The sequence below is a fragment of the Oncorhynchus kisutch genome, linkage group LG20 (genome assembly GCF_002021735.2).
Source record: "Oncorhynchus kisutch isolate 150728-3 linkage group LG20, Okis_V2, whole genome shotgun sequence".
In the NCBI taxonomy this organism is placed as follows: Eukaryota; Metazoa; Chordata; class Actinopteri; order Salmoniformes; family Salmonidae; genus Oncorhynchus; species Oncorhynchus kisutch.
Window position 1 is genome coordinate 11977196 of NC_034193.2, and position 144179 is coordinate 12121374.

Here is a 144179-nt window from a genome sequence, read left to right on the forward strand (position 1 = left end):
AGGTAACGCGTCAATACAGGATTAAGATTGAATCCTACTACATTGGCTCTGACGCAAGTCGGATGTGACAAGACTTGCAAACTATCACAGATAACAAAGGGAAACACAGCCAGGAGCTTCCCAGTGATGCAAGCCTAACAGATGAGCTAAATGCCTTCTATGCTCGCTTCGTGGCAAGCAATACCAAACCATGCATTGGAGCACCAGCTGGAAATCAGATCAAAGTATGAAAATTGACTGTTGCTTCTACATTGATAAAGTTTGATCATAAAGTTACTGGTCCCCTCCACCATGTCAAACACTTGGATTAATTAATTAGGGGACAAGGTGACATCACCTTAACTCACCAATCGGCTAGATTATATGTTATTACCTCATTTAAAAAAGTACTTCCTTGTAACAAACATTGGAGAAGATGTTTGCAGAAGGGCGTGGTTTATATAGCTAGATAGCTACTCTACTGTTGGCAGAATGTGACTGTTGTGTGTCAGCAAATATAATTAAAAGTTTACCTATGACAAATATACTTATATGTTTCCCCTTTCATATGTGTCTGGTGTTAGCTAGTTACTGTCTAGCTAGGTCTTCATCTGTGTCTGGTGTTAGCTAGTTAATGTCTAGCTAGGTCTTCATCTGTGTCTGGTGTTAGCTAGTTACTGTCTAGCTAGGTCTTCATATGTGTCTGGTGTTAGCTAGTTACTGTCTAGCTAGGTCTTCATCTGTGTCTGGTGTTAGCTAGTTACTGTCTAGCTAGGTCTTCATCTGTGTCTGATGTTAGCTAGTTACTGGCTGGCTAGGCCTTCATCTGTGTCTGGTGTTAGCTAGTTACTGTCTAGCTGGATCTTCATCTGTGTCTGGTGTTAGCTAGATACAGTCTAGCTAGGTCTTCATCTGTGTCTGGTGTTAGCTAGTTACTGGCTAGCTAGGTCTTCAGCCAGTATGGAACAAAAGGGGGGAAGGGTTGTTCAAAACTCTGACTCAGATGTCAAGTCAACACATCCGTCAGTGCATATGTAAATCCAAATGGGATATGCATGAATAAAAAGTTATTAATTGGTGCAATTTTGATGTTGTTTGAGTTTCTTTATGTATCAACAAATTAGCTTGAGATGATTTTACTGCAACCCTGCTCACTGCATCCAAGTTGCTTGACAGAGGTGTTTCAAAGTGATGTCAGTCAAGGTGAGCTCATGAAAATAAGCACTCCACCGACTCAGCCTGTCTTTTCAAACTTCCTCATGAGAGAGAAAGTACCTTTCAGAATGACTGTTCAGGACCTTTAACATTCACAAGGCTGCGGGGTCAGACAAATTATCAAGGCGCGTGCTGAGTGCATGCGCTGTCCAGCTGGTGTCTTCACTGACATTTTCAACCTCTCCCTGCCCCAGTCTACAATACCTACTTGTTTCAAGCAGATCACCATAGTCGCTGTGTCCAAGAACACCAAGGTAACCCGTCTAAATTACTATCGCCCCATAGCACTCACAGATGTAGTCATGAAGTGCTTTCAAAGGCTAGTCATGGCTCACATCAACAGCATCATCTCAGACATCCTGGACCTACTCCGATCCGCATTCCGCCCCAACAGATCCACAGATGATGCTACCTCTTTTGCACTCAACACTGCCCTCTCCCACCTGGATAAAAGGAACACCTATGTGAAAATGCTGTTGACTACAGCTCAACTTTCAACACCATAATGCCCTTCAAGCTAAGCTCAGGACCCTGGCATTGTACATGGGGTACAGGAGAGGACTAAGCACGCACCCCTGACAGGCCGCTGTGTTGAGGGTCAGTGTGGAGGATGTGTGTTTCCTAACCTAAACCCACACATCCTCCACACTGACCCTCAACACAGCGGCCTCTCAGGGGTGCGTGCTTAGTCCCCTCCTGTACCCCCTGTTCACCCACGACTGAGTGGCCGCGCACAATTCAAACACCATCATTTATGTTTGCTGATGATATGACCGTGATAGACCTGATCACTGACAACGATGAGACAGCATGTAGGGAGCGGGTAAGTGACCTGGCAGTGTGGTGCCAGGACAACAACCTCAATGTCAGCAAGATCATGGACTATAGGAAACGGGGTGCTGAGCACACCAACTTCCACATTGTCGGGGTTGTAGTGGAGCGGGTCGAGATCTTCATGTTCCTCAGTGTCCACGTCACTAAGGACCTATCATGGTCCGAACACACCAAGACAGTCTTGAAGAAGGCCAAGATTGGGCATGGCCTTCAGGTCCTCAAAAAAGTTACACAGCTGCACCACTAAGAGCATCTTGACTGGATGCATTACTGCTTGGCATGGCAACTGCTTGACCTACAACCGCAAGGCGCTGCAGAGGGTGGTGCGGAAGGCCCAATACATCACTGGGTCCAAGCTCCCTGCAGTGTAGGAGCTCTGTAACAGGAGGTGTCAGAGGAAGGCCCAGAGAATTGTCAAAAACTCCAGCCACCCAAGCCATTGACTGTTTACTCTGCTACTGCACGGCAAGTGTTACTGGAGTGCCAAGTCTGGGACCAAATTGCTCCTGAACAGCTTCTACCCCCAAGCCATTAGACTGCTGAGCATTTAATCACATGGCTAAATGGCTGTATCACAACCGGCCATAATTGGGAGGCCCATAGGGCAGCGCACAATTGGCCCAGCGTCGTCTGGGTTTGGCCGGGGTAGGCCGTCATTGTAAATAAGATTTTGTTCTGGCTTGCCTAGTTAAATAATGATTCCATTGTTTTGCACTGGCTCTATGCACACTCACATGTACTTACACTGACACTCCAACACAAGCACACTCGCATTGACACTACACACACACTACCACGGCTCAGGTTAAGACCCAGATGCAGACACAGGAGGTGGACGAGTCTCAGAGTTTATTACAGTACAAGGGGCAGGCAAAAGGTAAGTCAAGACAGGCAAAGAGTCATAATCCAAATCAGAGTCAGGCAGGAACAGGACAGCAGGCAGGATCAGGAGAGGCAGAACGTTCAGAACTGGGAAGACTAGGTGACACTAGCGCACAGGGACCACACTGGTAAGACCTGACAGGGCAAGACAAACGTAACAGACAAACAGAAAACATAGGTATAAATACACAGGGGATTAACGGGGACAAATGAGAGACACCTGGTGGGGGGCGGAGAAAAGCACAAGACAGGTGAAACAAATCAGGACACACACACACACACACACACACACACAAATATCACAAGATATCATGAAGATCAATTTATTAAAATAAATTACAAAATGCTCATATGTTGTAATGAATTTATTAAAATACTCAGCATGCTATGCAATTGTTCGTTTTTACATTTACAGTTTAAGTTGGAAGTTTACATACACCTTAGCCAAATACATTTAAACTCAGTGTTTCACAATTCCTGACATTTAATCCAAGTAAAAATTCCATGTCTTAGGTCAGTTAGGATCACCACTTTATTTTAAGAATGTGAAATGTCAAAATAATAGTAGAAAGAATGATTCATTTCAGCTTTTATTTCTTTCATCACATTCCCAGTGGGTGTCGGGTAGCCTTACACAAGCTTCCACATTAAGTTGGGTGAATTTTGGCCCATTCCTCCTGACAGAGCTGTTGTAACTGAGTCAGGTTTGTAGGCCTCCTTGCTCGCTTTTTCATTTTTGCCCAAAACATTTCTATAGGATTGAGGTCAGGGCTTTGTGATGGCCCCTCCAGTATCTTGACTTTGTTGTCCTTAAGCTATTTTTCAACAACTTTAGAAGTACGCTTGAGCTCATTGTCCATTTGGAAGACCAAACTTTAATAACCTCCTGACTGATGTCTTGAGATGTTACTTCAAGATATCCACATCATTTTCTACCTCATGATGCCATCTATTTTTTGAAGTGCACCAGTCCCTCCTGCAGCAAAGTACCCCCACAAAATGATACTGCCACCCCCATGCTTCACGGTTGGGATGGTGTTCTTCAGCTTGCAAGCCTCCCCCTTTTTCCTCCAAACATAACGATGATCATTATGACCAAACAGTTCTATTTTTGTTTCATCAGACCAGAGGACATTTCTCCAAAAAGTACAATCTTTGTCCCCATGTGCAGTTGCAAACCGTAGTCTGGCTTTTTTTATGGCGGTTTTGGAGCAGTGGCTTCTTCCTTTCTGAGCAGCCTTTCAGGTTATGTCAATATAGGACTCGTTTTACAGTGGATATTTTCCCGACTTCCGCCAAAGTCGGCTCCTCTTCTTGTTCGGGCGGCGTTCGGCGTTCAACGTCACTGGCTTTCTAGCCATCGCCGCTCCATTTTTCATGTATCCATTTGTTTCTTCTTGTTCTCTGCACCCTCAGGAAGGGAGAGCGTATCCGCCCTCGTCTCATTACTCTAGGGGAGAGCTCTGGAGTGGGCAAACGCCGTGTGGGGAGAGGAAGACACATTGGACCACTTCGAGGAGTTTACCCGCCGTTTCCGGGCCGTCTTTGACCATCCGCCCGAAGGTAGAGCGGTGGGTGAACGACTCTTCCATTTGAGGCACGGGACGAGGAGCGCACAGGATTTCGCACTGGAGTTCTGGACCTGGATGGAACGACAGGGCCCTCATCGATCACTATCGATACAGCTCACGTGAGGACGTCCAACAGGAGTTGGCCTGCAGGGATGCCACCACCACCTTTGACCAACTGGTGGATAATATGTACAGCCGGTTGGATAACGTGCTGGTCATCCATGGACGTCCTGAGGGGGCTCTGTCGGTTCCATCTCCCAGAACTCCCGCGCCCATGGAGTTGGGAGGGGCTGCGTGTAGGGAGGCTAGAGGAGGGGCCTTCACGTGCACCATCTGTGGCCGCAGAGGGCACACTGCCGGTCGGTGCCGGGTTGGTCCCTCTGGGAGTCGAGGCAGCAGGCAGGGCACTCTGACCTTTGAGCAAAGAGAAATGACAGTCCATCATTACTTTAAGACATGAAGGTCAGTCAATCCAGAAAAAGTCAAGATCTTTGAACGTTTCTTCAAGTGCAGTTGCAGAAACCATCAAGCGCTATGACGAAACTGGCTCTCATGAGGACGGACACAGGAAAGGACGACCCAGAGTGACCTCTGCTGTAGAGGATAAGTTCATTAGAGGTAACTGCACCTCAGATTTCAGCCCAAATAAATGCTTCAGAGTTCAAGTAACAGACACATCACAACATCAACTCTTCAGAGGAGAGGCCTCATGTTCGAATTGCTGCAAAGAAACCACTACTAAAGGACACCAATAAGGCGAAGAAACACAAGAAATGGACATTAGACCGGTGGAAAGCTGTCCAAATGTGAGATTCTTGGTCCCAACCGCCGTGTCTTTGTGAGACGCAGAGTAGGTGAACGGATTATCTCCGCATGTCTGATTCCCACCATGAAACATGGAGGAGGTGGTGTGAGGGTGCTTTGCTGGTGGCACTGTCGGTGATTTATTTAGAATTCAAGGCACACTTAACCAGCATGGCTACCACAGCTTTCTGCAGCGAAACACCAACCATCTGGTTTGCTCTTAGTGGGACTATCATTTGTTTTTCAACAGGACAATGACCGAACACAGCTCCAGGCTGTGTATCAGATGGCCTGGCCTCCACAATCACACGATCTCAACCCAATTGAGTTGGTTTGGGATGAGTTGGACTGCAGAGTGAAGGAAAAGCATCCAACAAGTGCTCAGCATATGTGGGAACTCCTTCAAGCCCGTTGGAAAAGCATTCCAGGTGAAGCTGGTTGAGATACTGTCATTTATTGTCTTACTATTTTCTATTTTTATTTGCACATTTTCTTACTTTTTAATTCTGCAATGTTGGGAAAGGTCTCATAAGTAAGCGTTTTACCGTAAAGTCCACACCTGTTGTATTCAGAGCATCTGACAAATACAGTTTGATTTGATTTACCCCGATGTGGTTGCCCCATCGGGGACTGGTGGGGTGAATAGGTCAATCCCTCTCTCTGACTCTTCTTTTTTTTCTCTCTCTGTTTCTTCTTGTCTATTCTTATCTGTCTTTCTCTCTCTCTTTTCCTCTCTCTCTGACTCTTCTTATCTCTCTCTGTCTCTTCCTCTTGCTCTCTCTTCTTGTCTCTCCCTCCCTCTCTCTCTTCTTATCTCTCTCCCTCTCTCTTTTTTCTTATCTCTGTCTCTTCCTCTGTCTCTTCTTGTCTCTCCCTTTCTCTCTTCTTATTTCTCTCTCTCTCTGTCTCTTCTTGTCTATTCTTATCTGTCTTTCTCTCTCTCTCTTCTGGTCTCTTCTAATCTCTCTTTCTTCTTGTCTCTCTCTCCCTTGTCTATTCCTCTCTCTCTCTCTCTCTCTCTCTCTCTCTCTCTCTTCTTGTCACTTCTTCTCTTTCTCTCTCCTTGTTTCTCCCTCTCTCTCTCATCTTGTCTCTTCCTCTCTCTCTCTCGCTCTCGTCTTGTCTCTTGCTCTCTCTTCCTCTCTCTCTCTCTCTCTCCTCTTGTCTCTCTCTCTCTTCTTGTCTCTCCATCTCTCTTCTTGTCTCTCCGTCTCTCTCTCTCTTCTTATCTCTCCGTCTCTCTCCCTCTCTCTTTTTATATCTCTGTCTCTCTCTCTTTTTATCCCTCTGTCTCTTTCCCTCTCTCTCTCTCCTTGCCTCTCCATCTCTCTCTCTTCTTGTCTCTCTCTCTTCATCTCTCCGTCTCTCTTCTTGTCTCTCCGTCTCTCTCTCTTTTCTTGTCTTTCCGTCCCTCTCTCTCTTCTTATCTCTCCGTCTCTCTCCCTCTCTCTTCTTATCTCTCCGTCTCTCTCCCTCTGTTCTTATCTCTTCATCTCTCTCACTCACTCACTCACTCACTCACTCACTCACTCACTCACTCACTCACTCACTCACTCACTCACTCACTCACTCACTCACTCACTCACTCACTGTCTCTCTCTCTCTCCCCTCACCTCTCTCTCTAAGAAACACACACACCTCAGTGTATAAACCTCACACTAGAATGGAATGCTAGCACTTCGTGGTGATGGATCCTGTACCGTTAACATGACGAGCAGCTGAGTTAAACTATGACCCCATGTCAGCTCTCATCTCAAAAAGCTGCTGTTAATGTGTTACACGGTGTGTCTGCTGACATATGACACTAAAGATAGAAAACAATCGATGAGAAAAGAAAATGGACTGGATAGAAAACGTATTAGGACATGTCCAACCCTTTGCCCATTGATTTTGGTGTCTTCTCTTCTCTCCATCCAAGCGTGTAACAACTTGTGGTGTTGTATTGACACTCATGGTCCAAGTCAAGTGTCCATAAAAAATATTTTGAAACAGTTTTTTTATGTATCCATTTATCTTGACATTGTAAAAGCCACAAACAAACTGGAAGTTAGAAAGAAGAGAAGGAAGAACACAACGAGGGAAGAAGAGGGGAGGATTAAGATAGGAATAGATGCTGTGGGAGGAGGTAGGTGTTTCTCTGCATTCTGCATTGGATCGGAGAGATGGTTCTGTGTTTGTAGATTTAATTCCTCCTCTAGATGAGTTCTTGAATGTAGTGTTTTGTAAACAGTCTGGTTGACCTTACCTTTTCATGCAAGTGATTTAGACGGTGTGTGTGTGTGTGCCTGTGTATGTATGCGTGCATACATGCTTGCGTGTATACAGACATTGGATCTTAATTTGATCACGATTTTGTTGCGGGAATTTTCATGCACATCTGGAAATGCAAACGTGTAGTGTATTCAAGGTTTTAAAAGGTTTCTAAAGTTTGTAATGTCCTCTTTAAAATGTCAGACTTGATTCACCCTTATCAAAAATGTATCAACCCCTACAAAACATATCCATGAATTATAATCCACATAATAATTCACACTTCCTGTTGCTGCAGGATTATTTTCCTGCTGTAGCAAACTGGCTCAATTTAACATCCTACATATGAATGTGTACATGCCTTGGTTTGTGTTGTGGTTGTATATCTCTAGTGCCCATTCTTGTCTGTTTCTCTCTCTCATCTGGAGTGGACACACATAACTTCACCACAGACCGTGCCACTTTGCCACATCCCACCCACAGTTTACACTAAAGGTTAATGAGCCATCCCATTGATCTACATCAGAAGGTTAGAGTGGAGCCCTGCCATAATGGAGCCAGAACGGAGCCAGAACAGGTCTATAACCTTGGCAGCATGATCCATGTTCTCCTCTGATTCCCGAATTTCACAGTTCACATGTTTCCTGCAGCAGCACTAATGTACGAATCCTGTTTTCCCCGAGCAAGTATTCCATGCCTGAACATGTGTCGGCTGCCAAATGGACATGGGCCAGTAAATTAAACATGGATCCCATTTACCGCCCATCCATGGAATGGAGGTTGTTGGTTGTCTGGGGTTAGCTGAATGAACTGGCAGATATGGCCAAGTGTGAGAGAATCCATATAATAAACTGGGTCGTTCGAGCCCTGAATGCTGATTAGCTGACAGCCGTGGTATATCAGACCATATGCCACAGGTACGACAAAACATTTATTTTAATGCTGTAATTATGTTGGTAACCAGTTTATAATAGCAATAAGGCACCTCAGAGTTTGTGGTATTTTGTCAACATACAACTGCTAAGGACTGTATCCAGGCACTCCACGTTGGGTCTTGCATAAGAACAGCCTTTAGCCGTGGTATATTGGCCATATACCACACCCTCTCGGGTCTTATTGCTTAAATTAATGTGGGGCACACAATGCCAACTTCAAAGGATGTATGGAGTGTGAAAGATGTTTAGGAACAGTTTAGGAGATGAAGGAGGAGAAAGGTGAGTAAGGGAAAACAACTGAAGGAATTAAAAGAAAATGTGTGTGTATATGTGTGTGTATATAGTGTTTGTCTTGTGTGTGTTTTTTTGTTTGCATTGTTCAAAGCCTGAGGTTACCGTCTGTAGCAATACCTGGACTAGACAAGCCTTGCCATTGTCAGTAATTACATGAAAACAAACCAGCTTATCTATTAGACTCCTGGGGCTCTATGTTGGGCTGGTGTTAAGCCAGCACAATTGTCAAATGCACGCTAATTGGCAATTTTGACTTGTGAAAGCAGGCGCGGGCTATTTTCCAACCCTTGCGCCAGGATTGGTAATTTACCTGTCTTATATGAGCTTGCTTGCGCTCATGTGTCCTTAAAAACGTCTGCCAAAGTGACAATTTCAGGCAGTGCAGGTGGGGATTTTAAGATCAATAAAAAAGTGGTCTAAGCGGTAAGATAGTTGGTTATGGATTTTGCCAGCGGAGGTGCACAGTAGCCTAACTGATTAGCCTATCACCATTGTTATATTACAATATAACTTTTAGGACCAGGAAAACGGTCAACACCCTTTCTCATTATGTTGGATATTTTTTATGTCCAGCTCCTGTTTGAAAAGTTGTGTGTGATGCTTATTGTCAGTAGCCTATTCAGGAAGCCTAGTGGATGAAAGATGTCCATAGCCTATTCAGGAAGCCTAGTGGATGAAAGATGCCAGTAGCCTATTCAGGAAGCCTAGTGGATAAAAGATGCCAGTAGCCTATTCAGGAAGCCTAGTGGATAAAAGATGCCAGTAGCCTATTCAGGAAGTCTATTTAGAAACATTGCTGTTAAAATGTCTGCATATTGTTTATCATTCTGTTTCAAAACAAAACAAAAAGCTTTGGAGCATGTTCTCATTGGCCAGTGAGGGGTCAAGCCCTCGTCAATCCTACAACTTATTTATTTATAGAAAACCTGCCTCTTTACAAGTGTTGCGCCCATAATTCCCACTGTCAAAATTGTATGCTGACACCTGCTCATCGAATATCTCATTCCAAAATCATGTGCATGAATGTGAACTTGGTCCCCCCTTTGCTGCTATAACAGCCTCCACTCTTCTGGGAAGGCCTTCCACTAGATGTTGGAACAATGCTGAGGGGACTTGCTTCCATTCAGTCACAAGAGAATTTGTGAGGTCGGGCCCGAATGTTGGGCGATTAGACCTGGCTCGCAGTCTTCGTTTCAATTCATCCCAAAGGTGTTCGATCGGGTTGAGGTCAGGGCTCTGTGCAGGTCAGTCAAGTTCTTCCACACCGATCTCGACAAACCATTTCTGCATATACCTCGCTTTGTGCAAGGGGGCATTGATGGAGAACCTTTCTCAATATGAAAGGTTCTTTGTAGATCCTTTTAAAGAACCATACAGCGTTTATTAATATCAGCAGCCAAATTATATTGTTAAAATCTTTATTGTGTTATTTAACTAATTGAATGACATTAGCAACATCTAGTGATGTAACGTTTGATACCAAAGCTCTGAGGCATGCGTCAAAATGGCTAAGCTGTTTATTTTCAAAGCAGTGTGCCAATGCATGTATCACTTTATCAGAAGCACGTGATCAATGACGTCCGAAGCTTTGTTTCGTCAAACAACCAGCTGATTAGATTGGTAGAAGACAAAAAGGCTACCAAGCGCACACACTACGGGGTATGGGACATCTATAATGCTTTGGCTGCTCTAAATTATTTTGACCAGCAGGTTGTGTTGACCAAACCCTTGAGTAATAAATCTACTGTATTTAATACATAATTGCCTGGAAAGCCTCAATGCTTCATGAAGATTTGTTTCCCCATCACTAGCTACCTCTGGAACAGCTGGAGGTCCCTGGCGAAAGAATTCAGAACAACTTGACACAAGGCCAACCATGATTCTTTCACATGACACTGTCACTGGCCAAAGTCTTACATGACATTCAATAGCATGAGACAACACGTCAGATAAACTGTAATGACACTCTCATTCATGCATGTGCTGTTGTCTGTGCCCAACAATGTTTGTACCATGTTTTGTGCTGCTACCATGTTGTGTTGTTGTCATGTTGTTTTTATGTTGTGTTGCTACTATGCTGTGTGGTCATCTGTTGCTGCCTTGCTATGTTGTTGTCTTTAGGTCTCTCTTTATGTAGTGTTGTTGTGTCTCTCTTGTCGTGATGTGTGTTTTGTACTATATTTTTTATTTTTTTATCCCCTGTCCTCGCAGGGGGCCTTATGCCTTCTGGTAGGCCGTCATTGTACATAAGAATTTGCCTAGTTAAATAAAGGTACAAAATATTTTGTTTTACATAGAACCATCATTCTTCCCAAAGAACCCCTGAGGACCCCTCATTATTTGGTGTATAGCAGGAAGATGATCATGTTGTCAATTTGATGAGGTTTGTCTGTGTGCAGCAGAATATAGGCCAGGAATCTCCAACTCCATCTCCAATCTCCCTTTATTTTTTATTTTTTTACTTTAACCTCTCCAACCCTGTCCCCAGAGAGCTACCGTCACGTAGGTTTCAGTTCCAAACCTAGTCTAGCACACCTGAATCTAATAATTAGCTGGTTGATAAGCTGAATCAGGTCAGATGAAACTGGGGTTGGAGAGCCCTGATCTAGCCCAACTGCTGATCGCCAGCCTCGCTCTCTCTCTCTCCAATTCAGAACAACTTTATTGGCATGGTAAACACATTTTACATTGTCAAAGCAAGTGAAATAAACAATAAACAAAAGTAAGTGGAAACAAAAACACCATCAACAAAAACTATTAGTAAACATTGCACTCACAAAGATTTCAAAAATATATTTCAAATGTTAAATTATCAGCTATCTACTGTGTTTTTGCAATGTGCAAATAGTTGTCGTATGAATAGTAGGGGCAGATAGATCTAGGTTGTATTTACAATGTTGTTTGTGCTCCTCTGGTTGCCCTTTTCTCATGGCCTACGGGCCACAAATCTTGCTGCAGTGATTGCACATTGTGGTATTTTGCCTACTAGATATGGGAGTTTGTCAATGTTTGAAGTGTTTTCAAATTCTTTGTGGGTCTGTGTGATCTGTGGGAAACATATGTCTCTAATCTGGTCATACATTTGGCCAGAGGTAAGGAAGTGCAGTTCAGTTTCCTCCTCATTTTGTGGGAAGTGGCCACATATCCTGTCTTCTCTCAAAAGCTACAGTAGGTCTGCCTATGGGGGCCTCTCTCAATAGCAAGGCTATGCTCACTGAGTCTGTAAATAGTCAAGGATTTTCTAAATTTTGGGTCAGTCACAGTGGTCAGGTATTCTGCCACTGTGTACTTTGTTTAGGGACAGATAGTATTCCAATTTGATCATTTTGTTGGTTGACTCTTTCCAGTGGGTCAAAAAATTATATATTTTTTGCCTTCTCATAATTCGGCTGGGTCTAATTGTGTTGCTGTTATCTCTTTCTCTCTCTCACTCTTTCTCTCCTCTCTCTCTCTCGCTCCCTCCCACTTTGCTGCTCTTGCTTTCTTACTCTCTACCCTCGCTCTTTCCGCTCACTCTCCCTCCCCTTGCTCTCTCTCACATTCTCAATGCCCTTGCTCCCTTCATCACTCTTCCTCTCCCTCTATCTCTGGGTCTCAGGATGATGTAGTCGCCTGCAGTACAGTTTGGTCTACCGTTATCACAGTGACAGCCTGAACCACCTGACAAGAGAAAACTAATTCCACGGCAGCAACCGGATATTAATGGAGTGGGCTTTTGTTCTGGCTGTCCCACACACACACACACACACACACACACACACACAGAGCTTTCAGACTACTTCGTCCTGCTGTCCGTCCTGAATTCATAAACATTGTGGTAGCAACAGCTGAGCTCAGCTCCCTTCCCTGTGTTTTCATGTTTTCATTGATGGAGCTGTGAACATAGTAATGGAATAGGGAGGAGATATTGCTGTTGTGCCTGGCATGTCCTGTACTGTAGCTGGGAGGTAATCACAGCCCTCATAGCGGTGCATATGAAAGGATCATATTGTTTATTAATGAGAGAGTATCAGAGGGCTGAAGAAGCCACTTCCAGACTACTGATGAAGCTTTAATCTACAGAACATAAGGATTGTGTATATACATGTGTGTGTGTATCGACTGTGTGTATGTGTGTCAAATCAAATCAAAGTGTATTTGTCATGTGCACCAAATACAGCAGGTATTTCACCTTACAGTGAAATGCTTACTTACAGGCTCTAACAAACAGTGCAAAACAGGTATTAGGTGAACAAAAGGTAAGTAAAGAAATAATAACAGCAGTGAAAAGACAGTGAAAAATAACAATAGCGAGGCCACATACAGGCACCGGTTAGTTGGGCTGATTGTAGTAGTATGAACATGTAGATATGGTTAGAGTGACTATGCATATACGATGAACAGAGAGTAGCAGTAGCGTAAAGAGGGGTTGGCGGGTGGAGTGTGGCGGGACACAATGCAGATAGCCCGGTTAGCCAATGTGTGGGAGCACTGGGTGTTCGGTCCAATTGAGGTAGTATGTACATGACTGTATAGTTAAAGTGACTATGCATATATGATAAACAGAGAGTAGCAGCAGCGTAAAAAGAGGGTGGGGGGGGGAACACATTACAAATAGTCCGGGTAGCCATTTGATTACCTGTTCAGGAGTCTTATGGCTTGGGGGTAAATACTGTTGAGAAGCCTTTTTGTCCTAGACTTGGCACTCCGGTACCGCTTGCCATGTGGTAGTAGAGAGAACAGTCTATGACTGGGGTGGCTGGGGTCGTTGACAATTTTTAGGGCCTTCCTCTGACACCGCCTGGCTCGCAGGCAGCTTAGCCCCAGTGAAGTACTAGGCCATACACACTAACCTCTGTAGTGCCTTGCGGTCGGAGGCCGAGCAATTGCCGTACCAGTCAGGATGCTCTCGATGTTGCAACTGTAGAACCTTTTGAGGATCTGAGGACACATGCCAAATCTTTTTAGTTTCCCGAGAGGGAATAGGCTTTGTCGTGCCCTCTTCACGACTGCCTTGGTGTGTTTGGACCATTCTAGTTTGTTGGTGATGTGGACACCAAGGAACTTGAAGCTCTCAACCTGCTCCACTACAGCCGATGAGAATGGGGGAGTGCTCGGTCCTCCTTTTCCTGTAGTCCACAATCATCTCCTTAATCTTGGTTACGTTGAGGGATAGGTTGTTATTCTGGCACCACCCGGCCAGGTCTCTGACCTCCTCCTTATAGGCTGTCTCGTTGTTGTCGGTGATCAGGCCTACCACTGTTGTGTCGTCTGCAAACTTAATGATGGTGTTGGTGTTGGAGGCGTGCCTGCATGTCTGTGTGCGTGCCTGTGTGTGTATGTGAGCATGTGTGTGTTTGTACATGTGTGTATGTTTATGTGTGTGTGTGTATCGACAGTGTGCATGTGTGTATGTACGTGTATGTGTGTGCGCTTGTGTGCATGTTTATGTGTATGTATGTATGTATGTATGTGTGTGTGTGTGTGTGTGTGTTTGTGTATGCATGTGCGTGTGTATGTATGTGTGCCATGATCCCAATCAACACTCTGTTGATTCCCAATGCGATTCCTCCTCTGTAGTCTCCAGAAGTACAATCTCTGAATGACTCTCAGAGGGGAAGGAAGAAGATAAGATTTTATTTACAAAGAGAGGGAGGGAAAGAGGGAGAATGAGTTAGGGAGAGAGAGAGAGAGAGAGAGAGATTGCATGCATAATTCTGCAAAAACAACCTCCATGCACAATGCAAAACACCAAATAATGCATGCAGAGATGAATTAGGAGGATACCTGCTAATTATTAAAATAAATTCCACAACCACCTAAAATGAAGTGATTCCCAAACCATCCATAACAAAGCCATCACCTACAGAGAGATGAACCTGGAGAAGAGTCCCCTAAGCAAGCTGATCCTGGGGCTCTGTTCACAAACACAAATAGACCCCACAGAGCCCCAGGACAGCAACACAATTAGACCCAACCAAGTTATAAGATAAGAACAAGATAATTACTTGACACATTGGAAAGAATTAACAAAACAACTGAGTGAACTAGAATGCTATTTGGCCCAAAGCAGTGAATACCTGACCACTGTGACTGACCCAAACTTAAGGAAAGCTTTGACTATGTACAGACTCAGTGAGCATAGCCTTGCTATTGAGAAAGGCTGCCGTAGGCAGACCTGGCTCTCAAGAGAAGACAGGCTATGGGCACACTGCCCACAAAATGAGGTGGAAACAGAGCTGCACTTCCTAACCTCCTGCCAAATGTATGACCATATTAGAGACACAGATTCACAAAACATTAGAAAACAAATCACATTTTGATAAACTTCCATATCTAGTAGGTGAAACACAACAGCGTGCCATCACAGCAGCAATATGTGTGACCTGTTGTCATGTTTATTTATTTATTTATATATTTATGTTTATTTATTTTCCATTTTGTACTTGAACTATTTGCACATTGTTAGGACACTGTGCATAGCCATAATATGACATTTGAAATGTCTCTTCCTTTGAATTTTTTGTCAGTGTAATGTTTACTGTTGATTTTGTTCATGTTATTAAATAAAGAACATTCAATTGAATTGAGAGAGAGGGAGGGATGGGAGGAAAGGAGGGAGTGAGAATGAGGGATGGAAGTAGCGATGAAGAGAGATGAAGGGAAGGAGGGGTGGGGAAGAAGAGAAGAAGGGGGTGGGAAAAGTGAAGAATATCTTAGTCCAGCTAATCAATATAGGCTATGCAATCCATTCTACCGAGTAGCTTCTCAAGGTTTACAGTATGTACACAGAGAGCTGCTTTGAGTAACGATGGGATCCGTAGATGCTGTAACCTAATTGAGAAGATGGAGCTAGCTTCACTAAAGTACCTCTCACACTTTAATTGGTCTAATTTGTTTATTCACACTATAATTCTACAAGCAAACAGCTCCAGAGGGGTGGAATAATGTATGTATGTAGAGTACAATGAAGAGATGGAATGGCTTGCTGTGCTGTATGATTAAAGGGGAATGGAAACAATAGGATTTAGAACGGCAGCTAAATGGAACTGTAAATCGCCATCTTGGCATTGTTGCATCACTGGCAGGAGAGTACATTTTGAACTCCTTAAAATGACTGAATTTACCAAGTAGCTCCGAGTCTGAGAATTAGTTTATTACGGATAATAAAATAATGTTAGTTAGGGAGCCAATAAAGCTACTGAATCCGTTCCTGTTTGAGCCGAGTGTTGCCCCAGATCAAAGAGTTTGTTCTCATAGCAGTAACACAGATTTGCCTTCTGAAACACCTCAGCTAGAGGGTCTACGTAGCCAAACACAACATGGTGTGAGTGGGGATGCTGCCAGGTAATGGCTAGAGTAGGACTGTGTGTGTTGTAGAGATGGTGAGGATACAGCACAAAAGTCCAGCGGATGGTGATGTAATATCCAGTCAGAGGTTCCTGTCAGCCTGTCTGGATGGCGACATATCGGACATGTCTCTAATCCTAATGAATGACTTCCTGGCCAGTCAGCAGCCGGTATGCCAGTTAAATAATTGGCGAAACTTTGCTTGATTATAAATTGTTGAAAGCTAACATCAGTGGTGGGTAGGTGTTCAATATATATAATAAGTCACATAGAACAATGTTAATCACAAGCATTGTTTGGCGCAATGGTAACGCAATGGTAACGCATTGGTAACGCATTGACCTTAAGATAAGACAACCAGAGTTCCAATCACATGATTTATGAAATCTCATTCTAACCAATCATAATTACATGTTTTAATTTAACCTTTATTTAACTACGCAAGTCAGTTAATTAAGAACAAATTCTTATTTCCAATTGATGGCCTAGAATAATGGGGCATGCTCATTATAAATACACTGTGTTTTAGTTTCGGTATCAGAGAAAATGTTCTTATGATTTTTGTACAGCGTGTCATCTCTTCCACAAGGCAGCATAACCAGAAGCAAACATAAGGTCTGAATAAAACCACTTCATTTAGTAAATCTAGCCTGCTGTTATTTCTTTCAAGACATGGGCCTAATGCCTGCTCCTTATGTAAATAGTATCAGTTAGCTTGTCCACGATAACAACAGGTTCAAGCGTAACCAGATAAACTTGCTTTGAAGATGAAACTACTTTCAACGCGCACTAACACTGTGTCCCTGTCGCTAGAGTAGTGACTTCAACTAGCTTTGCCCACCATCTATTGGAAAGGAATGGTAACTACACTGGGCAGCTAGTTGGCAGTCAAAGGAGACTTTAATAATATATGCATTTAGCAGACGCCTTTATCCAAACAACAGTAGCATTAAAAGGGCAATCAGCAGTTTCTACATCCATTTTTCACTTATAAATTAATGATATGTAACCATTGATTCTTGAAGAATCTAACATATAAATGCCTCATGAGTTTAGTTCAACTGTCGTACCCCATCAGAACCCCAAATATAAGCTTATTTTACTCAAAAGTTTGTAAACAAAGAAAATATAAACAAACACAATACCCATATCATGGGTGGTCAATCCTTGCTTCAATAGCTCTATGAATTTGAGAGTGGTTGCATTTCTCCAGCCGCATCCCTCAGCTTTTTACCAAAAGAGGAGCAGGGAGGACACTTTGCTATTGTTTCTACTTTAAGAAGTTAACCACATGTGGACCCAGCACACGGAGGCTATTCTGGCCACAATTGGTGGAGACTCACGGTGTAATTCGCCAGGCCATTGTGCCTCCTTTGGCTCTTACACCATCCTGGACTCTGCTTCCCACCTGATCCTCGCCCAGGAGACATGTGACCGAGGTGAAGACCAGCTATTGGTTGGAGAGGGAGGGATTAGAGAGATGCCTGTAACACATTGAGGTAAGCTATAGCCTAACCTATATTTTGTAGCTAGCCTAAGGGTTGTAACTGTGTGTTTGGTGGATGAATGAAGAGGACCTATGTACCTTTAGGATAATCATAAAGCCATTATTACTAACAGGCCCATGGATGTAGTATTGAAACCTTGGCCACTGACAGGCATCCAAGTGTGAGGGTGCACTTGAGGGACTCACATGCTGATATCTGGCATGAGTATGACCTGTGACACATTGTCAAAGGTGTGAGGAAATAGCTGGTGTCCATCGGGAAGCCAGAGGTACTGTCATATATTCTGTAGTAAAATCCGAACTATGATTTGTGGAACTTATTTCTGGGTCTAGGACCATCCCAGAGGACTCTCCTGAGTGCCCAAAGAGTGAGAGTAGTAAATGGAGAAGGAGCAGGCCATTCAGCACTGAATTCAAAGATACACACAACCATAAAGGGAATCGGAGAGGAATTGTTTTTTTTACCCATTTCAACGGACGTGCAAACCCTGTCCCAGACCTGCTGTTTCGTCTCTCTCTCTCCCTCTCTCCGGGACCTGCTGCCTCGACCTATGAATGCTCAGGTATGAAAAGCCAACTGAAGTTTTCTCCTGAGGTGTTGAGCTGTTGCACCCATTATAACCACTGTCGTTATTATTGTGATGTAAAAAGGCTCTGTAAAACACATTTGATTATATTGATTGCTTGCTGTGCTGCATGTTGTACATTCACTAACTGTCTGGGTGATCTGACATTTTTATAGTATCTGTTACATACTTTGGTGTGTATTTAATCTGCAACTTAACCTCTGGCACAATGTAGATGCGCTGTTGGTTTGAGAACTGTCACAGCGACATGAACACCAGGCTGAGGAGGTGACATGTTTCCACAAATATGGGAGCTGCCATTAGGGAGGACTGCTGATGGCACCAACAGATTCCCTGCAAACAACTTTCCCACTCTGGTCTGGGACAACCACTGCCTCCTGTGGCCCACAACACACTGTCTCCATGGTGATAGGAAAACCATTTATTTTCAGGGATGAACTGATCACACATGCTCGACATCCTGGCTCATGGCAGACATTTAACAACTCCTTCAGCTTGCTATCAATGACTATGTATTTGGGATCTTGCACACACTCTTTGATACTATATATTCGATACTATATCTTCAATACTATATCTTCAATACTATATCTTCAATACTATATATTCGATACTATATCTTTGATACTATATATTCGATACTATATCTTTGATACTATATATTCGATACTATATCTTTGATACTATATATTCGATACTATATATTCGATACTATATATTCGATACTATATCTTTGATACTATATATTCGATACTATATCTTTGATACTATATCTTTGATACTCTATATTTGATACTATATCTTTGATACTTTATATTCGATACTATATATTCGATACTATATCTTCGATACAATAGCTTCAATACTATATCTTCGATACTATATCTCCGATACTATAGCTGGCACTGTGATGATTGTGTTTCTGAACTCTCAGGTTCATACAGTGAGGTCTGGTCTTCATTGTTCTCACTCTCTGTCAGCTCCATCTGTGGCGTATAGGGGCAGGACTCGGTTGTATACTGATGGTTGTGAGCGCAATCTAGCTGAGCTCCGAGCTCTTTAGTGATGGTCCCTGTGGACCTCTGATCCACTGCAGCACAGGAACACTCAGGCACCCAGGGGTCAGTCTGGCATGCTGTACTAACCGTTCTTTCCTGTTGGTAGAAAACAATTAAGGCATCTATTAGGCTATAGTTATATTCAAGAATCACTGTATATACTGTATATTGTCCATTTTATATCCAAAATTTGCCCTGGGACGGTAGATTGTGCCTTGAAATAAACAATAGCCTTAGAAATAACATGGATTTGCATGTACCTCCTGTGTCTCCTCCTGCACAGTCTCCTCCAGGATGAAAACCTTTTCAGGCATGAAGATGTCATTCTGAAAACAAATAAACGTTTTGTTAAGGCAACTGAACACAAATATATCAGTTGGCGATAACAAGCTACCTGTCTGTTATGCTATGTCAACTCACACACAGACAAACACACAGCAAATACAGGGACTTTTATTTTTCAGCAAACATTAGCCATCAACTTCAGTCTGGCTAAATAAGGTGGAGCTAACAAAACATTAGCCATCAACTTCAGTCTGTCTAAATAAGGTGGAGCTAACAAAACATTAGCCATCAACTTCAGTCTGGCTAAATAAGGTGGAGCTAACAAAACATTAGCCATCAACTTCAGTCTGGCTAAATAAGGTGGAGCTAACAAAACATTAGCCATCAACTTCAGTCTGGCTAAATAAGGTGGAGCTAACAAAACATTAGCCATCAACTTCGGTCTGGCTAAATAAGGTGGAGCTAACAAAACATTAGCCATCAACTTCAGTCTGGCTAAATAAGGTGGAGCTAACAAAACATTAGCCATCAACTTCAGTCTTGCTAAATAAGGTGGAGCTAACAAAACATTAGCCATCAACTTCAGTCTGGCTAAATAAGGTGGAGCTAACAAAACATTAGCCATCAACTTCAGTCTGTCTAAATAAGGTGGAGCTAACAAAACATTAGCCATCAACTTCAGTCTGGCTAAATAAGGTGGAGCTAACAAAACATTAGCCATCAACTTCAGTCTGGCTAAATAAGGTGGAGCTAACAAAACATTAGCCATCAACTTCAGTCTGTCTAAATAAGGTGGAGCTAACAAAACATTAGCCATCAACTTCAGTCTGTCTAAATAAGGTGGAGCTAACAAAACATTAGCCATCAACTTCAGTCTGGCTAAATAAGGTGGAGCTAACAAAACATTAGCCATCAACTTCAGTCTGTCTAAATAAGGTGGAGCTAACAAAACATTAGCCATCAACTTCAGTCTGTCTAAATAAGGTGGAGCTAACAAAACATTAGCCATCAACTTCAGTCTGTCTAAATAAGGTGGAGCTAACAAAACATTAGCCATCAACTTCAGTCTGGCTAAATAAGGTGGAGCTAACAAAACATTAGCCATCAACTTCAGTCTTGCTAAATAAGGTGGAGCTAACAAAACATTAGCCATCAACTTCAGTCTGGCTAAATAAGGTGGAGCTAACAAAACATTAGCCATCAACTTCAGTCTGGCTAAATAAGGTGGAGCTAACAAAACATTAGCCATCAACTTCAGTCTGGCTAAATAAGGTGGAGCTAACAAAACATTAGCCATCAACTTCAGTCTGGCTAAATAAGGTGGAGCTAACAAAACATTAGCCATCAACTTCAGTCTGGCTAAATAAGGTGGAGCTAACAAAACATTAGCCATCAACTTCAGTCTGGCTAAATAAGGTGGAGCTAACAAAACATTAGCCATCAACTTCAGTCTGGCTAAATAAGGTGGAGCTAACAAAACATTAGCCATCAACTTCAGTCTTGCTAGATGAGGTGGAGCTAACAAAACATTACAAAAACAAATCTGTCAACAACATGTATTACTGTACTATCTGAGGTGTAAGCTAGCTACAGTAACTACCTAATAACAGGGCTACACGGAGAAACTGTGTTGCAATTTTAGTTGCAGTTGAGTTTCTTGTTAACGGCAGTTGCTGGGGGGTGTTACACAAAACACTTCAGACCTAATTAGCTAGTTACCTTAATCTAGAGTTGCACCAAAGTTGGCCAGTGTCTACGCTAGCCTAGTCCAACAACAATCATGACTCATGACCGGTTAACAGTACCTCAGTTTCTCCATTGACTCGAGTCGCCTCCTCCGTTCAGTCCGGCTTTTGCTAGACTCCGAAGTCTGCGATGTTGATGATGGTCGGTCGGTAACCCCTACCCCATAACCCTTGAAAATGGAGGTGCAAGCAGAGCGTTTCAAAGTAGTCCTATGACCCCTTTCCATTCGAAAACTCCCAGTTGCCGCATCGAAAGTACCCTTCATCTCAAAGTCTTCCTCCTCAAAGTGCTGGCAGCAGATCCTGCAAGTTCGAGTTGGCACGTCCTTCCTCTTCAGAACATGGAGCCACTTCTTCAAAAGTTGGGGTTCAGTAACGTACTGAGGGATTGTTTTTGGAGCCGATTCCTACAGGCTGGCGCTATACAGTTCATGGTTGAATTACTACTTGCTGGTGCCATCTTCATTGTCTGCCCCTAACCTCACTCTCTTCCATTCACTCTCCACTTGCAAACTCAATACCACAGACAATTTGCTGATTACTGCCTGTGAAACACTGGCATCAGTCGTTACTATGGCAATTTGAAATGGCGCTGACCATAGCTAAAATAAACTTTGTCGACGACCGAAATACTAAATATTGCACATATGCACATATGTAGTATAAGTATGCACATATGTAGTATAAGTGTGCACATATGTAGTATAAGTGGATTGACTTCATCTATTTCCTAAGATGTACTTCCTAAAGTTTTTCCATTCCCCTTTAAGACACTTTATGCCGTGGCATTATTGAATACTCGTTTCTGATTGGCTTGAAGGGCATTCTACAGTGTGCATTATTTCCCTATAACAGCAAGCTAGGACTGGTGGTTTGGTAAGCTAAAATAGTAAGTTTGTTTGGTTACCACAGCAACTACTGTCGCTATCTAGTAAACTTGCTAGCTACTTCAGTGGATGTTGAAGACTTTTCTACCTGCAAAAGAAACACTTTTCTAGCAGCGAAAGTGTTAAATTATTGCCATGGTATAAAAGGGATAATCAACTCGGGACTCTATGCATTCTCTGGAAAACAATACAACTCAGTAGAAGGTTAGTTCCACATCGTTCATAATCTTCCATAGGATGCATAGCCCCTCGTTGATTATCCCTTATGCAACGACCTTGTGTAACTGACTGACTAAATTAGGATCTAAAGCAGCGTGCGTATGGAGGCTAACAATGCTATCCTTTACATGCTATACCTTTACCAACTGTAATGTTATTTTCTAGGAAATACAGCTCTTTCTAGGAATTCTTCTGAAAGTACTGTATGTTGTTGGCATGCTGTATTCTAGAGAACACATGATCAAAACAATAGAGAAGGAATCTCCAGTGTGGAATCTGTGCTCCCAAAGAGAGAGAGATTATAATCTTTTCATAACCTATATTTTGACAGTGAAGACAAGAATCTCATTTTTTTAGCTAAGCAAGTCTGTTAAGAAGAAATTGTTATTTTCAATGATGGCATTGGAACAGTGGTTAACTGCCTTGTTCATGGACAGAATGAGTTTTTACCTTGTCAGCACAGGGATTTGATCTTGCAACCTTTCGGTTACTAGTCCAATGCTCAAACCACTAGGCTAGCTGCCGCTCGGTTGAGGATTTGATCAGTCATTGCCTCAGCGCCGCTTTGAAGTGTTTCTTCAGCATCCAAGTACCCAAATTATTGGGGTGGATCCCATCCTCCTTATAGAGCATCATCTGTTTCCAAAAGGTGTCAAAGTTGTCTACATAAGTTACACCCAAGGAGCTGCAGTAGTCACGCAGCCAGTTGTGAAGTGTTAGTAGCCTGTTGACAACGTTCACTACCTCTACCCAGCAAGGGCACAGGGGCAGATATTATAGGACGTTTTTGGTATCCAGCAGAGAACCAATCAATTTTTCAAAATCCCATTTCAGCCGTTCTGAGCTATCATTTCTAATACCATTAAACTGGGTTTTTACTCTGGAAACCGAGACGTTTCTTACCATACACCTGCCTAAGACAACCGCCGGCGAGATGGAAGAGGAAATTCGCCCACGAGCAGCGTGAACGAGCATGTGGAGTGAGAGAGAGTGATGGGGAGAGAGGGAGAGAGAGAGATCCCACTGCCATAATACCAGGCCAGGCCTCTGTCATAACAGCAGGCCACTTTAATAACACCAGGCCATGCCACTGTCATAACATAAGGCCACTTTCATAACACCAGTAATACCAAAACACATGGAGAAGAGTTCAGCAGTGCATCAGCAGATTTAGGTACGTGACAGCGTGGGGACCGATTTAATAGCACTCTACAGATGCACAACAACAGATGCCATTAATGGCCTGAACACAGGAATCCTCTCCTCTAGCTGTGTGCAAGACTCGGTGGTGCCGAACCGTTCATTTAAGAAATGTTATGTGCTTGTAGCGGCACGGCGCGTGGTGTGGAGCCCGAACGGGGATGTCTCTAGCCTCCTAGCTCGCAGCTTGGCTCGCTGTATGGGTAATATTCATCTTTGAGTGCTCATCTGAGAGCTCATCTGGCTAAACAACAGAAGCAGGAGGAATATTCTCAGGGCCAGGTAGGAGAGGATACACAGCTGTGCTCTTACCATTACAACACATTCCAGTACTCTGAAACTGTATGTATAGAGCGGCAGATTTCGCAGTGGTTTTTAATAATTTATCTCATGGATATCAGACAGCTATAACAAGAGGACAGGTATATAAAGTACCCACACATGTATTAACTATGACATAAAGCTGGTATAATGTCCTGCAGGTAGAGTTGCATGTGGACTGTGTTGTTATTCAGGCTTTTCACTCTGCTACCATCCGGCAAACGATACCAGAGCATCGGCTCTCAGCTCGGAGACAGCTTCTACCCCCAAGTCATAAAACTGCTAAATAGCCATAGGATTGCTTAATAGTTCATTAATGGTTACTTGGACTATCTGCATTGACCCTATCTTGCACTGATTATATGCACTCACAAGATTATATATAAAGTATACATTACATACACACTACACACACACTCACAAGATTATATATACAGTATACATTACATACACACTACACACACACTCACAGATTATATATACAGTATACATTACACACACACTCACACAAAACCCACACACATCATATACACTACATACACATACCAACACAACACACATTAACACACACACACACACACACACACACACACACACACACACACACACACACACACACACACACATGCACACGTTTACACTCATCACATGCTGCTGCTACTCCGTTCTTTATTCTTACTCTCATTATAATCTATCCTGATGCCTAATCACTTTACCCTGCCTTCATAGACATATCTACCTCAAATACCTTGTACCTCTGCACTTTGATCTGGTACTGGTACTTCCTGTATATACCATCACATTGATCTGGTACTGGTAATCCCTGTATATAACTCCACATTGATCTGATACTCCCTGTATATAGCTCCACATTGATCTGGTACTGGTACTCCCTGTATATAGCTCCACATTGATCTGGTACTGGTTCTCCCTGTAAATAGCTCCACATTGATCTGGTACTGGTTCTCCCTGTAAATAGCTCCACATTGATCTGGTACTGGTACTTCCTGTAAAAACTCCACATTGATCTGGTACTGATACTCCCTGTATATAGCTCCACATTGATCTGGTACTGATACTCCCTGTATATAGCTCCACATTGATCTGGTACTGGTTCTCACTGTAAATAGCTCCACATTGATCTGGTACTGGTTCTCCCTGTAAATAGCTCCACATTGATCTGGTACTGGTTCTCCCTGTAAATAGCTCCACATTGATCTGGTACTGGTACTTCCTGTAAAAACTCCACATTGATCTGGTACTGGTTCTCCCTGTAAATAGCTCCACATTGATCTGGTACTGGTACTTCCTGTAAAAACTCCACATTGATCTGGTACTGATACTCCCTGTATATAGCTCCACATTGATCTGGTACTGGTTCTCCCTGTAAATAGCTCCACATTGATCTGGTACTGGTTCTCCCTGTAAATAGCTCCACATTGATCTGGTACTGGTTCTCCCTGTAAATAGCTCCACATTGATCTGGTACTGGTACTACCTGTAAAAACTCCACATTGATCTGGTACTGGTTCTCCCTGTAAATAGCTCCACATTGATCTGGTACTGGTACTTCCTGTAAAAACTCCACATTGATCTGGTACTGATACTCCCTGTATATAGCTCCACATTGATCTGGTACTGATACTCCCTGTATATAGCTCCACATTGATCTGGTACTGGTTCTCCCTGTAAATAGCTCCACATTGATCTGGTACTGGTTCTCCCTGTAAATAGCTCCACATTGATCTGGTACTGGTTCTCCCTGTAAATAGCTCCACATTGATCTGGTACTGGTACTTCCTGTAAAAACTCCACATTGATCTGGTACTGGTTCTCCCTGTAAATAGCTCCACATTGATCTGGTACTGGTACTTCCTGTAAAAACTCCACATTGATCTGGTACTGATACTCCCTGTATATAGCTCCACATTGATCTGGTACTGGTTCTCCCTGTAAATAGCTCCACATTGATCTGGTACTGATACTCCCTGTAAATAGCTCCACATTGATCTGGTACTGATACTCCCTGTATATAACTTCATTATTGTGTATTTTATTCCTCTTGTGTTACTATTTTAAAGTCCACACCCATTGTATTCAGAGCATGTGACAAATAAAATTAAATGCCTAAAGCCTGTTAGCATGGAAACAATAAAGTAGCAACACATTAACTTTCCACGCCAGTTTTTTATGGTGGGCTGTGGACTATGGTCTTAAGGCTGTGAAATGTCAAAGTCCCGGTTAGCTGCTTTGAACATAGAGCAACCTTTAAATCCTCCTCCTCTTTTACGAGAGGGAGGCTGTGGAAGCTCTAACAAGCTGATTATGGGTGTCATTTGTAATTATGTCCCTGTCAACCCCCCCCCCCGCCCCCTTTTATTATTATAATTGTATTTCTCTCCCTCCACGCGAGGCTGATATGGTCCTATAAAAGATTAAGGTGAAAATTATTCTCTGGTCTACTGACTGTGCAAATTGGTTGTGTCAGTTGTGTTCTGGGACTGCAGACTCAGTATGGAGAGAGAGAGGGGTTGTGGCACGGCAATCCAGCCAGGCCAATTATGAACTGATGTTGCCCTTTGCCTAGCCCCAAATCACACAAAAGGTTGTGTTGGACTAATTTAAACACACGTTACATTGGCTCAGGTGACTCCAGGTATTTGGCAGATTAAAGGCCCAGTGGAGTCAAAATTCAATTTTACCAGTGTTTTGTATCAAATTGTACAACAGAAGATGAAACTAACACTGTAAAAGTTTGAATAAATGTGATCAATGTTATTTCCTGATAATTGCTGGTTAAAAATAGAATCCAAGCAGGACCTTCTAATCAGCAGGCTTGCATGCGTGGGAGTTTTAGGTTTCCATGGTGAAATCACCATACAGTAAATTGGTTAATAGACCAATGACCACCGATAGTGTTGTCATAACTTGTGTTACATAGCAATTGTGCCTACGATCTAGCAGCTCACAGATACAGTTTGGGTCAGCTAGTGTACATAAGATTATTATGGATAATAGGGAGAATATTTAGATACGGTGTTGTCCTGACTTATTATCCCACTGTTGTGATTCATCATCCAGCTGTCGTGACTTATTATCCTGCTGTTGTGATGTATCATCCAGCTGTCGTGATTTATTATCCAGCTGTCGTGATTTATTATCCTGCTGTCGTGATTTATCATCCTGCTGTCGTGATTTATTATCCAGCTGTCGTGATTTATTATCCTGCTGTCGTGATTTATCATCCTGCTGTCGTGATTCATTATCCAGCTGTCGTGATTTATCATCCTGCTGTCGTGATTTATTATCCAGCTGTCATGATTTATTATCCAGCTGTCGTGATTTATTATCCTGCTGTCGTGATTTATCATCCTGCTGTCGTGATTTATTATCCAGCTGTCGTGATTTATCATCCTGCTGTCGTGAGTTATTATCCAGCTGTCCTGATTTATCATCCAGCTGTCGTGATTTATCATCCTGCTGTCGTGATTTATCATCCTGCTGTCGTGATTTATTATCCTGCTGTCGTGATTTATCATCCTGCTGTCGTGATTTATTATCCAGCTGTCGTGATTTATCATCCTGCTGTCGTGATTTATTATCCAGCTGTCGTGATTTATTATCCTGCTGTCGTGATTTATCATCCTGCTGTCGTGATTCATTATCCAGCTGTCATGATTTATTATCCTGCTGTTGTGATTTATCATCCAGCTGTCCTGATTTATTATCCAGCTGTCCTGATTTATCATCCTGCTGTCGTGATTTATTATCCAGCTGTCCTGATTTATCATCCAGCTGTCGTGATTTATCATCCTGCTGTCGTGATTTATCATCCTGCTGTCGTGATTTATCATCCTGCTGTCGTGATCTGTGCTTGTACAGAGTCAATGTGCAGGGGCACCGCTTAGTTGAGGTAGTATGTACATGTAGGTAGAGTTAATTAAAGTTACTATGCATAGATGACAACAGAGAGTGGCAGTGGTTTGGAGAGGGGGTGGGGGGGCAATGCAAATTGTCTGGGTAGCCATTTCACGACATGTTCAGGAGTCTTATGGCTTGGGGATAGAAGCCACTTAGTGATGTACTTCATTGTTACCCAGAAATGATTTGATAACGAGATAAGAACGGCTGCATTGGGCCTTTAAGTAAAAAGTATGACTCCTGAAGAAAGCAGTTTTTCCCTGAGCTTTCATTGTATAAAGCTCTCTATTTATATTTTACAGTGTTTAATATGATGTTGTCAGGTTTTGTGAGTGAGTAGGGAAATGATGGTAGAGGAAGGCCGTGAGCGGCTGGCTCAGTGGCATATTTGGCTGTCACCTATGAAAAGAGCTCACAGGAAGTACTTTGAAATCCCTTGGCATTCCTTCTAATGCCGTCTGTGACATCTGAACTGTACAGGTCGACATCTGCACTGTAGTTATAGCCAATGAAATGTTACAGTGCCTTCAGAAAGTATTCACACGTATTCACCCTTTATATATTCCACATTTTGTTGTATTCCAGCCTTAAATTAAAATGGATTCAATTGAGATTTTGTGTAACTGGCCTACACACAATGCTCCTTAATTCTCAAAGTGGATTTATGTTTTTATACTTTTTTTTTTACAAATGAATTAAAAATGAAAAACTTAAATTTCTTGAGTCAATAAGTATTCAACCTCTTTGTTATGGCCAAGTAAAACATTTGCTTAACAGTGTTTAACATTATTTTTGTTATGACTATTTCATCTCTGTACCCCACAAGTATGCGGACACCTGCTCGTCGAACATCTCATTATAAAGTCATGGGCATTAATAAGGAGCTGGTCCCCCCTTTGCAGCTATAACAGCCTCCACTCTTCTGGGAAGGCTTTCCACTGTATTTTGGAACATTGCTGCAGGGAATTGCTTCCATTCATCCACAAGAGCATTAGTGAGGTCAGGCACTGATGTTGGGTGATTAGGCCTGGCTCGCAGTAGGTGTTCCAATTCATCCCAAAGGTGTTCGATGGGGTTGAGGTCAAGGCTCTGTGCAGGCCAGTCCAGTTCTTCCACACTGATCTCGACAAACCATTTCTGTATGGACCTGTATGCACGGGGGCATTGTCATGCTGAAACAAGAAATGGCCTTCCCCAAACATTTAATATAAAACCGGCATGAAACAAACAAGGACAGCGTGGAAGGACTGTGTGGAAGGACAGCGTTGAAGGACAGAGTGGAAGGACAGCGTGGAAGCCCACGAGCCGGCTGAGGCATGGGAGCCCGACGAACCTGCTGAGACAAGGAAACCTCTCGAGCCAGCTAAGGCGTGGAAGCCCGACGAGCCAACTGAGCTGATGAGCTGAAGAGCAAACAATGGTGACAGGTGTGCGTAATGAGGGTCCACCATCATTACGATGGGGATGGGGAGCAGGAGCAGGCTTGACAGGAAGCACAGAATTGACTAGAATGTAATTGCATGCTGTACTGTTAAGATTTCCCTACTTTGGAACTAAGGGGCCTAGCCCAAACATTGAAAAACAGCCCCAGACCATTATTCCTCATCCACCAAGCTTTACAGTTGGCACTATGCATTGGGGCAGGTAGAATTCTCCTGGCATCCGCCAAACCAAGATTCGTCTGTCGGGCTGCCAGATGGTGACAAGTGATTCATCACTCCGGTTAATGTGTTTCCACTGCTCCAGAGTCCAATGGCGGCGAGCTATACACCACTCCAGCCGATGCATGGCATTGTGCATGGTGATCTTAGGCTTGTGTGCGGCTGCTCGGCCATGGAAACCCCTTTCATGACGCTCCTGATGAACAGTTCTTGTGCGACATTTCTTCCAGAGGAAGTTTGGAACTCGGTAGTGAGTTAATGCACTTCTGCACTTGGCGGTCCCATTCTGTGAGGTTGTGTGGCCTACCACTTCACGGCTGAGCCATTGTTTCTCCTAGACGTTTCCACTTCACAATAACAGCACTTACAGTTGACCGGGGAAGCTCTAGCAGTGCAGAATTTGTATGAACTGACATGTTGGAAAGGTGGCATCCTATGATGGCGCCACATTGAAAGTCACTGAGCTCTTCTGTAATGCAATTGTTTGTTTATGGAGATTGCATGTCTGTGTGCTTGATTTTATACACCTGTCAGAAATGGGTATGGCTGAAATATCCAAATCCACTAATTTGAAGGGGTGTCCACATACTTTCGTATATAAATTGTTTACAATTATCTGTAAGATCCCTTATTCGAGAAGTGCATTTCAAACACTGATTCAACCACAAAGACCAGGAAAATTTTACAATGCCTCGCAAAGAAGGGCTCATATTGGGAGATGGGTGAAAAGCATACAATGAATATCCATTTGAGCATGGTGAAGTTATTATTTACACTTTAGATGATATATCAACGCACCCAGTCACTACAAAAATACAGTCTTCCTTCCTAACCTAGTTGCTGGAGAAGAAGGAAACAGCTCAGGGATTTCAACATGCAGCCCATTGGTGACTTTAAAACAGTTACAGAGTTAAATAGCTGTGATAGGTGAAAACTGAGGATGAATCAACAACATTGTAGTTACTCGACAATACTCACACGTGAAAAGAAGGAAACCTGCACAGAATACAAATATTCCTAAGCATGCACACTGTTTACAATAAAGCACTAAAGTAAAACTGCAAAAAAAAATTGGCTAAGAAATTACCTTTATATCCTGAATACAAACCGTTTGGGGTTTGGATATGTTGGATATTCCCAACACATCACTGAGTACCACTTCATATTTTCAAGCATGATGGTGGCTGTGTCATGTTACGGGTATGGTTGTCATTGGCAAGGACTCAGGAGTTATTTAGGATAAAAACAAACGGAATAGAGCCAAGTACAGGCAAAATCCTAAAGGAAAATGTCACGTCCTGACCATAGAGAGTGCTTATTTTCTATGGTAGTGTAGGTCAGGGTGTGACTGGGGGGTTAGTCTAGTTTATTATTTCTATGTGGGTGTTCTAGTTTTCATGTTTCTATGTTGGTGATTTGTATGATTCCCAATTAGAGGCAGCTGGTAATCGTTGTCTCTAATTGGGGATCATATTTAAGTAGTGTTTGTTCCCACCTGTGTTTGTGGGATTTTGTACTTTGAATAAGTGTATGTAGCACCTCTGTAGTCACGGTTCGTTTGTTGTTTATTGTTTTTGTTAAGTTTCACTGTTAATAAATGATTTATAACTCAACATTCGCTGCGCCTTGGTCCGTTTCTACAAACGATCGTGACAGAAAACCATGTTCAGTCTGCTTTCCAACAGACACTGCGAGACACATTCCCCTTTCAGCAGGACAATAACCTAAAACACAAATACAAATATACACTAAAGTTTCTTACCAAGAATAAGCTTAAACATCTATGGCAAGACTTGAAAATAGCTGTCTAGCAATGATCAACAACCAACTTGACAGAGATAGAATAATTTCTTCAATAATAATGTGAAAAATATTGTATAATCCAAGTGTGCAAATATTGTACAATCCAGGTGAGGCAAAGCTCTTAGAGACTTACCCAGTAAGACTCACAGCTATAATCATTGCCAAACCTGCAAAAGGTGATTCTAACATGTATTTGCTCAGAGATATTTCTGTATTTCATTTTCAATACATTTGCAAAAATTAAGAGTATGTGTAGATGGGTGAAAAAATGCATCCTATTGGCAAAATGCTATGCCTGTAACGATCGTCTGTGGTGGAAGAAGGTGAGGACCGTGGTAAGTGTTCATGTTATTTAATAAAGTAATGAACACTGAACAAAACAATAAACGTGAAGTAATCAAACCGAAACAGTCCCGTGCGACACAGACACTAACACGGAACATAAACACCCACAACTCAAAAGTGAAACCAGGCTACCTAAGTATGATTCTCAATCAGGGACAACGATTGACAACTGCCTCTGATTGAATACCATACCAGGCCGAACATAGAAAATCCCAAATTATAGAAAAAAGAACATAGACAACCCACCCAACTCACGCCCTGACCATACTAAAACAAAGACATAACAAGGGAACTACGGTCAGAAGGTGACAATGCCACACTGCATTTCTGTAGGGAAAATAAATCGGATGGAGAGAATCAATAGATATTCAAAACCATGTACATGTATAGGGGAAATGTTATATAGACATACCTGTTACAAAATATTATATTTTGTGCAGTATTGCAGAGCCAGAAAATATGATTTCATCACCTAGCTATCAAACCAAAACGAAAGGAGCGCTGCCACTACGTTTCTTTCCACCCAAGGCCCCCCCAAAACTCCTGAAGAATGCCAAATTCCAAAACGTGTTTGTTCGATTGTTGGTTTTAGATTTTTTTTAAAATTGATTTCCATACACCTCCAGGAGTTTCTGAATTTCCTCTCTAAGTCATCTATAGTAGCTATCAAGACAGACAAAGTTTGGACCGTAGAGATGTAGGCAGCATGCTGTGTGTGTGGGAGTCTTTCTGTTCATAACCCTTTCTTTCATTACGACACAGTAAATGGATAGAACACCAGATTGCTTTCTCTGCTACCACCTGCAGTAGAAAGAATGATAAGAGAAGTGTATAATTTACTGAAGTGTATTTGGCCAAACATTATTTTAGCTAGGCCTTTACCCCATCTTACAGAGGAGCTCTCTGGCTCATCTCTCTCTGGTGAAACGACTGCTTAGGGCAGGCAATAGATGTGGGTATGACGCTTCTACTTCAGATCAAAAGAGAAGCAAAACAACTTCTGAACAGTTTTGCGATGAAAGGGAGAGAGCGAGAGAGAAAGAGAGAAAGAGAATGAAAAATTGCCTGTGTGAGAGAGATGGCTCTGTTTTTCAAATAAAACCTAGAGGTTGTAGTAGTAAAACAGCCTTTGTGGATCTATCAGCATGTATTTGTCTACATTTTCATACAAAAAATATCATCACAATCCTGATCAATAACATCGGCCTCTACAGCCTCTTTCTACCCTACTTAATCGCCTCCTCTCCCCCTCGTCTCCCCTTCACGCCCACTCCTCTCCCCCTCGTCTCCCCCTCATCTCCCCCTCGTCTCCCCCTCGTCTCCCCTCCTCTCCCACTCCTCTCCCCCTCCTCTCCCCCTCCTCTCCCCTTCGCGCCCACTCCTCTCCCCCTCGTCTCCCCCTCCTCTCCCCCTCCTCTCCCCCTCGTCTCCCCTTCACGCCCACTCCTCTCCCCCTCGTCTCCCCCTCGTCTCCCCTCCTCTCCCACTCCTCTCCCCCTCCTCTCCCCCTCGTCTCCCCTTCACGCCCACTCCTCTCCCCCTTGTCTCCCCCTCGTCTCCCCCTCGTCTCCCCCTCGTCTCCCCCTCGTCTCCCCTTCTCTCCCCCTCGTCTCCCCTTCGCGCCCACTCCTCTCCCCCTCCTCTCCCCCTCCTCTCCCCCTCCTGTCTCCCCTTCATGCCCCCTCCTCTCCCCCTCGTCTACCCTTCGCGCACACTCCTCTCCCCCTCGTCTCCCCTTCACGCCCACTCCTCTCCCCCTCATCTCCCCCTCGTCTCCCCCTCCTCTCCCTCTCCTCTCCCCCTCCTCTCCCCGTCGTCTCACCCTCCTCTCCCCGTCGTCTCCCCTTCACGCCCACTCCAATAGTTGCAGATCCCCATAAACAGCTTTGACTGCATCCAAAGCCGTTTATACAATCCTCAATTTTCCGTTGATGTTGCTACATGCTTCACCAAACTCCAGTGACTACAAAATTGGACCGTGAAGTGTAAAATGGCTTTAGGTACGAAGCAAAGATGGGAGAAAATATGGAACAGTGTTTGTGTGTGGTCCAATATGTATTATTCAACCATGTGGCTGTGTGCTGGTTGTTTACAAGTCTTTGTCAATTTGTTCAACTTGATGGCAGCATGTCAGCATGTTTTTTTGCCTTACTGGATGCACAACAAGTTAGGGGCTGTGGCTTTGACGGGAATTTGAAGTGATTTGTGAAAGAAAATGCCACCCAGTAAAATAAGATGCATAAATCTTATATATATTTGGCAGTATTGAGATTATCAATTTTGTTCTATTTAGTTTTATGTTCATTGTCATTTGCTATAGTATAAGGTTTCATTTTTGGATTAGTTATGTCAGTACAGGGAAAACCAACGATTTAAGAACACATTTAGAAAGTGATTGTCAAATGTTCCCTATAGGAATAACACACTGTAAGACTTTGGGAAATATGATAATTATAGGTGTGGTTTTGGTTCAAAGTGATGTGTATGAGTTTCAGGCCCATGTATTAGGGTACAACTAGACCCTCAAAATAAGGCCTTATGAAAGACATATGGCATTGTGTTAAATATATTTAATAAAATCATGTTAACCTATTTGGTTAGGCTCTCACTTGGTGAAAACCATAGGACCCATAATTGATGAATGCAACAACCATGTCTCTGTCACTAAATACAGTCATGGGTGATAACACTACAATTTACTCCGAAAAGGCAAGGCACTCTGGGAAATATTTGAATAAGGCTTTACACTAAGCTGTGTATTATTAATTTAACACTGTTCTGACGTCTATAAGGGTCCAAAGACTCAACACTCTCAGTGTTAGTTTCTCTTGTTTAACACTGGGTCATTTGCTGTGTATGCTGTGTACATATGCTGTTGTATTATACCTGGAAGAGGAATAATATGAATGAATGCCTTCTATCCACCACGGGGGTGTCTTTATGCACTACCCTAGAACAGTGTATCACTAACTAAGTAACTAAGTATCAAGGAAGTCACGGACCAGACCTGAGGATATATCACTGTAATAGCAGGACCCTGCATGGTTTTGATTTAAAACCCAAATTATGCTTTCTGCATTCTTTCCACAAATAGGAATAAATCAGGATGAGGTGGGGGAAATGGATTGAGCTTTACAACTCTTTATTCATTTACTTATTCATGGAATTTAAAATGAGGCAGTAACAAAAAAAATGTGATTAATCACACTAATGAGAATGTTGAATCCTGTTTAGTAATCAATAGCACATATTTCTGTCAGGGAAGGACTGTAGGGACCAAATAGCTCTCTAGGCACCTCTCTCATTCCCTCTCTCTCCAGCCCTGTGTTTATAACTCCAGTCCTCTAGTACCCCCAACAGTGTTATAACTCTAGTCCTCTAGTACCCCCAACAGTGTTTATAACTCCAGTCCTCTTGTACCCCAACAGTGTGTATAACTCCAGTCCTCCAGTACCCCCAACAGTGTTATAACTCCAGTCCTCTAGTACACACAACAGTGTTTATAACTCCAGTCCTCTAGTACCCCAACAGTGTTTATAACTCCAGTCCTCCAGTACCCCCAACAGTGTTATAACTCCAGTCCTCTAGTACCCCCACAGTGTTTATAACTCCAGTCCTCTAGTACCCCCAACAGTGTTTATAACTCCAGCCCTCTAGTACCCCCAACAGTGTTTATATTTCCAGTCCCCCAGTACCCCCAACAGTGTTTATAACTCCAGTCCTCTAGTACCCCCAACAGTGTTATAACTCCAGTCCTCTAGTACCCCCAACAGTGTTATAACTCTAGTCCTCTAGTACCCCCAACAGTGTTTATAACTCCAGTCCTCTTGTACCCCAACAGTGTTATAACTCCAGTCCTCCAGTACCCCCAACAGTGTTTATAACTCCAGTCCTCTAGTACCCCCAACAGTGTTATAACTCTAGTCCTCTAGTACCCCCAACAGTGTTTATAACTCCAGTCCTCTTGTACCCCAACAGTGTGTATAACTCCAGTCCTCCAGTACCCCCAACAGTGTTATAACTCCAGTCCTCTAGTACACACAACAGTGTTTATAACTCCAGTCCTCTAGTACCCCAACAGTGTTTATAACTCCAGTCCTCCAGTACCCCCAACAGTGTTATAACTCCAGTCCTCTAGTACCCCCACAGTGTTTATAACTCCAGTCCTCTAGTACCCCCAACAGTGTTTATAACTCCAGCCCTCTAGTACCCCCAACAGTGTTTATATTTCCAGTCCCCCAGTACCCCCAACAGTGTTTATAACTCCAGTCCTCTAGTACCCCCAACAGTGTTATAACTCCAGTCCTCTAGTACCCCCAACAGTGTTTATAACTCCAGTCCTCCAGTACCCCCAACAGAACAAATTTGTGTTGTAGCCCTGGACAAACATACCTGATTCAACTCATTGAGGGCTTCATGATTAGCTGACACGTTGAATCAGGTGCGCTTGATTTTCGGGGTACTCAAGGACTGGATTTGGGAAACACTGCTCTAGTGTATAGCAGGGTTTCTCAAACTCGGTCCTGGGCCACCCATACAACCCCCACACGTTTAGTTTTTTACTCTAGCACTACACAGCGGATTCATATCAAATCAAAGCTTGATGATGGTTATTTGAAGTGCTAGGGCAAAAAAAACTTACACCAGAGGGAATCCCTGGCCTATAGGACTGCAATCACACAGAGGAAATAGTTAGAAGGAGGAAAGAGAGAGAGGGTTGCCGCCTCTCCAATGGGTTGCCGCCTCTCCAATGGGTTGCCGCCTCACCAATGGGTTGCCGCCTACAGTTACAGTTTCTCCAATGGATACAGCCTCTCCAATGGTTACAGCCTCTCCAATGGTTACAGTTTCTCCAATGCTTACAGTTTCTCCAATGCTTACAGCCTCTCCAATGGTTACAGTTTCTCCAATGGTTACAGTTTCTCCAATGGTTACAGTTTCTCCAATGCTTACAGCCTCTCCAATGGTTACAGTTTCTCCAATGGATACAGCCTCTCCAATGGTTACAGTTTCTCCAATGGTTACAGTTTCTCCAATGGTTACAGTTTATCCAATGGTTACAGTTTCTCCAATGATTACAGTTTCTCCAATGGTTACTGTTTCTCCAATGGTTACAGTTTCTCCAATGGTTACAGTTTCTCCAATGGTTACAGCCTCTCCAATGGTTGCAGTTTCTCCAATGGTTACAGTTTCTCCAATGGATACAGCCTATCCAATGGTTACAGCCTCTCCAATGGTTACAGTTTCTCCAATGGATACAGTTTCGCCAATGGTTACAGTTTCTCCAATGGTTAAAGTTTCTCAAATGGTTACATTATCTCCAATGGTTACAGCCTCTCCAATGGTTACAGCCTATCCAATGGTTACAGTTTCTCCAATGGTTATAATTTCTCCAATGGTTACAGTTTCTCCAATGGTTACAGCCTCTCCAATGGTTACAGCCTCTCCAATGGTTGCAGTTTCTCCAATGGTTACAGTTTCTCCAATGGATACAGCCTATCCAATGGTTACAGCCTCTCCAATGGTTACAGTTTCTCCAATGGATACAGTTTCGCCAATGGTTACAGTTTCTCCAATGGTTAAAGTTTCTCAAATGGTTACATTATCTCCAATGGTTACAGCCTCTCCAATGGTTACAGCCTATCCAATGGTTACAGTTTCTCCAATGGTTATAATTTCTCCAATGGTTACAGTTTCTCCAATGGTTACAGCCTCTCCAATGGTTACAGCCTCTCCAATGGTTACACTTTCTCCAATGGTTACAGCCTCTCCAATGGTTACAGTTTCTCCAATGGTTACAGTTTCTCCAATGTTTACAGTTTCTCCAATGGTTACAGCCTCTCCAATGGTTACAGTTTCTCCAATGGTTACAGTTTCTCCAATGGTTACAGTTTCTCCAATGGTTACAGTTTCTCCAATGGTTACAGTTTCTCCAATTGTTACAGTTTCTCTAATGGTTACAGTTTCTCCAATGGTTACAGTTTCTCCAATGGTTACAGTTTCTCCAATGGTTACAGCCTCTCCAATGGATACATCCTCTCCAATGGATACAGTTTCTCCAATGGATACAGTTTCTCCAATGGTTAAAGTTCCCCCTCTCCATTGGTGCATGTGTGCGTGCATGTTGTATGGTTGAACGCAGACTTTTCCTCAATATTCTCTGTCTCCATGGCACCCAGCAACTTCATGCGATGCGTGGTCTGAGCTATCTGGCGAAATGTGCTTTTAATTTAATCCGGACATTATTGAATTACCAAGTGCATGAATATTCTGTTATGGACACCTGTTTTGCCCCTTGGCTAAGATAAAATATCCTTTGTATATTGAGATCCCTGAGAATGTACCATTGCTACTGTTGATGGAAAATCAAGATAGAATGCCCTTTGGCAGAGAGAGGCTGATGAAGACATCAAATGGAGAATAGAGATATGGAGTGCCTGCCCACTGGACACAGAGGTCACCATGTTATTGGATTTAGGTATTGACAACAAAAAAACAATGAAATTCACTTAAGTTGATGACCTTTTGCAAATCCAATCAGTTTTCCACATTGATTGAACATCGTCATATTGCATTTCTTTGTTGAATTGATGTGGAAACATCATTGATTCAACCAGCTTTCTGTCCAGTGGGTCCAGTGGGTTTTTGTCCTTTTTGGCTAATGCAGAGGTACCAGGAAACCTGCGGGGACCAACTGTTATGCTCTATGCTGTTCCATAATCTGAAGGGCCCTCCTGTAGTTTCTTTCAGAAAATCACTAAAGTAATTCATTCAAATCAATCCAAATGCTGCTGAGAAGCACGTGAAACCACAGTCTTATCCACTTAAAATAGTAGGCATCACATAGGAATTTCATGGTCAAATACCAGTCCAACATCAAACCTAGCTATCCTCACCCCTATCCCTATCCATTGACCTTAGATAGGTTTCACCTAGGTTGCGCAATACAGGTGTTTAGGTTCAGCTAGAGCTAATGGCTTACATCCATCTTATCATCTCAGCTCCACCAGAAGTGAGAAAAGGAACGAGTGATGTTTTTGTTGAGTTGATATCCAACTTGGCAACAGGGAGAGCTGAACCAGGTGTGACACAGTGGGTGTCCATCCATCCCTCCAGACTAAAGGACTAGAACAGGACTGTAAGGATCGACATTGGTAGAGGCGAGAAGCAGGTACAGGGAATGAACATTTAATTATCAACGGACATGGAACGGAACAGGACAGCGTCTGGACATGAACACATAGCAACATTAAATGCAGACACAGAGAGCAAATGGGGGAGCAGACAGTTATAGACGGGGCAATCAACAAAGGGAAGGAATCCAGGTGAGTCCAATGAGCACTGCTGCGCGTAATGATGGTGACAGGTGTGCGTAATGAAGGGCAGCCCGGTGCCCTCGAGCACTAGAGAGGGAGAACGGGAGCAGGCGTGACAAGGACAGAGCCAAAGGGTTAATGTCACGTTCGTTGAATGGAGGAGACCAAGACCCAGCGTGATGTGAATACATTCTTCTTTTTAATGAAACGAAGAACACTAAACAAACTTTACAAAACAACAAAACCAACGTGAAGCTATATATAAAGTGCAGACACAGGCAACTAACCATAGACAAGAACCCACGAAATACCCAAGGAATATGGCTGCCTAAATATTGTTCCTAATCAGAGACAACGATAAACAGCTGCTTCTAATTGAGAACCAATCTAGGCAACCATAGACATACATAACACCTAGACTAGTAAACAACCATAGACATACAAAACCCCTAGACAGGTTCAAAAACACATACGTCACCCATGTCACACCCTGACCTAACAAAAATAATAAAGAAAACAAAGAATACTAAGGTCAGGGCGTGACAGTTACACTTACACGTGTCTCTGTTTCTGGCAGACAGCTAGCTCCTCCTCTCCTAAACTAAGCCACTGCTTTAAACCAGAAGAGATCAGGCAGTTTACATTTTCCTCTGGCAGCATTGTGAGATGTCTCACTAACTGGGCCACTTTGTTTCCTTGTCCACTGCAGGTTTACAGGATAAATTGAGGTGTTAGGTCTACAGTAGTGCACTGAATGGTGTATTTTGAGAGTCAGAGTGTACTGTTTGGGAAGTTAACAGGACTCTAGTACCCTGTATTCTTTATTCAATAGAAACCTTGTCAACATTCAAAAGGGGCTTTGCTGATGAATACGTTGCCTTCTTTCACTATACAAACTCGCTACAAAGGTGCTTGGCAGTTGTCGGAACACCACAAGCTTGTCCAACAGGAGTCTAATCTACATCACCTATCTGGTGGTCCATGCCCTGTTCTGTAAGGCAAATATCTTATCCTTCAACTTCTAAGCTCCATGTTCACACGCACAAATAGTGGGTGCTTATATTTGTACAGTTTCACTGCATGTACAAGTGGGTGTGAAGTGGAAATGTATGTTTTGCATATCCCAACGCCCCCTGAAACATCCTCAGAGAGTGGGTATATGACCAGGGATCAGCCATTTTTGACAGTGACCATGACGTGTTTAGTGTTAAGTGCCTTGCTCAAGGCAGAATCACATATATTTTTTACCTTGACGGCTCGTGGATTCAAACTAGCAACCTTTCAGTTACTGGCCCAACTCTGTAGTCGCTAGGCTACCTGCCACCCACATACACTCACACTGCGCACTTACACACACACACACACAGGCTTTTTCATTAGTTATAGAGAAGGGAGACCTGTCTGAGAACATAACAGTCGGGCGTTGATTTGTCATCCCGTCTCAATGTGTATTGATCGGAAGTGAGGGTGGTTCTACACCATACAAATAGAAAGGTAGAGATTGAATTTGTGCCTTGGGACTGACAGAGCTGCTTTACATTATAGACAGTAGAGGAGAGGAGAGGAGATGAGGGGAGGAGAGAGGAGGAGAGAAGAGGATAGGAAGAGAGGAGTGGAAAGGGAAGGAATGGAAAGGAGGGAAGTGAAGAGAGGAGAGATGAGAAGGAGAGGAGAGGAGGGAAAAGTAGAGGAAAGAAATGGAGAGGGAAGGAGAGGAGAGGAGGCGAGAGGAGGAGAAGAGGAGAGAGGAGAGAGGAGAGAGGAGGGGAGAGGAGAGAGGAGAGAGGAGGAGAGAGGAGGGGAGAGGAGGAGAGAAGAGGAGAAGAGGAGAGAGGAGGAGAGAGGAGAGAGGAGGGGAGAAGAGGAGAGAAGAGGAGAGAGGAGAGAGGAGGCGAGAGGAGGAGAAGAGGAGAGAGGAGAGAGGAGGAGAGAGGAGGAGGAGAAGGGGAGAGGAGGAGGAGAATAGGGGAGGGGAAGAGGAGAGAAGGAGAGAGGAAAAACAGGAGAGGAGAGGAGTAGAGAAGGGGAGAATGGTTGACTGGAAACCTAATAGGAAGAAGGAGATGAAATCTGAAATATTCAATATGAAAGTAAAGAGGATTCAGATAAAGATAAATACCAGTGTAGAGTTTAACCTTGGCATTCCGCTAATTAAAAAGTTGGGGCTCTTCTTGACTTCTGGTACCAGATAGATTGTACATCATCTCAGATGTTTCCTTGTATGGAAGATGATTTGGACTTGTGATTTTACTTAATTCTCTGGCCAATGACTACAACGGCGATTCTGATCCAACCGTAAATTCATACATTGTGGCCCTGGCCTGAGAGGATGGAAGTTAAACATGTAGATGTTGTAGGCTAATGTTAACAGGCTGGCATGGCGTATCGTTGCACATGAAAGGGAGTTAGGCTAGCAAGCAATTATTTTCACCAGGTGGCCTAGGACAACCAAAACTAAAAGCAGCCATAGACCGTTTAGGCAATATGAAAGAGGAGGATGGCATTACTCTACAAGGGTCAACATGTTTTTTTCTACTTACACACACACACACACACACACACACACACACACACACACACACACACACACACACACACACACACACACACACACACACACACACACACACACACACACACACACACACACACACACACACGGACAGCCACATCATATTTAGCTTATGTTGATTGAACTAAATTGTTTTGGGAATCGTTTAGTAATCACTGTATTCGACAAAGCAGAGGTGATTAGATGATGTTGAAATGGTGCTGGATTAGTGGAGGCAGCTCCAGTTTTCTTCATGACTTGCAGTAACTCTCCGTGGTCCTAAACCAATAGTTGTTTAGAAGTCAGACATTTGTGAGAAACATTCCATTGCTTGACCATTCTGTAGGTCATGTACTGTAACTGTTTGTTACATAAAATATGTTTTGTGGACCTCACCGGACAGATGTTGCTCTCCGGTTTTGTAATGAACCAAATGTGTGGTGGGATTTGTTATTCTTATTGTCTTGGCCTTAGGCCTATATATCGCTGTGTCAAGGCATACAGTGCATTCGGATAGTTTTCAGACCACAAGCCATCTAAAATGGATTAAGTCATTTTTTCCCCTCCTCAATCTACACACAATAACTCACGATGAAAAAGAAAGAACAGGGGCCTCCCGAGTGGCACAGTGGTCTAAGGCACTGCATCACAGTGCTAGCTGTGCCACTAGAGATTCTAGGTTTGATTCCAGACTCTGTCGCAGCCGGCCGTGACCGGGAGACCCATGGGGTCAACAGTTGTCCGGCAGGCAGGAATATACTTGTCTCATCGCGCACTAGAGACTCCTGTGGCAGGCCGGGTGCAATACACGGTCGCCAGGTGTACGGTGTTTCCTCCGACACATTGGTGCGGCTATCTTCTGGGTTGGATAGGCTTTGCGTCAAGAAGCAGTGTGGCTTAGTTGGGTTGTGCTCTTGACCTATGCCTCTCCCGAGTCCGTACAGGAGTTGCAGCGATGAGACAAGACTGTAACTACTACCAATTGTGGTACAAAAGGGATGAAAATACAAAAAAAAAGTTAAACAGGTTATTAGAAATGTATAAAAACGGAAATAATTGATTTGCATAAATATTCAGACCCTACTTGTTGAAGAAAGTACTGAGCTTGTTTACAGCCTCGACCCTTCTTGGGTACGACGCTACAAGCTTGGCACACCTGTATTGTGGAGTTTCTCCCATTCTTCTCTGCAGATCCTCTCAAGCCCTGTCAGGTTGGATGGGGAGCTTTGCTGCACAGCTATTTTCAGGTCTCTCAAGAGATGTTCAATCGGGATCAAGTCCAGGCTCTGGCTGGGCCTCTCAAGGACATGTAGAGACTTATCCCAAAACCACTCCTTCGTTGTCTTAGCTGTGTGCTTAGCGTTGTTGTCCTGTTGGAAGGTAAACCTTCGCACCAGTCTGAGGTCCTGAGCACTCTGGAGCAGGTTGTCATAAAGGATCTCGCTGTACTTTGCTCCGTTCATCTTTCCCTCAATCCTGACTAGTCTCCCAGTCCCTGCCAAGACAACCACCCTCACAGCATGATGCTGCCACCACCATGCTTCCCCATAGGGATGGTGCCGGCTTTCCTCCAGACGTGATGCTTGGCATTCAGGTCAAAGTGTTCAATCTTGGTTCCATCGGACAAGATAATCTTGTTTTTCATGGTCTGCGAGTCTTTAGGTGCCTTTTGGCAAACTCCAAGTGGGCTGTCATGTGGCTGTTACTAAAGAGTGGCTTCTGTCTGGCCACTCTACCATAAAGGCCTGATTGGTGGAGCGCTGCAGAGATGGTTGTCCTTCTAGAAGTTTCCCCTATCTCGGAGCTCTACGGACAATTCCTTCGACTTCATGGTTGGGGATTGCTCTGACATGCACTGTCCACTGGGGATCCTTATATAGGCAGGTGTGTGCCTTTCCAAATCATGTCCAATTAATTGAAGTTATCACAGGTGGACTCTAATCAAGTCGTAGAAACATGTCAAGGATGATCAATGGAAACAGGATGCACCTGAGCTCAATTCTGAGTCTCATAGCAAAGGGTCTGATTACATGCAAATAAGGTGTTTTTGCTTTGTCCTTATGGGGTGTGTAGATTGATGAAGATTATTCATTTTATTTAATCCATTTTATAATAAGGCTGTAACGTAACAAAATGTGGAAAAAGTCAAGGCGTCTGAATACTTTCCGAAGGCATTGTATAAACTAATTATAGAGAAAACAACGCAATTATTACAACACATAGGTTGTAATATGACATTTTTGTCTGGATTGGCTTCCCCAGTGATTTTACTCACACATGGCTACTGGTCAGCCTCTGACAGTACTCATCCGTGAATTGCATCATTAGTCTTTGAATCAACAGGGTTTGATTAGACAATCATTAGTTATTGATTAAGTTTGGTGTCTGATTCAACCCTCCCGGCACCACAATGAGTGTGGAAGGAGGCGATTGTATTCTTCATTGATTTAAAACCGTAAATAACTGTCTTAGATAGAGTCTGCTGAGAGTTCAATTGTTTTGTGCTCCCTGATGTGTTGTGCACATCTATATGTCAATATATATTCTCATGTCATTTCCCTTCTCTATTCACTACAGAATGAAAGATCCTGATCAATCCTTTGAAATCCTCCCTGTATCACTCTTTTCAGACAGTCTTGGAGACAAAAGATTGGGCCATGATTGTGTCGTTGAAAAGAGACGACCATTGACTACTTTCAGAGATACTATTACATAATCGTAACCTGAAATTGTTTCTTACTTAAACTTTTATTGTAATGAAGAAATCTCTGTCTCTTTGTTTCCCCCTCCATCTCTCTGTCTCTCTCTCACTCTCTACTTGATTGAGAAAAAAAAACACACGAAAGAATCAACTTGACAGCAGTCAAACTGCTTATAGAGTTGTCCATCATGGGAGAACACAAATGTGTTTGACATTTTGTCAGCTGCAGATTTCAGAAGCTAAATGGGCAGGAGGGAGAGAGGTGAGAGGTCCATGGTGGTACTATGTGGGAGTGAAAGGTGAGAGCCTCCTCCACTGAGGAGACAGAAGGCATGACACCACAGAATGTAATGGTGTTACAACTAGCGTGTCACAGAGAGGTGAGGAAAGAGATGGAACGCAGCAAGGGAGTTGGTGAAACAGAGGAAAATGGAGAAAGGATCTTTGCTTTCCTGTGCAGGTGTCATCCAGCATGCACCAATCAATATACACCTAGGAGAGGGCTCTCAACCTGCTGCCAGATTCTGATACATTCACAGCTGCTATCACACAGTCAGGGAACCTGACCAAGAACACAGACACAAATTGTCACTAACTTTATGAATATTTCATGGAGAAAAGTTATCAGAGTGTTTCGCTTGAGGGGAAAGAGAAAAAACGTTTTTCGAGACAATTGAAGCTCAGTTTGGGTTCAAACAATTACTCCGTTGTGGCGGTTCTGAACCCCTTTAAGCCAGATGCACCCTGACTTGCTCAGTCTTATCGGCGAGAGCAGTTGCCAGTTTTCCCTCATTGTATCTGAGCCGCTATTTGTTTTTCTTATCTTGGCTCCATTTGTAGGGCCATTTTTCTTGGGGTGGTTACCAGACTAATTGAGTCATGGAGAGGTATTTATAGTCGTTATCTGCTCTGCTTGACAACCGATGCAGAAGCTGCCCTGCTGTTTCGTGTATTATACTCCATCCTATTCACCTTTCCTTCTTTTTATATCCCTCCATCTTACCGACCGTAATAGGGAATTGTACTTCAGACGATGTACTGTAGGGATAATGTTTAGAATGCACAGTACTAAATCAGCTTTCCCAAATATTTTACCAATAATCAAATAAAAATGATAAAATAATTAATCTTTCGTCTCTCTCTCTCTGATTTCAGAATTTTCTGTCACTTCGCAAGTGGCTGAGTATTACCAGGGAAATCATCGGAGCGTGGTAAACAGCGTCACTGTGTAGCCCATGTATCTGATGCTGTCTGGACCAAAAGGGTATTACATGCTGCCGCCAAAGCATTTGTTTGATTGATGCCAGCAATGGCCTCCCTTGATAAAAAAATTATAATATAATTAGCCGATCAGCATTGAGCTAAGCTCAACTGTGGGATGTCCCGGTGCAGCAAAATGCCCACCAAAGGAGGCCAGTTTAAATTTGGCTACAGACCAATCAAATCACATCTTTTGCAAAATGTAATTTTCAGAAAAACAAGCATTTCGGTATACTAGCATTAACATCTGCTAACCATGTGTATGTGACAAATTTGATTTGATTTTAGCTAGCTTGCTAAAACAGCCTTTTCCTAAGCCCGGGATGGAGATGGGGATTTGGACTTGTGGTTTTGACTTAATTCTCTGTACATGCCAATGAGTATGATGGTGATTCTGATCTAACCATAAATCAATATGTTGTGCCACTAGCCTGAGACGATTGAAGTTCAATACGTAGCGTAGATGTAGCCTAGCAGCCTCATATTAGCTAGCTAGCTAACTTAGCTGGTTCATTGTTGCCCATGCGAGGAAGTCAGGATAGTAAGCATTTTAGCTAGGTACGCTATGACAAAAACTAAAAGCGTACTGTATGACAAAGCCATAGACCATTTTGCCAACAGAGAGGATGGTCAGTAAAAAATATATATGTTTTGTGCACGTATGTACACACCCACACACACACAGAAATCAGTACCATAGACCAGAGGTGTGGACTCGAGTCACATGACTTGGACTCGAGTCAGAATCGAGTCACAAATATGATGACTTGCAACTCGACTTTGACTTTAGCACCAATGACTCGTGACTTGACTTGGACTTGAGCCTTTTGACTCGACCTGACTTGATACCCCCCCACAAGCCCAAATATAAAAAATGATGCTATTAAAAAAAGTGTGCAGCACATAAACCCTTCATTTAATGGATTACAGTTTGAATCGGACAGCAGCCAATCAAATTGTGCCAGCAGAGAAAAAGTTGGCAGTGCAGAAGAAGGTCGGCGAGTGAATTCAGCAAGTGAATCCCTTGGAAAGATGATACTCCAAATTATTATTTTCGGATATACAAATAACGGATTGCAACTTGCAAAACATGCGGCAAGAAAATGGTAACTTCAGTAGTGTAACCTAGCATGTAGGCTAACGTAACGTTACATCAATGAGCCTCCACACAGTCAGTCAGTGTGGGAACGTGATCATTGCACCCAAGATTGAGCTACAACTGTTGGTAGCCTAAGACAGTTGGTAGCCTAAGTCCTGCCTGATGTTACTGCTGTTCCTAAAACCATTGACATACGCTAGCCTACTGTAACCACAGAGACAGAGACAGAGAGACAGAGAGAGAGAGAGAGAGAGAGAGAGAGAGAGAGAGAGAGAGAGAGAGAGAGAGAGAATCAAATCAAATTTTACTTGTCACATACACTTGGTTAGCAGATGTTAATGCTTGTGCTTCTGTGTAGCGAAATGCTTGTGCTTCTAGTACCGACAATGCAGCAATAAGCAACGAGTAATCTAACCTAACAATTCCACAACTACTACCTTATACACACAAGTGTAAAGGGATAAAGAATATGTACATAAAGATATATGAATGAGTGATGGTACAGAACGGCATAGGCAAGATGCAGTAGATGGTATCGAGTACAGTATATACACATGAGATGAGTAATGTAGGGTATGTAAACATAAAAAATGCATAGTTTAAAGTGGCTAGTGATACTGTAAATGTATTACATAAAGATGGCAAGATGCAGTAGATGATAGAGGACAGTATATACATATACATATGAGATGGGTAATGTAGGGTATGTAAACATTATATTAAGTGGCATTGTTTAAAGTGGCTAGTGATACATTTTTTACAGCAATTTCCATCAATTTCCATTATTAAAGTGAGCTGGAGTTTAGTCAGTATGTTGGCAGCAGCCACTCCATGTTAGTGGTGGCTGTTTAACAGTCTGATGGCCTTGAGATAGAAGCCGTTTTTCAGTCTCTCTGTCCCTGCTTTGATGCCCCTGCACTGACCTCGCTTTCTGGATGATAGCGGGGTGAACAGGCAGTGGCTGGGGGGGTTGTTGTCCTTGATGATCTTTATGGCCTTCCTGTGACATCGGGTGGTGTAGTTGTCCTGGAGGGCAGGTAGTTTGCCCCCAGTGATGAGAGAGAGAGGGAGAGAGAGAGAGTGTGTGTGTTAAGGTTGGGCGATTGTGTACAAGCCTACATCGCCCGATTGCACCCCATATCGACCCTCGATAGTCGATCACTATTGGGGGGGGGGGGGGGGTCTTTCTCATGGCTACCCATGCATTTCCATGGAAATATAACTAGATATAAGTTATATATAAGCAATAAATATATAGATATTTTTAAAAGCATTCATGATTTGCGTAAAAGTAATATACTAACTATTACTCTTGTTAAAAGTATGAAATGGTATTACATTTGGTGAAGAGCACTTGACTTGTTTAGGACTTGAAACTCAAAGTTTTGGACTTGAGACTTGACTTGATACTTCACAGACTTGACTTGGGACTTGACTCGGACTTGCTTGTCTTGACTTGGGACTTGACTTGTTACTCGAGTGCTAAGACTTGAGACTTACTTGTGACTTGTAAAACAATGATTGGTCCCACATGATAATTAGCTACATTGATTGGAAAACATTGTTTTTGGTATCTGTAAGTTTGTTTTCAGTGTACTAAACTAAGTATATATAGGTTTGTTGACTTGATGTTTAAACGTCTAAGTGTAAATGGTGCTGGAATAGTGTAGGCAGTGCTCCTGTTCTCTATGTGCTGACCTGCGGTAATTCCCAGTTCTAAATCAGTAGTTGTTTAGTAAACTGTGGAAAACATTCAAATGCTTGACCATGCTGCAGGCATGGTCTGCAGGCTGTTTGTATGCAATATTTGCTTTGTGGATTTACCTGGATAGATGTGGCTCTCTGGTTTTGTGATTTAATTTATTCCGCCACAGTGTGACTGTTGTCTTTTTGTTGTCCTGGCCTTATTGTATACCATTGTGCCGTATGAATAAATGCGATACAGCACAATTATCACAACATAAATTATAATATGTATTTTTTACTGGCTTGGCTTGGCTTCCTCAGTGATTTTAACCACGCACTGCTACTGCTAATAGGCATAGCTTTATGGCAGTTTATATATTACGCAAGGAGGATGTTGACGCCAAAGGTGCATCATTTGAAGTTAAGTGGCACAGTATTATATTGTTACAGTATGCACAGTATTATATTGTTACAGTAGGCACAGTATTATATTGTTACAGTAGGCACAGTATTATATTGTTACAGTAGGCACAGTATTATATTGTTACAGTATGCACAGTATTATATTGTTACAGTATGCACAGTATTATATTGTTACAGTATGCACATCACTTGATAACAGCCGTTGTTTATGCAGTAATGTTCACTTACAGTTGAAGTCGGAAGTATACATACACTTAGGTTGGAGTCATTAATACTAGTATACATACACTTAGGTTGGAGTCACTAAAACTTGTTTTTCACCAATCCACAAATTTCTTGTTAAGAAACTATAGTTTTGGCATGTCGGCTTGGGCATCTACTTGTGTATGACAAAAAGTAATTTTTCCAACAATTGCTTACAGTGTAACGGGTGTCGTCGTCTGAAGAGGAAGAATCGGACCAAAGCGCAGCATGGTAAGTGTTCATGACTTTTCTTGAAATGAACACTGGAACAAAATAACAAAAGAGAATAAACGAAACCGAAACAGTCCTGTCAGGTGCAGAAAACACAAATCACACCCTGACCAAACCAAAATATAGACATAAAAAAGTTCTCTAAGGTCAGCGTGTGAAATACAGACAGATGATTTCACATATGATTCACTGTATCACAATTCCAGTGGGTCAGAAGTTTACATTCAGTAAGTTGACTGTGCCTTTAAACAGCTTGGAAAATTCCATAAAATGATATCATGGCTTTAGAAGCGTCTGATAGGCTAAATTACATCATTTGAGTCAATTGGAGGTGTACCTGTGGACGTATTTCAATGTCTACCTACAAACTCAGTGCCTCTTTGCTTGACATCATGGGAAAATCAAAAGAAATCAGCCAAGACCTCAGAAAATAAACGGTAGACCTCCACAGGTCTGGTTCATCCTTGGGAGCAATTTCCAAATGCCTAAAGGTACCACGTGCATCTGTACAAACAATAGTATGCAGGTATAAACACCATGGGAACAACACAGCCGTCATACCACTCAGGAAGGAGACACGTTCTGTCTCCTGGAGTCCTATATCGACATAACCTGAAAGCAAGGAAGAAGCCACTGCTCAAAAACCGCCATAAAAAATACAGACTATGGTTTGCAACTACACATGGGGACAAAGATCGTACTTTTTGGAGAAATGTCCTCTGGTCTGATGAAACAAAAATAGAACTGTTTAGCCATAATGTTTGGAGGAAAAAGGGGAAGCTTGCAAGCCGAAGAACACCATCCCAACCGTGAAGCGTGGGGGTGGCAGCATCATGTTGTGGGGGTGCTTTGTTGCAGGAGGGTCTGGTGCACTTCACAAAATAGATGGCATCACGAGGCAGAAAAATTATGTAGACATCTCAAGACATCAGTCAGGAAGTTAAAGCTTGGTCGCAAATGGGTCTTCCAAATGGACAATGACCCCAAGCATTTTTCCAAAGTTGTGTCAAAATGGCTTAAGGACAACAAAGTCAAGGTATTGGAGTGGCCATCACAAAGCCCTGACCTCAATCCATTTGTGGACAGAACTGAAAAAGCGTGTGCGAGCAAGGAGGTTTACAAACCTGACTCAGTTACACCAGCTCTGTCAGGAGGAATGGGCCAAAATTCACCAAACGTATTGTTATTGTGGGAAGCTTGTGGAAGGCTACCCGAAACGTTTGACCCAGGTTAAACAATTTAAAGGCAATGCTACCAAATACTAATTGAGTGTATGTGAACTTATGACCCACTGGGAATGTGACGAAAGAAATAAAAGCTGAAATAAATAAATAATTATCTCAACTACTATTCTGACATTTCACATTCTTAAAATAAAGTGGTGATCCTAACTAACCTAAAACAGGGAATCTTTTACTAGGATTAAATGTCAGGAATTGTGAAAAACTGAGTTTAAATGTTTTTGACTAAGGTGTATGTAAACTTCTGACTTCAACTGTACATAAAAACACTTGTTGGAAAAATAGGAAAAGACCGGAAAAACTATTGTCAAAAACCTCTGATTGTTTGTTTGGCTCTTCCTCTCCCTCAAAGACGTCAACTCCACCCTCCCACCCTACTGCCATCCTACTGCCACTACCACAGTGAGATAGTAAAGGACTGTCTCCTAACACAGCGTCATATTGATATCACATGCTCATTTATAATTAAAACTAGCCACCCAGTGATGCAGAAAGTCCATTTGTTTTATCACAATGGTTTCATGAATTAAACAGGCATACATAGTGAACACACTGTACAGGCCCAGTGCAGAGACACTAATGCCAACGTAGGTAATTTATTCATTAAAGGGGTGCTGGACTTCCTGATTTAGACTCTGTTTCAATTCTCCTCATTAGGAATGACATTTGGGTATTGGAGTTCTGCTTTAATGCGGTTGTCTCTTGTGTGTGTGTTCGAACGTGGGAAGCGCTTGTACATTCACTCTGTTAAAACAGTACAGAGTTATGGTCACTCAACCTGATAACTGTCAGTTTCCTAGTGCTGTACGATCAGGGATTTTTGAGGACGGTTCAGTTTCGGTTCGATTATTAAAAATAATTATAGTTTTCGATTTTGATTTCTTGTTTTTGTTTTTTGGTACATCATATCAAATCAAATTGTATTTGTCACATGTGCCGAATACAACAGGTGTAGACCTTACAGTGAAATGCCTCCCTACAAGCTCTTAAACAACAATGCAGTTTAAGAAAAATACCTAAAAAAAAGAAGAAATAATAGTAACAAATAATGATATTAAATTGAGGTTGTTGTCCTTGCACCACATGGTCAGGTCTCTTACCTCCTCCCTATAGGCTGTCTCGTCGTTGTCGATGATCAAGCCTACCACTGTTGTGTCATCAGAAAACGTAATGATGGTATTGGATGTGTCTGGCCGTGCAGTCATGAGTGAACAGGGAGTACAGGAGTGGACTGAGCACGCAGCCCTGAGGGGTCCCCGTGTTGAGGATCAGCGTGGCGGATGTGTTGTTACCTACCCTTACCACCTGGGGGTCGGCCCGTCAGGAAGTCAAGGATCCAGTTGTAGGAGGTGTTTAGTCGCAGGGTCCTTAGCTTAGTGATGAGCTTAGTGATGAGCACTATGCATTATGTGGTTTGAATGCTGTAACAACACAGAATAAAACAATGAATTAAAGTCCCATGATGGAAGTGACTGCCCATTGCTGCTTATCACTTATTCACTGTATTTTATTCACATTACTTAACTTTTGAAAAATACTTCAGTTTTTACATTTGTTTATTTGATTGATATTTTATTTTTCAATCCAAGACATCTCTATAGAGCTGCTGGCTATACTTTCTGAGAAAAAAAAACACTATTTTAGTAGTTCTTCCAATTATATAAAGCAGACTTTTATGATTGCTGAATACCAACTATCTATCAATTAGATTATGTATTTTCTGGTAGAAATATCTTGTGAAGCAACTGCTCTCTATCCCTCTCAATCACACATTCTTCCATCTCTTCTCTCTAGCTGGTACAAAAGAAACACACAGATCGGACAAGTAGGCTCACAATTGATTATGGTCATTGTGGTTAATTACCATATTCCCTGCGCTAAACTATGTAGAATATTGGCCTATTGGAAACTAAAACATCACACAGTTTGGGCTTTATCTGATTCATTTCTAGAGAAACTGTGCAAGAAACCAAAAAAAAGCAAAAAAAATGTAATGGAATTAAAAGAATTATTTGTCTGTGAATTGTTCCCAAAAAATTATTTGGGTTAATTGCTCAGCACTAGTGTTCCCATATATCTATCTCTAGGGGTCTCTAGTTAGAGACCATCAATAAATTACACTATGTCAATGCGATAATATTTTAATGTTGCACATCTTCTAGCTGTCTCATTAAATGCTTTCAATATTTGTATTTGAGTTTCTACAGTTTATAGTTTGTTAGTTAACCACAAGCAAACCTCCCCGAGCATGTATGGAGCGACAACAAGAAAAGAATGTGTATGCAGAAATAGAATCCCAAACTCTAGGCTAATACTAGTTACCATCAAGTAGGCTCTCGACTAGTACCCTCTATTCTTTACACTACGGATGTTGGGGATCAGATGGATGAACTTGATCATCCTCAAGGGGACAACTGAGGCTACAATCACAAGCTACCATACGGCTCCTAGCATCACAGGTTCAACCCCAATGTTAGGCACTCGATTTGTCATTTTCGTTTAGGTGTTTTAACCCTAACCGTATTTAATCACTCAGAATGAATGCCTAAACTTAAATTTAGCCCTATCCCGAACCTTAACCCTTACTTTAACAACTCAGAGTTAATTCCTAAACTTGTGTTTCAATTTCACTTGTGTGCAGTTTGACTGACAGCTAACATATGGTACCACACTACATAATCTACATATGGCAACACATGCCATAATCTACAGATGCTACCACACTCCATAATCTACAGATGCTACCACACTCCATAATCTACATAATCCACACTCCATAATCTACAGATGCTACCACACTCCATAATCTACAGATGGTACCGAACTCCATAATCTACAGATGCTACCACACTCCATAATCTACATATAGCAACACACTCCATAATCTACAGATGGTACCGAACTCCATAATCTACAGATGCTACCACACTCCATAATCTACATATAGCAACACACTCCATAATCTACAGATGGTACCGAACTCCATAATCTACAGATGCTACCACACTCCATAATCTACATGTAGCAACATATGTCATAATCTACAGATGGTACCGAACTCCATAATCTACATATAGCAACACACTCCATAATCTACAGATGGTACCGAACTCCATAATCTACAGATGGTACCGAACTCCATAATCTACAGATGGTACCGAACTCCATAATCTACATATAGCAACACACTCCATAATCTACAGATGGTACCGAACTCCATAATCTACAGATGCTACCACACTCCATAATCTACATGTAGCAACATATGTCATAATCTACAGATGGTACCGAACTCCATAATCTACATGTAGCAACATATGTCATAATCTACAGATGGTACCACACTCCATAATCTATAGATGGTACCACACTCCATAATCTACATATGGTCCAACACTCCATAATCTACAGATGGTACCACACTCCATAATCTACTGATGGTACCACATTCCATAATCTACAAATGGTCCAACACTCCATAATCTACATATGGTCCAACACTCCATAATCTACATATGGTTCAACACTCCATAATCTACATATGTTTGAACACTCCATAATCAACAGATGGTACCACACTCCATAATCTACAGATGGTACCACACTCCATAATCTACAGATGGTACCACACTCCATAATTTAAAGGGCAACACACTGTAATCTCTGTTGCCTGCAGTCATGGTAAATGTCTCCATCTGCCTGGATGTAGTGCTTGAGCATAGTTCTAACAGGGTTGCAAATTATTATCAACATTAAAAAGACAAATGTTGAAGTAGGAAGGAGAAATCTCACAAACACTAAACATCACCAGGGAATGTATGAATCATCTCTGATAGACTACTTGCTGCTCTATTCAAGGGACAGGTTTGTGTGTTTTAAATGAATTAACCCTGTCTGTGTACACATAACACAGATTCCCCAACCAGCGTCGGAGATCTTGTCCCACGAGACCAGAGTAAAAAAAGAAACACTGCTCTTCAGGACTGTCTGTTTGTCAACTCATAAACTACGACTTCCCACTCTGTAAGAAAAATGACTTTAATTTCTCTCTCGGAGAGATAACTGAGGAAATACTGGTATCATTTCACCTGGAATCCTCCTCCGTCTATCCTTGAGTGGCTTGGGTCAGGAAACGAGGAAGAAGCCTTCCATCAGCACGCACTGTTGTTATTTTTCTATTTTTCTTCCTTTGGTTTCTATCATTTGCTAGTATTGCTGTCGTTAGTTTATATACTGTGGACCCCTGGCCGGGCTGGATGTGATATTTCAGAAAATGCTCCTTGCTGACAACATGATGGCGGTATTGATCACAGTTAGCGGGCTGTAACATGCAAAGGCAATTACAGAGTCAAACAATTTCATTTGAAAAAGAAAATGTCAACCTGATAACTGGGGTGCTTTGTGGATTTGCTGACCATGCAAAGCGCTGGCTTGCAGTATGAAGACAATCTAAGTGGTTTCTATTTTGAAAGAGCATTTCCTCAATGTAATTTAAAGGTAGCTGTGAAAGGCTCCACAGGGAACTATTGAATGCATCAAACATATAGTAAGGTAATGGAGAAATAAAAGTGTCATTTCCGATTAGTTTCACTTCCGATTTCATAAAGGGATACAGGCCCGCTTTCACAGTATTGGTGGCCTCAGATATTACTGGTAAACTCATTTGATTTCATTCAATCACATTTGATTAGAATTGTTGCTTTTGTTTGCAGAATTTCTTGTCATATCTATTACTGTAACGAATTAAGAAGTCTAAATGAACTTGGTTGTTCCGTGTGTGGTAGCGGACTTGCATAAACTACACAAGGGAGACCTGTTAATGGGTGTTACCTTGAGCCTACTGGGTCCTGTAGGGCTCAGAAAGCCAGTTGTGTAATAAGAGAATGCGGAGGGCTCAGACTTTGCTTGTGGGGATCGGCTTGACAAATATCACACCTTAGTGTCGTGTTTAATCTGAGATTTACCTCTGATTAAACCCCATAAACCCCAAATGCCTTTCCGGTCTCTCCTTAATATGAAAGACGATCAATAATGTCTGAGCTGTTGTCAAAGAAAAGCACTGGCACAGTCACTACAGTACCGAGCAAATGGATGAAACGACTGGGGAAGACATATGCAAGACGTATCAGAAGTTCTGTAAAAGCCTAGAACCCGTTTTTAAATCTCCTCTGACAAGGAAGAAGGCCATGCAGCCGAAACCCGTCAGAGTTTTGAAATCTTTGTTTCATTGAACGTGTCACACAAATAAAAGATGACCAATTGACCCCTTTTCCCAAAGAGCACCAATCTACAAAGACTTACTAATGAACCCAGCAGCGCTTCCCTTCCTCCTTTTTATCCACCCCTCTGACAATCGACAGATAAAAGTATAGTGTATGCACAAGACAGGCAATTGCAAGTGTCGAGGAGACCAGAGTTGATTTATATCAGCATTATCGCTGTGGGAGTGAGAGTAATCCTGCAGATGCTGTCGGAGATGTTTACCTGTTTTGGAGAAGAGAAAACAGAGGCAGGTGAGAGAGAACACAGCTCCTATGTTCTTCCCTAAAGACTCAGCTTGGAGAAGTGCTGGGTAATAGCTTATTTGTGTCATCTAGTGTCACACAAGCAACAATTTAGTCCCCTTTGTCGCTTTGGACAACGTCGGGAAGCTCTGTAATATTTTGAAACACGTTGGTGTATCTTGTTTTTCAAAGTGTCTCCCTGTTAGATCTGATTTTGTGTTCCAGCTTTCACAGTACTACTCCATGGATCTTCTGCCGAGCGGCATGAACAAACGCAGGTGGCATGTAAATTGGACATCTCTGCGTCCCACATTTGAACCATCTTACAAGATAATAAAGGATGTATTTGTACCTCTGTGCTCGCCCTTGCCGTTCCAAAAGAAGGCTCTTAGAAAATAAGTGTAGGCGAGGCATGCCTTGGGTTGAACATGAATGTCCAGTAAGTGCCACGTATACTGCAGTCTGTTAATAAAACTGCAAACATCCCTGTATATTTGAGACCACGTAGGTTTAATACACTTTACAGTGAGTATAGAAGACATATCTCTCCATTGAAACTCCAAGGCCTATCCTTTTTCCCCACTGTCCCTGATACTGTACCTAGGAAGGGGGCCTATTATAATGCCTTTATGCGTCAGTCTGCTAACACAGCAGCCAACCCTGAGAGGGTGAGGTCAATGGAAGTCACTTCCCCATACACCTCCTGTTGATGCTGGATCAGTCAGAGAGGTCAGAGTTCAGACACTAGTGGAGGTCCTTCCTGTGTGCAGATGGGATCGGGGTTACCATGGAAACAGCTGTAAGAAGCAGGACTACTATTGATGAGACTGAGAAGCAGGAGAGGTCAGGATGTTGTTATGGAATGGGATGGTATAGCAGTGTTATTCAATGTGAGTTGTTATTTAAAAACAATCATTGAGAGGTTCTTTGTATGTTTTCTACGTATTTTCTACATTTGAAGACCGCACCAGCTGTTCCAGGTGTCTGATCACGCTCTCCGTAGCTGATCTGAGTAAGATCTTGAAACAGGTTAACATTCACAAGGCCGCAGGGCCAGACAGATTACCAGGACATGTACACGGAGCATGCGCTGACCAGCTAGCAAGTGTCTTCGGTGACATTTTCAACCTCTCCCTGACCCAGTCTGTAATACCTACATGTTTCAACCAGACCACCCTAGTCCCTGTGCCCAACAGTGACAAGATAACCTTCCTAAATGACTATCGCCCCGTAGCACTCACATCTGTAGCCATGAAAGACTGGTCATGGCTAACATCAACACCATCATCCCAGACACCCTGGACCCACTCCAAGGCACATACCGCCCCTACAGATCCGCAGATGACGCAAGCTCTATAGCACACCACACTGCCCTTTCCCACCTGGACGAAAGGAACACCTACGTGAGAATGCTATTCATTGACTACAGCTCAGCATTCTACACCATAGTGCCCTCCAAGCTCATCTCTAAGCCAAGGACTCTGGGATAAAACACCTCTGTATGCAATTGGATACTGGACTTTCTGACGGGCCACCCACAGGTGGTGAGGGTGGGCAAAAATCCATCTGCCACGCTGACCCTCAACACTGGGGGTGTGCTTAGCCCAATTAAATTTGCTGACGACAGGACGGTGGTCGACCTGTTCATCATGACGATGAGACAGCCTACAGCGAGGAGGTCAGGGACCTGGCAGTGTGGTACCAGGACAACAACCTCTCCCTCAACATCAGCAAGACAAAGGAGCTGATTGCGGACTACAGATAACGGAGGGCCTAGCACGCCCCCATGCACATCGACATGGCTGTAGTGGAAAGGATTGAGAGCTTCAAGTTCCTCTGTGTCCACATCACTAATGACCTATCATGGTCCAAACACACCAACACAGTCGTGAACATGGCATGACAACGCCTCTTCCCCCTCAGGAGGCTAAAAGGATTTGGCATGGACCCTCAGATCCTCAAAAAGCTCTACAGCTGCACCATTGAGAGCATCTTGACTGGCTGCATCAGCGCTTGGTAATACAACTGCTCAGCATCCGACCACAACGCGCTATAGAGGTTAATGCATCCAGCCTAGTACCTCACTGGGCCCGAGCTCCCTGCCATCCAGGACCTCAATACCAAGTGGTGTGAGATGAAGGCCTTAAAATTGTCTAAGACTCCAGCCACCCAAGTCAGAGTCTACTCTCTCTGCTACCGCACTGCAACTGGTACCGGAGCACCAAGTCTGGGACCAAAAGGCTCCTGAACAGCTTCTACGGCAGTAAGACCGCTGAACAGTTATTAATACGGCTACCCAGACGTTCTACTTTTCACCCTCTACCTACATGTACATAGTACTTCAATCAATCACCTAACCAAACCTACATGTACATATTACTTCAATCAATCACCTAACCAAACCTACATGTACATAGTACTTCAATCAATCACCTAACCAAACCTACATGTACATAGTACTTCAATCAATCACCTAACCAAACCTACATGTACATAGTACCTCAATCAATCACCTAACCAAACCTACATGTACATATTACCTCAATCAATCACCTAACCAAACCTACATGTACATATTACCTCAATCAATCAATCACCTAACCAAACCTACATGTACATATTACCTCAATCAATTAATCACCTAACCAAACCTACATGTACATATTACCTCAATCAATTAATCACCTAACCAAACCTACATGTACATATTACCTCAATCAATTAATCACCTAACCTAACCAAACCTACATGTACATATTACCTCAATCAATTAATCACCTAACCAAACCTACATGTACATATTACCTCAATCAATTAATCACCTAACCAAACCTACATGTACATATTACCTCAATCAATTAATCACCTAACCTAACCAAACCTACATGTACATATTACCTCAATCAATCGCCGCAATTACCTGGTACTCCAGTACAACGTTGCCTTATATAGCCTCGTTGTTGTTATTTAATTGTGTTACTTTACTGTGTTACTATGTTCATTTCTTACTTTTTAACTGCTTTGTTGGGAAAGGGCGTTTCATGGTCAAGTCAACACTTGTTGTATTCGGCACGTGAATAACAACATTTGATTTGATTTGAATAAAGTTTGATTTGAAGATCTAAAGAGATGTAGGAAAGTCTATGTTTAATGATAAGGGACATCATTATTGTGAATTAACAACTCGTGGAGCAAGGTAACCTGTCGTCCACGTGGTTTTATCTGCAGTACGCCACCTTGAACCATGAAGGGGAATCTCTATAGGCAGTGAACTGGAGGGATTGATGTAGGGAGGAAAGGAGGGGGGGGGTGGGTGGAGGGGGAAGGGATGGAGGGAGGGACGGAAAGGAGGTGGGGAGGGAAAACGTAGTGATTAAAACAGGAGGCCTCTCCAGGGAGAAACACTCACTGCAACAGTGCCAAAATCCTACAGAGACATACACACACACACACACTTGCACCAGCTGACAGCTGAAACAAACCCTAATTGGCCATTTCAAAAAAACATATTAAACATAGTTTCCACCCCAAAAGAAGAGATAATATGAAGCAGATCTTTTTAAAAACGGAAGTGAAAACCCATTTTCCTGTTTGTCTATAGGGAGCAGAGAGGAGGGGATAAGAGAAAGTCTCCGTCATCGTTGTTATTCAGACGAGGCTGAACCATTGGACGAGAGGGAGAGCGACGATTATGGGTTGTTGCCATACATCAACAGCCCTATGCATCTCTGGGTGGAAATTAGGGTGAGAAGGTCTATGCTACACTGTCATAACAACGTCAACATAACAACGTCATAACAACATCTATGTATGACAACATCTATGTATGACATGCTACACTGTCATAACAACATCTATGTAAGCGTTGCTAGGGGAGTTGTTGATGTCGTTGTGACATCATGGCATTTCCTTATCGGAATAGGACTACACCAATGACTACTCCTATTGAAAACTATGTTGCTTGTTTTGATGCAGGGACTTCATAAAGTCAGAAAAAAGCATTTTTTTTTTTAATCTTAAAATGACCAAACAGATTAGTCGCATTAGGCCAAAAATGACACACCTCATCTACAGGTCCTACTAACTTTTAATGACAGTTGACAGCATACTGTAGCTAGTTGTTAGTACATAAAAAACTAATGTATCCCTTGGTTGTTTGGCTCAGAGATGATGAGAGGGTAGGTACAAAGGCTGGCTAACTCACTGACCAATGCCAAACCAAATTCACAACGTCGAGGCGAGGTCATTGATCCTTGTCCATTGAATTATTGAATAAACATGATGAGCAAAGAACTGCAGCGCTGTCGGTTGCCATAGTAACTGGCTAAATGTGCGTTTGACTGAGGTCTTTTGGGTATGAACTCTCCCGGATCACAAGCAAGTCAAAGTAGCATACCATATGGTAAACACTGTAACATTTCAAACAATGTCATGGTTCATGTTTGATTAATTCATCAATGCTTCAGTCAGTCACGATTATCTGCCTTGCAATCTGATTTTATATTTATTTTTTCTATTGAATTTGTGCTTCAGGACCAGTAATGCAAAAGCATCTATACATGTGATGTATCGATCAATATGATGCCTGTTTGATTTTATTATATAACTCTTAGATACAGACAGAATTCGACCCAACTGGTAACTACCTGGTGCCAAACGTCAGTGCAGTGCTACGTCAGTACACAGTGATTTCTCAATTCATCCAGGCCAGTCAGTCAAGGTTCAAAGGGAATGGATGATCACCCCCAGCAGGCCTGGATGATCGCCCCCAGCAGGCCTGGATGATCAGAATGGATGATCACACCCATCAGGCCTGGATGATCACCCCCAACAGGCCTGGATGATCGGAATGGATGATACCCAGCAGGCCTGGACGATCACCCCCAGCAGGTCTGGATGATCAGAATGGATGATCACACCCAGCAGGCCTGGATGATCACACCCAGCAGGCCTGGATGATCAGAATGGATGATCACACCCAGCAGGAATGGACGATCGCACCCAGCAGGCCTGGATGATCAGAATGGATGATCTACCCCAGCAGGAATGGATAATCACCCCCAGCAGGAATGGATGATCACTCCCAGCAGGCCTGGATGATCACTCCCAGCAGGCCTGGATGATCAGAATGGATGATCACCCCCAGCAGGAATGGATGATCACCCCCAGCAGGAATGGATGATCACCCCCAGGAGGAATGGATAATCACCCCCAGCAGGAATGGATGATCACCCCCAGCAGGAATGGATAATTACCCCCAGCAGGAAAGGATAATGAACCCCAGCAGGAATGGATGATCACCCCCAGCAGGAATGGATGATCAACCCCAGCAGGAATGGATGATCTACCGGCACTCAGCTAAAGAGAATAGTCTATTGATTTGGATTAGTTTTTTTCTTGTCTCAACGAAAATGTGATTGGCAGCATGTTGATGGACATCTTGAGGACATGATGAGCAGCACATTGCCGAACATCTTGAGAAGGTGATAAGAAGCATATTGACGAACATCTTGAGAAGGTGATAAGAAGCACATTGACGAACATCTTGAGAAGGTGATAAGAAGCACATTGACGAACATCTTGAGAAGGTGATAAGAAGCACATTGACGAACATCTTGAGAAGGTGATAAGAAGCACATTGACGAACATCTTGAGAAGGTGATAAGAACATTGACGAACATCTTGAGGATGTAATGAGCAGCATGTTGATGGACATCTTGAGGACATGATGAGCAGCACGTTGATGGACACCTTGAGGATGTGATGAGCAGCACATTGATGGACACCTTGAGGACATGATGAGCAGCACGTTGATGGACACCTTGAGGATGTGATGAGCAGCACGTTGATGGACACCTTGAGGATGTGACGAGCAGCACATTGATGGACACCTTGAGGACATGATGAGCAGCACGTTGATGGACACCTTGAGGATGTGATGAGCAGCACGTTGATGGACACCTTGAGGATGTGATGAGCAGCACGTTGATGGACACCTTGAGGACATGATGAGCATCACGTTGATGGACACCTTGAGGATGTGATGAGCAGCACGTTGATGGACATCTTGAGGACATGAGGAGGTGTGTGTGTATTTTCTCTTCTTCTTTCCAAGGGAAGGGAGTGAATGAATTGTGATATTTATCCATAGATTTCTTGCGTAACACAGAAGGCTTCCCGACCTCTGTTGACAAGCCACCCAACACCCAATACACAGCTCTGCTTCATACTGTACAACAGACAACCTGCAAGGAAGTAGGGAAACCAATTATTAAAATTTCTTTATATAATACCCAAAGACCAGTGCAGCCTCAGTAAAGGTGTCAGTCATATACCCATCAACTTTTCAGAATGACAAGCATATGTCTAGTTGACGTGTAGTTGTCATATGTATGTGAGATTGCTTCACAACTGATTGTGTAGCTCCACTTCATTTGTAGTAGGTGTCAAACCTTTTGTTGTAGGCTTCATCTACTTGGGGCAGGCATGTTGTTCTTAGTGGCAGCATCACCCTCTTATCCATAACCAATCACTGTTGGACATGTATTAGATGAGATGTGTTTGCTTCCGGACAAGCTAAACACCTTCTTCGCCCGCTTTGAGGATAACACAGTGCCACCGACACAGCCCGCTACCTAGGACCTAGGGCTCTACTTCTCCATGGCCGATGTGAGTAAGACGTTTAAGTGTGTTAGCCCTCGAATGGCTGCCGGCCCAGACGACATCCTTAGCCGCGTCCTCAGAGCATACGCAGACCAGCTGGCCGGAGTGTTTACGGACATATTCAATCTCTCCCTATCCCAGTCTGCTGTCCCCACTTGCTTCAAGATGTCCACCATTGTTCCTTTACCCAAGTAAGCAAAGGTAACTGAACTAAATGACTATCACCCCATAGCACTCACTTCTGTCATTGCACTGCATACTGCCCTATACCATCTCAATAAGAAAAATACCTATTTAACAATGCTGTTCATTGACTACAGCTCAGCATTCAACACCATAGTACCCTCCAAGCTCATCATTAACCTTGGGGCCCTGGGCCTGAACCCCGCCCTGTGCAACTGGATTCTGGACTTCCTGACGGGCTGCCCCCAGGTGGTGAAGGTAGGAAACAACACCTCCACTTCGATGATCCTCAACATAGGGGCCCCACAAGGGTATGTGCTCAGCCCCCTCCTGTACTGCCTGTTCACCCATGACTGCGTGGCAACGCATGCCTCAAACTCAATCATCAAGTTTACAGGCTACACAACAGTAGTAGGCCTGATTACCAACAATGACTAGACACCCTACAGAAAGGAGGTGAGGGCCCTGGGAGAGTGGTGCCAGGAAAATAACCTCTCACTCAAGATCAACAAAACAAAGGATCTGATCGTGGACTTCAGGAAAGAGCAGAGGGAGCACGCCCCTATCCACATCGACGGGATCGCAGTGGAGAAGGTGGAAATGCCACCCGATGTCACAGAAAGGCCAAAAAGTACATCAAGGACATGAACCACCAGATCCACTGCCTGTTCACCCCGCTATCATCCAGAAGGCTTGGTCAGTACAGGTGCGTCAAAGCTGGAACCGAGAGACTGAAAAACAGCTTCTAACAGGCCATAAGACTGTTAAATATCTGGCCTCCACCTGGTTACGCAACCCTGCACCTTAGAGGCTGCCCTATGTACATAGACTTGGAATCACTGGCCACTTTAATAATGTTTACATACTGATTTACTCATCTCATATGTATATACTGTATTCTATTCTACTATATTTTAGCCAATGCCACTCCGACATTGCTGAAACTAATATTTATGTATTCCATTATTTTACTTTTAGATTTGTGTGTATTGTTGTGAATCGGAACTAGAAACACAAGCATTTTGCTACACCCGCATTAACATCTGCTAAATATGTGTATGTGACCAATAACATCTGATAAATATGTGTATGTGACCATTAACATCTGATAAATATGTGTATGTGACCCATAACATCTGCTAAATACGTGTATGTGACCCATAACATCTGATAAATATGTGTATGTGACCCATAACATCTGATAAATATGTGTATGTGACCATTAACATCTGATAAATATGTGTATGTGACCCATAACATCTGATAAATATGTGTATGTGACCATTAACATCTGATAAATATGTGTATGTGACCCATAACATCTGATAAATATGTGTATGTGACCCATAACATCTGATAAATATGTGTATGTGACCATTAACATCTGATAAATATGTGTATGTGACCATTAACATCTGATAAATATGTGTATGTGACCCATAACATCTGATAAATATGTGTATGTGACCATTAACATCTGATAAATATGTGTATGTGACCCATACAATTTGATTTGATAATGAAGTGTAATAGTGACATGAACCATGGAGGAGAGCCAGGCAAACGCCATTTGTTTTGAAGGTCCACTTCTCCATCTCTCTCTCTCTCTCTCTCTCTCTGTTTGTCTCCCATACCCTATCACTTTCCAACTTTCACCAGCTCACTTGCTCCCTCCCTCTCCTCTCTCCTCGCCCCTCGTTTTTGTTTCTCATCCTTCTGCCATGAAGAGATTAATATCCAAGGCTACAGTGTGCCCCAATTGGGAGATTATTATGCAAAACAATCTCTCAACTGCTGATCTGGCAGTTGGATGTGATTGGATATTCATGTATAAACATGGGCATATGCTTACCTTTATTGGCTTCACTTCTGCAATTACTCTTGTCCAATAGATTTTAATCTGCCTTAGAAAATGACATGGTAGTGCTTGTAACCTGAAGTATCACTAATGCTGAAGACCCTCAATGGGGATCTAGCTAATCAATATGACTAGGACAGTTTGATAGCTACATCTTGACTCACCGCTGGCGCCTAAAACAACTCAAATGCACACACACACACACACACACACACACACACACACAAACAAACACACACACACTCTCTGAATTGCCCAAGTACTATACCGGTCTTCGGAAGACCATACTGAGGCTGCAGTTCGAGTTCCTCAGGTAGAAAAATAAACCTTACTTTAGCGTGTTGCCTGTCATTGCGTCACTGTTGCTTTTCGGTGCCCAGTCTCATCACACTTTAATCCATAGATCAATAGGATCTGATGTGCCAGGTAATTAGCTCAGTCAGACATTAGAAACAGAAGAAGCTAAAGATAACGCATTGGGAAAATACAGGGCACGCATGTTGAAGTAAATTGAGCATTACACCACTGTGTTCATCGATGTGGTGAAGCACATGTTGTTAGTGCCCCGTTAGGTAAACATGCTATGACCGATGTTAAGATGACCTAGTGCACATGCTCAGTAACCATGATGATGTTGACCCTGATAAGCCACTCCCCCTTTCTCCTCCTCAGAGTAAGTATGCAAAGGATTTGCATCTGCTGCAGCCCATCCATAACTGTCCCACAAGGACAAATAAAGTTGCTTTTTATTCAGTATTCATGCAAAGTGTGTCGCTCGGTAGTGAAACACTCTGTATTCCAGTCGTAGCCTGAATTACGTGCGTGCTGTGTAGTGCGCTGTGCCCCCGAGCAGCCATACTCTATTGATAAGATTACTCATCATCTTTGGACGGCTTTTGTATTTGAAATGCCAGCGGTGATCCTAGTGTTGAGCAATGGTGACGATGCAGTAAGTCATAAACTTGAGAGTCCTTAATCCTACCTGCCAGTTTATCTGAGAGAGAAGCCAGCAGCACCTAGGCTCTGGCAGATCGGGACACTTTCCATTTTCTCTGCATAACTCCCTGTGATCCTCTTGTCCTGCTGCTCAATTGCCTTATTGGAAATTGTCCTCTGACATTATTATACATCAGAGGCGACAGTACTTTTACTGACATTAGCCCGTGTCTTTAAGCATTGAAAAAACAAGGCAACACTTATGCAGGGACACATTAGTTTAATAACCTTTTATTGCAGTGGGCTAAATCAGGGTCACACAGAGTGATTATTGGTTTTCCTAAACAAATTTTCTTTCAAACAAAAGTATACACATCAAACACATGGTTATGGACTTAAAAAAAACACACCAGTACCATGTCAGATACAGAGTTGAAATGTATTACATTTTGAGTTTGCATCCCAATATTACACTTGATATACATCACAGATCACTGAAATGTAAAAATACTGTTTGACATAGAAACACCGGATTTTCTTACATAAAAAAAACAACAACATCTTTATTAATGATTAAGTTTAGAAAACTATTAATAACATTCCACCCATGAGGCCAAAGAGGGTGCTTTTTGTCATTGACAGCGGGAAATGGCTACGTATTTACAGGAAACACGCTCAGTTTAGATAATAGATACAAAATAATGAGGGAGGTCTTGACTGGGGAGCTTCAGACGGACTGTTTCTATGCTTGTGTGCTTTCGTATCATTGTGCATTCACATCCGTCACCGCGTCTGAATCCCAAACAGATTGTTCACATCAGTCACCACGTCTGAATCCCAAACAGATTGTTCACATTAGTCAGCGTGTCTGAATCCCAAACAGATTGTTCACATCAGTCAGCTTGTCTGAATCCCAAACAGATTGTTCACATCAGTCAGCATGTCTGAATCACAACACAGATCATTCACATCAGCCACCGTGTCTGAATCACAACACAGATCATTCACATCAGCCACCCCGTCTGAATCACAACACAGATCATTCACATCAGTCACCACTTCTGAATCCCAAACAGATTGTTCACATTAGTCAGCGTTTCTGAATCCCAAACAGATTGTTCACATCAGTCAGCATGTCTGAATCACAACACAGATCATTCACATTAGTCAGCATGTCTGAATCACAACACAGATCATTCACATCAGCCACCCCGTCTGAATCACAACGCAGATCATTCACATCAGCCACCCCGTCTGAATCACAACACAGATCATTCACATCAGCCACCCTGTCTGAATCACAACACAGATCATTCACATCAGCCACCCCGTCTGAATCACAACACAGATCATTCACATCAGCCACCCCGTCTGAATCACAACACAGATCGTCCTTTCACATTACAGGGAAACACTTAGAGGCACCACTATTATGTACTGGGGAATGAAGGATGGAAAGCTGTGTGTGTGTGTGTGTGTGTGTGTGTGTGTGTGTGTGTGTGTGTGTGTGTGTGTGTGTGTGTGTGTGTGTGTGTGTGTGTGTGTGTGTGTGTGTGTGTGTGTGTGTTGAACACTGCATCTGCTCTCTGCTGGTCTCTGGGTCTTCAGCTTCAAAAGGAGAAGATAACAAAAACCTGAAAGATCAACATACACCCACATCGTCCGTCCGTGAAGAGCACTTATCCTTCATTAGAATCAGAAACACAGCTGTCATCCAAACTGAGTCTAATCCGGCCAAAGAGCCAGCGAGGAGCCCACGGCAACGGCGGAATGCCTCGTCACCGTGGAAACCGATGCCAGATGTTCCAGGAGAGTTCAGAGGAGGGGAGCCATTTAACTGAGAGTCTTTGATGGTCTCGCCCATAGAATTAGGAATTAGAATACAGATTAATTAAATTAATAAGAACTAATTAAATGTAATACTAAGTAATTGAATAGGATGTCTGTGTTCTCGTCCCTCTTCTTTTCCTGTCTGGCAGACAGGAGGCCATCCTCTTCCTGATTGGATCGCCGGTGTCCTGCTAAGTAATTACCTCTCCAATCACAGCCGGAGATCAGACAGCCTGATAGAGTTTATAATCAGATCTGGTAGATTGTTGAAGTACTCAAGTCAAGGGCTCTCCAGGAACAGTCATTGAACTATTTAGATTTTATAGGCAAACACACCCATCCTCTTGGTGCACTTGCAGCTGTCAGAAGAAAGTTATTCAAAACACTTCAAAACACTTTCTGAAACAGCAAAAGTGCAGCAAGACTGGTAACTAGTTTATAGGTAGAGGTGGTACAACTGTTTTTGACCAATTATGATGTGTCATTGTTGACTCTATCACTAACTCTCAAGTCATTCCTCTGTATGCATTTAAAGAGGTCTGAATTCTTATTCTGGTCATCCACACAGCTTTCATTTACAATTGCTGTCCCTGCTAATGGCTTTTTGACGGGTTTCCATGGGAATGGCCCTGATTGCATAATTCCTGATTAGCTCACGCTGTCGCCTTCTCCACTCTAACTAGTCCAGGTTGAAAATTACAGGAAGCACAGCGTGTCACTGAGAGATCAAAACAACACGACCTTCTGACAAAGTGACTCTGATGAGCCTCTGTGTGCATACATCAGATAGATAGAAATCTGTTTTATAGTGCTGCTATAACTATAGTGATACCATCTCTGTGTTCTGAGTTTTCCCTGGGGGAAAAAAGTAGACTTTTCCTTAAAGGTAAACTAAAATTGCAATGATTGTTCTCACCTGGAATAGCAGCAAGCTGAATGGTTGCGATCAGATAGGTCAGAAATGTTCCTTCCTGTCAATGAATTAGCTATCATTTTACTTGTTGACAGACTTGAAGCTTCAGTTTGCAGCATTTTGGGAAATAATCTATACAACACCTGAATACTCAGAACAACGGGGTAGATGTTATGCCAAGAAATAACTAGACACCAATACAAAACCTGAAGATACACAGTCAACAAGGTAAGTTTGGTGCCAACTGTCTGTTCCAAGTTTTATGTTGTGTCTACTCTCTGACTGGCCTAGTTGGCAATACTTGTCTGACAGAAACAGAGTATTTGTCAGGTGAGAGTGTGCAGAGGTGAGGACGGAGTCAGGGGCAGGACACAGAAATGAGTAAAATAATGTACTTTACTCGAAAAATAAACAACCATAAATTCCACACAGGGAAAACACACCATAACACAGAAGACTGATAACACTAAACAAGAAACAATCACGCACAAAACATCATGGGAACTAGAGGGTTAAATAGGGGAAATAATATTGATGTAATGGGAACCAGGTGTGTACAATCAAGACAAAACAAATGGAAAAAGAAACATAGATCAGTGGCAGCTAGAAAGCAGGTGACGCCGAACGCCGCCCGAACAAGGAGAAGCACCAACTTCGGCGGAAGTTGTGACAGTACCCCACCTGACTCGCGGCTCCAGCTGCGCGCCAACACCGGCCTCGGGTACGACCCGGAGGACGAAGGGCAGGGCTATCTGCGTGGAGATGGTGAAATTCCTGCAGTAAGGAAGGGTCCAGGATGTCCTCCACCGGCACCCAGCATCTCTCTTCCGGACCGTACCCCTCCCACTCCACGAGGAACCTCCCGCACCTCAGACTGCTGGAGCGGATCAGCCACCACCGGCCTGAATAGAGACACATGGAACGAGGGATTAATACGATAATCAGGGGGTAGCTGTAACCTTTATCATACCTCGTTCAGCCTCCTCAGGACTTTAAATGGCCCCACAAACCACGGACCCAGCTTCCAGCAGGGCAGGCCGGTGACGACGACTGCCAAATGCCTACCGAACAAGGAGAGGCACCAACGTCGACGGAAGTCATGACAGTATTGGGAATTTACCTGGTACGCCTTCTTTCCTTAATTTCCCTTTCTGAGAACTGTCTGGGATTTATTTCTCACACTTGTATCCATACAAATGGCTGTTTATTGGCTGTCTTCACTGCCTGGTGAGTTACAAACTGATAACGGAAAAGAAGATAGAGTGCCTGTCACACTTTATAATGTCTTACTTTTTGACTATATTCCAGTTGAGGAGACATTTCCACTTCAGTCATTTAGCAGACGCTCTTATCCAGAATGATTTACAGTTAGTGCGTTCATCTTAAGATAGCTAGGTGGGACAACCCACTTTTATGCATTTTTCAAGTGTCCTACAGTACCTTTTCTTTGTAGTTCCAGTTCAGGAGTTTCAAGTTCATTTCCTGATAACTTTCTATACCATTGTCCCCATCTTTAGACTGAAGAGAAACAAAAAGCTACTTTAATGGATCCTACCGTTGACATCAAATATAGCAGTTCAACTGAGAAGATTATTTTAAAGTGTTTTCATTTTCCTTCCTGCTCTGTCCTGACATGGTGACTGACATTCTCTCTTCATTAAATATTTAGATATGCTGCACGCCACGCTAAAAGGACTCATCAATAATTGAACAAAACATGTGAGAAATCAATTGAAAATGTTGGCTTTAGAGAGCAAGATCCTTCAAGGTCAGCTAACATACGAAGAGATTTAACCCGTACCTAGACAGAGTTTGTCTCATTTTATTACAAGCTAAAAGTTTTAAAAAAGAAAGACATTTTAACGGCATACCAAGAGAAATGTGTTTAATAATAATTTGTACTTTTGAAGTATTTGATCTTTCCACTTAAGATGGAATCTTCAAACACACACAGCATTCTAATGGGAGCGAAATCAGTATTTTATATAACACATGTATGCTTACACCACATTATTATAGTTCCTCTATCTTCGGTTATGACTCTCTGATGAGATGAATATCTCACAGCGACGCAAATTGCCTCGGGGACACAAAGTGTGGCACATAAATAATCATGCATAATCATATTTATTAAATCATATTATTCGACAGTTACGCTGGGAAATAAACTGCAGTCGAGCTCTGGTGAGAGTTAGCAAGGAGGTACAATTCATATTTCATATCTGTCTGAATAATAACTGTCTGGGTTAGCCCATCCTGTATTCATTTTGCGGTTCAGCCCAGGTCAAAGATGACTGTTGGGGTTTGCCACAGGGCTGGCCAAAGGTATAGTGTCCAAGTATCTGACTTTTGCTTTATTCTGTAATGAATGAAACTTTGAGTTGTCGCAGTGCACCTGCTCATTGGTTGGAGTTAGTTGCATAGTCACAGTGTCATCTGCTAGCTACCTCTCCCGAGCCTCTACATATCCACACAGAGACTCGGGTGGAAATGTGGAACTTCACACAAAAAGGGTTCTATGGGAAGGGTGGTGGATCTCTGTGGAACAATACTGAGCCAAAGAACCCCTTTCAACCATTCAATGGTTTGTCGTTAAAAAAAGGGTTTGTTCTTCTTTTAGTGATAAATAAAATGTAGGGGCTCATTAGCATGTTTTAGGGCGTGGTTTGCAAACTGCTCTTTTTGTGTTACCGTGAGTGAGAGTGTCATTCTAGTTCATGTAATTTGTTATGTTAAGGATCTAGATGTTATGCTTGACTATCTGTTCCATATCAAGTAACTCATTCAAGCAGTAAAATCAGATTAAGAAATAGATCAACTACACCAGATAAAAGACAAACACATGCACGTGCACACACACATGTGATTTGGTAATAAAAAATGTTTAAAAAATGATAAATAGTCTTGTGAAAGTCTCACATATGGCCTTGTGTCAATTGAGAACTGTTGACCAAGTCAGTAGTTGTCAGTTCTCTCCTCAGGGACCCCCAGCTGTTTCAGAGCTAGCACACCTGATTCAACTTCTTAATAAACACAATAATAAAACCTATGGAATTTTAACATTATAATAAATCAATTATACCAGAATAAATAAAAACCTGTATGGTTCTACAAAGAACCTTTGAGATTCAGAAAGGTTCTTTGAAAATCCATTCTCCATAAAGGTTCTATGAAATAGCCCCAAAAAGGGTTGTAACTATAGCAGGACTCTTTTTTTTGATGCTACTGCATATATAGCTGTTTATGTTTCTTTATAGAACCTTAGGAACCTTAGGAAAGGGTTCTTTATGGCACCATATGAGCATGTCTCTTTATAGAACCTTCAAAAAAAGGTTCCATATAGCACCAATTAGGTTCCACTATGGTTACAAGCCAAAGAACCCTTATGTGGTACTATATAAACCATTTGATTTTAGTGCGTACATCTCTCTCCCTCTTTCTTTCTCTCCCCATCTCCCAATCTCCCTCTGCCAGTACGTCTGGAGAAATTTGAACTTTATTCATGTGAGAAAATGCTCTGCCTTGGCCGTGTAAATGAAGACATTCTTAAGTCTCAGAGTGGTGGGGGTCACGGGCGGAGGTCGCCCAATCTTTTGATATTTATCTTCCAGCAATAGGAAAAACACTTCAGATGTGTCTAATGCACATGACATCCCCAACACAATCTGGAGGAAATCCAAATTCAATATTATAACTTTTTCTTTCTGTTCCCGTGTCTTGGGTCAAGTGAGGTGACAGTGGAATGGTGAGTGATGGGAACAGAGCAGGGATGAAGAGAATAAATGACTGTGACAACAACTTGCTAATGGTTGTGGTTTAATCAGAATGGGATGTAAAGAGGTCTGATGAGGTTGGATGAGGTTTAGGCAGAGTAGACTCCCACAGCCTTGTCAGTCTTTCACAGAGTGGTGTTCATAGGGAAGTAAGTAGGTAGGAGTGGCCCCTGAAAATAGCTTGGAGGTCACTTGAATGGCACAATCTCAGAGTATCCAGTGATTGTATTCCTTCCTCCTTGCTTAAAAACAGAACTAGATGACACAGCCTTGGTTGTGTTCAGAGGTGGTATTTTATTAGGATCCCCATTAGCTGTTGCAAAAGCAGCAGTTACTCTTCCTGGGGTCCAAAAGCTTCGTCCCCTCGCGAGGAAGTAAACTTTGTGAGCGGCAGGGGTGGTGACTGATCAATTACTGTACAATGAGGCCATGTGTTGGTAACCATGCACACCAGGTAATTTACTTCCTGGTGTGATGAATCACCTTGCCCCCTGCCTCCTGACACCAAAGCTCTGACGAGCCAATTAACCCACTAAACCCATTAGCCCAGGTTCTCTCCATCTTTAGCGCTCTCTCTCTCTCCCACTCTCTTTCTCAAGCTCTCTCTTTTTTTCTACATCTCTCTCTGTTTCGACAACATTGACAGCACCTGACAGCATTGCTTCATCATAGGGCTGCAGGACTATTCCTCAACAGGCACTGGTTACACCAACCTTCCTTCGCATGTAAAAAAACATAATTTATTTTTAAGTCACACTGTTCCAGCACAGCAAAGTTTGTTCAATTTGCTGCATTTTATTGTATTTTGGGTTCATTTAGCAGAAGGTCTTATCCAGAGCGGCTTGATCTTAAGATAGCTAGGTGTGACAACCATATAGCATGTGCTGACAAGTGTCATTTTCAACCTCTCCCTGACCCAGTATGTAATACCTACATGTTTCAAGCAGACCACCATAGTCCCTGTGCCCAAGAACACCAAGGTAACCTGTCTAAATGACTATCGCCCCGTAGCACTCACATCTGTAGCACTCACGTCTGTAGCACTCACGTCTGTAGCACTCACGTCTGTAGCCATCACATCTGTAGCACTCACGTCTGTAGCACTCACGTCTGTAGCACTCACATCTGTAGTCATCACATCTGTAGCCATGCTTTAAAAGGCTGGTCATGACTCACATCAACACCATCATTGCGGACACATCATTGGACCCACTTCAATTCACATACCGTCCCAACAGATCCACAGATGACGAGATCTCTACTGCATTCCACACTGTCCTCTGTCACTTGGACAAGAAGAACACTTACGTGAGAATGCTGTTCATTGAGTTTAACTCAGCGTTCAACACCATAGTGCCTTCCAAGCTCAACACTAAGATAAGGACCCTGGGACTGAAAGACATTTTAACACCTCACTCTACAACTGGATACTGGACTTCCTGACAGGCCACCCCCAGGTGGTGAGGGTAGGAAACAACACATCCGCCAAGCTGATCCACAACACCGTAGCCCCTCAGGGGTGTGTTATTAGTCCCATCCAACACCATCATTAAGTTTGCTGACGACACGATGGTGGTAGGCCTGATCACCGACGACGATGAGACAGCCTATAGGGAGGAGGTCAGAGATCTGGCTGTGTGTTGCCAGGACAACAACCTCTGCCTCAGTGTTAGCAAGACAAAGGAGCTGATCGTGGACTACAGGAAATGGAGGGCCAAGCACACCCCCTTTCACATCGACGGGGCTGTAGTGGGTCGAGAGCTTCAAATTCCTCAATATCCACATCACTAAGGATCATGGTCAACACACGCCAACACAGTCGTGATGAGGGCACGACAATGCATCTACGCCTCTAACACCTCTAAAGATTCTCAGATCCACAAAAAGTTATACAGCTGCACCAATGAGAGCATCTTGACTTGCTGCATCACTGCTTGGTATGGCAAATGCTTGGCATCTGACCACAAGTCACTACAAAGGGTACTGCATATACTGCCCAGTATATCATTGGGGCTGAGATCCCTGCCATGCAGTACCTATATACCAGGCGGTGTCAAAGAAAATCCCCAAAAAATTGTCAAAGACTCCAGCCACCCAAGTCATAGACTGTTCTCTCCGCTACCGCACAGCAAGCGGTACCGCTGTACCAAGTCTGGAACCAACAGGACCCTGAACAGCTTCTACCCCTAAGTCATAAGACTGCTACATAGTTGGTTAAATAGTTAACCAAAGAGCTACCCCAACTATCTCCATTGACCCTTTTTTGCACTAACTTATTTCTACTCATCACATACACCACTGCTACTGTAAAGTATCTATCATGTTGCCTAGTCACTTTAGTCCAAGTTAGACGTACATATCTATCTCAACTATCTCTTACCCGTGCTCATCGTCTCGGTACTTGTACCCTGTGTATGAAGCCAAGTTATCATATCTCATTGTGTATTTATTATAACTTGTATTATCGCATGTTAGAACTTTTATAATATATTTTAAAAAATTGCTCTGCATTGTTGGGATGGGCCTGTAAGTAAGCATTTCACTGTTAGCTATTTACAATGCATGTGACAAATAACATTTGATTTAATTTAGTGAGTAAATGTTTATTCAATAATGCAGCTATCGGCAAAGTCAGTGATAGTGGGGGGAAAAGTGTAGTGGGGGGAAAAGTGTAGTGGGGGGAAAAGTGTAGTGGGGGGAAAAGTGTAGTGGGGGGAAAAGTGTAGTGTGGGGAAAAGTGTAGTGGGGGGAAAAGTGTAGTGGGGGGAAAGTGTAGTGGGGGGAAAAGTGTAGTGGGGGGAAAGTGTAGTGGGGGGAAAGTGTAGTGGGGGGAAAGTGTAGTGGGGGGAAAAGTGTAGTGGGGGGAAAGTGTAGTGGGGGGAAAAGTGTAGTGGGGGGAAAAGTGTAGTGGGGGGAAAGTGTAGTGGGGGGAAAGTGTAGTGGGGGGAAAGTGTAGTGGGGGGAAAAGTGAAATGAAAGGTTTTCTTGTGTGTTTTTATTTTTATTAGGGGGTAGATTAATTTCAATATTGTAGATAGATTGTTGCTCAATGTAATTGTCTGCACCATTTCCAATCCCCAATATATATTTGTTTGTAAATATACTGTGTATATTAATATATATATATATATATATATATATATATATAGTATATACAGTACCAGTCAAAAGTTTAGACACATCTACTCATTCAAGGGTTTTTCTTAAATTTGGCTATTTTCTACATTGTAGAATGCTAGTGAAGACATCAAAACTATGATATAGCTCATATGGAATCATGTAGCAACGAAAAAAGTCTTAAACAAATATTCTTCAAAGTTGCCACCCTTTGCCTTGATGACAGCTTTGCACACTCTTGCCATTCTCTCAACCAGCTTCACCTGGAATGCTTTTCCAACAGTCTTGAAGGAATTCCCACATCTGTTGAGCGCTTGTAGACTGCTTTTCCTTCTCTCTGTGGTCCAATTCATCCCAAACCATCTCAATTGGTTTGAGGTCGGGTGACTGTGGAGGGCAGGTCATCTGACGCAACACTCCAACACTCTCCATTTTGGTCAAATAGCCCTTACACAGCCTGGAGTTGTTTTGGGTCATTGTCCTGTTGAAAATAAAATGATTGTCCCACTAAGCGCAAACCAGATGGGATGGCGTATCACTGCAGAATGCTGTCGTAGCCATGCTGTTTTAAATAAATCACAGACAGTGTCACTAGCAATGCACCCCCACACTATCACACTTCCTCCTTCATGCTTCACTGTGGGATCCACAAATGGGGTGATCATCCGTTCACGTTCTCTGCGTCTCACAATGACACGGCAGTTGGAACCAACAATCTAAAATTGTTGGTGGAAATATTTCCACCGGTCTAATGTCCATTGCTCATGTTTCTTGGCCCAAGCAAGTCTCTTAATATTATTGGTGTCCTTTAGTAGTGGTTTCTTTGCAGCAATTTGACCATGAAGGCCTCATTTACGCAGTCTCCTCTGAACAATTGATGTTGAGATGTGTCTGTTACTTGAACTCTGTGAAGCATTTATTTGGGCAGCAATTTCTGTAACTCTAATGAACTTGTCCTCTGCAGCAGAGGGTTCCCCGGGTCTTCCTTTCCTGTGGCGGTCCTCATGAGAGCCAGTATCATCATAGCGCTTGATAGTTTTTGCGACTTCACTAGAAGAAAAGTTCTTGAAATTTTCCGGATTGACTGACCTTCATGTCAAATTAATGATGGACTGTCATTTCTCTTTGCTTATTTGAGCTGTTCCTGCCATAATATGGAGTTGGTCTTTTACCAAATAGGGCTATCTTCTGTATTCACCCCTTACTTGTCACAGCACAACATTTTGGCTCAAACGCATGAATTCTCGGGCCGAGTCTTTTCTCTGTATATATCAATGATGTTGCTCTTGCTGCGGGCGATTCCCTAAACGCTAGTAAAACTAAATGCATGCTTTTCAACCGTTCGCTGCCTGCACCCGCACGCCCGACTAGCATCTCCACCCTGGATGGTTCCGACCTAGAATATGTGGACATCTATAAGTACCTAGGTGTCTGGCTAGACTGTAAACTCTCCTTCCAGACTCATATCAAACATCTCCAATCTAAAATCAAATCTAGAGTCGGCTTTCTATTCAATCACACCACCAGACGTACCGTGGTAAAACTGACTATCCTACTGATCCTCGACTTCGGCGATGTCATCTACAAAATAGCTTCCAATACTCTACTCAGCAAACTGGATGCAGTCTATCACAGTGCCATCCGTTTTGTTACTAAAGCACCTTATACCACCCACCACTGCGACCTGTATGCTCTAGTCGGCTGGCCCTCGCTACATATTCGTTGGCAGACCCACTGGCTCCAGGTCATCTACAAGTCCATGCTAGGTAAAGCTCCGCCTTATCTCAGTTCACTGGTCACGATGGCAACACCCACCCGTAGAAAACGCACCAGCAGGTGTATCTCACTGATCATCCCAAAAGCCAACACCTCTTTTGGCCGCCTTTCGTTCCAGTTCTCTGCTGCCTGTGACTGGAACGAATTGCAAAAATCACTGAAGTTGGAGACTTTTATCTCCCTCACCAACTTCAAACATCTGCTATCTGAGCAGCTAACCGATCGCTGCAGCTGTACATAGTCCATCGGTAAATAGCCCACTTATTTACCTACCTCATCCCCATACTGTTTATATTTATTTACTTTTCTTCTCTTTTGCACACCAGTATCTCTACCTGCACATGACCATCTGATCATTTATCACTCCTGATCATTTATCACTCCAGTGTTAATCTGCAGTGGTCAGTCCAGATGAGAAAAGGGTGTTTAGCCCCCTCAAGCCAATGTCTCCACACCTTCAAGGCCTTGACGACAGCCAACAACTCCCAGTCCCCCACGTCATAGTTTCGCTCCGCCGGGCTGAGCTTCTACGAAAAGAAGGCACAGGGGCGGAGCTTTGGTGGTGTACCCGAGCGCTGAGAGAGCACGGCTCCTATCCCAGCCCCGGGCACATCCACCTCCACTATGAACGCCAAAGAGGGATCTGGATGAGCCAGGACGGGAGCTGACCAAAAGCCCTGTCCGCTTCAGCTGACCACCGTAAACGCTCCGGTCCCCCCTTCAGCAGTGAGGCAATGGGAGCCGCTACCTGACCAAAGCCCGGGATAAACCTCCAGGAGTTGGCAAACCCTAGGAACCGCTGCACTTCCTTTACCATGGTGGGAGTCAGGCAATTACGCACGGCTGAAATGCGGTCACTCTCCATCTCCACCCCTGAAGTGGAAATGCGGTACCCTTGGAAGGAGACGGACTGTTGGAAAAACAGACATTTCTCAGCCATGAAAAAAGGTCATGCTCCAACAGTCGACCAAGCACCCTGCACACTAGGGACACATGCTCAGTGCGTGTAGTGGAGTATATCGGGATGTCATCAATATACACCACTACACCCTGCCCGTACAGGTCCCTGAAAATCTTGTCTACAAAGGCCTGGAAGACTGATGAAGCATTCATCAAACCAAATGTCATGACGAGGTACTCATAGTGCCCTGAGGTGATACTGAAAGTTGTCTTCCACTCGTCTCCCTCACGGATACGCACCAGGTTGTAAGCCCTCCCGAGATCGAATTTGTTGAAGAAGTGCCCCCCGTACATTGACTCAATCGCACTGGCTATGAGAGGTAGCGGCTAACTGTACCTAACAGGGATCTGGTTGATACCTCGATAGTCAATACACGGGCGCAGACCTCCATCCTTCTTCTTCACAAAAAATAAACTTGAGGAGGCAGGTGAAGTGGAGGACCAAATGTACCCCTGCCTCAGGGATTCTGAGACATATGTTCCATAGCCGCCGTCTCCTCCTGTGACAGGGGATACACGTGACTACCAGGAGATTTATCGCACAATCCCCCCGTCGATGGGGTGGTAATTGAGTTGCCTTCTTTTTACAGAAGGCGAGAGCCAAATCGGCATATTCAGAGGGGATGCACACGGTGGAGACCTGGTCTGGACTTTCCACCGTAGTCACACCAACGGAAACCCCTAAACACCTCCCCGAGCACTCTCGTGACCACCCGTGAGAGCCCTCTGCTGCCACGAAATAGTGGGGTCATGACAGGCCAACCAGGGTATGCCCAGAACCACGGGAAACGCAGGAGAATCAATAAGGGAAAAATGAATTTCTCACTGTGATCCTTCCGCATCACCACGCCCAGTTGTGCGGTGGCCTCGCTAATTAACCCCAATGGTCGACTATCTAGGGCGTGAACTGGGAATGGCATATCCACTGTAACAATAGGGATCCCTAAACTATGGGCAAATGATCTGTTATTAAAGTTCCCAGCTGCGTCTGAATCTATGAGCCCCTTAAGCTGGGAATGCGGGGAAAATGAATAAACATAAACATGTGTGCAACAGAAGGCTCTGGGTGAGCCTGGTGCCGACTCACCTGGGGAGACACTAGAGTGCCCTGCCTGTTGCCTCGACTCCCAGAGGAACCTCTCCAGCACCGACCGGCAGTGTGCCCTCTGCGGCCACAGATGGTGCATGGACTGGCCCCTCCTCAAACTACAACGGTAGTGATCGATCAGGGCCCTGACGTTCCATCCCGCGCTGGCGGCCAGGGTCCGAAAGCCCAGAGAGAACTCCTGTGCGCTCCTCGTCCCCTGCGTAAGTTGGACGAGACGTTCACCTGCCCGAAGCGGCGGGCGAATTCCTCGAATTGGTCCAACACCGCTTCTCCTTCCCCCCATCCGGCGTTGGCCCATTACAGGGGTTTCCCAGAGAGAGGAGACGCCCTCGCGGCCCGAATTAGCCGGGTGGACGGTTGCTAGGTAATGTTCCTACAGGAGAATTCCTTTGTCTTCAGAAAAGCACAGAAAAGAACTAGAGGTAACTCTGTCGGGAGCGCGTGTCATGAGACCAAGGCACTCTGCCAGACCACTGACTCAAAGAGGTCCCATGAGCCCCTCCTTTACAGTAGAATCCTCATTCAAGTTTCTAAAGACGGTTGACCACTAGTGGAAGCCGTAGGAAGTGCAACTTTATCCATATCTCAATGTGTATTCGGTAGGCCAAGCTTTGAAAAACTACAAACCTCAGATGTCCCACTTCCTGGTTGGATTTTTCTCTGGTTTTCTCCTGCCATATGAGTTCTGTTATACTCATACATCATTCAAACAGTTTTAGAGTGTTTTCTATCCACCACTACCAATAATATGCATATATTAGCATCTGGGACAGAGTAGGATGCAGTTCACTCTGGGCATGCTATTCATCCAAAATGAAAATGCTGCCCCCTATCCCAAAAAGGTTAAATACATGAACATGTAATTGGGGAATGAAAACCAGGTGTGTAGAAAACAGAGACAAAACCAATAAAAAATGAAAGGTGGAACAGCAATGGCTTAAAGACCGGTGACGTCAACTGCCGAACGCCGCCTGAACAAGGAGAGGGACTGATTTCGGCGGAAGTCGTGACAGCACCACTTCCTGTATGAGTAGGGTTCTTCTCTACAGATGTTGTAGAGCATGAACCTACAGGAGCGAGTCACTGCTTTGATGTTTGCAGAGAAGGGTGTTGTCCAGGGTCATGCCAAGGTTCTTTAACACTCTGTAAGGGGAACACTGTGGAGTTGTCAACCATGATGGAGAGGTCTTGTAGTGGGCAGGCCTTCCCTGGGAGGAAGAACAGCTCCGTCTTGTCGAGGTTGAGCTTGAGATGGTCGTCTGACTTCCAAGCTGAGATATCTGCCAGGCATGCAGAGATGTATTCCGCCACCTGGGTGTCAGAAGGGGGAAGGAGAATAGTAGTCGAGTGTCATCCGCATAGGAATGATAGGAGAGACCATTTGAGGATATAACGAAGTCGAGTGACTGGGTGTATAGAGAGAAGAGGAGCCCTTTTGGTGGGAAAAACATATTCTGATTGGCTGGGACTGGCTCCCCTGTGGGTGGGCCTGGCTCCCAAGTGGGTGGGCCTATGCCATCCCAGGAACACCCATGGCTGTGTCCCTGCCCAGTCATGTGAAATCCATAGATTAGGGCCTAATGAATTCATATAAATTGACTGGTTTCTGTAACTCTGTAAAAGTGTTGAAATTGTTGCATGTTTTGTTTAAATTTTTGTTCAGTATAGTTGACACAGCCTTGATCATGTTCAGATGTGTTTCAAATTGCTTTGTCAATGACCTAAACTTTGTGAGCGGCATTGGTGGTGACTGATCAATTACTGTGCAACGAGGCCATGCGGTGGTAACCATGCACACCAGGTGAGTAATTTACTTCCTGGTGTGATGAATCACCCTGCCCCCTGCCTCCTGACACCACCGCTCTGACGAGCCAATTAACCCACTAAACCAATTAGCCCAGGTTTGTTTGTTCTTTCTCTCTCTACCTCTATCGCTCTCTCTCGCTCTCGCTCTTTCTGCCTCTCTTGCTCTCTCTTGCTCTACAGCTTTGATGGCACCTGACAGCATCGCTTTATCACAGGGCTACAGGACTATTCCTCAACACCCAACACTGGTTCAACACCAATGTTCCTTTGCATGTGAAACATCCTTGATTTATTCAGATGTCTTACTGTTGCAACACAGTTGTTTGTTCAAATCGCTGCATTGTATTGATTGACGGACTGATTGAAGTTCATTGACTGTGGGGATAAAAGTACATTTTACATCTGAATTTCATAAAAATTAAAATTGAAACATAAAAAAGTGATCGTTTTTCAAATGCAAGTGTACAGTAGCGTCAGCAGCACTCTGTAGGATAGCACCATGGTGTAGCCGGAGGACAGCTAGCTTCCGTCCTCCTCTGGGTACATTGACTTCAATACAAAAGGTTCATGGTTCTCACCCCTTCCATAGACTTCCACAGTAATTTTGACAACTTCTGGAGGATGTCCTCCAACCTATCAGAGCTCTTGCATGAAATGACATGTTGTACACATGTTGTACAAAGGATCAGAGAATGCATCTAGTACTGAAAGCATAAGCTACAGGTAGCACTGCAGTGCATAAAATGTGCTAGCTATATTTTGTTGTATTTTTTCACGTTCAGTTACATAGCTAGTGTCAAATGCAGGTAGCTAGTTTAGCCTACTCAAACACCAGGCTCAAACAGAGAGGGATGCTATGTTAGCTAGCTGGTTATGGCAATCCAACACTGGAACTCTTCCAAGTTAAGGTAAGCTTTTGGTTGTATTTATTTATTGCCACCCGGGCCCGACGGTGTAAGTGCTAGCTAAACTGATTGCTTACTGTACACTCATTGTATGTGGTTTACCAACGTGTTAGTTCTGTTAGCTATGTTGACTATGATGTTTGCTCATATAGTGACAGCGATGTAGGCTGTGTTTAGTGGTTATGATATGAAGGTTTGGCTTGGAAAGGTTCTCTCGCCTGGTCACAGACAGCTGTTGTGCAATGAAGTCCACAAGCAAAGGGAAAAGGTGAGAGGAGAAGAGCGCGTAGATGCGAGAACAACTTATACAAGAGAAAAGTGATTATGCTGTTTGTATGTTGCTGCTATGAAAGTGAACTGTGTTTGCATGTGATCAGGTGTGTATTCATTTAGCTGGTTCTCTTGAAAAACATTTCTTAAACAGAAGCAAATGGAACAAAGCGGGAATAAACATGTTGGAATTTATCGGAATTTGTCCAATAGAAACGCTTGTTTGCAACTGTTGGACTAATAATTACACCCTTAGATCAGCTAGATGCAGGCAAGAGTGTACAAAGAGGTATTGAATGTGTCATTGTCTGTCACCTTGATTACTCACATTTATCTCGCACCTACGTCGTAAACATTCATTGATAGGCTAGGTTGTAGTAACCTCATGAAGGTACAGGGAAAGTTTGAGTATCATTTAGTAGCCTAAACCTACCAATGTTACATTGAGCTGGGCAAATTGAATATGAATGACAGTCAACCAATATTCTGTAATAAAAAATTCTCATAAAAAAATAATCTCCCTCCCTCATCCGACCGCCACTGTTTCTAGAAAGCAGGTTAACGCTCAAGCTACCAACATATGGGGATACAGCTCTCTGTGCAGATACCGAACATATCTGAATTCTGTATCGCAGTATTTGGTAGACTTTGTTTACCATTAGGAGATTTTTAGATGAACAAACATATGGTCAATTTACTTTTGCACACAGTCATATGATAAAGTGCCTTTAGAAAGTATTCATACCCCTTGACTTATTCTACATTTTGCTGTGTTGCAGTCTGAATTCAAAATGGATTACATAGATGTTTTACAGTTTAGAATCACCTTTGGCAGCGATTACAGCAGCGAGTCTTTCTGGTTAATTCTCTAAGAGCTTTCCAGACCTGGATTGTACAATATTTGCCAATTATCCCTTAAAAAAATATTCAAGCTCTGTCAAGTTGGTTGTTAATCATTGCTAGACAGCCATTTTCTAGTCTTGCCATGGATTTTCAAGGGATTTGAGTCAACTAGGCCACTCAGGAACTAGGCCACTCAGGAACGTTCAATGTCCAATGTCCATCTCCAGTGTATATTTGGCCTTGTGTTTTAGGTTATTGTCCTACTAAAAGGTAAATTTGTCTCTCAGTGCCTGTTGGAAAGCAGACTGAACCAGGTTTTTCTCTAGGATTTTGCGTGTGCTTAGCTCTATTCTGTTTATTTTTAGCCTAAAAAAAACTCCCTAGTCCTTGCTAATGACAAACATGATGCAGCCACCACCATGCTTGAAAATATAAAGAGTGGTACTCAGTGATGTGTTGGATTTGCCCCAAACATAACGCTTTGTGTTTATTTCTTTGCCACATTTTTTTTGCAGCTTTACTTTAGTGCCTTATTTCAAACAGGATGCATTTGGAATATGTTTTATTCTGCACAGGCTTCCTTCTTTTCCCTCTGTCATTTAGGTTAGCAGTGTTGATCAACTACAATGTAGGCCAGTGACACAAAATCTGAATTTATTCATTATAAATTCAGTCTGTAAACACAACAAAATGTTGAAAGGGTCAAGGGGTGTGAATACTTTCTGAAGGCACTGAATACAAAAGTACAATCATAGGAGAGTACATGAGGAGTTTATCTGGTCAAAATCACTGATACAGGTCCCCCTCCACCCTCTGGCGGTATTGATAACTAATTACGTCTCCAGAGAAACCTAGATTTAAATGAAGGTCCTACCTATCAAATTACTATAGGCGAAAGTAGGTGTTTTTGGCTGGGGTCAAAATGACCCCTAAGGACTTACATTTTTTTAAAGTCCATATTGATACAGAAACACAATGATTTAGATTTGTTAAGAGCAAGTTGATTGAAAAAGTCATAAACATTTTGCAGAATTTAGCAAACCACATTTGGGCTATGCTCAAAACTCTGCTTCTGGGTGTAGCTTGAGAGTTAAGTGCTCCATGGTGAGAGGGAAGTTGTTGCGCACACACACACACACGCGTGATGTTGATCAGAGGCTCTTGAAGAAAAGCCCTGAAACATGATGGAGATATAGAGGTGAAGAGTGTAGGGACGCTTCATCAGGAAATAGGGCCTTTTGAAGACACACTCTATTCAGATGAGAGATATGTGCGTCATTGGAACTGAAGTATTCATGCTGGAACTGAGGATTTTCTGGGCAGAAAAATAACATTGAATGGGATCCAATCCTGTGCTGTACAGTAGCTATTGCAACCACCCTCTTGTCTCAACACAGTCTATTACTGTTACTCATCATACAGCTTATTAGATCAGACAGTATTCTCCTCAGCTCTCTCTCTCTCCCTCCGTATCCCCCTCTCTCCCTTCATTTCTCTCCCTATCTCTCCCTCCTTCTTTCTCTCTCCCCATCTCCCTATCCCCCTCTCTCCCTTAATTTCTCTCCCTATCTCTCCCTCCCTCCTTCTTTCTCTCTCCCCATCTCCCTATCCCCCTCTCTCCCTTCATTTCTCTCCCTATCTCTCCCTCCCTCCTTCTTTCTCTCTCCCCATCTCCCTATCCACCTCTCTCCCTTAATTTCTCTCCCTATCTCTCCCTCCTTCTTTCTCTCTCCCCATCTCCCTATCCCCCTCTCTCCCTTCATTTCTCTCCCTATCTCTCCCTCCCTCCTTCTTTCTCTCTCCCCATCTCCCTATCCCCCTCTCTCCCTTCATTTCTCTCCCTATCTCTCCCTCCCTCCTTCTTTCTCTCTCCCCATCTCCCTATCCCCCTCTCTCCCTTCATTTCTCTCCCTATCTCTCCCTCCCTCCTTCTTTCTCTCTCCCCATCTCCCTATCCACCTCTCTCCCTTAATTTCTCTCCCTATCTCTCCCTCCTTCTTTCTCTCTCCCCATCTCCCTATCCCCCTCTCTCCCTTCATTTCTCTCCCTATCTCTCCCTCCCTCCTTCTTTCTCTCTCCCCATCTCCCTATCCCCCTCTCTCCCTTCATTTCTCTCCCTATCTCTCCCTCCTTCTTTCTCTCTCCCCATCTCCCTATCCCCCTCTCTCCCTTCATTTCTCTCCCTATCTCTCCCTCCTTCTTTCTCTCTCCCCATCTCCCTATCCCCCTCTCTCCCTTCATTTCTCTCCCTATCTCTCCCTCCTTCTTTCTCTCTCCCCATCTCCCTATCCCCCTCTCTCCCTTCATTTCTCTGCCTATCTCTCCCTCCTTCTTTCTCTCTCCCCATCTCCCTATCCCCCTCTCTCCCTTCATTTCTCTCCCTATCTCTCCCTCCTTCTTTCTCTCTCCCCATCTCCCTATCCCCCTCTCTCCCTTCATTTCTCTCCCTATCTCTCCCTCCCTCCTTCTTTCTCTCTCCCCATCTCCCTATCCCCCTCTCTCCCTTCATTTCTCTGCCTATCTCTCCCTCCTTCTTTCTCTCTCCCCATCTCCCTATCCCCCTCTCTCCCTTCATTTCTCTCCCTATCTCTCCCTCCTTCTTTCTCTCTCCCCATCTCCCTATCCCCCTCTCTCCCTTCATTTCTCTCCCTATCTCTCCCTCCTTCTTTCTTTCTCCCCTCCTCACACACGCTGCCCATACATCTTACAGAATAATTAACCAAATTATAAATGGCCATGACAATTTAAGTCAAACACTCTCTCTGTGTTGATACACACTAATGATGATTGATGGCGCTAGGCCTTTAACGTATATGAAGTGATATATCACAGCCTTAAAGCTTCACTAACTCCACCATTATTTTTTTCATATTTTATAGCTGTAATTAGGGCACCACTAGTAGCAGGGCTGGGAATAAAGCATCTCCTAGAGGGGCACGGGAAAACTTCCTGTTTTCCTAAAGATAGACTTTTTTCTGAGAACCTCTGTCTTAAAGGGGCAGTTCACCCAAACTACAACCAAAATTCATCTTGTGGGTGTGTTGAAAGTAGTGTGGGTATGAGGAGGGCTGGCGAAGCAGCAAAGGATTAGATCAGCAGATCAGCACATGGGGGCGGTAGAAGCAGGAAGACCTTTCTTAGCATGTTTTAAACAGCACACATAAAACACATTTCAGTAACAAGTGTTTGGAAATAGTAAGAATGTAAATAATCACATTGTTTGATGAATCCTTTTGAAAACACTGTAGCTACGACCTGCCTTATTTCGCTAGCTGAATGTGAAATTCTGACGACAAGATAATTCTGCTTATTTACACTTGTCTTTCTTTTTCCTCTGTTTATTTCCCCATGCAGTGAACCTCCATAGTCAGACTTATGAGGCATTAAAGCAAGAAGACATTATGAGGATGTTGTCTTTTATTCCCCCCACCCCCATTATGACCTCATTACGAGTGTCCCGGGGGAGGACTCTCTGTGATGGCACATCAGCAAGAGAGGGGGGGGGGGAAGAGATAGAGGGATAGAGAGGGAGAGGGATAGAGAGAGAGGGATAGGACACTCCGCTGAGACGAGTGAGACACCCTCCCAGACCTGTAAGACCCCCCCCCCCCCCCGAAGGACCTGCACCAAGAGAACCCATGCCAAGAGGATCTACACCAAGACCACAGCATCACCAGCCACACCACAACCAGCCAAGACCACCCCAAGCAAACCCTGGCCACACTCTATATAGGCCCCTCCATATCAGAACTATGCCCCTTCTGCCCACCTCATGCCCCCCACCCCTGCGGCAAGGACCTCAGATGGTAGCAGGACATTTGCCCAGGCTGTGAGTAGAGCAACAGGCCCAACCCCCACTATTACACCCGACCAAGCCCCATCCTGCAACCTAAGAGGTATGTATCAGAAGCTCAACATGCTCTGTTCACACCTACTGTGATGGTCCGGACCTAAACCACACAAAAACAACTCTAGACAATATGGAACACAAAGCTTTTACTATCTAATCCTGGAATATGCAAGGTCTGAGGTCATCTGCCTTTGGCCTAAAGAGCAGGAATCCAGACTTCATCAAAGAAATTGGAAATACAGACATTGTCATCCTACAAGAAAATGGTATAAAGAAGACAGACCCACTGTTTGCCCTCTATGCTACAGAGAACTGGTAGTTCCATCCACTAAACTACCAGGTATGAAACAGGGAAGAAACTCAGGGGGTATGCTAATTTGGTATAGAGCAGACCTAACCCACTCTATTGAATTAGTCTAAACAGGAACATTTTACATCTGGCTAGAAATTCAACAGAGAAAAATGTCCTCATGTGTGCTACCTGTATACCCCCAATTGAATCTCCATACTTTAACGATAACAACTTCTCCATCTTAGAGGGGGAGGTCAACAATTTCCAGGCCCAGGGACATGTACTGGTGGTTATACAATAGGTTACAATGAACTAATAACAAAGAGTAAATTGTCCACAGAATGTCTGGTTCAGAGATTCTTTCAAGTCTTGTCGGTTGTTTTGAAGGAATAAGTTGCAACTAGAATTGTTTTTTGAAGTGGTAGCTCACATGCGCAGCTCTTAATGCCTGAAGATTTGAAGATTTGAAGAATTGAAGATTCCACAATGAATACACTTAGAAAATTGATTAGTCCTTTTTATAAGTAATTTTGTGGCGACCTAAATGTTAGAACTAGACAAGAACCCGACACCCTCAGCAAACAGGGGTACCAACACCGACCTGGAGGGGGATAGCATTCTCTCCCCCATATGCCCCCCTAGGCACAACTATGACAACATAACCAGCAGAAATGGGTCACAACTCCTGCAGCTCTGTCGCACGCTGGGTATGTACATAGTCAATGGTAGGCTTCAAGGGGACTCCTATGGTAGCTACACGTATAGCTCATCTCTTAGCAGTAGTACTGTAGATTACTTTATCACTGACCTCAACCCAGAGTCTCTCAGAGCGTTCACAGTCAGTCCACTGACATCCCAATCAGATAACCGCAAAATCGCACTCTACTTGAACAGAGCTTTGCTCAATCATGAGGCATCAAAGCCAAAGGAGCTGAATAATATCAAGAAATGCTATAGATGGAAGGAGACATCTACCAAAAAACAATTTGGCAACAACAAATTCAATCCCTTTTAGACAACTTCCTGAACGAAACATTTCACTGTAATAGTGAAGGTGTAAACCTGGCAGTAGAAAACCTAAACAGTATATTTGACCTCTCAGCTTCCCTATCAAATCAAAAACCGAAGAAAATTAACAACAATGACAAATGGTTGGATGAAGAATGCAAAAACCTAAGAAAGAAATTGAGAAATCTGTCCAACTAAAAACATAGAGACCCAGAAAACCTGAGCCTATGCCTTCACTATGGTGAATCACTAAAACAAGAAAGAGATACACTACGGGAAAAGAAGGAACAGCACGTCAGAAATCAGCTCAAATTAACTGAAGAATCAATAGACTCTAACCACTTCTGGGAAAATTGGAAAACACTAAACAAACAACAACACAGAGAATTATTTATCCAAAATGGAGATGTATGGGTAAACCACTTCCCCAATCCTTTTGGCTCTATAACAAAGAACAAACAGCAAAAACATGTACATGATCAAATACAAATCTTAGAATCATCTATTAAAGACTACCAGAACACACTGGATTCTCCAATTACCTTGAATGAACTACAGGACAAAATAAAAACCCTCCAACCCAAAAATGCCGGTGGTGTTGATGGTATCCTCAGTGAAATTATAAAATATAGAGACAACAAATTCCAATTGGCTATACTTAAACTTTTTAACATCATCCTTAGCTCTGGCATCTTCCCCAATATTTGGAACCAAGGACTGATCACCCCAATCCACAAAAGTGGAGACAAATTTGACCCCAATAACTACCGTGGGTTATGTGTCAACAGCAACCTTGTGAAAATCCTCTGCATTATCATTAACAGCAGACTGGTACATTTCCTCAGTGAAAACAAAGTACTGAGCAAATGTAATTTTGGCTTTTTACCAATTTATTGTACGACAGACCACGTATTCACCCTGCACACCCTAATTGACAAACAAAACAAACCAAAACAAAGGCAAAGTCTTCTCATGCTTTGTTGATTTCGACTCAATTTGACATGAGGGACAAATTGATGGAAAGTGGTGTTGGGGGAAAAACATGACATTATAAAATCCATATACACAAACAATAAATGTGCAGTTAAAATAGGCAAAAAACACAAATTTCTTCCCACAGGGCCATGGGGTGAGACAGGGTTGCAGCTTAAGCCCCACCCTCTTCAACATATATATCAACGAATTGGTGAGGGCACCAGAACAGTCCACAGCACCCGGCCTCACCCTACTAGAATCTGAAGTCAAATGTCTACTGTTTGCTGATGATCTGGTGCTTCTGTCACCAACCAAGGAGGGCCTTCAGCAGCACGTAGATCTTCTGCACAGATTCTGCCAGACCTGGGCCCTGACAGTAAATCTCTGTAAGAACAAAATAATGGTGTTACAAAAAAGGTACAGTCGCCAGGACCACAAATACAAATTCCATCTAGACACAGTTGCCCTAGAACACAAAAAAACCTCTTCATACCTCGGACTAAACATCAGCGCCACAGGTAACTTACACAAAGCTGTGAACGATCTGAGAGACAAGGCAAGAAGAGCATGCCATCAAAACAAACATACAATTCGACATGCCAATTAGGATCTGGCTAAAAATACTTGAATCAGTTTTAAAACCCATTGCCCTTCATGGTTGTGAGGTCTGTGGTCCGCTCACCAACCAAGAATTCACAAAATGGGACAAACACCAAATTTAGACTCTGCATGCAGAATTCTGCAAAAATATCCTCCGTGTACAACGTAAAACACCAAATAATGCATTCAGAGCAGAATTAGGCCGATACGCGCTAATTAGCAAAATTACGGAAAAGAGACGTTAAATTCCACAACCACCTAAAAGGAAGCGATTCCCAAACCTTCCATAACAAAGCCATCACCTACAGAGAGATGAACCTGGAGGAGAGTCCCCTAAGCAAGCTGGTCCTGGGGCTCTGTTCACAAACACAAACAGACCCCACAGAGCCCCAGGACAGCAACACAATTAGACCCAACCAAATCATGAGAAAACAAAAAATGGTTGAATTCCTAAGACTAGATAACCATACGACGTGGAGCATTGGCTACACGGCAGGAAATGGTTCAACTCTGAGTCTATCGATCCCTACAGAATAAGAGCAAATCTTAGATATAATTACTAGACTGCAGCTAGAAATTATGTAAACATAGAATGAGAATACAGACACCCGCCAAAACATCTGTTCTATGAACACTGGACGCCTGAAATATTCATTCCAACAGACACTATCCTGAGACGCTGATAAAGCTACAACCATGAAAGACATTGTGACTTCTGGGGAAACACGACAACACATTGGAAATAATTAACAAAAAAACTGAGAAAACTATGACGCTATTTGGCCCTAAACAGAGTGGCACAATACCTGACCACTGTGACTGACCCAAACTAAAGGAAAGCTTTGACTATGTACAGACTCAGTGAGCATAGCCTTGCTATTGAGAAAGGCCGCCGTAGGCAGACCTGGCTCTCAAGAGAAGACAGGCTATGTTTTATTTTTATTTATTTTTATTTCACCTTTATTTAACTAAGGTAGGCTAGTTGAGAACAAGTTCTTATTTGCAACTGCGACCTGGCCAAGATAAAGCATAGCAATTCGACACATACAACAACACAGAGTTACACATGGAATAAACAAAACATACAGTCAATAATACTGTAGAACAACATTTAAAAAAAGTCTATATACAGTGAGTGCAAATGAGGTAAACGAGGAAATAAATAGGCCATGATGGAGAAGTAAATACAATATAGCAATTAAACACTGGAATGGTAGATCGGCAGAAGATGAATGTGCAGGTAGAGATACTGGGGTGCAAAGGAGCAAAATAAATAAATAAATAAATACCCGTATGGGGATGAGGTAGGTAGATAGATAGATGGGCTGAACACAGATGGGCTATGTACAGGTGCAGCGATCTGTAAGCTGCTCTGACAGCTGGTGTTTAAAGCTAGTGAGGGAGATGTGAGTCTCCAGCTTCAGAGATTTTTGCAATTCGTTCCAGTCATGGGCAGCAGCGAACTGGAAGGAAAGACGACCAAAGGAGGAATTGGCTTTGGGGGTGACCAGTGAGATATACCTGCTGAAGAGCGTGCTACGAGTGGGTGCTGCTATGGTGACCAGTGAGCTGAGATAAGGCGGGGGCTTTACCTAGCAGAAACTTGTAGATAACCTGTAGCCATTGGATTTGGCGACGAGTATGAAGCGAGGGCCAACCAACGAGAGCGTACAGGCCGCAATGGTGGGTAGTGTATGGGGCTTTGGTGACAAAACTAATGGCACTGTGATAGACTGCATCCAGTTTGTTGAGTAGAGTGTTGGAGGCTATTTTATAGATGACATCACCGAAGTCGAGGATCGGTAGGATGGTCAGTTTTACGAGGGTATGTTTGGCAGCATGAGTGAAGGATGCTTTGTTGTGATATAGGAAGCCAATTCTAGATTTAATTTTGGATTAGAGATGCTTAATGTGAGTCTGGAAGGAGAGTTTACAGTCTAACCAGACACCCAGGTATTTGTAGTTGTCCACATACTCTAAGTCAGAGCCGTCCAGAGTAGTGATGCTGGACGGGCGGGCAGGTGCGGGCAGTGATCGATTGAATATGATGCATTTAGTTTTACTTGCGTTGAAGAGCAGTTGTAGGCCACGGAAGGAGAGTTGTATGGCATTGAAGCTCGTCTGGAGGTTAGTTAACACAGTGTCCAAGGAGGGGCCAGAAGTATACAGAATGGTGTCGTCTACGTAGAGGTGGATCAGAGAATCACCAGCAGCAAGAGCAACATCATTGATGTATACAGAAAAGAGAGTCGGCCCGAGAATTAAACCCTGTGGCACCCCCATAGAGACTGCCAGAGGTCCAGACAACAGTCCCTCCGATTTGACACTGAACTCTATCAGAGAAGTAGTTGGTAAACCAGGCGAGGCAATCATTTGAGAAATCAAGGCTGTCGAATCTGCCAATAAGAATGTGGTGATTGACAGAGTCGAAAGCCTTGGCCAGGTCGATGAATAAAGCTGCACAGTAATGTCTCTTATCGATGGCGGTTATGATGTCGTTTAGAACCTTGAGCGTGGCTGAGGTGCACCCATTACCAGTTCTGAAACCAGATTGCATAGCGGAGAAGGTATGGTGGGATTCGAAATGGTCAGTAATCTGTTTTTTAACTTGGCTTTCGAAGACCTTAGAAAGACAGGGTAGGATAGATATAGGTCTGTAGCAGTTTGGGTCTAGAGTGTCACCCCCTTTGAAGAGGGGGATGACCGCGGCAGCTTTCCAATCTTTGGGAATCTCAGACGATATGAAAGAGAGGTTGAACAGGCTAGTAATAGGGGTTGCAACAATTTTGGTAGATCATTTTAGAAAGAGAGGGTCCAGATTGTCTAGCCCGGCTGATTTGTAAGGGTCCAGATTTTGCAGCTATCTGGATTTGGGTAAAGGAGAAATGGTGGGGGCTTTGGCGGGTTGCTGTGGAGGGTGCCGGGCAGTTGACCATTCACACTGCCCACGAACTGAGGTGGAAATGAGCTGCACTTCCTAACCTCCTGCAAAATGTATGAGAGACACATATTTCTCTCAGATTACACAGATACACAAAGAAATTGAAAACAAACCCGATTTTGATAAACTCACATATCTACTGTGTGAAATACCACATGGTGCCATCAGAGCAGCAAGATTTGTGACCTGTTGCCTCAAGAAAAGGGCAACCAGTGAAGAACAAACACCATTGTAAATACAAACCATATTTATGTTTCTTTATTTGACCTTTTGTACTTTAAACATTTGCACATCGTTACAACACTGTATATAGACATAATATGACATTTGTATTGTCTTTATTCCTTCTGTGAGTGTAATGTTTACTGTTCATTTTTATTGTTTATTTTACTTTTGTATATTACCTACTTCACTTGCTTTGCTGATGTTTACAAATGTTTCCCATGCCAATAAAATTGAATTTAAATGAATTGATATATATATAGAGAGAGAGACAGAGGGAGAGAAAACGAGAGGGAGAGAGAAAGAGAGGCATATAGAGAGAAAGAGAGAGAGAGCGAGAGAGAGAGTGAGAGAGAGAAAGACAAAGAGGGAGAGGGAGAGGGAGAGAGGGATGGAGAGAGAGAGAGAGAGAGAGAGAGAGAGAGAGAGAGGCAGAGGGAGAGAACGAGAGGGAGAGGGAGAGAGAAAGAGAGGCATATAGAGAGAAAGAGAGAGAGAGAGAGAGAGTGAGAGAGAGAGAGAGAGTGAGAGAGTGAGAGAGAGAGAGTGAGAGAGAGAGAGAGAGAGAGAGAGAGAGAGAGAGAGAGTGAGAGAGAGAGAGAGAGAAAGACAAAGAGGGAGAGGGAGAGAGAGAGAGGGATGGAGAGAGAGAGAGAGAGAGAGAGAGAGAGAGAGAGAGAGAGAGGCAGAGGGAGAGAACGAGAGGGAGAGGGAGAGAGAAAGAGAGGCATATAGAGAGAAAGAGAGAGAGAGAGAGAGAGAGAGTGAGAGAGAGAGAGAGTGAGAGAGTGAGAGAGAGAGTGAGAGAGAGAGAGAGAGAGAGAGAAGAGAGAGAGAGAGAGAGAGAGAGAGAGAGAGAGAGAGAGAGAGAGAGAGAGAGAGAGAGAGAGAGAGAGAGAAAGACATAGAGGGAGAGGGAGAGGGAGAGAGGGATGGAGAGATAGAGAGAGAGAGAGAGAGAGAGGGATGGAGAGATAGAGAGAGAGAGAGAGAGAGAGAGAGAGAGAGAGAGAGAGAGGGCAAAAAAGAGAGAGAAAGTTAGGAAGAGGAAATGAAAAAAGTGTGAAGGGGCTAGAGGAAAGAGACGGAGAGGGGAGATGAGAGAGAAAGGGAGAGTGTCTGGGTTGATCTGCTCTCTGAGAGTGTCTGCGTTGATCTGCCTTTCCCCAAATTAAATGGGGGGGGGGGGGGGGGGGGTTGGTGGTGAAGGGTGGAGGGATGTGGACTGAGGATACCTCGCTTTCGTCTTCATCCTGTGCCTCATAACTACTTTAGGTGATGGAGTGGGTTGTTTTGTATAGACTGACTATACCTTGCCTCATATTGGGTCCCATAATGACTTTAGGTAGAGGAGGGTGAAGAATGGTTGTTTTGAAAGGGATAGGAGACAGAGGGATGTGGAGAAGAGCCTAGTGTGGACTGAGTATATGTCACCTCATGCTGTGTCTCAAAAGGAGAGAGGGCGGGATGGATTGAGGGAGGGGCTCGTGTTGGTGTTGATGGTGTTGAGCTGGGATTGTGGTGTAGGAGGTGAAAGACAGAGAGAAGGAGGGATGTGGGCTGAGAAGACCTTGCTTCATCTGTCCTCATCCCATGTCTCACATGTACTATATAAAGAATGGAGGGTTGATGGAGAGGAGGTGGGGGGTTGGTATACAAGGGCTGGTGTTGAGCTGTTGTGGTGTGAAAGGAGAGAGAGTTAAATATATAGAGGGAGGAGAAAAGAGAGCGGGAGAGAAAGAGAGAGGGTGAGAGAGCAAGAGAGGTTGTGGGATAATTGTCCCTTAGGTTGACTGTGGGGTTTCGAGTCGCATCCTGTTCTCACAAGGGCTTCCAGAAGAGGAGGGTAAGGTTAGATGGAGTGGGGGTTCTTTTCAAATCAAATCAAACCAAATTTTATTGGTCACATACACATGGTTAGCAGATGTTATTACGAGTGTAGCGAAATGCTTGTGCTTCTAGTTCCGACCATGCAGTAATATCTAACAAGTAATCTAACAATTTCACTACAACTACCTTATACACACAAGTGTAAAGGAATGAATAATAATATGTACATTTAAATATATGGATGAGCGATGGCTGAACGGCATAGGCAAGACGCAGTAGATGGTATAGAGCACAGTATATACAAATGAGATGAGTAATGTTGGTTATGTAAACATTATATAACATGTCATTGTTTAAAGTCACTAGTGATACATTTATTACATCCAATTTTTCATTATTAAAGTGGCTAGAGACGAGTCAGAATGTTGGCAGCAGCCACTCAATGTTAGTGATGGCTGTTTAACAGTCTGATGGCTTTGAGATAGAAGCTGTTTTTCAGTCTCTCGGTCCCAGCTTTGATGCACCTGTACTGACCTCACCTTCTGGATGATACAGTGAACAGTGAACTGTGGAAGAGGAAGTGGCTCGGGTGGTTGTTGTCCTTGATGATCTTTTTGGCCTTCCTGTGACATCGGGTGGTGTAGGTGTCCTAGAGGGCAGGTAGTTTGCCCCCGGTGATGCGTTGTGCAGACCTCACTACCCTCTGGAGAGCCTTGCGGTTGTGGGCGGAGCAGTTGCTGTACCAGGCGGTGATACAGCCCGACAGGATGTTCTCAATTGTGCATCTGTAAAAGTTTGTGAGTATTTTTGGTGACAAGCCAAATTTCTTCAGCCTTCTGAGGTTGAATGATGCTGAGCGTTGGAGCAGATCACGTATGCTTACTGGTAGCTTGGGCATGTAGCTTGGAGAGGGAAGGGAGGGGAAAGAGAGAAAATGAAAGGGAATACAGTGCATGCTGCTCTTCCAGGCTCATGTCTTGGGAAAGCCAGTGGGGGAATTTGTGAACATGACAGCAGATTTTCTTTCCCTCTCGGTCTCATGTGGTTTCAGTGGAACATGGCAAAAAAATATGTTTACGATCTTGTCTTTGAAGAATTAGCTGTCCTTCCTCCCCAAAGGACCCCTTAGTAACAATCCCTTAGTAACGATCCCTTAGTAACGATCCCTTAGTAACGACCCCTTAGTAATGACCCCTTAGTAATGACCCCTTAGTAACGACCCCGTAGTAACGATCCCTTAGTAATGATCCCTTAGTAACGACCCCTTAGTAATGACCCCTTAGTAATGACCCCTTAGTAACGACCCCGTAGTAACGATCCCTTAGTAACGATTCCTTAATAACGACCCCTTAGTAATGACCCCTTAGTAATGACCCCTTAGTAACGACCCCATAGTAACGATCCCTTAGTAACGATCCCTTAGTAACGACCCCTTAGTAATGACCCCTTAGTAATGACCCCTTAGTAACAACCTGTATACAACAGCTCCTATGGCGAGTTACAAATGTCATGGTCATTAATTTATCTCAGTGTGTCTCCATTTATCTGACTGATTGAGGACAAAGGGTTTGTTTATGCTGACTCTGTGAAAGAGAGAGCGAGATAGAGAGAGAGTCATCTCTGCAGTCATTGGAGCTACAACCGCATTCCCCCTTGTTACAAACAGACACACACAATGTCCTCTGAGATTGAGAACATGACCCCTATATGAAGTCAAACCAATTCTGACCATATGATTGTATATGGAATGCCTATTTCCTGACTTGTCTTGGTTAATCATATACCCTGTCTATTGGATAGATCATCAGATATGATAAAATGTCAGCAAATTCATTAGATTGTATCTAATGATTCATACAGCAGAGGGTAAGTGTCTTTGTAAGATTATAAACATCGTAATGTACATAGCTACTGTAGCCACTGTGTTTCGATTTCGATTTGAATACACCTGTCCATTTTTTTATAGTGTCTATGGTCTGACCCAATGAGGAGGATAGTGCATGGCCAGCTGGCGGTTAGCTAAGATCGGGTTGTCGTCATTATCCTGTGGTGTGGAGAGAGTCAACGACTACGGGGAAGTCGCCGTCAGACGGCAGGGACAGCAAGGCGCCAATGAGACGCCTTCAACAGAGACTGCAATGTGCTGCCTGCTTTCAGAGGACCTGATCATCTCCCCCCCGTTGACCACGTCCTCTTTCTGCTCAAGCCGAGTGGTTCCCCCTTGACTGTTGGTACGGAAAAAGTTCAACTCTGGCTGAAAATCGTAGTCCAGACCCACTGTATCATAGCTGTTTTATTTGAATCTTGTTTGTTTAGCTTTTTAAGTGCTTTGAGTTTCTTTCTGTTAAGAAAAGTGCTTTTTGTGTGACAAGGCCAATTTTCGCTGTAGCGAAGCTCTGTCCACTGCAGATGCGGAAGGCCAACATTGGTGGATGCAGTGTATTGAGACCCAGCCCAACAACAAATTCTCCAAACTAAACAAAAAACTAAACAAAATAACACTGACAGTGTTAGGATCTCACTTGGTGAAGTCCATAGGACCAAAAATGGATGAATGTGGTAACTCTACAATTTACTCTGGGAAATATTTGGAGATGTGTTTTACACTGAGCCGTGTGTTAATATGAACACTGTCCCTGTTTATATATGGGTCCACAGACTCCATACTTTCAGTGTTGATTTAACACTCTCAGTGTTCATTTTAGTTGTTTGTTTTACACTGAAACATTTGCTGTGAATAAAAAAAAAATAGATGTCTCCAACTTAAACTGACAGCTTTTGATGGCTTTACATGTGGGCGTGAACATCGACCTTACGTGGTTAATGGTGGGTGTGGGCGGTAGCAGCAGGTCATTTTCTCAGCGGTGGCATGATATTCGATTAGGTTTGTGTGATGAGAGCAAGATAGTGCACTAGGGTAATAGAATAGAGAAACCTTCTCCTTTTTGTGAGATTCAATTGGTGTGCATAGTGGAATTTTACATTGTTCCACAGGAACTCCAAACAAGACTGTTTGGTAGTAAATAACATTTTCTGATTTCAGATCAGAAATACTGCAACATTCCTTAAGGCTTTTGTGTTTAATTGTAGCTTTCCTAAGTAAACACATACTCTATATTCGCTCCTGTTGAGAGTCAAGTCAGTTGGCTTTATTCAATGTTTGTCAGCACCAATACCTTTTTATATGTAGTTGACATTGTAAAGTGGTTTTCTCTGAATGAATGCAGACACCCTTTCTGGCATCATGTGTTTACCTTGACAACACAATCACACAAAGTTGATACCATGGCACTAGCAGAAAAGGTTTGGGTGAACAAATGTGTAATTTTCCAGTTTGGTTTTCAATGACAGAGACAAATATTCTAGCTACTGGCTGTGCTACTGGCTATGCAGGAATATTTTAAAAAGACGAAAGCAACAAGGTAAGTTCAGTTAAGTTCACCTGAAAAAGAAAGTTCACAAGGTAAGTACCATGCAAGGTAAGTTCAGTTAAGTTAATCTGAAAAGGAAAGTGCACAAGGTAAGTACCATGCAAGATATGTTCAGTTAAGTTCATCTTAGATGGCGTAGCAGTAGGTCGTCCTGTCCTGTCGTGTCCCTGTATATATCGTTTCTTTTTCGTTTTTTACATATTTTCTCCACATATCTCTTTGAAAACATTTTGCTAAACCCTAAGCTTCCAAATACTCTCCTGCAACCCGACTCACCCAATGTAGCTATTTTTCCTAAAGTATTTATATTTACTTCGGGACCCCTCAACTGAAGCTAGCCAGCTAACCAACGGGTATGCTAGCGGTCTTCAGCTAACCGGTCATCAGCTAACCTGTAGTTCGGAAAGCTCTCGCCTGTTCGTACAACGCGACTTTAACCAGAGCACAACGGACCTATTTATTTTTCATCCCCGGATTCATCCCCGGATTCCCACCGCAAACGGAACATCTTTCAGCTGGATTTTTCAGCAACTAGCTATCTAGCTGAACCGCAACCCCGGATTACTCCTGGCTAGCGTTTCCACCCACTTAGCTTGAAGCTAGCCCGGCCGTAGCACCTGTGCTACCACCGTAGCATACTCCTGAGCTACAATACCCGGGCCCACGACCGGTCTACCGATGTCATCGCATGAAGAGGAATAAACAGACTCACCCCATCGCGACGTCCCCCAAAGGCTAACTCTCTAACCCTCGCTATCTCCCTGCTTGCTAATTCGGCCTGCTAACTGCTAGCTTGTCCAGCTCCGGTCCGCTAACTGCTACCTTGTCTAGCCCGGGCCTACAAACTGTTAGCTTGTTAGCACAGGCCTGCTAACCGCCTGAATCGCCGCGTCCCAAACGCTCACCGGACCCATATTTACTTTCTATGTCTTTTGACTTTTAATTTGTTTATACCTTCCGGAAACCTGCCTCACCCAATGTGATACGGAATCGCTATTATTTTTTATTTATTTTTAGAACACACTCAAGAACCTCCAGAAGCTAACCAGCTAACTAGCTACAAGCTATTTAGTCATTGTTAGTTTTTTTTAACCTGGATAACACTCGCCAGTCCAGCTTCCCTGCCCCATCCACCGCTGCCCCCTGGACACTGATCTCTTGGCTACATAGCTGATGCACGCTGGACTGTCCATTAATCACGGTACTCCATTCTGCTTGTTTGTTTTATCTGTTGGCCCCGTTGCCTAGTCTACGCCATTTTACCTGTTGTTGTTGTGCTAGCTGATTAGCTGTTGTCTCACCTACTGTTTTAGCTAGCTTTCCCAATTCAACACCTGTGATTACTGTATGCCTCGCTGTATGTCTCTCTCAAATGTCAATATGCCTTGTATACTGTTGTTCAGGTTAGTTATCATTGTTTTAGTTCACAATGGAGCCCCTAGTTCCACTCTTCACGCCGCTGATAACTCCTTTGTCCCACCTCCCACACATGCGGTGACCTCACCCATTACTACCAGCATGTCCAGAGATACAACCTCTCTCATCATCACCCAGTGCCTGGGCTTACCTCCGCTGTACCCGCACCCCACCATACCCCTGTCTGCGCATTATGCCCTGAATATATTCTACCATGCCCAGAAACCTGCTCCTCTTATTCTCTGTCCCCAACGCTCTAGGCGACCAGTTTTGATAGCCTTTAGCCCTCATACTACTCCTTCTCTGTTCCGCGGGTGATGTGGAGGTAAACCCAGGCCCTGCATGTCCCCAGGCACCCTCATTTGTTGACTTCTGTGATCGAAAAAGCCTTGGTTTCATGCATGTCAACATCAGAAGCCTCCTCCCTAAGTTTGTTTTACTCACTGCTTTAGCACACTCTGCTAACCCTGATGTCCTTGCTTTGTCTGAATCCTGGCTCAGGAAGGCCACCAAAAATTCAGAGATTTCCATACCCAACTATAACATCTTCCGTCAAGATAGAACTGCCAAAGGGGGAGGAGTTGCAGTTTACTGCAGAGATAGCCTGCAAAGTAATGTCATACTTTCCAGGTCCATACCCAAACAGTTCGAACTACTAATTTTGAAAATTACTCTCTCCAGAATTAAGTCTCTCACGGTTGCCGCCTGCTACCGACCCCCCTCAGCTCCCAGCTGTGCCCTGGACACCATTTGTGAATTGATCGCCCCCCATCTAGCTTCAGAGTTTGTTCTGTTAGGTGACCTAAACTGGGATATGCTTAACACCCCGCCAGTCCTACAATCTAAGCTAGATGCCCTCAATCTCACACAAATCATCAAGGAACCCACCAGGTACAACCCTAACTCTGTAAACAAGGGCACCCTCATAGACGTCATCCTGACCAACTGGCCCTCCAAATACACCTCCGCTGTCTTCAACCAGGATCTCAGCGATCACTGCCTCATTGCCTGTATCCGCTACGGAGCCGCAGTCAAACGACCACCCCTCATCACTGTCAAACGCTCCCTAAAACACTTCTGTGAGCAGGCCTTTCTAATCGACCTGGCCCGGGTATCCTAGAAGGACATTGACCTCATCCCGTCAGTTGAGGATGCCTGGTCATTCTTTAAAAGTAACTTCCTCACCATTTTAGATAAGCATGCTCCGTTCAAAAAATGCAGAACTAAGAACAGATACAGCCCTTGGTTCACCCCAGACCTGACTGCCCTCGACCAGCACAAAAACATCCTGTGGCGGACTGCAATAGCATCGAATAGTCCCCGTGATATGCAACTGTTCAGGGAAGTCCGGAACCAATACACGCAGTCAGTCAGGAAAGCTAAGGCCAGCTTCTTCAGGCAGAAGTTTGCATCCTGTAGCTCCAACTCCAAAAAGTTCTGGGACACCGTGAAGTCCATGGAGAACAAGAGCACCTCCTCCCAGCTGCCCACTGCACTGAGGCTAGGTAACACGGTCACCACTGATAAATCCATGATTATCGAAAACTTCAATAAGCATTTCTCAACGGCTGGCCATGCCTTCCGCCTGACTACTTCAACCTCGGCCAACAGCTCCGCCCCCCCCGCAGCTCCTCGCCCAAGCCTCTCCAGGTTCTCCTTTAACCAAATCCAGATAGCAGATGTTCTGAAAGAGCTGCAAAACCTGGACCCGTACAAATCAGCTGGGCTTGACAATCTGGACCCTCTATTTCTGAAACTATCTGCCACCATTGTCGCAACCCCTATTACCAGCCTGTTCAACCTCTCTTTCATATCGTCTGAGATCCCCAAGGATTGGAAAGCTGCCGCAGTCATCCCCCTCTTCAAAGGGGGAGACACCCTGGACCCAAACTGTTACAGACCTATATCCATCCTGCCCTGCCTATCTAAGGTCTTCGAAAGCCAAGTCAACAAACAGGTCACTGACCATCTCGATTCCCACCGCACCTTCTCCGCTGTGCAATCTGGTTTCCGAGCCGGTCATGGGTGCACCTCAGCCACACTCAAGGTACTCAATGATATCATAACCGCCATCGATAAAAGACAGTACTGTGCAGCCGTCTTCATCGACCTTGCCAAGGCTTTCGACTCTGTCAATCACCATATTCTTATCGGCAGACTCAGGAGCCTCGGTTTTTCGGATGACTGCCTTGCCTGGTTCACCAATTACTTTGCAGACAGAGTTCAGTGCGTCAAATCGGAGGGCATGCTGTCTGGTCCTCTGGCAGTCTCTATGGGGGTGCCACAGGGTTCAATTATCGGGCCGACTCTTTTCTCTGTGTATATCAATGATGTTGCTCTTGCTGCGGGCGATTCCCTGATCCACCTCTACGCAGACGACACCATTCTATATACTTTCGGCCTGTCTTTGGACACTGTGCTATCTAACCTCCAAACAAGCTTCAATGCCATACAACACTCCTTCCGTGGCCTCCAACTGCTCTTAAACGCTAGTAAAACCAAATGCATGCTTTTCAACCGGTCGCTGCCTGCACCCGCATGCCCGACTAGCATCACCACCCTGGATGGTTCCGACCTAGAATATGTGGACGTCTATAAGTACCTAGGTGTCTGGCTAGACTGCAAACTCTCCTTCCAGACTCATATCAAACATCTCCAATCGAAAATCAAATCAAGAGTCGGCTTTCTATTCCGCAACAAAGCCTCCTTCACTCACGCCGCCAAGCTTACCCTAGTAAAACTGACTATCCTACCGATCCTCGACTTCGGCGATGTCATCTACAAAATGGCTTCCAACACTCTACTCAGCAAACTGGATGCAGTCTATCACAGTGCCATCCGTTTTGTCACTAAAGCACCTTATACCACCCACCACTGCGACTTGTATGCTCTAGTCGGCTGGCCCTCGCTACATATTCGTCGCCAGACCCACTGGCTCCAGGTCATCTACAAGTCCATGCTAGGTAAAGCTCCGCCTTATCTCAGCTCACTGGTCACGATGGCAACACCCATCCGTAGCACGCGCTCCAGCAGGTGTATCTCACTGATCATCCCTAAAGCCAACACCTCATTTGGCCGCCTTTCGTTCCAGTACTCTGCTGCCTGTGACTGGAACGAATTGCAAAAATCACTGAAGTTGGAGACTTTTATCTCCCTCACCAACTTCAAACATCAGCTACAGTGCCTTGCGAAAGTATTCGGCCCCCTTGAACTTTGCGACCTTTTGCCACATTTCAGGCTTCAAACATAAAGATATAAAACTGTATTTTTTTGTGAAGAATCAACAACAAGTGGGACACAAACATGAAGTGGAACGACATTTATTGGATATTTCAAACTTTTCTAACAAATCAAAAACTGAAAAATTGGGCGTGCAAAATTATTCAGCCCCTTTACTTTCAGTGCAGCAAACTCTCTCCAGAAGTTCAGTGAGGATCTCTGAATGATCCAATGTTGACCTAAATGACTAATGATGATAAATACAATCCACCTGTGTGTAATCAAGTCTCCGTATAAATGCACCTGCACTGTGATAGTCTCAGAGGTCCGTTAAAAGCGCAGAGAGCATCATGAAGAACAAGGAACACACCAGGCAGGTCCGAGATACTGTTGTGAAGAAGTTTAAAGCCGGATTTGGATACAAAAAGATTTCCCAAGCTTTAAACATCCCAAGGGGCACTGTGCAAGCGATAATATTGAAATGGAAGGAGTATCAGACCACTGCAAATCTACCAAGACCTGGCCGTCCCTCTAAACTTTCAGCTCATACAAGGAAAAGACTGATCAGAGATGCAGCCAAGAGGCCCATGATCACTCTGGATGAACTCCAGAGATCTACAGCTGAGGTGGGAGACTCTGTCCATAGGACAACAATCAGTCGTATATTGCACAAATCTGGCCTTTATGGAAGAGTGGCAAGAAGAAAGCCATTTCTTAAAGATATCCATAAAAAGTGTCGTTTAAAGTTTGCCACAAGCCACCTGGGAGACACACCAAACATGTGGAAGAAGGTGCTCTGGTCAGATGAAACCAAAATTGAACTTTTTGGCAACAATGCAAAATGTTATGTTTGGCGTAAAAGCAACACAGCTCATCACCCTGAACACACATCCCCACTGTCAAACATGGTGGTGGCAGCATCATGGTTTGGGCCTGCTTTTCTTCAGCAGGGACAGGGAAGATGGTTAAAATTGATGGGAAGATGGATGGAGCCAAATACAGGACCATTCTGGAAGAAAACCTGATGGAGTCTGCAAAAGACCTGAGACTGGGACGGAGATTTGTCTTCCAACAAGACAATGATCCAAAACATAAGCAAGATCTACAATGGAATGGTTCAAAAATAAACATATCCAGGTGTTAGAATGGCCAAGTAAAAGTCCAGACCTGAATCCAATCGAGAATCTGTGGAAAGAACTGAAAACTGCTGTTCACAAATGCTCTCCATCCAACCTCACTGAGCTCGAGCTGATTTGCAAGGAGGAATGGGAAAACATTTCAGTCTCTCGATGTGCAAAACTGATAGAGACATACCCCAAGCGACTTACAGCTGTAATCGCAGCAAAAGGTGGCGCTACAAAGTATTAACTTAAGGGGGCTGAATAATTTTGCACGCCCAATTTTTCAGTTTTTGATTTGTTAAAAAAGTTTGAAATATCCAATAAATGTCGTTCCACTTCATGATTGTGTCCCACTTGTTGTTGATTCTTCACAAAAAAATACAGTTTTATATCTTTATGTTTGAAGCCTGAAATGTGGCAAAAGGTCGCAAAGTTCAAGGGGGCCAAATACTTTCGCAAGGCACTGTATCTGAGCAGCTAACCGATCGCTGCAGCTGTACATAGTCTATTGGTAAATAGCCCACCCTTTTTCACCTACCTCATCCCCATACTGTTTTTATTTATTTACTTTTCTGCTCTTTTGCACACCAATATCTCTACCTGTACATGAACATCTGATCATTCATCACTCCAGTGTTAATCTGCAAAATTGTAATTATTTGCCTACCTCCTCATGCCTTTTGCACACATTGTATATAGACTCCCCCTTTGGTTTCTACTGTGTTATTGACTTGTTAATTGTTTACTCCATGTGTAACTCTGTGTTGTCTGTTCACACTGCTATGCTTTATCTTGGTCAGGTCGCAGTTGCAAATGAGAACTTGTTCTCAACTAGCCTACCTGGTTAAATAAAGGTGTTCTCAACTAGCCTACCTGGTTAAATAAAGGTGTTCTCAACTAGCCTACCTGGTTAAATAAAGGTGTTCTCAACTAGCCTACCTGGTTAAATAAAGGTGAAATAAAATAAAATAAAACATCTGAAAAGGAAAGTTCACAAGGTAAGTACCATGCATGGTAAGTTCACCTCTACTACTAAAAAAGTGCCATGACGACACCACAGAACCAATGCTAATGTAGGATTCTCTCTCGCTCTCTCGCTGGTATCTAAAGTCTAAATGTAACTATGTTTCAAATACATACAATATTATTTGTATTGTTAGTGATTGATTGCTAACAACAGTAAGCGAGCTGCAATTTAAAAAAACACAGTTCCACTGACCATGTGACAATCATTTGAAACATAATTTATTTTTGAAAGTTCATCTTGAAAAGGGTGAACCATCAACATCCTCTTCGATAACACCTGCTACTGCAGCCGCCGCTAGCCCAAAGGCCGTCAGACGGTGATATTGAGTCGTTTCATCTTACGTACTAATGCATTGTATGCAGCCGGCAATACTCTCTGATCCCCCATGAACCAGTTCATACCTAAAACAATCTCCATTCAGGCTGCAAAGGCTTCAACTTTATTTAATGGCAAGAATATATGGCAAGTTGCTAAGGTCTAGAAATGTTACTTCCTGATGTTTACCCCAGGTTGAACGCGGGGCACAACAACAGAATGCTGCAACATGAATAGCTGAACACAATTTAATTTATTCTGTTTCATAAGGAAAGTATGCATATTTATCTTTTTTTTCCCACCTTCTCGTTATTAAATAAAGTTACCACTACCTGCCTGTAAGTTACTGTCAAATTCACAGCAACCCCTTCACAGTGTGTGAGGAGAGGGATAAATCACCAAGACATTTGAGCCGACCCCATTTAGTCGACAGGTCGATTGTTTGATCGATAGGCTGTTGGTTGACCAACATTTTTTAAGTGGTGCAGTAGCATATATATATATGCGCCCATCTCTAAGAGCCAATCCATTTCGGAGGCTTAGACTACAAGCCAATTTGTGCTTGATCTGTAAATGTGGTCGGTGGCTCCATATGGAGGGTGTGACACAATTGCGGCATCTCCGCCAGCATGCAGAGGTCAAATTGAGCTCTGTACCGCATCGCCATGTGCTTCCCAAATGTTGTAACAATGCAGAGGGCTCTGTATAGCTCCGCATTGACATGATTGGTTGACGGTAGATAGGGGCCGTATATCCTGTGTAAACACAAACTCACTTCCTTGACAACTTATTTTCATAACTGCTCTGCATTGCTCCACGAAGCACAAGCAGTATGAATGCCTTGACTTCTGCTGAGACCATATCACCATAAATGCTGCATGGCCAATGCAGAAGTCGGATTGTCCGTGCACAATGCACTTCTCTCTCCAGAATGCTCTCTCTCTCACCAATTTGTGCACATTCATTGTTATATAACTTCAATTCCCCATTACATATATAACCAGTAGTACATTTATTGTTGATTCCAATAATTTCTAATCTACAATGTTTGTTTGGTTACGTTAATTTCTGTTAATTGCGTTACATATATTATGATTCCTCTTACCGTTCTCTATGTCAAAGTAGACACATTGTTTTGCACAGCACATAACCTATGCAACACTTGTGAGAAACAAGTTTTCATTCCATTTGCGAGTTTCGTTTGGAGCTCTCTTGTCAATGTTGAGTACCTGATTACGCTTAGAAGTAAGCCTATAAGCTACCTGGCCTGAGTGCAAATGTAAGCATATAAATGTGCCCATTTGGAGATCTGATAGTACGTCTGATTGGTTTATTAACACACATCCACTAATCAGCTGTGGAGCTTCTCAAGGTATAGTTTCACTCAACTCAAACAGCAAGCAAACAAAGTCTGTTTTTACATCCATTGAGAATTGCAATAGTTACTCAATATATTTGAAAAATCTTTCCAGCTGTCTCCCTTTCGATAGCAACTCAGCGTGAGGTAAAAATGTCATGCTCTGATCCAGGTGAAACATCATAAATAGGCCTACCTACCTGATTACTTCTTATCAGAGCTAGCCTTCGACTGAAATAGGTTCCGGTACTCATATTGAGGGTTGGTACTGTTTATATCCAGGTGCAGGAGCTCCACAATACTGATGAGCTAATATTCTATAAAAGGAACAGGAGCTCAAGCAGTAGAACATTTGAGGGGCCGGGACTCAGCTCTGGTGAGCTCCTTTTGTCATAAATTAAATAAACTGTTCCAAGAAAATGTACATATGAAATCCATATGTGCCACGCAGATGGGTAGAAATGGTAAGATAAATTGGCATTCCACATGAGAAAGGTTGTCGACTCCTCGGGTAGCAACATCAGGAGGGTAACGGCAGAATCTGTAAAAGCCACCAGGAGAAGAGGAGAATGGTTGAGTCAGGTTAAAACTTCTTAGGGCTGCAATCCCGTTAACGGGATGATATGACAACAGCCAGTGAAAGTGCAGGGCGCCAAATTCAAAACAACAGAAATCTCACAATTAAAATTCCTCAAACATACATGTATCTTCTACCGTTTTTATACCGTCTTATACCCACCACACTGTCCGATTTCAAATAGGCTTTACAGCGAAAGCACCACAAACTATTATGTTAGGTGACCACCAACTCACCGAAAAACCCAGCCATTTTTCCAGCCAAAGAGAGGAGTCACAAAAAGCACAAATAGAGATCAAATTAATCACTAACCTCTGATGATCTTCATCAGATAACACTCATAGGACTTCATGTTACACAATACATGTATGTTTTGTTTGATAAAGTTCGTATTTATATAAAGAAACTGAGTTTACATTGGCACGTTACGTTCACTAGTTCCAAAAACATCCAGTGACTTTGCATAGCCACATCAATTCAACAGAAATACTCATCATAAATGTAGATGAAAATACACATGGAATAATAGGTATACCTCTCCTTACCTCTTGAAACTAGGGGGCACTATTTTAATTTTTGGAAAAATAACGTTCCCAAAGTAAACAGGCTATTTTTCATGACCAGATAATAGAATATGCATATAATTGACAGCTTAGGACAGAAAACACTCTAAAGTTTCCAAAACTGTAAAAATATTGTCTGTGAGTATAACAGAACTGATATTGCAGGCGAAAGCCTGAGAAAAATCCAATCAGGAAGTGACTCTTATTTAGAAACCTCTGCGTTCCTATGCGTCCCTATTGAGCAGTGAAAGGGATATCAACCAGATTCCTTTTTCTATGGCTTTCCTATTGTGTCTAGTGTCACAAGACATAGTTTCAGGCTTTTATTTTGAAAAATGAGCATGAGCGACAACATTGCGTTAGTGGTCAGCTGGTGGCTTTCAGAGTGATTTGTGCGTAATAGACAAATGCGGCCATTGTTTCTCTCGCTCCTTCTAAGAAGCCAACTGACCCGGTTGATATATTATCGAATAGATATTTGAAAAATGCCTTGAGGATTGATTATAAAAAACGTTTGCCATGTTTTTGTCAATATTATGGATCTAATTTGGAATATTTTTCGGCGTTGTTGTGGCCGGTGGATTTCTCAACCAAACGTGAAGAACAAACGAAGGTATTTACGGCTATAAAAATAATCTTTATGGAACAAAATGAACATTTGCTGTCTAACTGGGAGTCTCGTCAGTGAAAACATCCGAAGATCATCAAAGGTAAACGGTTAATTTGATTGTTTTTCTGATTTTCGTGCTTTTCTGATTTTCGTGACCAAGCTTCCTGCTGCTAGCTGGACATAATGCTATGCTAGGCTATCGATAAACTTACACAAATGCTTGTCTTGCTTCGGCTGTAAAGCGTAATTTCAAAATCTGAGATGACAGGATGATTAACAAAAGGTGTTTCACTATATTTGTCACGCCTTGGTCTTAGTATTTTGTGTTTTCTTTATTATTTTGGTCAGGCCAGGGTGTGACATGGGTTTATTATGTGGTGTGTTTAGTCTTGTTTTTTTTGTAGGTATTGGGATTGTGGTATAGTGGGGTTATCTAGAAAAGTCTATGGTTGCCTGAAGTGGTTCTCAATCAGAGGCAGGTGTTTATTGTTGTCTCTGATTGGGAACCATATTTAGGCAGCCATATTCTTTGAGTGTTTCGTGGGTGATTGTTCCTGTCTCTGTGTTTGTTTGCACCAGATAGGCTGTTTAGGTTTTCACGTTACGTTTCTTGTTTTGTATTGTTTGTGTTTATTCTTTTATAAACATGTATCAAAATTACCACGCTGCATTTTGGTCCGATCCTTGCTACACCTCTTCTTCAGAGGAGGAGATAGAAGAAAACCGTAACAATATTTAACATGTGATTTCATGAATATGAATATTTTCTAGTAAAAAAAATTGTCTGTTGCGTTATGCTAATTAGTGGCAGTTGATGACAATTCTCCCGGATTCTGGATGGGTAGTTCCAAGAGGTTAATGCAACCGCAGTGTCAGATTTATTTTTTTAATGTACGGAAAAAGCAAACCATGCAATAATCTGCTATAAGACAGCGCTCAGAAAATAAATTAAATTAGCCGGCATGTTGGAGTCAACAGAAATAAGAAATCACATTTGAAATATTCCCTTACCTTTTATGATCTTCATCAGAATGCACTCCCAGGAATCCTAGTTCCACAATAAATGCTTGATTTGTTCGATAATGTCCATTTATTTATGTCCAAGTAGCTACTTTTGTTAGCGGGTTTAGTACGCAAATTCAAACGCTCGTGAAGGTCCATTTGATTGTCGGACGAACACTTCAAAAAGTTCTATTACAGGTCGAAGAAACTTGTCAAACTAAGTATAGAATCAATCTTTAGGGTGTTATCATAAATCTTCAATAAAGTTCCAACCGGAGAATGCCATTGTCTGTAGAGTAGCCATGGAACGCAGGTCGCTATCATGTGAATTGCGTAGACCAGCCCTCGGCTCTCTGCTAGACACGTGGCACATTCAGCTTCCATTCAGCCCCACAACACAGTAGAAGCCTCATTCAAGTTTATAAAGACGGTTGACATCTAGTGGAAGCCCTAGGAAGTGCAACTTCATCCATATCCCACTGTGAATTCAATAGGGGCTGGGTTTGAAAATCGACCAACCTCAGATTTCTCACTTCCTGTTTGGATTTCTTCTCAGGGTTTTGCCTGCCATATGAGTTATGTTATACTCACAGACTTCATTCAAACAGTTTTACAAATGTCAGAGTGTTTTCTATCCAATACTAATAATAATATGCATATATTAGCAACTGGGACTGAGGAGTAGGCCGTTTGCTCTGGGCACCTTTCATCCAAGCTACTCAATACTACCCCTGCAGCCATAAGAAGTTTATTTCTTCTGGTTATCTTGATCTGTGGCTCCCTCTTGAGTAGTTTGTGTTTTATTTAATCAAACAGTAAGCTTAAAGCATCAGACAAGCTCAATGCATTTAGTTGATTTTATTTTAAAAACACCGGGTGTGTCTATATATGGAAAAAATATACTTTAACATTTTTCGACCAATCGATTGATGGAAAGGCCTACAAGACATATGCTCATATGGCCAGTGCCCTGTTCATGGCAAATAGCCCTTGAACCACACTTGCAAGCTCTGCCTGAACACACACAAATACCTGCTTACTCACATGCACGTGCACTCACACAGACACATGCACTTATATAGACACATATCCAATACACACCGACACAAACACACACATGTATGCACACCAACATATACACGAACACACATATGCATGAACAGATGAACACACGCGCACACACACACACACTTTTAATCGGTTATGGTGTGTTGCAGTCAATTGACTGAGATGAACAGTAGGTTGTATGGGTTGAAGTTCTTGAAGACAAAGCAAAAGACAGTAAGCCTTTTGGTGATTGTTTTTTAGGCAAATGTGTCACACGCTACCCACACACACACACACACACACACACACACACACGCACACACACACACACGTACCACCACAGAGAAAGTTGTGAGAAAGGTAATGTGAGGCTACCCTTTAGTACGTAGAACATAAAAACCTGTCCAGGTTGCCCTGTGAATGACCCTGGAGAACATAGAACCTGTCCAGGTGGCCCTGGGGATGACTCCTTGAGAGCACAGACCATAGAAGCTGTCCTGATTATTGTGAGCTGGGATAGCAAAGTCCTTCAAAGTCTCTGTGGATCATTGGCATGGAGACGCTGCATCTCCGGAGCCTAAGCGTAGCCGCTGGCGGTCTCTGGGAAACCACTGCTCTGGGAGTTAATCAATTCCACCACCATGGACCCTTTCCTAATTACATTTCATTTGAACAATCATTCTTTTCTTTTTTTTGTGATTTAGGTAGTCTCCATTGTGACGCGGCTTATGACTTGTGAGCCCCGAGAGAAGGCTTGCCACATGTCTATCCTTCACCAGCACTAACAACCTAGGGAGAGAGAGAGAAAAAAGGAATTGAACCCTCAGTGATTATGTATATTGGTAACAGCTTTTATGATGGAAATGTATATCCTCTCCTTCAGCCCAAGGGGTAAATCCTCTGTTATTGTCTAGGGACGGGAACATCCCGAGTGGATTTAATTGTTACCGTCCAGGGATAGGAACATGATAAATTAATATCATTATAGAATGGAATTCGTAATGAGCAAATACTGTTCATTTAAATATTTTAATCATTGCGGGTACAGTTGGCGCACATTTGATGGTGCACATTTCTATTTTACCTCCATTCTGCCCTATCAAAGTCCCTCTCTGAAGTGTCTGTTTATTATGAATAGAGTAACAACAGGAAATCAGGAAGTAGGCCCAGCAATCATCCAAGTAAAAACCCACCGGCCAAACCCTCCCCTAACCCGGACGACGCTGGTCCAATTGTGCACAGTCCTATGGGACTCCCGGCCCCGGTCGGTTGTGGCACAGCCCGGGTCTGTAGTAACGCCTCTAGTACTGTGATGCAGTATCTTAGACTGCTGTGCCACTCAGGAGGCCTGAGTGTTGATTCTAGTGGGGTTAATGCCAGTGTTATATCTGAGTGTTGATTCTAGTAGGGTTAACACCAGTGTTATATCTGAGTGTTGATTCTAGTGGGGTTAACCCCAGGGTTATATCTGAGTGTTGATTCTGGTATGGTTAACACCAGTGTTATATCTGAGTGTTGATTCTAGTGGGGTTAACACCAGTGTTATATCTGAGTGTTGATTCTAGTAGGGTTAACAACAGTGTTATATCTGGTTGTTGATTCTAGTAGGGTTAACAACAGTGTTATATCTGAGTGTTGATTCTAGTGGGGTTGAAACCAGTGGGATTAATATTGACACCACCTGTGGTGAATAAATGAAGTGTTATTTGAATCACAGTGGAATCACCACTGTGTGGTGTTGTTACTCAACTGTGTTGTGTTCGTTTCCATTAACTCTCTCAAAGTGAAAAATATGTGGAAGGGTTCTCATAATAATATTTCCCAGCATGCTTTGTTACAGGTTTTAGGAATAGTTTGTTTTAATATCTACGTTTCTGCATGAACATTGATTGATTGATTAATTGATCTTATAATATACAAAGATAAATAACTTAACAATCTGTAAGAGGTTGGACTTATTGCACCTGTTACTTAGTTGCTTTAGGTCATCTTATTTGATGAGCCCTTGACCTTAGCAATCATTCTAAATGCCAGTTGTGGGAGAAAAATATACCAATTGTTGAATTTTCTCCTTCTCTATGACTGGATTCTGATGGGAATTACTAATCAGTTCACAAACCACTTGCAGGTCACATGTGGCCAATGAGCCAAGAGTCTCAGACCACATTGCTAAAGATAACTAAGCTATAACTAAAGGCCTTATGAAACATATCATATATCTACATAAAGGGCTTGTGCCACCCCCCAAAATATATATATATAATGTTACACTAAATGTGTTACTCCCTAACACTGAGAAAGTGTAGGAGCGTCAACTCTAATAAAGTGTTACTCAAGGAACCAATACTCTAGAGGTGTTAGTTTGTCAACACTTTAAAAGTGCTAGTTTAACAGGTCTTCAGTGTCAATCAATCACACACACACAACGCAGAGCTACGGTGCTGCAATACAGCACTGGCTACAGCATAACACATGTCAAAGTATGGAATAAGTTAAACCATGGTTTAATTGTTTCATAAATTTGCCAATATTTCTAAAAACCTGTTTTCACTTTGTCTTTATGGGGTAACGAGTGTAGATTGATGAGGAAAAACATATAATTTAATACATGTTAGAATAAGGCTATAACGTAACACAATGTGGAAAAAGGGAAGAGGTCTGTATACTTTCCCGAAAGCACTGTTATAGTATAATACTGTAGGTATTTGAACAACCAACAAAACATTTGATGTGATGCGCAGGGAGTATAATGTCAAAGCATTTCTGTATTGAGCAACAGGCAATCAGTCATAAATGAAAGTAAGATGTGTGAATACTGGTTAGGGAAGCATGGATCCATGTGCATGTGGATACAACTGTTTAATTTCTGGATTATTTTACATGTATTGTTAACTACACTAACTACATTATATGTATATTATACTTATTCTTTGATAAAAAAGACAGTAGTAGAAGTTTAGAATGACTTCCGATGAAACTGGAGGGCGCGCAATTCAAATAAATAATCATAAATATTTAACATTTAGGTACATAAAAGTGTCTTATATCGGTTGAAAGCTTAAATTCTTGTTAATCTAACTGCACTGTCTGATTTACAGTAGCTATTACAGTGAAAACACAAACACGAATTTACAAGACTGTGTCCCTGCACTAAAACTGACATTTATTATTTGTTTTTGAAGTTACAAGCCTGGAATCTTGAACATAGACTGCTGGCACCCTGTGGATGCCATTGGAATTGCATCCAGGGAGCTTATACTTGCTATTGTAAGAGGATGGTCTCTCTCTCAAAACACTTCGTTGGATTTTCTACCATATCTATTGTGTTATATTCTCCTACATTATTTGAACATTTCTACAAAATTCAAAGTGTTTTCTTGTCAATGGTACCAATTGTATGTATATCCTGGCTTCAGGGCCTGAGCAACATGCAGTTCACTTTGGGCACGTCATTCAGGCAGATATTGAGAACAAATGGGCCTAGCCCCTAAAACAGGAATGCCTTCTAAGTTCAGGCCATTTGCTATGGGACTCGAAATTGAGCTCAGGTGCATCCTGTTTCCATTGATCATTCTTGAGACGTGTCTCCAATTTGATTGGAGTCCACCTGTGGTAAATTCAATTGATTGGACATGATTTGGAAAGGCACACACCTGTCTGTACAAGGTCCCACTGTTGACAGTGTGTGCCAGAGCCAAAACCAGGACATGAGGTGTGATAGACAAATTACATATTTACCTGGTTTATTTGATATTAATGGTTGACAATTAATATTTTTCTCATTATTATAATACATTTCTGTCCTGTTAGTGTCTGTGTTTTCATGGGCTCCATTCTAGGTGTGTGATCACTAGAGATTGGCTTGAACTGACAAATGGGTCAAAGACCGCATTACAGAGACAAGAATGTGTTTTACTAGAGATAGCTAAGGAGTAGAACAATCCCTTATCGTCTCAAAATCATCCTTGCATCTGGGAAACTAAGCCAGGGTGGGGTTAAACAACAACCCACGTGCAGATAACGACAGGATGAACCCAGAGTGCCTTATGATGCTCCTTGGTCTGCATGGGGGGGATGGGGGGTAAACCAACCATGACTGAGCATTGTTAGTGTCAGCTATATATAGTACTCTGCATTTGTGTAAAGGTTAGTTTACTCGGTCCAACTCTCAAGGGAGGGAGGGTTGGTTGGTTGGTTGGTTGGTTGGTTGGTTGTTGACCAGCCTCATTATTGCAATAATTAACCGATATTAAATAAAGATGATTGTTTGAAGAAATTACCAAATCTTTCTCAGTACTGAATTTCCAGGACATTTTTGGCGACGAGGAGCTGGTCTGCAACTTCACCTGTTGACCGCTCCTGAAGATCTGGGAAAACTGTGTACAGGGAATCAGAAATTGGGATCTCAGGGTAAACCACGCTTATTATTGAGCAGCTGGACCCGCCTATGGTCTGAGAGGTAGCGGGCACGGGTGGATACCAGATCTTGAATGTAGTACTGAGAGAGGTAGGCGTGGACAATCTATCAATAAGTGATAGAAGAAAAAATGTAAATAATGTAAAAAATAAAAGCACTCAGAGCAAGAGCTTCCTTAAGAGGGACACAGCTGACGTAACTAGCAGGACTGAGATGAGTTTATAAGAGCTTCCTTAAGAGGGACACAGCTGACGTAACTAGCAGGACTGAGATGAGTTTATAAGAGCTTCCTTAAGAGGGACACAGCTGACGTAACTAGCAGGACTGAGATGAGTTTATAAGAGCTTCCTTAAGAGGGACACAGCTGACGTAACTAGCAGGACTGAGATGAGTTTATAAGAGCTTCCTTAAGAGGGACACAGCTGACGTAACTAGCAGGACTGAGATGAGTTTATAAGAGCTTCCTTAAGAGGGACACAGCTGACGTAACTAGCAGGACTGAGATGAGTTTATAAGAGCTTCCTTAAGAGGGACACAGCTGACGTAACTAGCAGGACTGAGATGAGTTTATAAGAGCTTCCTTAAGAGGGACACAGCTGACGTAACTAGCAGGACTGAGATGAGTTTATAAGAGCTTCCTTAAGAGGGACACAGCTGACGTAACTAGCAGGACTGAGATGAGTTTATAAGAGCTTCCTTAAGAGGGACACAGCTGACGTAACTAGCAGGACTGAGATGAGTTTATAAGAGCTTCCTTAAGAGGGACACAGCTGACGTAACTAGCAGGACTGAGATGAGTTTATAAGAGCTTCCTTAAGAGGGACACAGCTGACGTAACTAGCAGGACTGAGATGAGTTTATAAGAGCTTCCTTAAGAGGGACACAGCTGACGTAACTAGCAGGACTGAGATGAGTTTATAAGAGCTTCCTTAAGAGGGACACAGCTGACGTAACTAGCAGGACTGAGATGAGTTTATAAGAGCTTCCTTAAGAGGGACACAGCTGACGTAACTAGCAGGACTGAGATGAGTTTATAAGAGCTTCCTTAAGAGGGACACAGCTGACGTAACTAGCAGGACTGAGATGAGTTTATAAGAGCTTCCTTAAGAGGGACACAGCTGACGTAACTAGCAGGACTGAGATGAGTTTATAAGAGCTTCCTTAAGAGGGACACAGCTGACGTAACTAGCAGGACTGAGATGAGTTTATAAGAGCTTCCTTAAGAGGGACACAGCTGACGTAACTAGCAGGACTGAGATGAGTTTATAAGAGCTTCCTTAAGAGGGACACAGCTGACGTAACTAGCAGGACTGAGATGAGTTTATAAGAGCTTCCTTAAGAGGGACACAGCTGACGTAACTAGCAGGACTGAGATGAGTTTATAAGAGCTTCCTTAAGAGGGACACAGCTGACGTAACTAGCAGGACTGAGATGAGTTTATAAGAGCTTCCTTAAGAGGGACACAGCTGACGTAACTAGCAGGACTGAGATGAGTTTATAAGAGCTTCCTTAAGAGGGACACAGCTGACGTAACTAGCAGGACTGAGATGAGTTTATAAGAGCTTCCTTAAGAGGGACACAGCTGACGTAACTAGCAGGACTGAGATGAGTTTATAAGAGCTTCCTTAAGAGGGACACAGCTGACGTAACTAGCAGGACTGAGATGAGTTTATAAGAGCTTCCTTAAGAGGGACACAGCTGACGTAACTAGCAGGACTGAGATGAGTTTATAAGAGCTTCCTTAAGAGGGACACAGCTGACGTAACTAGCAGGACTGAGATGAGTTTATAAGAGCTTCCTTAAGAGGGACACAGCTGACGTAACTAGCAGGACTGAGATGAGTTTATAAGAGCTTCCTTAAGAGGGACACAGCTGACGTAACTAGCAGGACTGAGATGAGTTTATAAGAGCTTCCTTAAGAGGGACACAGCTGACGTAACTAGCAGGACTGAGATGAGTTTATAAGAGCTTCCTTAAGAGGGACACAGCTGACGTAACTAGCAGGACTGAGATGAGTTTATAAGAGCTTCCTTAAGAGGGACACAGCTGACGTAACTAGCAGGACTGAGATGAGTTTATAAGAGCTTCCTTAAGAGGGACACAGCTGACGTAACTAGCAGGACTGAGATGAGTTTATAAGAGCTTCCTTAAGAGGGACACAGCTGACGTAACTAGCAGGACTGAGATGAGTTTATAAGAGCTTCCTTAAGAGGGACACAGCTGACGTAACTAGCAGGACTGAGATGAGTTTATAAGAGCTTCCTTAAGAGGGACACAGCTGACGTAACTAGCAGGACTGAGATGAGTTTATAAGAGCTTCCTTAAGAGGGACACAGCTGACGTAACTAGCAGGACTGAGATGAGTTTATAAGAGCTTCCTTAAGAGGGACACAGCTGACGTAACTAGCAGGACTGAGATGAGTTTATAAGAGCTTCCTTAAGAGGGACACAGCTGACGTAACTAGCAGGACTGAGATGAGTTTATAAGAGCTTCCTTAAGAGGGACACAGCTGACGTAACTAGCAGGACTGAGATGAGTTTATAAGAGCTTCCTTAAGAGGGACACAGCTGACGTAACTAGCAGGACTGAGATGAGTTTATAAGAGCTTCCTTAAGAGGGACACAGCTGACGTAACTAGCAGGACTGAGATGAGTTTATAAGAGCTTCCTTAAGAGGGACACAGCTGACGTAACTAGCAGGACTGAGATGAGTTTATAAGAGCTTCCTTAAGAGGGACACAGCTGACGTAACTAGCAGGACTGAGATGAGTTTATAAGAGCTTCCTTAAGAGGGACACAGCTGACGTAACTAGCAGGACTGAGATGAGTTTATAAGAGCTTCCTTAAGAGGGACACAGCTGACGTAACTAGCAGGACTGAGATGAGTTTATAAGAGCTTCCTTAAGAGGGACACAGCTGACGTAACTAGCAGGACTGAGATGAGTTTATAAGAGCTTCCTTAAGAGGGACACAGCTGACGTAACTAGCAGGACTGAGATGAGTTTATAAGAGCTTCCTTAAGAGGGACACAGCTGACGTAACTAGCAGGACTGAGATGAGTTTATAAGAGCTTCCTTAAGAGGGACACAGCTGACGTAACTAGCAGGACTGAGATGAGTTTATAAGAGCTTCCTTAAGAGGGACACAGCTGACGTAACTAGCAGGACTGAGATGAGTTTATAAGAGCTTCCTTAAGAGGGACACAGCTGACGTAACTAGCAGGACTGAGATGAGTTTATAAGAGCTTCCTTAAGAGGGACACAGCTGACGTAACTAGCAGGACTGAGATTAGTTTATAAGAGTGTTCTTAAGTGAGGTATCCTTGTGCATAATTGTTAATTAGCCAGTTGCGGGCAGCCAAAAGTCTGATCTGTGGTACTGACGTGATAGGAATAGGAACAGGAATAGGAACAGTAGGAATTGGTGAGGTTAATGTAGAGTGAAGGACTAGAGCGCGGGTAATCTTGCGAGAAAAATTGTCTCGGTGAAACTCATTGAATGAGGGACTATAGTGCAGGTGACGCCTTGCGAGGGCATCTGACTTGAAGTTAAAATGTTAACATGTATGTAACTGATTAAATGTTTTGTTAAATTAGATAAACAGGTATGCCCTGGGTTACTATTGTTGGGTGTTATTGTAAGTGTTTTGTTATTCCTGATACTTTCCTGAAACTACGAGGTAAGGTTGGATTTTTTGAGACCGTGCTACATAATTAGATAGGAGGCATGGGTACTCTGTGGGTATTTTTGACATTTGGATAGATGGAAGATAATCTATGCCATAGTAATCGCAGCAGGCGATATCCCAGTGTGGATACAATACCGCATTGCGGGACCACTAATTAGGCAATATTTTGATAGTGGTATGGGTTTCCCTGTTCATATAGACAGGGTTTTGAAATCTAAAAACAGTGCTAATCGGTTTTCCTTGTCTATCCCATTCCCCCCTGTTTTTTGTTTTTGTTTTCTGCCAATGTGTGAATGAGAGTGTGAGGGCAGAAATAAGTGTTTATCTTCCATTTGGATAATAAGATATGTAGCGTTATCTTGGGGTTCCGTTCGACGCTGCGCATCATAGAATATCATATCATATCATTATTAAGTGCTAGATGTTATTCTATAATTTCTGGAAGACTAGAGAACCGTTGAGCATTATTCCCATAGGGCAACATCCGAGAAACGAATGTTTTTGAGTTCCGCTGGGAGTTTGTGAAGAGTTGTTGGAAACGCACATGGAATGATTAATTAATGTGAGTACCTAATATTTCCTATGTTGTCTATTGATTCTGTGAAGACATGGGGAAAAAATGAATGAGAAATTGTATGTGTGTATAATTGATTACTAGAGATTTGCATTCTCAACAGATTGGGTCTGCTAGATGATCAGGATAATTTCCAGATCCTATGATGGTGCGATGAGGTTGACAGTGTGATAAGGGGAGTAGAAGCTAATTTGAAACACTGTTTCAACAGAATGTATACTATACTATTTAACTTTTTTTTTTTTTTGCATTGAGAATACTGGTATAGGTAATAATTTCAGGATTTCCTGGATCAGAAATGAAGTGAACTGAATTGTTGCTCTGATTTTTCCTCTCAAGGTTATGGTGGAGATGGTATCTAGATGCATAAAAGGGATAATTTGACCAAACAGGGTGTGGACCTCAAAACCCCCTTTAACCGGCTGACGAAATGGCAATCACAACGGCCCTGTCCTGCACCACTTCTATCGAGAGACCTGAGTCTGAGCCAGCAACCGGTGTACAGCATCCAGTTGAAGTTATCAAATGCTTTTCGAGTGCAACAGAAGTCTGCATGGAGTAAGGATTATTAAAATTGTTTTATTTAACCTTTAATTAACTAAGCAAGTCAGTTAAGAAGAAATTGAATATATTGTTAATATGGATGTACATTCTGCCAGTGTTGATGTATGTTAAATTGAGGGTTTTCATTTTGAGTGATTGCTCAAATCAAATCAGTTTATTTGTCACGTGCGCCGAATTGAACAGTTGTAGACCTGACAGTGAAATGCATACTTACTTACAGGCTCTAACCAATAGTGCAAAAAAAGGTATTAGGTGAACAATAGGTAAGTAAAGAAATAAAACAACAGTAAAAAGACAGGCTGTATACAGTAGCGAGGCTATTAAAGTAGAGAGGCTACATACAGACACCGGTTAGTCCGGCTGATTGAGGTAGTGTGTAGTATGTAGATATGTAGATATGTAGATATGGTTAAAGTGACTATGCATATATGACGAACAGAGAGTAGCAGTAGCGTAAAAGAGGGGGTTGATTCACATTGGGTTTATGTCGTTCAAACTTTTGGTTGGATAATTAATTGGGTTTTGAATTATGATTTGGAAACTGACTGATTGATTTGAGTAAGTTTTAGTACGATTTGAGTAAGTTTTAGTATGTTAACTATATGAGTGGAGCAATTATTGCATTATGGATGATTGTTTTGATTGTTGTTATGCTAATGATGACATGGGTAAAGAAGTTGTGTACTATGTTGAGACTATTATCATCATGCCTTGGTGAATGGAGGGGTGTACTCTGATCCTGAGAGTGAAACTTATCCTAAATCTATTTCATTTATATCCATTACCAAATTGAAATGTTTAATGATAATGCTCAGGAACTATAGCAGGTTTATGCTAATGGCACATAGAGTCCACATGTGACGCCTTATACATAGGGGGATCATGATGCTTGTCCTGGGTCATGTTAATTAGGCACTAAATGGAAGAAATTTATTTTTAAACCTTGTAATTTTACTTTTAAGTTGAGAGAATTCTCAAAAAGTGGCAACAAAGAGACCAAAGATAACCCTGAAGGAGCTGCATAGGACAAATTTAAGTTGTACACTCCACAGAGCTGGGCTTTATGGAAGAGTGGCCAGAAAAAAGCCAGTGCTTAAAGAATAAAATATGCAAACATGTTGGGGTTCGCCAAAAGGCATGTGGGAGACCCAAACATATGGAAGAAGGTACTCTGGTTGGATGAGACTAAAATTTAGCTTTTCAAGGAAAACGTTATGTCTATCACAAACCCAACACCTCTCATCACCCTGAGAATATCATCCCCACAGCAAAGCATGGTGGTGGTAGCACCATGCAGTGGGGATGTGTTTCATCGGTAGGTACTGGGAAACTGGTCAGAATTGAAGGAAGGATGGATGGAGCAAAATACAAGGACATTCTAGGAGGAAACCTGTTTCATTCTTCCAGAGATTTGAGACTGGCACGGAGGTTCACCTTCCAGCAGGACAATGACCCTAAGAATACTGCTAAAGCAACACTCAAGTGGTTTAAAGGGAAACATTTACATTGGGGCAAAAAAGTATTTAGTCAGCCACCAATTGTGCAAGTTCTCCCACTTAAAAAGATGAGAGAGGCCTGTAAAATACTTATTTTCCACCATAATTTGCAAATAAATTCATTAAAAATCCTACAATGTGATTTTCTGGATTTTTTTCCTCATTTTGTCTGTCATAGTTGAAGTGTACCTATGATGAAAATTACAGGCCTCTCTCATTTTTTTAAGTGGGAGAACTTGCACAATTGGTGGCTGACTAAATACTTTTTTGCCCCACTGTAAATGTTTTGGACTGGCCTAGTCAAAGCCCAGACCTCAATCCAATTGAGAATATGTGGTATGATTTGTTTAATTTCTGTTTTTTTTGGTCTTATTTCTTGTTTGCTTCACAATAAAAAATATTTTGCATCTTCAAATGGTAGGCATGTTGTGGAAATCAAATGATACAAAACCCCCAAAATTGTATTTTAATTCTTAGTTTTAAGGCAACAAAATAGGAAAAATGCAAAGGGGGGCGAATACATTTGCAAGCACTGTACAGTTACTCACATACTGTCACGTGTGCATCCATGTGTGCTTGCATATGTGCGTGTGCATGTGTGTGTGTGTGTGTGTGTGTGTGTGTGTGTGTGTGTGTGTGTGAGAGTGAGAGAGTATGTAAGTGTCTCCCTAACCTATTGTCATAGAGTTTAAATAGGTCCTTTAGATAATTGATGGAGCTCATGGGGTGTAGGTTCTTTTTAATTACTTCGCCTCAATAAGCAATTTGCATTTGGTGAGGTGAGGTGGCTTACAAAAGCTCACCAATTAATTCACACAAATCCTTTTTAATTAATATGAAGCAGAAGTAAAGGCACTTGGAAGAAATTGATTTATAGACATATAAACACAGCAAGTGTTTAACCCCAAATGTCTAAGGTTGCTCAAGTTTGAATGGTTTCTATTCCATGTCTGCACAGTATCTACATTCTTAGTAAAAGGGTGATACTGTACTGTACTGTTACTCTATGTGTATTGTCATATATCCCCGTATATAGCCACACTATTTTTATTTTATTGTTATTTCTTAATTATTATTATTATTATTATTTATTTTTTTCTTAACACTGCATTGTTGGTTAAGGACTTAAGTAAACATGTCACTGTAACTGTTGTTTTCGGCGCATGTGACAAATACATTTTGATGTGATTTGATATCTAGAACAGAAAAGGGTTATTCGGCTTTCCCCATAGGAGAGACCTTTGAAGAACCCTTTTTGGGTTCCCTGTAGAACCCTTTCCACAGAGGGTTCTACATGGAACCCAAAAGAGTTCAACACACAAAAAAAGAATAGACGTAAATAGTACCAGATAGGGGTAATTTAGCTTGTAATCATAATGGAAGAACCATGATCATGAAATTGTAAATGGAACCTGTATGCTGTTATAAAGAACCCTTTCATAAGGTTCTATAAAGAACCATTCAAAATGTTATATATAGCAAAAAAAGGGGTTCTGCTACGGTTCCAAACATTTTTGGGGCTATATAGAACACTTTATGATTCTTTATTGAACCTTAAGAGAATGGATCTATAAAGGGCCTTTCTCCATCTAAAAGCCTCTTTGTAGATCATTTTGAAGAGACGTTCATGGATTTAATTCCGGTCAGCCATATTATATTGTTAATTGTTTATCTACAGTTGTTATTATTGTACATCTTTTTCTTTGCGTACTTTTAAATATTTTTCCTAAAACTCAACTTCAAAATACTCTCCTGCAACCTGCCTCACCCAATGTGGTGTGGATCAGTTTTTTTCCAAAAATATTTCTAATTACCTCCGAACAGAAACCTGCTCCTTTTACTCTCTGTTAGGAACGTGCAAGACAGCAAGTTTGTATAGCATTTAGCCGTACCCTTATCCTACTTCTCCTCTGTTCCTCTGGTGATGTAGAGGTTAATCCAGGTCCTGCAGTGCCTAACTCCACACCCACTCCCCAGGTGCTCTCATTTGTTGACTTCTGTAACCGTAAAAGCCTTGGTTTCATGCATGTTAACATTAGAAGCATACTCCCTAAGTTTGTTTTACTCACTACTTTAGCACACTCTGCCAACGCGGATGTCTTAAATCACCAAAAACCCTTAAATCTCCATTGCTAACTATAACATTTTCCGCCAAGATAGAACTGCCAAAGGGGGCGGTGTTGCAATCTACTGCAAAGATAGCCCGCAGAGTTCTGTATTATTATCCAAGTCTGTACCCAAACAATTCAAGCTTCTACTTCTAAAAATTCACCGTTCCAGAAACAAGTCTAAACTGGGACATGCTTAACACCCCGGCCATCCTACAATCCATGCTTGATGCCCTCAATCTCACACAAATGATCAATTAACCTACCAGGTACAACTCCAAATCCGTAAACACCCTCATAGATGTCATCCTAACTAGCTCGCACTCTAAATACACCTCTGCTGTTTTCAATCAAGATCTCAGCGATCACTGCCTCATTGCTTGCATCCGTAATGGGTCTGCACCAAACGACCACCGTCAAATGCTCCCTAAAACACTTCTGCGAGCAGGCCTATCTAATTGACCTGGCCGGGGTATCCTGGAATGACATTGACCTCATCCCGCCAGTAGATGATGCATGGCTATTCTTTAAAAGTGCCTTCCTCACCATCTTAAATAAGCATGCCCCGTTCAAAAAATGTAGAACTAGGAAGAGATCACTCCAGACCTGTCTGCCTTTGACCAGCACAAAAACATCCTGTGGTGTTCTGCATTAGCATCGAATAGCCCCCGTGATATTCAACTTTTCAGGGAAGTTAGGAACAAATATACACAGGCAGTGAGGAAAGCTAAGCATAGCTTTTTCAAATAGAAATTTGCATCCTGTAGTACTAAGTCAAAAAAGTTCTGGGACACTGTAAAGTCCATGGAGAATAAGAGCACCCCCTCCCAGCACCCCCTTCCCAGCTGCCCAAATATTGGAAAGCTGTCGCGGTCATGCCCCTCTTCAAAGGGGATGACACTCTAGACCCAAACTTCTACAGACCTATATCTATCCTACCCTGTCATTCTAAGGTCTTCGAAAGCCAAGTTAACAAAAAGATTACCGACCATTTCGAATCCCACCGTACCTTCTACGCTATGGAATCTGGTTTCAGAGCTGTTCATGGATGCACCTCAACCACACTCAAGTTCCTAAACAACATCATAACCGCCATCGATAAGAGACATTACTGTGCAGCCCTATTCATCGACCTGGCCAAGGCTTTCGACTCTGTCAATCACCACATTCTTATTGGCAGACTCGACTGCCTTGGTTTATCAAATGATTGCCTCGCCTGGTTTACCAACTACTTCTCTGTCCGGACCTCTGGCAGTCTCTATGGGGGTGCCACTGGGTTCATTCCTCGGGCCAACTCTCTTCTCTGTATACATCAATGATGTTGCTCGTGCTGCACCTCTACGCAGACGACACCATTCTGTATACATCTGGCCCCTCTTTGGACACTGTATTAACTAACCTCCAGACGAGCTTCAGTGCCATACAACTCTCCTTCCGTGGCCTCCAACTGCTCTTAAACGCAAGTAAAACTAAATGCATGCTATTCAACTGATCACTTTCCGCACCTGCTCGCCCTTCAAGCATCACTACTCTGGACGGCTCTGACTTAGAATACGTGGACAACTACAAATACCTAGGTGTCTGGTTAGACTGTAAACTCTCCTTCCAGACTCACATTAAGCATTTCTAATCCAAAATTAAATCTAGAACTGGCTTCCTATATCGCAACAAAGCATCCTTCACTCATGCTGCCAAACATACCCTCGTAAAACTGACCATCCTTCCAATCCTCAACTTCGGTGATGTCATCTATAAAATAGCCTCCAAAACTCTACTCAACAAACTGGATGCAGTCTATCACAGTGCCATCCGTTTTGTCACCAAATCCCCATACACTACCCACCGTTGCGAACTGTACGCTCTCGTTGATTGGCCCTCGCTTCATACTTGTCGCCAAACCCACCGGCTACAGGTTATCTACAAGTCTCTGCTAGCAAAGCCCCGCCTTATCTTAGCTCACTGGTCACCATAGCAGCACCCACTTATAGCACACTCTGCAGCAGGTATATCTCACTGGTCACCCCCAAAGCCAATTCCTTCTTTGGTCGTCTTTCCTTCCAGTTCTCTGCTGCCAATGACTGGAACGAACTGCAAAAATCTCTGAAGCTGGAGACTCATATCTCCCTCACTAGCTTTAAGCACCAGCTGTCAGAGCAGCTCACAGATTACTGCACCTGTACATAGCCCATCTATCTACATACCTCATCCCCATACAGTATTTATTTATTTATCTTGCTCCTTTGCACCCCAGTATCTCTACTTGCACATTCATCTTCTGCACATCTACCATTCTAGTGTTTAATTGCTATATTGTAATTACTTCGTCACCATGGCCTATTTATTGCCTTAACTCCCTTGTCTTTTGATTTGAGAACCACTAACTAGTGATGTTACGTTTTACATCAGAGCTCCGAGGCATTTGTTGAAATCGCCATGCAGCTAACTTCGAAGCAGTGTGCCGGTACATGTTTCACTTTATCAGACGTAAGTCAATGATCAATGATGTTCTAAACTTTGTTTGGTAACGTGTTTTTCAAACAATGAGTTGCAAAAAGGTGAGATCCCACAGATTTTGTTGTGGTCTGGTGCTTTCTTCGCTTCCAAGCTGCTTTCAAACATCCAGCTATACTGCACACCATACTTACAAATATAGTTCGCGTTTTGTAAATATAGTTACACCTGACTGTTTGCTCAGCAGGTAAAGTAGGGAACTATGGATCATTCAGGGATGTGAGGGTATAAGAGTGAATCCCGTTGAAGGCACAATGTTTGAAAATACTGTATATTTTATGTGAAACCACACTTTCTGCACTGTTGTTCAAAATTATTTGATTTATTTAGTATAGTATAAACTTCTGTCTTAAGCGCCCTAAATAATTCCATAGATTCTGTTTTTGAAAAATAGTCAACTTGAAGGCAAAAAAGAGAAGCATGATGTAAGATGAGAACCTGGTATTCCAACTGATTATACGTTGCTAAAGCCAACTACTTACCTCAGTGCCACAGAGTTTTGATGGAAACAGTGAGAAAAAAAAGAAGTCTATCTCATAATCACATATTTATTGCTAACCAGCAGATGTTACTATTACACATTTTGAACAGATAAAGAAGCTCTGAGTAATGAAAATATATCAGCATAATTTGGTGAAAGTTCAGAAGCCTTCAGAAAGCCTCAGTTTCCAATTGCTACCACTAATTTAGTCCATTGTTCTCAATTAACACAAGGCCATATGTAAATCTCTCACAAGACACCATCACGGGCCATAATTACATATAATTATAGAACTGAACACATTAGATGAACTGGAATGAGACTCTCACTCACAGTTACACAAAAAGAGCAGTGAACAAACCACACCCCAAAATATTTTAATGAGCCACCTCCCCTACATTTTAATTATCACTAAAAGAGCAAAGAACACTTTTGTGAACTGTAAAGAACCATTGAAGAGCTCAAAATGTTATTTGAGTCATTATGGTTACCACATAGAATCATCACCCTTCCTAAAGAACCCTTGAGGAACCCACATTTTTTTAGTGTGTACCTGGAACCAAAGATGGTTTTACCTGGAACCCAACATTTTGTTTCCTACAAACTGTTTTGAACTATTTTATCGAAGAGTGTATTGCAGCTTGATCTATTTGTTAATAGCCATTCAAACCATTCATAGTGATGTTGTAATAACAGAGTTGTTTCTCATCATGTAATATCAACTATGTAGAAGTTATAATCTTACAATGATTCTTGAGAAGTTGTAGTATTACAAGGAAACACATTCAAAAATTCATATCAAACTGTTTTCTCTCAAGGCAAGACCCTTGTCTATTGGTTGTCCTTTACGGGAATGAGAACATGTGTAAATAAAACTTTATTCCTGTTTTCAGAATGTTGTTGAGCGGATTGATGAGTTTCCGTCAGCGTGCCTGGCCAACTGTGTAATCCTGTGTCATACAGCTTCTGTTCATGTGGGTGGCGAGAATACTAATAAAGCCCCTCTTGCGGGTAGGAGGAGACCTCTTCTTTCATGTTATTCAAAATCCTCTTAAAGCTCTGGCTTACAGGTATGCAGTATCATTACCTGCAACTATTACATGTGTTCAGTGGGTGAGTGTGTATCTGTGTGTGAGTGTGTAAATTAAGGTTAAGGGTTTGAGGTTAAGGCCACGCATGTGCTCACATGTTGTCACGTGTATTTGCATGGTATTACATGTTGAAATTTTGCATCCCTATTTTGGCTCAATTGTTTCACATCAGAGAATGATCTATCTCCCTCAAACTCAACTCTGGGTCTTCAAGCCAGTTCCACTGCACTTCTTCATTGTTCCCCTCTAATCAGGAACAACCAGGTGAGGGGGAATGCCATACTAAGACCTAGACAACCAGGTGAGGGGAGTTCCTATCTAAGACCTAGACAACCAGGTGAGGGGAGTTCCTAACTAAGACCTAGAAAACCAGGTGAGGGGAGTTCCTAACTAATTAGTGACCTTATTTCATCAATAAGACAAGGGAGGAGCGAAAACCCACAAACACTCATTACATTTCATAACGATTTTCACAACACATTAAGCATGTCCTCAGGCCACTACTCTACTATTACATAGCTACAATACAAAATCCATGTGTGTTGAGTGCGTGTCTTATCATGTGTATATGTGTTGAGTGCATGTCTTATCATGTGTATATGTTTTGAGTGCGTGTCTTATCATGTGTATATGTGTTTGTACCTGTGTGTATGTCTCTTCACGGCCCCCGCTGTTCAATAAGGTGTATTTGTGTCTGTTTTTTAAATCGGATTCTACTGCTTGCATCAGTTACCTGATGTGGAATAGAGTTTCATGTAGCCATGCCTCTATGCAGTACTATGTGCCTCCCAAAGAGACCTTTGGTGGTATGTCTTGTGGGCTATGCATGGGTGTCTGAGCTGTGTGCTCATAGTTTAAATAGACAACTCGGTGCATTCAGCATGTCAACACTTCTTACAAAAACAAGTAGTGATGAAGTCAATCTCTCCTCCTCCACTTTGAGCTATGCATAGTATTAATGTTAGCTCTCCGTGTACATTTAATGGCCAGCTGTGCTGCCTTGTTCTGAGTCAATTGTAATTTACCAAGGCCACCCTTTGTGGCACCTAACCACAAGACTGAACAGAAGTCCAGAAGCGACAAAACTAGAGCCTGTAAAACTTGCCTTGTTGATAGTGTTGTTAAAAAGGCAGAGCAGCGCTTCATTATGGACAGACTTTCCCCATCATAGCTACTGTTGTATCAACACGTTTTGACTATGACAATTTACAATCCAGGGTTACTCCAAGCAGATTAGTCTACTCAACTTGCTCAATTTTCACAATAGTTATTAAAATATATAGTTGAGGTTTAGGGTTTAGTGAATGATTTGTCCAAAATACAATGCTTTTAGTTTTGAAATATTTACGACTAACTTATTCCTTGCCACCCACATGCTGAAACTAACTGTAGCTCTTTTTTAAAGTGTTGCAGTGATTTCATTCGCTGTACTGGCTGACGTGTTGAGTAATCCGTATACGTAGACAGTCTGGCTTTCCTCAAGGTCTGTGGCAAGTCATTAGTAAAGATTGAAAACATTAACCTCGTAGAGCTACCCCCTACTTTTTAAAATTTCCGCCTGAAGACATACCCAAATCTAACTGCCTGTAGCTCTGGCCCAGAAGAAAGGATATGCATATTCTTGGTACCATTTGAAAGAAAACACTCTGTGTAAATGTGATTTGAATGTAGGAGAATATAACACAATAGATCTGGTTTAGATAAAACAATGAAAAAAAACATACGTTTTTTATTTTTATTGTTGTATCATCATTTTTAAAATGAACTTGATAAAACGAACATTCAGATAGGATGATGGGGACAATTTCAGTGAAAAATATAAGAGGGTAACAGTACTTGTGCAAAGTTTCAGAATGATATGGGAAAAAAATTATGAAGAAAGAAATATATACATTTACAAAATAACATGGGTAACTATTTACACACTTTCAATATTTGGAAGACCCTCGGTCCTCTATCAAATCACATTTATTTATATAGCCCTTCGTACATCAGCTAATATCTCAAAGTGCTGTACAGAAATCCAGCCTAAAACCCCAAACAGCAAGCAATGCAGGTGTAGAAGCACAATGGCTAGGAAAAGGCCAAAACCTAGGAAGAAACCTAGAGAGGAACCAGGCTATGAGGGGTGGCCAGATCTCTTCTGGCTGTGCCGGGTGGAGATTACAACAGAATATGGCCGAGATTTTCAAACATTCATAGATGACCAGCAGGGTCAAATAATAATAATCACAGTAGTTGTAGAGGATGCAACAGGACAGCACCTCAAGAGTAAATATGAACAGTTTAGGGTTCCATAGCCGCAGGCAGAACAGTTGAAACTGGAACAGCAGCAAGGCCAGGTGGACTGGGGACAGCAAGGAGTCATCATGCCAGGTAGTCCTGATGCATGGTCCTAGGGCTCAGGTCCTTCGAGAGAGAGAAAGAAAGAATTAGAGAGAGCATACTTAAATTCACACAGTACACCGGATAAGACAGAAGAAGTACTCCAGATATAACAAACTGAGCCTAGCCCCCCGACACATAAACTACTGCAGCATAAATACTGGAGGCTGAGACAGGAGGGGTCAGGAGACACTGTGGCCCCATCCGATGAGACCCCCGGACAGGGCCAAACAGGAAGGATATAACCCCACCCACTTTGCCAAAGCTCTACATAATATTGTGCTGCTGATGCCAGGTGCCATAGCAGTCTCTTTGTGCTATAAAGCAGAGGGTCACCAAGCATGTGGCGCAGGTGATGGGGGACTTAATTTTGTAAAGAACACAGCGACGCCTCCATGCTGTCCTCTTTTGGCCCTGAGGCACATCCATGCCTGCAGAAATACATTTGGGCAGATGAACACCACTTGTGGCAAGAGCTGGATGAACCAGCTTCAGTGGGGGATGGACACCTTGGCACTGTGGGCTCGCATTCGGAGTCAGTGTCAGTGTGAAAGAAAATGTTCAGTTAGAATAGTTTCACATATGAGCCCTGTATCAGCATGTATAATAAACAGATACATTTATATCTCTATATCTCTCTCTCTCTATATATATATATATATATATATATATATGTATATATATATATAGAGAGCGAGTACAGGGAACATAAGGTTGAATATATTATTACAGTCCTGCTAGATCTACTGTCTCTTTTATATTATGACATTTCAGCTAGATCTACTGTCTTTATTATATTACAACAGATGAGCTGTATCTACTGTCTCCATTTCACTTTTGCCATTGTTGTGGGCCTGCCCTCCCCACAACAGCCTCAAATAGGCTATTTCATGTGGGTTGGGGTGGGGCGGCAGACACATGCATCTCACATTTCATTACATTACATTTTTATATATTGCTTAAAATAAATCACAAATAATATTTTATATTATTAATTTCAAACAAGGGCATTAGCATGAGAAGAACTTACCAGTCCAAAAACGATGTGCTCCCTTCAAAAAAATATTCCTCCACTTGGGAATCGCTAAATGAATCGTCCTACAACAATCTCTGTCTCACTTTCCAGATCAATTTATTCTAAAATGTTGTGTTCATCTGTATATCTAGACTTAGATTAAGCTTTCCCTGACTTAGTCGCCATACTGATTGATATATAAACACTTGATTATGCGCATTTACCTAAACAATGCTGTGCGTACTATGCGTTGCTCCTTCCGGTATGAAACTTCAATAGCGAATTACTCTCTTTACGCCAGAGTTTACTACATAGGTTGGTCTTCCAACACATAACCATTACATATTGCCAATTACCTCAGCTCATTGGCTATCTACCCAGCTACATTTCAAGACGATCAGTGGTCATTGGTTAAAATAGAGTCAATCAACAAAACCGTGGTCATATCATTGGTGCGCAGTGATGTCATTACTTGTTGTCTTCAAATCGGTTTCTTTCAGTCAATACGTCCCGCGAAATGGCCCATTACGTTTGTTACAAACAAACCAGTTGATTGCAATGAAACCAAACATGACAGGAAAAGTCACATTTTGTGTGGGTATTTATCCCAAATGTGTCGTCGAAAATGGAATGAGACGGAATTCAAGACACAAGCGGTTCACAAAATGTTTCGTGTTAGGCTATAAAAATGGATTTTAGCAAACAAAAGATAATTTATTGTGTAACAATGAGCATTGGGATTGCAAACAGACGAAAATCGTCAAAGGTAAACTATTTATTTTAATGCAGTTTGTGATTTTGTTACGCCTGTGCTGGTTGAAATTGTTTTTTTTTATGGGGCTCTATCCTCAGATAATCGCATCGTATTCTTTCACAGTAAATCCTTTTTTAAATCTGACAACGCAGTTGGATTAGCAAGATTCTAGGCTTTCGATACATGTGAGACACTTGTATTTTCATGAATGTTTAATATGACTATTCATGTAGCGATCACCGTATGTTGTAGAATTTCAGCCCACTACCGGGTTCCGTGCGCAGAGAGGTTAAGGGGCCTAGACAGCAGCCCTGCGGAATTGGATTATGTTGGAGAGGCTTCCATTTTAGAACACCCTCTGTGTTCTGTTAGACAGGTAACTCTTTATCCACAATATAGCAGACTATATTGTGGACGATACATATTTCCATCAGCAGACTATGATCGATAATGTCAAAAACCACAATGAAGTCTAACAAAACAGCTCCCACAATCTTTTTATCATCAATTTCTCTCAGCCAATCATCAGTCATTTGTGTAAGTGCCGTGATTGGTGAATGGCCATTCTTACTGGTGTGCTGAAAGTCTGTTGTCATTTTGTTTATTTGAGCCAGTAAAGGGGGCTTTAATATTCTTGGGTAGCGGAATTACATTTGCTTCCCTCCAAGCCTGAGAGCACACACTTTCTAGGAGGCTTAGATTGAAGATATGGCACATAGGAGTGGCAATCTATTCCACTATTATCCTCATTAATTTTCCAACCAATTTTCCATCCAAGTTGATAAACAACAATCTTTTCTTTACACATCTTCCACACTCACTTTACATAATTCCAAATTACAGTGCTTGTCTTTCATAATTTGATAAGTTTTACTTGGATGGGTAGTTTCAGCGTTTGTTGCTGGCATGTCATGCCTAAGTTTGCTAATCTTGCCCATGAAAAAATCATTAAAGTAATTGGCAATATTAGTGGGTTTTCTGATGAATGAGCCACCTGATTCAATGAGTGATGGAGCTGAGTTTGCCTTTTTGCCCAAAATATAATTTAAGATCCTGCAAAGCTTTTTACTATCATTCTTTATATCATTTATCTTTGTTCCCTCTTCTTTTTATTCAGTTTAGTCACATGTTTTCTCAATTTGCAGTATGTTTGCCAATCGGTTGTGCAGCCAGACTCTTTTGCCATTCCTTTTGCCTCATCCCTCTGTCGTGTTTTTGGCATCATTAAACTGAAGACTTAATTTTAGTTTATCAAATCAATTCTCTGTAATTATTATTACGTGATTAACCAATCAGGTAGATGTAATTAACTGGGAAGTCGGGACACCAAGGACAATATTCAGATTACAAAGTTATAATTTTCCTAATATAACTTTCAGATATTTGAATGATGAATTATTCTTCACGTCAGTCTCATTCGAAACATCGTAAATTGTTGGTTATCTGCATGAACCCAGTCTTCACTATGAGTCATCCATACATCAATCATCTTAAATAATTTATTTACTAACTAAATAATCACAGAAATGCATAAACAAACAGTAGATAGTTACAAGGAAATGATAACGGAGTTCCTCTAGTGGGATAAACCGGTATCGCGGCTTGGTGGACAAAAGGGAATTGGGGTTCGACTGAGATAAAAGACACTACAAAGATGATAATTATAACAATTGAAATGCTAATCCTTTGCACATGAAAGCTCACTCATTCGGGAATAATTGCAATCAATATATATATTTACACTCAGTGTGTCGTCTTGATCTCTGTTGGAAAGTTTATTTTTGTTGGAGAGTTTGTCCGCCCTCTCTCTCGCTCTCTGCCGTGGTTAGAATGGATAGTTCAGAGTATCATTCAGCAATGTTGTTATAGAGTAGATGTTTCTGCGGTTGTCGGTCTTCACGTTCAATGATCCCGAATTCCTAGCGGCAGACTAGTAATTAGTATCAAAGATGTGTTCTTATTCTGTCGGTTAGATTGTCTAAGATTTTACCACGTGGTATGGTTAAGAATTCAGCAAGAGAAATGCATGGTCTCTACTTAAAACTTAGCCCTCTGTGATGAGGTACTGGTCTGCAAATAAATTCCCAAGGTGGGGGTTATATTTGGGAGAGCAGAAAGGGGCTGTCCCACGACGCCAGATGTCTGTACTCATGGGGCGGGCCTCTGATTTAAACTCCAAAGGGAATTGGAGTTTCCTTCATTAAACAGTCAAAAATCACATTACATAATTTCACAAATAGTTTAATCTTTACTCATTCATCCCATACAACAATTAGATGCAACCCCCAAAACCGAGAATCTTGTATAAACAGGGTAATGGTAATGTGGCTGTATTGTCTCTCATGAGTTTCACAAAATTGTACCAAATGGACCAGTTTGTAGCTGGCTACTTCACTGACCTTTTATACATTCTCCAGAACATGAATATTGTTCTGTTCTCACATTCTGTGAGGTGGAAAAAATTCCTTTGTTCTCTCTATGAAAACTCACTCTCTCTATACTGTCTGGCCATGAGGAAGAATCTCCTCCAGGAATTTATGACCTGCCTAACAGCAGCCTGGGTGTAGGGGAGCGAGATTCCTTAAACATTCAAATAAAATGTGTAATACGATCACATTCTCACATATAACACACTGTTACAAATAGACATATTGACCTGATAAATACTCTAACAGTCTGAAAATATAGATTGATTCCTTCATCCACCATCTACCTTCCAATTAATTATATTGAAATGGTTCTAAAGTTCTCAAATTCTAGTTTGAATTTGACTTGGCTGCTAAGACTTTTTCTTTGAGAAAATGACTCACCCAGTTCATCATCAATCCATGGAGATGGACGAGCCCCAACCGTACTCTTTCTTACTGGGGCATAATGGTCCATTACCTCAGCGAGCAAATCAATAAAACATTATGTAGCATGATTAAAATCATCCTCTAAATCAAGCCTGGGCAAAGTCCATCCCTGGGGGCCGTATGCCGGCCCGCAAGCTGATTGAATACGGCCCTCGGAATCATGCTCAAATGACAAAGATTTTGTGACAATAAAGCTTTGAAAAATGTATTTATTATTCAAATTAAAAGCCAAATGAATACTTGCCTATGTGTAAGGATTTAACACCCACTGCTTGTGGGAAATGTATTTTTGAAGGCATGTATAAATAGCAACTGCACCAGGACAGAGAGTAACTAACAGGCTGACACACGTCACAGTTACAAATAGTAGCTAGCTAGAAATTGCCAAAAAATTTGCTTTTCTAAAAATTTTAAGAAAAGAAAAGTGGACAAAAAATGTAAGGTGTTCCAGCAAGAATGGACATCGAAATATCTCTTTATTGAGGTATCAGGGAAAGCTTGTGTGCTTATTGTGCAAAGAGAGCATCACTGTCTTGAAAGACTACAAGTTCTCCTGACACTTCAAGACAACGCATGCAGAGAAATATAGGAGTGTGTCTTCTGAGCAGAGGGCGAGTGCATCAAAAGAGTTGCTTTTTCAGTGGCAAAAGCAGCAATGACTTCACCTATTTCTCATTGGCCCTGGATGAGAGCAGTGATGCACGTGACACGGCGGAGTTGTTGATATTCTTACGAGGCATAACCCCAGAATTTGAAATTACAGAGGAGCTTGCTTCAGTGTAGTCAATAAAAACCACAACCACAAGGAAAGATGTATTGCATGAGGTTAAAAAGGATGTGGCAAAGGTGGGTTTTGAAAATGTATCCAGTGCGACCACTGATGGGTGCCCAAACTTGACAGGAAAAATGGTTGGTCTTTTGAAAAGGTTACAAATTCAAGTAACTGAGCCTAAAAGGATTTTCCTGCATTGCATTATTAATCAGGAGGTGCTCTGTAAATGTGTTCTGAAAATAAGCCATGTTGTGGAGACAGTCACTAAAGTGGTAAACTTCATGAGAGCTAAATCTTTAAACCACAGGCAGTGTGTCTCACTGTTGGAAGAGACAGAGTCAGGTCATACAGATCTCCCCTACCTCACAAACGTGAGATGGCTGAGTTTGGGTAAGGTGCTTAAAAGGGGGACCTGAAGTCAGAGATTGCTGAGTTTTTTCAAATGAAAAGAAAATATGTGGATTTTCCTCAACTGCAAGATAAAGAATGGTTGGCTGATTTTGAATTCACTGTGGACATCATGGCCCGCATGAGTGAACTGAATTCCAAACTACAAGAGAAGGGCCTTTTTGCACATCAGATGTACAGCCTTGTCAAATCCTTCAAGGGAAAATGACTCCTCCTGACCTGCCAAGTAGAAGCCAACAATTCCACCCACATTCCGGCACTACTAGTCTGTTGCCTATCAGATGACCTTCTGGCACTACTAGTCTGTTGCCTATCAGATGACCTTCTGACACTACTAGTCTGTTGCCTATCAGATGACCTTCTGACACTACTAGTCTGTTGCCTATCAGATGACCTTCTGGCACTACTAGTCTGTTGCCTATCAGATGACCTTCTGACACTACTAGTCTGTTGCCTATCAGATGACTTTCTGACACTACTAGTCTGTTGCCTATCAGATGACCTTCTGACACTACTAGTCTGTTGCCTATCAGATGACCTTCTGGCACTACTAGTCTGTTGCCTATCAGATGACCTTCTGACACTACTAGTCTGTTGCCGATCAGATGACCTTCTGACACTACTAGTCTGTTGCCTATCAGATGACCTTCTGACACTACTAGTCTGTTGCCTATCAGATGACCAGCGGGAGAAGTATATGTAACTGCTGCGAGCTTTGAACTGCGAGTTTCCCGTCATTTTGAGGAGTTTAAAGCGTTGGAAAATGACATATTGTTGGTTTCCTCTCCTTCACCTTAATTGTGGATAACGCTTCCAATGACCAGCAACTTGAGCTTATCGATCTTTAGACTGATGCATTGAATGGAGAACTATTCAAGACAATGTCACTGATGAGGTTCTATGCTTCTCTCAATGAACAAAACTTTTCAAAGATCAAGGTCATGATGAAGATGTTTGTACTGTTTGGGTCGACTTATGTATGTGAACAGACATTTTCAGTGATGAAATATAACAAGTCAAGGCACAGATAATTTCTTACTGACTCTCACCTCTCATACGCATAGCGAAGTCAGAAACGAAGTCAAAAACTTCACTGCTCTAGTCAATGTCCATCAGAGACTTCACTCCTCACACTGATTGAGTAGTTTAAATGTAATGTTGAGCTCTCTCTCTTTCTTGAGATTTTGTGCATACCCGTTAACAAGAGTTCTGTCCATGGTGCTGAATGCAGAGTGTACTTTTCCCTCCGTGTAGTTCATTGCAGGTTTAATAATGAAAACTCCTAACAAAAGGAGAACATGGATGTGGTTTATTTCTGTGCATGTTAAAATTTTTAAATAAGTAGCATATCTGGACGTGATTTACAGTAGATATATTTGTCAACACAGCCATAAACATGATGTATAATCCTATAATATGATTCTGGCTCACGATGGCAAAATTAAATTCTAATGTGGCCCTCCACTGAGAATAATTGCTCAGGCCTGCTCTAGATAAATCAGCTCTTTTAAGGTACAGCAGCCAAGTCATTTTGAACTAGCTCATGATTAAATGTTTGAAAATGCAGCTTGACCACAATCCTTTGGGGTTTATTTGGAACCTTTGTGTTCATGGTCATGGTCACAGTATTATGGTCTGTCCAGCCCACTGGCATTGATCTGGTTTTAAGCATTGCGATGGTATATTACAGAAGACAGGCTCAATGCACGAACTGTGACCTAACTTAGTTGATGATCTAGTAGTATTATTAACCATTTGTTTCAAACCACAGTGCATAAGTCATCCAGATAGGACACCTTAGCGCTAGGAGGTCACTACATCCAATAGATTTGGATACTGCTATAAAGCAAATTTGTGAAGAATTAGCAGCATCAGTCCAGACCATCCAAACTGCCTTCACCACTTTCAGGAGTTAAGGGGGGCACTAGGAAGCCAGTGTGGTCAAGACCCATGGACAACCAAAAACCACCCATCAACACCTCGCTAGACGCCCTCATCCACCTTTGCAACGAAATGATCAACCCCAGACCTGGACCCCATGAACTTTTAAATATCCCCAGAAGACAGACCACAGGAAGACGGCACTTGCAGAATGGTCCATGGTTGCCTCACATTCTTACATTTCCATAGACGGTATAAGGCTGTAGCACTTCACTACACTCGCAATAACATCTGCTAACCATGTGTATGTGACCAATAAAATTGGATTTGATTTGAATTTGACAAGCTACGTATAGAGAACTGCCCCCACTGATGCTGTCGCATGGAACACTCCAACCAATTTTTTTTGTGAGCAAAATAATAAATACGTTGTTGAGGGAAAATGTATTTCATCTGATTACTTTTTGCATTTAATAGGGTCCACAGCTACTCTTCCTGTGGTCCACATTACTTTATATGTTTGTGATGTGTTGTCCCGCCTAGCGATCTTGAAGGTCATGAACAGTCAAAATCATGTTTTTCATGAAACTGGATAATATTTGAAGGAAGCCAAATCAAAATATGAAAAATAACTGTTGCTTCTACATTGATAAAGTTTGATCATAAAGTTACTGGTCCCCTCCACCATGTCAAACACTTGGATTCATTATTTAAGAGGACAAGGTGACATTACCATAACTCATTTTAATACACCAATGGTAACATGATAATATCTTGTCTAATTTAAATAACTCGTAACCAACATCGGTGAAGACATGTTTGCAGAGGGGCGTGGTTTATATAGCTTGATAGCTACTCTACTGATACCAAGATTTGACTGTAAAGGTGTCAGCAAATATAATGACTAATTCCGACTAAAACAGAACAAAGGCTGGTCATCAGCGAAAACACAACAAAGGCTGCTCACCTTCAAAACACAAAGAAACTGGTCACCAGTGAAAACCTAATGCAAACTGGTCACCAGCCTATGGTGGTCTATTCTGTTTTATTCCGCAGGGTCATCTGATTCATGGGAATTTGTTCATTTCATGAGCAGATCTAAAGCACAATACCTCAGATAACTTTTATGGGTGGTAGACTGCAACAAGGCTCAAGACTTGGTTAGTTCATGTCGATATCTGTTGCAATTTACCTAATGAAACCCATAGCAGTTGGTAGCTGTAACAAAAGGCCTACAAGTTTAAGAGATTCTATTTTACCCCAGGAACCCCATTGTGGGTGGTAAACCCAATATTATTAGCATAATAAAACAATCCCCATAAAAAACAATCTGTCAGTTTAAGCTAGAGAGATGTTTTTTTGTCGCATTGGATGCGTCTCAATCCACAGCATCCACCATTTCTGCATCTATGGTGTTTGTCAGACCGTGAGACATCCCGAAAAGGTGGTAACTGGAAAAGTCTATATTTTACCCCAGGATACCCATTACAGGTGGTACCTATAGAAACAAGGTAGCTTTATTCACTTCAGGGGAATTTAGTGAAACAACAGCCTATTTGCGTGTAAAGTTCGTCAGTCCTGGGTTGCAACACTCGACCGAGTTCTAAACTACCTCTGGGAGAAATGTAATCATAAGACCGGTTAGTCGGGAGCTTCATGAAATGGGTTTCCATGGCCGAGCAGCCTCACACAAGCTTAAGATTGCCATGCGCAATGCCAAGCGTTGGCTGTAGTGGCCTTAAATTTGCTGCCTTTGGACTCTGGAGCAGTGGAAATGCATTCTCTGGAGCGATGAATCACGCTTCACCATCTGGCAGTCCGACGGACGAATCTGGGTTTGGCAGATGCCAGGAGAACGCTACCTGCCCGAATGTATAGTGCCAACTGTAAACTTTGGTGGATGAGGAATAATTGTCTGTGGCTATTTTTCATGGTTTGGGCTATGCTCCTTAGGTCCAGTGAAGGGAAATCTTAACGCTATAGCATACAATGACATTCTAGATTCTGTGCTTCCAACTTTGTGGCAACAGTTTGTGGAAGGCCCTCTCCTGTTTTGGCATTACAATCCCCCCGTGCACAAAGTGAGGTCCATACAGAAATGGTTTGTCGAGATCGGTGTGGAAGAACTTGACTGGCCTGCACAGATCCCTGACCTCAACTCCATCAAACACCTTTGGGATGAATTGGAACGCTGACTGCTAGCCAGGTTTAATCACCAAACATCATTGCCCAACCTCACTAATGCTTTTGTGGCTGAATGGAAGCAAGTCCCCGCAGCAATGCTCCAACATCTCGTGGAAAGCCTTCCCAGAAGAGTGGAGGCTGTTATATCTGCAAAGGGGGACCATCTCCATATTACAGTTTTTTCAACTGCTAACAAGGATCGGTTAATACTGAAGCCACTTTTTCAAATCACTTCACATAGTCTGCATTACCAACTTGGCCAAACAATTAATCTCACCTCAAAAACTCACTCAAACCACAAAAACACTTCATACATTTCTCAAAATAAGCTTTTTCGAACATAACACTGTCAAGAATTCTCACTCAGAAAGCATAGATTGTCACTCATAACACATTGACCTAAAAAAGACAAACAACAGGGAGCATTACATAAATGATGAACTTTTCTCTTTGAAATTTGAATGATTTTTCACATAAATCAGTATTTCATTCTATAATAAGAATAACACCTTCACTTTATTGACTATACTAAAGTACTGTATTGACTATACTAAAGTACTGTATTGACTATACTAAAGTACTGTATTGACTATACTAAAGTACTGTATTGACTATACTAAAGTACTGTATTGACTATACTAAAGTACTGTATTGACTATACTAAAGTATATGTATATGTAACAAGAATGAATCAGAAATGCAGCAATTTGCTTCAATGGCCTTTATATTTTCTGTACCTTTGCATATAATTATTTATTTGTGAAAAATAAAAAGTGTTAAACAAAAAAAACTGAAATTCCAGGGATGCAATAACAATAAAAAACAACAACAACAACATGTATAGCAAATTTAGCAAAACAAATAATAACAAATAATAATAATAATAACAAAAAAAAACGTCCCTTTTTCAGGACCCTGTCTTTCAAATATAATTTGTAAAAATCCAAATAACTTCACAGATCTTCATTGTAAAGTGTTTAAACACTGTTTCCCAAGCTTGTTCAATGAACCATCAACAATTAATGAACATGCACCTGTGGAACGGTCGTTAAGACACTAACAGCTTACAGACAGTAGGCAACTAAGGTCACAGTTATGAAGACTTAGGACACTAAAGAGGCCTTTCTGCTGACTCTGAAAAACACCAAAAGAAAGATGGCCAGGGTCCCTGCTCATCTACGTGAATGTGACTTAGGCATGCTACAAGGAGGCATGAGGACTGCAGATGTGGCCAGGGCAATAAATTGCACTGTCCGTACTGAGATGCCTAAGATTGTGCTACAGGGAGACAGGACGGACAGCTGATCATCCTCGCAGTGGTACATCTGAACATCACACCTTCGGGACAGGTACAGGATGGCAACAACAACTGCCCGAGTTACACCAGGAACGCACAATCCATTCATCAGTGCTCAGACTGTCCGCAATAGGCTGAGAGAGGCTGGACTGAGGGTTTGTAGGTCTGTTTTAAGGCAGGTTCTCACCAGACATCACCTGCAACAACGTCGCCTATGGGCACAAACCCACCATCGCTGGACCAGACAGGACTGCCAAAAAGTGCTCTTCACTAACGATTCACGGTTTTGTCTCACCAGGGGTGATGGTCGGATTCGCGTTCATCGTCGAAGGAATGAGCGTTACACCGATGGCCTGTACTCTGGATTGGGATCGATTTGGAGGTGGATGGTCCGTCATGATCTGGGGCGGTGTATCACAGCATCATCGGACTGAGCTGGTTGTCATTACAGGCAATCTCAACGTTGTACGTTACAGGGAAGACATCCTCCTCCCTCATGTGGTACCCTTCCTGCAGGCTCATCCTGACATGACCCTCCAGCATGACAATGCCACCAGCCATACTGCTTGTTCTGTGCATGATTTCCTGCAAAACAGGAATGTCAGTGTTCTGCCATGGCCAGCGAAGAGCCCGGATCTCAATCCCATTGAGCACGTCTGAGACCTGTTGGATCGGAGGGTGAGGGCTAGGGCCATTCCCCCAGTAATGTCCGCGAACTTGCAGGTGACTTGGTGGAAGAGTGGGGTAACATCTCACAGCAAGAACTGGCAAATCTGGTGCAGTCCATGAGGAGGAGATGCACTACAGTACTTAATGCAGCTGGTGGCCACACCAATTACTGACAGTTACTTTTGATTTTGACCCACCCTCCCTTTGTTCAGGAACACGATATTCAGTTTCTCTTAGTCCCATGTCTGTGGAGCTTGTTCAGTTCATGTCTCAGTTTTTGAATGTTGTTATGTTCATACAAATATTTGCACGTTAGGTTTGCTGAAAATAAATGCAGTTGACAGTGAGAGGATGTTTCTTTTTTTGCTGAGTTTATAATCACTCATAGTGTACAGTAATGTGAGGGTTCTTGTTCTCCCTCTCTCCTGCATTTGGCCACAAGTTTTCATCAACATCACATCTCATGTCTTCTCTGGCGATGCATCTTGGAATGTATCTCCTGGAATGTCTAACCCAATCCTGGCAGTCTTCAGGAGAAGTGTCTCCACACCCCGCATTCATGGCATCCAGTAAGGATATCTGGCCATGTGGATGGTGGTCATAAACCTTCCACCTCCACGCAGAGAAAAACTCAATTTTGGGGTTTAGGAAGGGGGAGTATGGAGGCAGGAATAGTACTAACATCCTGGGATGTGCAGCAAATCAGTCTGTGACTGCAGCAGAGTGGTTCAATGCCACATTATCCCACACAACAATGAAGGTAGGGGAGTTTCTTGCCCTTCTCTCCTCTGCTGGCATAAGTCGATTATGCAGGTCATCCAGAAGAAATGTGCCTCTCTGTATTGTAGGGGCCAATGAGTGGTTTGTGTAACAGCAAACCATCATTGGACAGTGCTGCACACGTTGTGATGTTAGCTCCTCTCTGGCCTGGGACATCCACAGTTGCTCTCTGTCCAATCACATTTCTTCTCCTGCAGTGTGTTTTTGCCAGGTTAAATCCAGCTTCATCCACAAAGATGAATGCATGTGCAGTTTGCCTGGCTTCCATCTCCATTACTCTCTAAAATACAGTAAATCCACAGTTTTGCAGTACTTTACATTATGCATAGCTGGGTATGTACCCTGTTTGGTTATTGAATAGACATCTTACTTGGACATATTGATACTGGAGATCCTTAAAATAAGTTCAGCATTTCTCTCAAAGGGTACAGTTTACAACTGCTTCATCCTTATTTTATGTTTCTCTAGGACTCTGGCAATTGTCGTTGTGCTGACCGCATTCACATTCCCAAAAGTGATATTGTCTGTCAGCACTCTATCCCGAATTTCCCACAGTTTTATTGCATTGTTGCCAATTACCATGTCAACAATGGCAATTTCCTGCGCATCTGATAATATTCTGCCTCTCCCTCCTGAGGGAGGCAACCTTTGGATCCTACTGCAAAACACAAATCAATCAATATATTTCATAATGTCAAAAACGTTAACATACTGTATTGTACACTAAGATGTAGTTCAATTATCATTGAAGGATGCACATTTCAACTGTTGTTTTTCTACATGTTTCAATCTGGTTACTGCAAAAATGCACAACATTTGCCATCATTCTGTTTTGAATGTGTTTTTAACAGTTTTAGAAACAGTGTGTTAGCATTTGAAAATGTGCTGCAAATATATAGTTTTGCAGGTGGTGGAGTATGAATGAGAAAAGAGTTCATGTATTTCGGAGAAAGTGGTCACTGAATGCATTTTGTGTGAAAGCAATGAAAAATGATTCACAGTTTGGTCCACAAACACTTCTGTTTCGCTGACTGTGCTAAGAGTTTTGACAATGTGACTTTAGTTTTCACCAATGCATGTTAGCAATTGAAAAAAAATGTAATGCCCCCAAATTTGGAATGAGATGTTGGATGAGGAGGTGTCCACATAGGTCATGTAGTGCATTTTGTTTATTTATATAGCAGATTGTGTTATCACTGTGCTTCATAACAGTGGAACCAAATTACCTGGATTGCAGTTGAGATTACGTTAAAAGGGAAGTGATCAATGGCGTTCGAGACAGCACAGATTATTACAGCAATTGCTAACATCTCCACAAACCTGCCATGACGACCTATGCATGCCATCTTGCAAATGCATACTTTATATGATTACATAAGAAGACAATTATAGTTACAGTAACCTTAACATGAATGTTACATTAGTTTGCAAGATAGCCTTAACTTTAGGCTATTCATTGTCTTACAAAAGTCATATTCAATTGTGTTGGGTTTGTCATGACGTTGGCCTGGGGGTACGTTTATGACAGTCCTTTTTCCTCTCTCTACCCTACTGAGGTTACATTTGCAAACCCCTTTGGTTAACATAGAGATTCTGGGAACATCAGAAGGTGGGGGGGAATGAACTATATTCTGGTAATCCGACCAATTGAACATATGCGGTGGTACTTAATGAATATGATGTCAGTTCAGTTGTCATTTCAGAAATTCTCATCAAAGATAAGATGACATAAACTCTACAGTGGAAAGTCTACACATCAAAGTTATCGGATTCACATGGAATTGTTGTTCAATATAAATGTTTGAATTTTGGCTTCTAAAATGTGATATTCGGGTTTTCATAAGGCAGGGGTCTGCTCAATTAGTGGCCCGTCCCTGTGAAGGGACATGGGCTATAAAACCTTTCAAACACGCCCTCCTCTCCCTTCCTATATAAAGCCTTGACGACAATGTAACCTCCCGTTCCGAGGAAGTGAGGACGACGGTCCAATGTCAGAATGGTTCAGATAATAACTACAG

The 144179-nt window shown here is 42.6% G+C and overlaps 1 long non-coding RNA gene across 1 annotated transcript; it reads right to left on the bottom strand.

Annotated features, from left to right (window-relative positions):
* Window positions 1-18588: 18588 nt before the first annotated feature.
* Window positions 18589-21915, bottom strand: LOC109866036 (uncharacterized). The gene is made up of 3 exons (XR_002251652.2): window positions 21336-21915; window positions 19506-19571; window positions 18589-19341 (listed from the first exon to the last, which is right to left on the bottom strand). It is a non-coding gene; the product is annotated as an uncharacterized LOC109866036 (long non-coding RNA).
* Window positions 21916-144179: the final 122264 nt, after the last annotated feature.